This window comes from Stigmatopora argus, chromosome 13, assembly GCF_051989625.1.
Source record: "Stigmatopora argus isolate UIUO_Sarg chromosome 13, RoL_Sarg_1.0, whole genome shotgun sequence".
NCBI classification, from domain to species: Eukaryota; Metazoa; Chordata; class Actinopteri; order Syngnathiformes; family Syngnathidae; genus Stigmatopora; species Stigmatopora argus.
In genome coordinates, this window is record NC_135399.1 from 16,558,730 (window position 1) to 16,699,492 (window position 140,763).

A 140,763-nucleotide genomic window follows, 5' to 3' on the forward strand; every position below is an offset into this window, starting at 1 on the left:
TTGTAAGAGTGTCTGGGTGCCCAACGGGCCTCGGAAACCCTAGAAAAGCAGACAATGGTTTCTAACAGCTAATTGGAAACAATAAAAGAGCCCTTATTTTGCACGGGGCTAGCTGTCAGGGAGAGCCGCTTCTGATGCAGACCTCCTTCCATATATTTGCATTCATTTACCATCTTTTTATCTGATCTGAGTGTTTGTGTTGGGAGACATTTATTACCTGGGCCTGGCCCGTAAAAATGTCTGGGATGGTAACGGCGAGGAGGATGGCGAGCGCTCACCTCGGATGACATTGCGCTGCAATTTGCTGACTGTTGCTTAAAAGTGGTCGTTTTTTACCCAGCTCGTTGCCTGGTGATGTGACTTTATTACTCGCATCTCAAATAATCTCTATTGCAATGGAAAATATAATTATTGCAACAGTTTTGCCTTAGGTTTTTGCTTCAATTCAATGCGAATTGGGTGTACTGGTTTTTACGATCGTGGTAAAATTGATTCATCTTTACAAAGGATAAATCATCTTTTCTTGTTATATTTTCCGTCTTCAAAAGTCTGTTGTATATTTGATATTAAAAGCAAGAAGTCCATGTTTGTTGTTGGGCGGTCTCAGATTGAATGAGTTAAACAATTATCACATTGTGGCTACCATGATGCTATTTGTTTGCCTCATTATGGTGTTTTTCCTGTTTTTTATAGCATTAGATATCTTTTTCATGGAAGACAAGGCTATTGGGTTGTTTTAAATAACACTGTGTAATGCTCTTTATGTTCAGCTGGACCGTAAAGTTAAAAGACTTTTTATTCTTGGATGAAAGAACTGCTTGTTGTCAAGTCAGTTGGGTTGTGTTCACAATCACGCCCCCAAATATTTCTGCCTCCGGTTATTTATCGCGAGAAACTTTGAAATGAGGTCTCTTGTATCATTTTTAAAATGAAAAAAACTGGGTTAGGGTTTGGGGTATCCACAAATATTTACTCCAGCGATATTCAATCACCAACAGCGACACTCGAAATCTGTGTGATTTGTTTACCAAAATCTTTTTTCCAAACGCCTTAAGAAGCTAATCAGCGCTTGTGTTACTAGATCGACTTCGGCAAGCCAAACGTGATTGAACAGGGCGAGTGAATACATCTGAGAGGCGTTGAACAGACTCGTAAATCACGGCGTGGCATTTGTCGGGGCCAGATGAGTGGTCAGCGCCGCTCGCTCGCTAGTCTTCTCTCATCAGTGAGCGCCTTCTGCCGGATCGCTGTCTTCTCAGCGGTCGCTCCTGCTGTTGATTGTGCAATTATCAGGACTTGGATCTTTGATTAAACTTTTTTTTTTCTACCATGATTAATTCCTTCTTCAAATAACAGTGTGAAGTTCATTCCAAAGCCAAACAAGCAAGCCCAGATGGAGTACCAGCAAACACATCATGTCACTTATCTTTAAAGATTACATGGTCTTAAAAAAACAAAACCATTGGATTTTGCAAATATGTCTTTTTGCTTTTCTTATTTTTACGCTTCGATTTGAGAAAACATTACAACAGGGGTGTCAGACTAGGGTTGGTTCGCGGTTCGCGTTAACGTCAACTGGATTTGGGCCGGACCATTTTAGATATAATATTTAGCGCTGAATATTCCGTTTTTTATAGATCTAAAACAATGTTTATTTTAGCTTTTTTTCAATATATTTTTAGATTTTACAAAATGATTTTTGAACTAAAAACACAGAAAAAATGGATTAAAAAATGACAATGATTGATTTAAAAGGGGGAAAATCAGGAAATTTAATATGCATCTATACTCTTCATTTTAATTTGATCCTAATACAGAAAGTCGGCACTCATCATTTACTTTCCAGGGCCACACAAAATGATGCGGCGGGCCAGATTTGGCCTCCGGGCCGCCACTTTTACACATGTGCATTACAACATACTTTAGCCTGAACAAGGAATGAAGAATATTACGTATTCAGTACGTAAAGTTGTTCGTAGATGCCTATTTTTTTCTTATGCTGTTTCCTCCATCTCATTCCATCCTTCGTTGACCTTCTCTGGTTGGTCCAATTTCAACTCAGCTTTTTTGGCAAGATTTGTATGGTGTTCATGGGGGGATAATTATAGATACTTGAGTTCATTAAAATTCCAAGTCAGACTTTATTCAGCAGTAAGTAGTTTTAGTCTGCAAAACATTGATGCACTCTGTCACGGCATAAAGAGTACGTAGTGGATCGTACCTTCCCGTTTGTGCGCCATTTAATATACCCCTGCCGTTTAATATACCCGGGTATATTAAATGGGGGGGGGTATATTAAACAGCAAAATACGGTAAGTCGGATTCCACCGTTGAAGTCAAAATGTGCCATGCAGTAGCTAAACGCAAACATCGATTGGTATTTCAATTCATTGAAAACTGGACAAAGTAGCACCATCAATTTCGTTATACGCAGCTGTCTATGATAGCAATAAAGGCTTTTGATGGATTGATTGATTGAAAAGAAGAGTGTGATCACACGACCCAGCATCGTTTCCCGTAATTTAGATGTAATTAGCCCATCTACAGCTCAACTGTGACGCTAAATTAAAAAAAGTAGTTGCCCCAGCTGTCTGATTTATGTAAGCACTGAGTGAAAGTTTGATCATTCCAAAGATTCCCCGCGTTTTCAAGGCGTGTGAGAGTCTTCTTCATCAGCGCTGGCCTGGCCGCCTTGATTGTAATTATTCTCCGGTGACGGATAGGGCCGGCGACAAAGACGGAGAAGGTGGAGAAAATTGCAGCGAGCGTCTCTCCCGAAAGATAGAGCAAGTGTGTCAGCTCCTCCGTGACTCGGAGCTCTGCCCGTCAGACAGCATTACAGAAAAGCTCGTCTCCCGTGACTTGGCTCAGGAGATTCCACCGGGACGTACGACGTACGGCCCAGGTCCTAATCAAGAGAAGACTGCCAATATGATCAAACGGCAGATCCCCGTGCCAGACAACCTCCTACCGTCTGTCCCCCACCGTTACTCCAAACCTGTCTTTTCCTCTGCCTCGCTCGCAAAAAAAAAACTCGCCGTGGTATCTGGCGCCCGGCCAGTGTGACTTTGTCTCTGCATCCATTGTGATCAGTGTTTGAAAACAAGACACCGCCGAGTTAGAGTTTGTCACTTAACCGGACAACGTTTCCCGAGTCCCCCGTCAAGGGACAAAGGCTCGGCTCACGCTCCACGACGGCATCCGTCGAGTCGCCGTTTGATGGCTTTTGCTTGATGTTTATTGCCGAAACAAAGCCAGAAATAATTGGAAGCGGCAGAAGAGTGAGAGGAATATTTTATCTGACCGTTATATCAGAAAGAATTCCCTTTGTGATGTATAATTTGGCGCCTGCGGAGAAGACTGCAAGGCAGCAGAAAAATCCCAATTTTAGGGAACATTTTCCATCAAATATAGCAATAAAACCAAAAATCACGGCAATAAATTTAATCTAGGCCAATGAGTCAGGTGTTCCCTGTAATACATGTTAATATCCATAATCCTGTTGACATGGAAGAAAAGACAAGTCGTTTTTTTCTCAACATGTTGGATTGATTTAGCTAGTTTAATGGCTTCTTTTGTAGGGCTGTACTTTTATACTTTTCACGTCGTCCTCATTAGGGTCACAAATGAGCTGGAGCCAATCCCGGCTGACTTTGGTAGCGAAAAGCAAGAAATACTTTTGAATGATCGATTGTCAAATACCGACCGTATAATCAATGTTTCATGGCCTCGTTCTTCAAATGTTAGACTACAACCAGACTAGTAATATCTAAACAACAAATCCCTGCTAATCTTTCCTAGTTTGCAGGCTAGCAATACCACTAATACTAGAATTTAGGGCACCTACTTGTTATTTGAACTAAGGACTGTTTTTGACCACAGTAAAACAGACGTAAGTAAACAAGTCAAGTACTGGACTAGGACTAGAATGAAACGATTACCAGACTGCCATTCTACTGCGAACACCCACCCTTGAACCGATTTAGAACCAGAATAGTCTCAGTTTCGAACAAGGCTGAAACAAGGTAAAGTATGTATACCAATGAAAGAGGTATGCCAATTTGATATCAAGACTTTGCAAAGGAACTGACCTAAATGTTCAAGACAAGTTTTTCTTTCATATAGGTGATTTGGCAGATGATTTCAAGGTGAAGTTATGACTGACTGCATTTTCTAATGTGAAACATAAGTCTTGTTCATTATTTTTAATGAGAACGGTAAAATATCGAGTATCATTTTGTGTTGGTTACGAAAAATTAATTCAAGGTTACGTTGTTTTTGCTAGCTGATGTGCCAGATGGTTATTTTGAAAAACTTTTAAAAATAGATCGAGGAGACTACTTCATTGAAACTATTTGATGAGGGGTCTTTTTTTAAATGTTATCCTATGGAAAAGACAAAAAAATAAAGTTAGGTACACAAATGTTTGTGGTGAGGCTCAGTTGAAGAGTTCTTGTTAAATGGCTTTAAAAGGTGGAAAAGGTCGATACAAGTGTGAGACCATTTAACATTTAGCAAACGATCCCTCATAACTTGCCTTACTTATTTTACAAATCCAGTTGTGGAGTGCAAAGTTTGTGTCCTTGAACTTTAATCACTTTGAATGGACAATATTTCCAGGTTAATGGAGCACCTCCAAGGGTTTTACAGGATGGAGACAGATGGGGGTCCAGTCTTAAAAAAAATGAACGAACTACCTTTGGTTACAGCTGTGGCCCCCTCATTGGTGGTGGGCTGAAATGTGAGCGTTACAATCCTCCTGAATGGAGGATTTATGGCTTGCTTCATGCGTTATACTGCACATAGTTACCTAACACACAGGGGAGTGAGTTAAAATTAATGATGGTAGAAAGGTGGAAATCATCTCCACTCACATGGAATTTCCTCAAGTATTTCCTCCAGATGATCAGGGCACAAGAAAGACGATATTTTTGGTCTCGATTTACCTGGCACCATTAGAATTTTTCTGCTTTCAGTCAAAAATATTTGAAAAAAGGACTATTTGACAGACGTCTGGATGAAACAGATGCTTGAAAAAGCAAAAATCCTCAGAAAATCGGGCGTCTCCTTCACCACCAGAAGCCCAGAAATGTCTCCGTGCCAGATTTGATCAAATCACAGCTTTGATAAGTGGGACGAGGCATCAAATTGTGCCTCTGGGGTGTCCGGCTGAGAAAGTCGGGAAGATGACCACTTAGGCGAGTGAGAAAATGGCGCTAACACGCCGAGGGGCTCATCAGAAATAGAACGTGCTGGGGCGGTTCCGTCTCCGGTCCTCCGAGGCTAGCCCCACTTTTATGGAGATAGTATTTATTATTGATAGAGGTGGATGATAGCCACGGGATGAATTGCATAATCCTTAGTCGCTTCTAATGGATCCAGGAAATGGATCAGGCTTTCTGTCAGGCTTCTATTTGGATAAGACATTTGAATTTTGCTGTGTTTGGTTGAATCTTGGGGAATTGTGCCGTTCTGGCAGCAACAGATGGTGCCAGTCACTCACCGTGGCATAGATGCCATTCGTGTGATTATTTTGTGTAAAAAATAAGGAATTTATGATGTTTATGAAGAACTACAAGACCCTGTCCTCCCCTGGGACGATTTAGGGGGTTCGTGAAGGGAAAACGAAATGCGGTAGCTGTAGAAAAAAAGTGACTTGCTCAAAAGGTTTTTTAGCACAAATAGGCTTTCTGTCGTCGGGTTGAAAGTAATTTTCATGGCCTTCATCATTTGAGTTTTTCCTTGTGCAGATTCTCGTTTAACAAGCTGAGATATATTCACTCCTTTTCCAATTTCAAATGTAGAAATTGATTTTACATAACCCAAGGTCTAGCCTTGGTAACTTCAAACTTCTTTTTGACCAATTACCGTATTTTCTGCAGTGTAAGTCGCACTTTCATCTTCAGCATAATCATCTTAAAAGTTTTGTTCCCGATGATCATTTCTGGATGTTCATTGCACAGGAAGTGACATTTTCTTCCTCAGCTTCATTAAAGGTCCACCATTTCAATCGGATCGGATCTCCACGTGCGTGGTTTGAATCTCAAAGCTTCATTTGGGCAAAGCATTTGAAGGTGTTGGAGTCGGAGTTGAGCGCGCCACCACGCTCACCTCCGAGTTTTTCTGCAACGTCGAGAAATGCCAAAGTTGTTCCTGAAATTCTTTCTATATGCCACACATGCTGATGCAGCGATAGCGGCGCGGCGAAGCATTTCATTTCCCCCCGTTTTATGTCAGGGTAAAGCCTGGGAAGCTTGAGTGGGAAAGTTCCCAAGAGTGTCCTTCAGCGGAATAAAATCTCTTTTCAGCAGTTCTGAGCCACTGGCTCTCCGTGTGTAGGAGGATTGCGCTGCCCGATGAGCCTCCTGTGAAATCGCAATTCATTTAGTCGTCCTAGATGAGTCTGTCTTCATTCCGGTCCGCCTGTTTTCTTCACGCCTCTTTTGCTCACTTTACTTTGGACGGTGGAATTTGTGCTGGTGTTTGCTGACATTGGTTGCAAATGTTGTCAGAGAAAACCATTTCCAACTAGATTGCGATCGGCGGACGAATGGCTAGCGCGTCGGCCTCACGGTTCTGGGGTCATGAGTTCGATTCCGGGTTGGTCCTCACTGTGTGGAAATTGCGTGTTCACATGCATGGGTTTTCTCTTAGTACTCCTCTTTACTCCCACATCCTAATTTCATGCATGTTAAGATAGCTGGCTAAACACTCTTAATTCCCTAATCCTAGCTACGATTGGTTGTCTCTTGTTTCCTCATGCCCTGCGATTGGCTGCCATCTGATTCAGAGTGTTCCCTCGCCTAGTCCCCTTAGTTTGCTCCAGCACCCCCTGCGACTCTTGTGAGGATAAGCCGTACAGAAAATGAATGAATATATTGTCATCCATCGAGGACCAATCATAATTAATGATCGCCAACAAAGTACCTTGTCAGTTTTAGGCAGAGCTTCTCATTTTAGGGGTTTTCAGAAAGAGCCCCGCCCCAAAAAACATTCCACACAATGTGGCATTGATGCACACATTTTCATTCAAAAACCTGTGGAAAAGTTATTTTTGCCATCAAACATTATTCAATTATTGCCAAGTTCAACCATGCTTTGTTGAGTCTCCAAAGTCTTGTCGTTTCAATCCAAAAGTTTGTGTGCAAATGTCAGCTGTTTCTGGTCGACTTGGAGGATGACTTGCCCGGATTCATATTCATGCACGTCTCCTAATGAGCTCTGGGTCTCCAGCAGCTTCTTGTTTTAGGCGCATACCCACAGATTAGCACAACATCGGAGTCATGTGAATTTCTCCCGGGCGTCTGCTTGTTTGTTAGACAAGACGTTGGTCTCTTTCTCGATATTTCTAGCACAGAGCGTGTCGTACTTTGCTCGGAATGTCTGTTTTGAAAGTAAGAACTGTTGTAAAAAGCCACAAAATGTCAGGTCGGACAAAAACAAACCCTTCAAAGTTGTCTTTATTTCTCAAGTGGAGCAGCAGGTCAACCCATTTATGGCTACTTTCATCTTTAATTCCCATTTCTACTACCACTTGATTTTTACCTTCAGCTCTCTTCATCCCTGAACTGAAACATTGTTTACTCCTGTGCGATTTCCCTTTTGGCCTTCAATTTACGCATAAAATCTTGTTTTTTTTCTCCTCTGTCCACGAATCAGCTTCTCTCCTTCCGTCTGATTTACGACCCAACCGAATTCCCCTTCTCGATGCTTCGCTTCGACTCTTTGTGTACAAACGAAACAACGAGTCGAGGCCACAATATATAGTACTGGTTCAAATTTGTCAACACAAGACAGAACCACAGCAGCCCCTGCAGGAAACAGGATGGATAAAACAAATGACATCATTCACGCAAAAATAATATGGCATACGATACGACAAAGCCGAGTCGTGCTGGTGCTGTGTTCGTGCAGCTTCTTCTCGGAGAACTAGCCTTGCGGTTTGAAGAGGTTTTGTCAAGACCAATGTGTGGATCGATGTGCCCTTGTGTGTACTTGTGTGTGTGTTTTTTGGAGCTCCGTAGACAGCAGGCACATAAGGCCTGGCCATATGCTCCTGACCAATAACCTCACTTTCCTGTCTGGAGAGAATTATAGAAGATCAAATTCTACTGGCCTCTCTCACCCCCGTGTCTTATTCCCATGGTTCAAACCCAGGGGTAGGGAACCTATGGCTCGGGAGCCATATGCGGCTCTTGTATGTGGCTCTCCAAGGTCAAATATGGAAACGCCTGGTGAAATTACTGAGTCCCGATCGCAAAAAATCGGAGCATCACTTTAGCGTCGACCTCTAACCCCATTAAATCATATATATTTAATTTAACTTATACCTTTCTGCATGTTTACTCTCACTGATTCTCATTGATTAGCAACAGCGTAGCAATGTTGTCAAAAGAATTCAGAGACTTTTGTTCTTTAAAAGTGACAAAATGACTAAAAAATGCACACATGGTCAAATATTTTGAAATTCTGAGTATGGCTCTTAATGAATAACGTTTGAAAATATGAATTGTTTATGGCTTCCTCTGTCAAAAAGGGTCCCGACCCCCTGAAAAAGTATGTTAAACTTCCTTGCACGCCAAATTACGCTCTATTATGTATAATTTCAATTTCACATTATGATCGTCCGTATAGTGATGCTTTGAGATATGATCAAAATATGTGTCGTTTTTCGAAGGATTTCATTGTCCTAATTGGTGAGTGTATATTTGAGATAGCCTTAAGTGATGCCAAAAATATGGCAAAACTGTTTAAATATTTACATTTTACAGCTATGTTAAGAAATACATTCCACAACATTAACATGTAATGTAACACAGAACGTTTCTTATTCCGGAACGTTTCTTATTCCGGAACATTCCCAGGTTACTTCTTTTGAGCTACGTCGTTTTGCCGAGATCCTGTTTTGTTATTGATCGGTATGAAGTGACAATATTGGTATTGTGACAACATTACTGTAAGGATCCACTGTTGGAAATCTTCCGATGGATTTGAAAAGCAAACGTTATTAATAATGAGGCTGAGAATTCTAAAAAAAAATGCTCTTTTGACTAAACGTCAACACCATCTGTCGCATCCGTTTGGTGCTGATCAGGTAATCTACAGAACCCTGCCAACTCTGCCTCCTTTTGAAAAAAACAACAACAACTGTTTGGACATCCTGTGAGTCACAACATTCTGCCTCACGCAAAGCTGAAGGCAAATAAGAAAAATGCTGCAATCACAGACTCCAAGTAGCTTTTGACACAGACTATTAAACGGCCACCTTTGTTTCTATTTTCGTATCGCTGAGGCGGAACACAGACAAGGAGAACAAAGACGGAGAACAAAGTGCAGCCTAATGAATACTGTGATAACAAGGTCAATAGTAAAAGCAAGAGAGTAGGGCAAAGGAGACTATTTTTTGTGTATGGCGAGATGGGTTGGCTATGGCAAGAGCTCAGAAGAATTTGCATCTACCGTAAACACACCGATAAAAAGCCAGGTTTTGGCAGCGGCATTCAGAAATATGATCACAATTAGAGTGAGATGAGAAAATAAATCGCTCCCACTGCATGAAAAACAGAATCCAAATTTTTCCTTGTGAATGATTCTCATAACTAACTAAATTTGATCGCAGTTTAAAATATCTTCCTTACAAGTGATGCAATACATTGTACCGAATGGGAAGCCTAAAATTACATAAAAAGGGCTTTCTCAAGAATTCTATAAAGGGAAAAGTGGATGCAGGATTTCATTCCAGCCAAACAAGTGACACCTGATTTGGTGTTTTTTTTCTTCTTTCTTAATCAGTTGATGGCAAGAAGGTGCTGCTTGTTTTAGCAGTAACCTGATTGGTTTAAATCTCTTTTCTGGATTGTTTGGGGGGGAAAAAAAAACAGGACGCAAGATGTCCCTGGTTTAAATCTTTGCAATTTTTCAATGGGAAGATCTATGTATATATACCCTTTTTTGTTGAGCTGCTTTTTCTTAACAAACCCTCTAATTATAAACAATTATTACAATGGAGAACTATATACCAAAGTCACACAGGGCATATTAAAAACAAACAGCAATGACAACAACAACAACAAAACACTAACAGCAAAAAAAGTAATAACCAAACCAAGTAATTACCACGCTGAATCACATTTGTTGACAGTCATTATCTGTGATGGAGCTCATGAGGCTCTAAACTACTACTACACTTTGGATTTGCCACCCCAGAAAATCCGCTTTTTCTCTATCCTCGCCTTCAGAAGCCACTTTCATGCCCTCCCTCAAAGACTTCATCCATCTTCTCTCCAGTCCACCTCTAGCCCCATTCCCTGACAGTTCCACCTTCACAATTCTTCCAACATATAGTCCCTCTTTCTCCTCCGAACACGCCCCAAAAAAAAATCCAAGTCTGATCTTTCCGACCCAACGACCTCCAAAACTAACCTCGCATTGTCTCATTTCAGCAACTTCATCTCCGTTGCTTCTCGTTACGAAGCCATCCATCATGGTTACAAAGACACAAGGCGTTGTTTTACTTCTCCATCGCTAGCCTCAATGCAAACGTCTGGCTTTCAAAAAAAAGAAAGAAAAAAAATCCACGAACCAAATCCGGTAGAAGACAGGTGTCAAAGTGGCGGCCCGGGGGCCAAATCTGGCCCGCCGCATCATTTTGTGCGGCCCGAGAAAGTAAATCATGAGTGCCGACTTTCTGTTTTAGGATCAAATTCAAATGGTTATAGATGTACATTACAATTCCTAATTTTCCCCTTTTTAAAACCAATCATTGCAATATTTTCAATCCAATTTAATTTATTTTGTGTTTTTAGTTCAAAGCGCATTTTGTAAGATCTAACTATAAATATTTAGATATTTTCCGTTTTCCACTTTAATATTGAACATAATTAAAAATATATATTTTGTTTCCATTTGAAATGAAAAACATGATAAAAAGAAATTTTCCATGACTAAGAAAAAAAAGCTCAAGTAAACATTGCTTTAGATCTATAAAAACTGACTATTTAGGGCTTTTGATCCAGTTCTTTTAATCCAATTTAAAAAAAATCTAAATATTAGATCTAAAATGGTCCGGCCCACATGAAATGGAGTTGACGTCAATGCGGCCCGCGAACCAACCCGAGTTTGACATCCCTGCGGTAGAAGATCAAGCAATGAGATGCTAACGGTGTGTTTAAAAGACTCACGCGGTGTTCATTCCCTGGCATTGCCCCACGCTTGGCTTGAGGCGCCAATCTCCAGGTTAAGATCGGCCCGCGCCAGATGGGCGAACGCTAGCAAGAAAAGCGCCAGCCCTGCAGTAAATTTTGTGAGGTTGCCATGTCTGTCTTTCCCTCTTTTCCACTCTTCTACTGAAGCAATTTCACGATTTGGTTCCGTGGCCCCGTTTCCCTTTTCTCCATGATGCTTCATTTTAGGTTTTTTTCTTCCCCTTTGTTTGTTTTGTTCTGTTTCCCTGCATGCCTTAGGCCTCATGGAGCTTTTTTATCATGCCAAATTTCTAGAGCCAGATTCTCTTTCTGGACTCCTGCAGCACCCGTTTGATATTGTCTTTTACTTTCATTAGCTTTCATTCTCCTGTCTCCCGTTACTCCAACTTTTGCTTCCTTCATCCCAATTTTGCGGAGCATATTTTGGTTTGCGCGAGTCTCCCCTGCAGCTTCACGCCTCCTTTGATCAGACCGAAGTGTGCTGTTTGGCGTTCCCTCCTTCCACTCCTCCCACAGCTTTTTGTATCTTTTATTGTGCGGTTCCTCCAGTCCTTTCCTGCCGCAGTGCCGCTTAAAAACTGTGTTTGCAATTGATCGTTATGATGCTCGGGGGGTTCTGAATCGATGCTGGTGTTTGCCTTTCCCTGTCGCGTCACAGTCTTACGCTCACAATCGGGTTGGTTTGGTTGCGGGCTAATCTGATGCGCCATGCAATAGATGGCAACCAGTAATCAGGACCGAAATAGCCATTTAAAGTGCGAAATTTTTCAGGTATTAAAATCATTTTTGTGGGGGTTATTGCTGTCTTTCAAACTATTACCATGAACTAATTAATTCTAACTATCAAAACGCACACTTGAACTTTTAAAGCGTCTGTAACTAACATATCCAGCCCAGGAAAGAAATACTTAATCATTTATATCGCAAGAGTGCGGCTTACTAAGATCTATGATTTGATGACATTTTATGAAAATGACCCTAGAAATGAGCAAACTTGGTTCTGACATGTGTTACTTGCCGTCCAGTAAATTTCCAGTGCAATTCATATTTGAGGAACAATGGTCTGTACAGAAAATGGCATTCAGAGAGCAGATTCCAGGTCAGCCTGCTGGGTTGCTTAAAAGTCCCCAAAGTGATGAAAAGCCAATCCAAAGCTCTCCAATAAGCTTTCACGCCCCAACGATGTCACAACCACAAAGTATTCATGACGATATTCTTCAGCGTGTCCTTTTTAATTACGCCACAGGCTGCGACTCTGAAGTGACATTTTTTTTCCCTCTTTAACCGGCGATAACATTTTAATCCTACGAAACAGGCATATTTTTCCACTGAATTATCACTTTTTTTTTATTCATGCAGCATGGCAGCGCCACATCGATATCAAATCATATTAATATCTTGGCTAGGAGAAATTTCCACCCACATCAAATTGAAAAAACAAAGCCGAGATGCAGAATAGTGTCATCCATCATGTGAAAAATCTCAAGTTTCCGCCGAGGCAACGGCCCGTGTGGGGAAATGAAAGAACCGATCTAGCGACTAGCGAGTCACTTAACCCGAAACTGCTCCAGTCGAGCGACGTTAGGAGAATGAGGTTCCGACATGACTGCACACCACACTCCGTTCTCGACCAATGAATGGAGTAGCTGCGATATGAATATACTTGGTGTTGTCGTGTGTGTTTCTTTACTTTTTGTTCTCTCAATCCTGGGTGAATGTGTGTGACCTTGTGATCAAATCTTCTTAGAATATAAATGAACTTTCAGTGAATTTCATCTGCAGAAAAATTCATAGCCGTTGAAAAAAAAGTAATTGGCCAAGAGTTATTGTTGGGGTGCCTAGAGACCATCGGGGTCTTTGATAGTGGGGCATCAGTGGCGGATAATATTTTATTTGCTCATAAATTGATAGCATCCACCAAGGTGATTTTATTCCTCCATCCATTTCAATTACTGGGTGTTGGGGTTATTCTGGGATATAAACATCTAATATGTCTTTCTCCTGGTCAATGGATCCAGATGTTACACAACATTAGCGTGAACAACTTTATGTTCCAAATGTCAATGCATCATAAATTAAAGTCCTACAGGAAAATGCAAGTGTTGAACTCTTACCGTCTCTTGTCAATTGTCTTTATTGTTTGAAGGCATCTCCGATACGTATCCTTGTTGTTTCTGACTTATTTGATCTTGGTAACGAGATTTCTTTGCTCTATTGGGAAAAGACGTTGTTCGTTCTCACTATGAAGGTGTTAGCAAACATAGTTTTTGTCGCGAAACAAAGCTGTGGCAACCTAGAAATAGCTGATCCAGTAATTGGCAAGTGAATCATTCCCTGTAAACACGGAATCAAAAGAAGAACAACCAACTCGTCCCGAGTATCGACTTGGCAAAATCTTGACTTAACCTTCTCTCATTTTTCACTGGAATGTTGATAAAAAATTTCAAGACAATTAACAAATATTTAAAGTGCAAATCTAACTTAGTGCTCCCCTTAACCAATGAGCTTCTGCCGAATGCAGCATGACGTCTGTGAAAGGAAAGCAAGAACTGCTAATAGCAAACATCTTGTGTGTGTGAAAAACAGAGAAAAGCATACTGTTATAATCAGGTTGCACTTGCACACCCTAATTAGAGTCATTGCTGCAGCTTCATCCAAAACTTGGCACATAAAAAATGACAATGTTCAATTTCGGCGCTGCTAGAATGGTGGTTAAAAGCATTTAGGATATCTAAATCTAAATAGGTTTGCAGCTGCCCCAATTTTGCAGTAAAGCAGATTTGTAGTTTAGCACGCTATTGCTGTTGCAAATAAAATCCACTTAGGCTATTGGAATTAGCTTAGCCTAGTAGATTAGCCCATTAATGATTACATTTATCGATAAATGGAATGGCATGTGCTGCCTCATACTAAATTGTGTCGATCCAGACAAGACTGGTCGATGTTCACGTTTCTTTTTTGTATCAATATGATGCCACGCAACTGTTTTATATTTAAATGTTATATTCTATTTCTCTCTTCCGTTTCCAGTGCAACAACGACTATGCTCCAGTTTGCGGCTCCAACAATCAAAACTACCAGAACGAGTGTTTTCTTCGTAGAGACGCTTGCAAACAGCAGTCGGAAGTTCTTATTCTCTCGGACGGGGCCTGTCCTCTGGGTAAGTTCCTTTCTTTTCGGGTCTTTTCTGTTGATGTAAGCAAGAAGTCTACAGAACACCCGCGTATCTCGCGATAAGAGAAAATGCAAGCAACAAAGATTCTGTGCCGGAAAAAAAACATGACAATGTAAGAAAAACAAGCGCTACAACGGATATTGTCACTCTCGGTGCTTTGTTTGAACTGCTGGTATTAAATTGCCTCAAACTGGTTTATTTTGTCACTAACGGTGCCATTGTTGGATGAGTTTTTCATTGGTATTGAATGTTTTTAAGGGTCTTTAAAAGTCTTTCTAGAAAAATCAGGTCTGGCTATAACAGGAAATACGGTAGAACAAGTGGATCAATAGATTTGGCAACACAATAATATCAGGAATTTCATGTTCCCGAGCTGATGTTGGGGAAGGTTTAACTTGGCAAACTAGAATAAAAATGTAAAAAATGCATGAAATGGTTCTTTTGCATTATCCAATTAAGGCTGTAAAGGATTTTTGATGTCGGTTTGGCCTCGGGACAAGGCTGGGTTTTTCCCACTGGTGGATGGATATAAGCCCTGGCACGATGTCCGTTATGTCGAAAATTGCAGAAGGCCTTTTGGCACGCTTGAATGTTTTGAAGGCGTTCCAACCAGAATGCAGCGCATCCTCTGGAATATTCTCCCACTTTGCCGTAAATGAGTCCACAAGCCGTCCACAAAGTGAGGCCAGCCGCTTTAGCGTGAGTCACCCACCGATCCGCCCGCCTGAGCTCCCACGATATTGCCGACGTAAAGTGCGCATTTGCTGACACGGAGGCTTCCGTGCCTGGAAGCAGGTTAACGGGTCCGGCGAGAATGGCAAACGAGGGAGGGGGGACTCCACATTTCAGCTGCTAATGCACTGTTGAACAATCATGTGTTTATGGGTCAGCGTCGGAACAAACAGCCTTTGACTGGAGCTCCGTTCCGTGCACACCCTCGGGTCTCTCGTTACACTTAGACAGACGCACATGACATTTAAATACGGACCCTGCAAAGAAGGTTATTCCAAGTCATATCAAATTTATGGAAAATGCTGCCATGCAGAAAGAAATTGCACGACGTATAGTTGTTGTACTAAAAAAAGTATGTTTACTATTAGAAAAATAATAACTCCTTTTCAACGTAGCGTTTTTCAGCCTCCCATTTTAAATCATTGCTTCTAGCATCACATAATATTGTGTTTTGTAATCATTTAAGACATGTGTTAAAGTGGCGGCCCGGGGGCCAAATCTGGCCCGCCGCATCATTTTGTGTGGCCCGGGAAAGTAAATCATGAGTGCCGACTTTCTGTTTTAGGATCAAATTAAAATGAAGAGTATAGATGTATATTAAATGTCCTGATTTTCCCCCTTTTAAATCAATAATTGTCATTTTTTAATCAATTTTTTCTGTGTTTTTAGTTCAAAAATCATTTTGTAAAATCTAAAAATATATTTAAAAAAAGCTAAAATAAACATTGTTTTAGATCTATAAAAAACGGAATATTCAGGGATTTTGGTCCAGTTCTTTTAATCAATTTATTTAAAAAAATCTAAATATTATATCTAAAATGGTCCGGCCCACGTGAAATCAAGTTGACGTTAAAGCGGCCCGCGAACCAACCCGAGTCCGACACCCTTGATTTAAGATGATCAAAGCAAAGAAATCTTGCGTCGTCAGTACTAATATATTTATATAACTTCTTCCACATCGACCTGTAAGAAAATATATATTCAATCGAGCTATATAAGCACGAATATAGCTCCGACACCTCTGCTTTTGCCCATAACAGCAATTTTGGTTGATCAGAAGATAATATTGGTGACAAATTGGACTACAGAGGCTTCATTTCCCGTTAGCATCCATCATATTTGTCCTCAGCCTTACCGTTATAATCACTTCAAAATTGAATTGTGACACTTCCAATATGTTTGAAAATAGCCGGAAAGACACCTTCACATTTTATCGCGCCTGATTTTGATTATAATGCATGGAATTTCATACACAAGCTCCCTCATGTGGAAAAAAAAACCTGGCAGACAGTTCACACTTTGGGAAGTTTGACTTCACTTGATTTTGGCGTTCAGCTTAACTGAACGCACAATATGTTAAACTTACGCCAACGGAAGAGCATTACGCCTGCTAACCACGCTTCTTATGGACTTTCTCACACCTGTACTGCAACAGAGCGTTTATATTTTTTTTTGTGGTAACAGTGCAAATGAAATAGCCATATATCAGCTGATCATGCCAATAATTGTTTACAGTTTGGACTGGGAAATAGGAAAATAAATGCATGTATTGACAAGATCTTTAACGATACTATACAGTGTAGATTTGTGTCAAAATCTTGAACTGTTATGTTTTTCCCCCTTTCTCCATATCTCCATGTTCTAATAACCTACCTCTGTTCTCCCTAATTGGCAATTAAGCTGATTGGTAGTTGTAACTCCAAACTAAGCCCTGTAGAGAATATTCATTATCAACAACACTAATGATATTAAAATACATTTTTTCCCTTTCTTGGAAAAATCATACAGTTGGGGAGGCATGCGCAGAGTTTTATATATAGATATACATATTTAATTCTAGAGTGAAAGTGCCACATAGACTTATTGTATTTACCCTTGGATTCATGGCATGTGCTTAAATGTTATCCAAAAATAATTCAATATGATGATACATGTTTGCTATTTTATGAAAACTAAAAGGGAATTTCATATATCATTCATTTCTGAAGCAGAGTGTGGGGGGGAAATTTGGAGCTTTTCTTTAGCCTAATAATTACTAGGGCATTAAGTATGACAAAATAGTATTTCGCAGTTTGTATTTAGGGAATTTGAGCAACAATTTAAATGGTAATTATCACTTACCTTTCCGGGCGACCAAAAGACCGGCGACCAAAAGATCGGCGACCAAAAGACCGGCGACCAATCAACCGTGTACCGCCTTGTCATCCACTAAATAATTGACATTCGTATTCTCGTCTTACATGCCGCTTATCCTCACAAAATTAATTCCAAACTAAAGAAATAGCAATTTATGGCAAACATATAGTTTTAAAGTAGTGCTTCCTTGAGCATGATTATCATCATCACTTCACAAACTTGAATTTAGACCCCAAAAATTGGTATACGTGTAAAAGTAATGATCAGTTGGGAGCCATGTGAGATTGACTATAAATTTTATGCGTGACTTGAGGCTGAAAATGAGGCAAAATCACAGCATCCTGGAGTTCCTTTAAATACGCAACGTGTATGAAAGGCAGCGTATGTGTCGCAAATCCTAAAATGCCGCGACGGCACTAATGCATTATGATGCAACTCTGCTGTTGTACGGTTTACACAGTCATCAATATGCATTCCGGTGTCCATTAAAATCGTTCCACAGCGCTTTTTTGAAGTCAGTTTTAATGCCGAGCACATTCCGACAAACTCTGCACAGAGGAGGTCGCCGTGAATGGCAGCCGTGCTGTTTCCATATCGCAATGCATATATGAAAACATTTTCTCCCCCTCATAAATATGTTCCACGAGCTAACAAAGCTTGGCGAATGGAATGAATATGTGAGGCTGCTGCACACAATAGAAGCAGACAGCATTCTAATGAGGACTAGCCCGCCTTATTTGTGTCACTGTATAATCAAAATTTCATTGAATGAGCCGCCAAGTTCTTTTTTTTCGACAGATGCTCACGCAAACTCGGCATATTTAGAAGGTTTTCTGCGGGTGAAGGAAGTGGCTTCCCATTAAGCGATAAGTGTGTTATCATTACAGTTCATTTATATTCAGGGTAACGACAATAGTAGCAGTTTTGGAGATGAGTTTTAGTCTCGGCAGATCAGATTTGGTCTTCGATAGTCTGGATTTAATTTATTTACCGCCAGATTTGATACTGTAGATGTTTAGGGACTAAATAACGGTCATTAAAGGTGTTTTCCAGCGCAAAACAATGGTTCAGTATTGAGGGTGTCGAATTATCTTGTCATTTTTTATTCCTTGTTCCGGGAAATTTGCCAAAAATGGACCTACAGATGTCATGCTTTTGAGTCGTGTTCCCAAAGGGCAAATAATATTTGTGATCCAATGAAGACTGAAAAAACATCCTTCAAATTTGAAGAGATTAACGAAATTGGAAAAAAAGCTCAGTACATTCAATCAAAAGGATATTACCTTTCAAAAGTCTAGCAATCACTCATCATTCCAGTAAACTGACTTTAAATCCTGACTTCGGCCATTTATGTGAAAAGAGAATATTTCAAGTGTAAGTTTATTCCTAAAAAAAGCAAATTAAATCAATCAGTTTGACGTTTGAGCACATAATGACCTTCAAATGTCACTAAAATCACTTTGTATCAGGCTTCCTTTTTCTTCCAATCCCGTCGGCGGCTGCCATTTGCAGCAAGCGGACACGACCTCCCCGGTATCCCGCGCGGGGTCTCCAGCCCCCGCGCTATACGCCGCGGTCCAAATTACAACGGGCGTTCCTCAAAGTGCTCATCAGTATCCATTTCACAGCCGTAAGGCCATGCAGTTCAATGCTCAAAGTGTTTTAGAGGAGGCTTTAGTGGGATTTGGTGCGAAGAAACCACGGAGAGCAAGAAGTATCTGACTCGCTTAAACATTGACTGGACAAAACAAGCCTTGCCGCAGGAGGCCACAAAAGGTCCACAGTCGGAGGTGTTTTTATCAGCAAAGCACGGAAGATGCTTTCGACCTCACAGCATCTAACTGTTATCCTCTTAGCCATCATGCTAGCTCTGTTGCTTTTACTATCTGTCGTGTAAAAGGGTGTAAATAGCAATCGAGACACTTGGCTTCCTTATTTGCTCCCTCAAAATCTGGATTGACGAGACCGGATGACCCTTTAATCCAAGGTTTCCGTGGCTAGACTTTATACCCGCATAAAATCGTAATCTATTGTCCCATGAGTTTCAGGGGTAACCGATTTTCTTAGGTGAGTCATTCTCTGTCAACGGTTTGTAGACATGGAATGTGTCGGGAAGGATGATCAATTGTCCAGTGGTCCTTAATTGGCCTTAAAATAATTTATCCATTTACTGAGGGTGATGTGGTCCAAAGGCAAATCTTTAATCGGTTCAGTTCCCAATGGGTAAATGTGTCAATGGTAGTGGCTTTTCAACTGGGGACCAGTTTGGACATCCCTCAAAGTCAACTAGGAACGTTTCTAGGACATATTTAACGCACAACCGACACGCCAAATGTTTCATTTCAGTCACTAGAGAGTTAAAAAGTGTGTTCAAAATGTGATTTCTAATTTGTTATGGTTCACAGACACCTCTCTTTTGTATTTTAGTTTCTTTTTTATGGTATTATGGTGTCCTGTCCCTTTCATTTGCATTTTAGAATGGTCATTGAAGATATCGTAGCGAGACTGATTTCACTGAGCTGTTCTTAAAAGTGGAAAAACAACCCGGTAGCCTTGGTTTTAGCTGCTCAAAATGTGCAAAAAGAGAGCAAATTTAGTCAATATTCGGGAATCTAATAGTTGTGGCGAGCCAACAACATACATGCACTAATCTCTGACAGCAAGAGAACCACCACCGAGCTATTTTCTTGCGTCAACTCAATTTCCAGTAATTTCTGGGTAACGTCATCGGGTTGAAAAGGCGCTTCGACCAAACTTTTCTGGTCACAAAATTTCTGTTGCATCTCTTCTTTACATTTCTCTCAATAATGTAACATGAACACCAATGACCCCGATCATTTTCCTCACAATAATCATGATCAGAAAGCTTCCTTTCCTTTCGTAAATGGCTTCGATTAACATAAAAAAACGTTGTTTTTTTTGCTTGAATAGTGAGTATTGTTGTCCCGCCTGACAAGCTTTTTCTCTTCACCTACAGATGCCGGTTCGGGTTCAGGAGATGACGGTAAGATCGGCCGTGCCTTGGCTCTCCCACTGCTCTAATCCCACACAGCGTATTTTAACAAGTGTGTTACTTTGTACTCACTGCCCACTAAAGCTATAGTTCATATAGCAAAGCTGCATTTACAGGGCCCTGCAGCATTGTAAAGTGTAAATCACATGCATTTATAAAGTTTGGAAAGAGAAGAGGTTTTTACATTGCTTTTTGTTGTTAAGCTTTCAACTTGACAGCCGTAATAAATGGTGAATAAGTCGTATCTCTTTACATATCCGGGGCTTGCAAGAATCATATCGGCTGGGGAGCCCAGCACAAAATATGGAGGACGCGGGTCTATGAAATAAACATATTACTCATCACGACATGGGCTTTGAGCTCATTAGTACAAGAAGTTGTGCAAATAATAACATGAAACTTACAGTTAACCACTTTAGTCACTTTGTACCTACTTATTTATGTGGCCACTTATTCATGTTGAATATGACCATCTATGTGGACCACTACTTATTTATTATGCTGACTACTAGTTATATATTATGTTGACTACTAAGTATTTATTTTGTTGACGACTACTCATTTATTATGCTGACTACTAGTTAAATATTATGTTGACTACTAATTATTTATTATCTTGACTACTACTTATTATGTTGAGTACTCATTTATTTATGACTTATTTATTGATTATGTATCTGTTTGTTTGTTGTTGTTATTTGTGCACTTCCCTACATACTTATTGACTACTTGTTTACAGTGTAAACTATAACTAAAATGCACATATAGATAGTTGAATTGAATGTTTTTTGTCATTATGCAAGTATAATGAGATTTAAAGCTTCACTACAAAGTGCACGAATAACAACAACAAACAGGCAAATAAAAAATAACAATTACTAATAAATAGATAATCGATAAATAGGAAATACATACATATATAGTCAACATAACTAAGTAGGGAAGTGCACAAATAACGAAAAGAGAAATAATCAGTAAATAATAATAAATAATAGATAGTTGAATTGAATGATTTTTTGTCATTATGCAAGTATAATGAGATTCACCACAAAGTGCACTAATAACAACAACAAACAGGCAAATAAAAAATAAAAATAACTAATAAATAGATAATCGATAAATAATAAATAAATAAGTATGTATTAAATCGCCTTACTTGGGTCTATCAAGGTTAATGAAAATACTAAATATCATAAATTCCAACTTTGTCTAATTTGAACTATTAGCCTGACCAAAAAAATAAGATGTTACATGAGTTCAGAGTTTTTAATTGGGAGTTGGCCACGGAAAAAAAAGACAGTTCAAAACACGCCTCGGCGAAAATGATAAGGCGTTTGTCGATGATGTCATCCAATTTGTTGATGATTAAGACTGATTAGGTGTTGGTGATTTTCGAAGGGTAACCAATCATCTGAAAGCCTTGCTCATTACTAATATGTCATTCAGCTAAGCCTTCAATTTGCCGGTTAATTGACTCATAAAAAGAGGCGCTCCTAAAGCCGAAGTCGCCGGCGCGCACTCAATAATCCAGCCCATCTGCCGCCGTGTTTGCGCCTATGCATATATTTGCGGCTGTCCATCTTTTTTGCTGCCCCTTCTGGGTGTTTGCCATTGCTTCATTATGTCCGGAATCACTTCCAAGCGGAGTATGCTCGAGTACATATAAGGCCGAGATTGGAAAGAAGATTATGATCACCTTCCAAAGGAAAAAAAAAGATGGTGGATGAAGCCGTGGAAATGAAACTAGTTTTTGATCAACCGCTGGAAGACAGAGCGAGAGCCAGAGAGAAAGCGTTGACAAGAAAGAGCACCGGGCGGGGAACAAAAGAAAATGGCCTGGGGAAAATGGCGAAAATAGATAAGACCACTGAGGAAACAGCCAGCCACAGATGAGGAAGCCAAGCAGGAGACGGCGATAAGAAACCCAAGTGAGGTAACACTAGATAACCGAAGACAAGACAATGTGGCCTCGGAACACAATGCGTACATTTGTTATTCTCCGCAGTACTTGTTGGAGATTCATCTGTCGGAGATGAACGAGGACCGTGCGCTGACTGGAAATCATTTTACTTCCATTTCGCTACTCTTGCTGCGTTTCTTTAACCTTGTAAATGATGTTTTTTTTCTGAGATGAAAGAGTAATGAAGTCAATTTAAGGATTTTTTTTTACTAAGGAGTGTATCATAAAAAGTGGTGTTTTCGTGCGCTCACTTCACACAAACAGAAATACTTTGAGTATATTACTTTATGAGTATATTACTTTATAAGTACCGTATTGTGCCATTTAATATAGCAGCGTATATAAAATGATTTTTGCTTTTTTGAGCCTCCCGTTTGTGCGCCATTTAATATACCCCTGCCGTTTAATATTTATTATAGTATATTAAACAGCTACTAAGCTTTTTTGGCAATATTTGTATGGTGTTCATGGGGGCATAATTATAGATATTTAAGTATTTTTAACCTGAGCAGTAAGTAGTATATTATATATATTAAACAACAAAATACGGTAAATGGACTTTGGACATGCAGTAGTCGAGTAAATCACTACATTTTCACCATGTTCAAGATTATCAATGCACATTTTAACTAGGCAACAGCACAATTATTTCAAATAATTCTATGCAATTGTGAAAAAAATGCCCTTTTGCTGCTTATTCCAATTAAATTTTCATTCCTGCTGCTTTTAGTGTGTAATGTAGTACAATACATGGCTTCTATTTCCTGCCCATATTTGATATACAGAAATAGGTCGAGAGTCAGATGTTTCTATCTCGTGCCAAAAAAACCCAGAACGCTAATACTATTAAATTATTAACGACAAACGAACGTCAGAGAGTCTTAGACGCAAAAGCGTGTGCGTTCGGGAAAAGGTGAGCCGCTGTTGTTTTATGTGCTGGGCCGTAAAAGTGTAAAAGGTTAAAGAAAGTGGTCGTAAAAGAGCAGGTAGGGCTAACGTGGAAGAAACCAACATGAGAGGACCATCCCAGGATAAAATCAAGCGTAATTTAATGGCCAATGATAAATCTGCTCTCATAAAAGGTCCAGTCGCCTGCGATTCCTATTGGCTGTGCGCTTTGTGTGTTGAAAGCGCAAGTTATACAGACCCTCGTGTGTGTGTGTCTGTGTGCCAAGTGTGTTGGCTGCTTTGTGTTTTGTTTGTTTCTTTAATCCAATATAGAGGAACACAAGTCAGCTGTGTAGGCAAGTGGCCTGAAGCCATGTGTCTGGTCACACGGCCCCCAAACCCCCCCAGAGTCTGCATCAGACGTTTGTCCAAATCAAATTGTACTGGTGTGGGGTGCTTTGGGCTGGAACAGAAATCATATGGGCATGAAAGGACAAATGAAGAACATATCCCTTTTGTCCTGGGCTATTTTAAGGGATTCTTGAAAGGGTGTTCCACCTTGACTTGGAAATAGCCGGATTGGGACTTGGTTTGTTTTCTTATCGAGGTCCAGACAATAAATACCGGCAAATTTAGTGTTGCGTGACTTTAAGGGTTTTTGTACTTGACGCAGTTCATTTATTATTTTTATTTATTGATTATTTATCTGGGTGGGTGAGTGGTTAACGCATCAGGCTCACAGTTCTGGGGTCCTGGGTTCAAATCCAGGTCGGTCCACCTTGTGTGGAGTTTGCATGTTCTCCCCAGGCCTGCGTGGGTTTTCTCCGGGTACTCTAGTGTCCTCCCACATTCCCAAAAACATGCATGTTAGGCTGATTGGACACTCTAAATTGCCCCTAGGTATGAGTGTGAATGGTTGTCTGTCTCCTCGTTCTTGCCCTGTGATTGGCTGGCCACCAATTCAGGGTGTCCCCCGCATTGTGCCCAAAGTCAGCTGGGATAGGCTCCGGCACCCCTCGGCCACCCTAGTGAGGATAAAGAGGTTCAGAAAATGAATGAACGAATGAGAGGATTATTTATGTACTCCTTTGTTTGCTGTTGTTTTTTGTGCACTTCCCTACTTATGTTGTTGACTACTTATTTATTTATTAGTTATTGTTTTGTCTGTTTGTTTGTTGTGTTTATTTGTGCAAATGGTGGTGAAGCTTTAAATCTCATTATACTTCTATAATGAAAATAAAAGCATTCAATTCAATTCAATGATTGAATGCTAATAATACTAAAAAGAACGCAAAAAATCATGTAATCCGTAAATAATAAATCACGTTGTTTGAATTAAACTCAAGAAATGCTTCGTTAACAATGACACACAATGATTTGTTATGGTCATTAATTTCTAAAAACATTTTCTTGCCCACATCCAAAAGTTGAACAAAAATAGACTCTGGTTTTTCAGTTCTGACCTTAGCAAGGCACCAAAACACAATTACCGTTTACCCAAAATACCTTCCACTACGCCCAAGGTCATTATTTACCTCCGTTATCTCGTTTGGCTTTAGTTTAGCTTTTGTGTAACTTTTCAGTGAAATAACTACAGTATGTTGTGAAAACCCTTTGGTGGGCTGAAATGAGCCCCCCATCAGTAGCAAGACGAGAGGCAGCAGGTTGCCACTGACTTTGAATCCCGCCGTGCCGTGCGGGGCTGCTGGCATTAAAGTGACCTATTTCACCACACTTTCTCGGGATAACTCTTATCTAAATGAAGCAATTTGCCAAGGTCAAAACAGGGTCTCCTAACTTATCATAGCCATTTTCCTTCTCAAAGGGATTTCCATTATTCTCTTCTTAGGAACCGTACGAGTGCAACGTAATTACCCTTATTTATTAGACCTTCTACCTGTCCGTCTTTTGCGCCTTTTAATTACATATATTAATTTCTACATAGACAAGAAACATGATGATAAGGCGAATAGCGTGGACACGCTGCGCAGAGGACGCAACGTCAGCACGTGCTGCCTCTTGTTTTCACCTTTTTTCTTCTTTAAAAGTGGACTAATAAAAAGATAAACAGTCCACCTAATTGAAATACAATAGCATGATTGTGGTAATTAATCTAATGATCTCACCCACTGACACTATGGATCTGCGAGCACTTCATTTATTTGAATTAATTAACTGCAGCGCAATTGTCAATCCAATTGAAATTGATCTGGCTTTGTGGCCGTGCGCGGGGGTGCGGGAATATGATCCCACTGTATTTTGGATTGGACCGAATTTGGAAGAATTGGCGCTGGATTATAGATCTTTAAATTAATTATTTCATGGTTGGAAAAACCTGGCGCCGGGTCACTTATGATGTCAATTAGCCCTAATTATTTTACACTTGATGCACTCAAAGTGTCCAAGCTATTTGGACACGAGTTACCAAACATCCCGAATTCTAGACTATATCTCCTTTCTGGAATGATTGGTCCTGTACTGTTTGTGTTGGAGAGCACAAGACGTTATGGTGACCCCATTCATCTTGTCCTAGCAAAACTAGATTGCAAAAGAACTCTTTGGATGACCCGCACTTTCTCTGATGATTGTTTCATTCCACCTATAAGGCCGAAGCGAAGCCCCCTCGGTCCACCCCCACCCCCAACGCGTTGCCATTCCTGCTCCGTCGGCTTCTACGTCGACGAGTCGCTGGGCCAGTGGCCCCGCTATTGCCATGGTAACCAAGTTAGAGGTTTATGGAAGTGAGTAATCTAATCTTCCCACTTGGTGCCCTCGCGATAAGGTTCACCACTGCCATCCCTCCCACGTGTCTGTGTGTTTATGTGTGTGTGCTATTTGGTCATTTGATGCGGTGGGTCTTCTCATATACACAAACACCCACCCACCCACACACACACATACAAACACACGAGCATTGGACCTATCTTGCCAATATGTTCCACCCTAATAGGCAGGTGAAAGCCGAAGGGCAGATAGGCTCCCGGCCTCATTTAGAAGCCTGAGCCGTACTGAAGTTGACATTCTACGCCGATAGCCGCCATTTTAAAGAGGACCTCCACTGTACTGATGGGAGCGCTTAGAGACGTCATGGCAAAAGTAAGACCATGTCTTTTTTAGCCTGCCTAACCACAAAGTGCACAATATCAAAAACAAACAAAAAGACAAATATATACTCAATAAATAACAATAACTAATAAATAAAGAATAACAATAACTTATAAATAAATAAGTAATTCATAAGTAGTAGTCAAAGTAGTCAACAACATAAATAAGTAGGTATAAGTGCACAAATAACAACAAAACAACAAACAAATAAACAAACAAAAATGTGAATAAATAATAAATCATAATAAATAAATAAGTAGTAAATAAATAAGTAGTCAACATAAGCAATAACTAGTAGTCAGCACACTAAATATGTAGTCGTCAACATAGATAAGTACCCATCATGAATAAGTGGTCACATAAATAAGTAGCTACAAAGTGACTAAAGAAATAATAACAACAATTCAGTAATAAATGATAAATAAATAAGTAGTCAACATAATAAATAAGTCATAGTCTACATACTAAATAAGCAGTCCTCAACATAGATAAGTACCCAACATGAGTAAGTGGTCACAAAAATAAGTACATGTAAAAAGTGACTAAATAAATTATAACAATAGCTAAGTAATAAAAAATAAATAAATAAGTGCTCAACATAATAAATAAATAAGTGCTCAACATAATAAATAAATCGTAGTCGACATACTAGATAAGCAGTTGTCAACGTAGATAAATCGTCAACACGAATAAGTGGTCACATAAATAAGTAGACCACTAATAAATTCTACGTATTACACCTTTATTTATTTATATACACATTTAAACCCGGCAATTGGAAATGCATGTGCAAGGACAATGTAAAAGGCTCACCGTGCCCTTTTCAATATCACGCTATCATCCCTGGAGCGCAGGACTTGGCCAAACCCTCCACAGATCAGGTTTAATGACAACTCTATAGAATCTATACATTTTACATGAAAGCCCACCTCTCTTGTAAAGCACGCGGTCAGGTGGCGCTCGTGAGAAAGGTTCGGCGGATAAGCCTTTATTTTGCCTGGCGGATAATGTTGTAATCTAGACCGGGGGGGATGGGATCTGAGAGCCAGATAGAAGCTAAGTCGTTAGATCCCTTCATCTATGCACCACCGCCAAACGCCCACCCGTCCCGTTTGCGTTTTCTTCCCCCTCGCCGCTCGGCGGGAACGCGTCCAATCGCGCTGCTCTGAAATTATTATTAACATTTCCACTCGGCGGGGGGTGGAACCAATTGTATCCCGGTAGTTCAGAAAGTAGTCGGCGCGAGGGGGGGAATCTAAGTGGATCGGTGGAGGTGGATGAAGAGCGGGACGGCGAGGCGGGGTCACCTTTGGGCCAGACCTCCATCTTCGCCGGCATTAGGGATTTTATCGTCTTATATTTTCTTTTTGTCATCTTGAAAATAATGCGGCAGGGGTGAGATGGAGAGGGGAGCTGGAAAAGATTGCTTTGCCCTGCAGAAAGAACGGCGGACGGATATCGCCCACCAGAGATAGCGGGATATGACCTTTTGCTGTAATGACTGGATTTGACTGGAATTTAGACGGCCAACATGGCCGATGTCTTCCCATTTCAGATTTTTAGATGTGATTTGGCTGTGTTTTGTTAGGATGCTGCCAAATCTTTGGGTCACGCAACCTTTTTCCAAGGACCATTGCTAATAATTCTCTAGTCTTACACTGGTCCCCCACAAAAGCCATTGGAAATTTGAAATGTGCCAATTTTGAAGGGATTCCAAAAAATAATAGAGACTTTTCCAGGGGTGGCGAGAAAGTTAGACGCAAAGAGCCAAAATTTTAAACTGTGAGAGTCAAAGAGCTACACCGTATGTCATAAAAATATCCACTCTGCCAAATTATTTTTAAAATATCATTATGTTTTCTAATAGGCCATGATGAAATTGATTGTGTTTTAATTGTGAAACGAGGCAAAGAGGCACAGTATATTAGATTAGATTAGAACTTTAGTTCATCCCGTATTCGGTAAATTTCTTGATTTTATCATATACAAGATATGATAAGATGCAAAGAGCCGCATTCATATTGGCTGGGAGCCGCACGCGGCTTGAGAGCCACGTGTTCGCCACCCCTATTCTATTCGCGATCAGTTTGAGAAATGGTGACGTGAGTATGTTTTTAGCTTTAGTAGCGTCATTTCGCAGTTGTATGCCAAACTACAACATTTTTTAAATTTGATATGACCGACTTGAAGTCGTAAAATTCACGAAACAAATTTTCCTTTTCTCTTCGGAAGAACTTTCTCAAAGATGTCGAATATGGTCCTATAGAAATTCTGCTCCACGTTTACAGTACGTGAATGTTTTCCAAGCGTTTCTATAATTCAACAAAAAGGCCCAGAAGCAAGCCAATAGTTTCTATAGTTTGTTTTCTTTATTTGTCCTAATTGGTTTTGACGTGCCCCAAATCATCTTGAAACAGCCCCATGTTTTTCTTATTTCCGATTTCTCTTTGGACATTTTTCACTTAAGGGACATTCAACAGATGTGCACACAAACATCTGAAGGCTGTATATTTATTTCAATTTCAATACTCATCGGAATGGCTTGAATTTTTCATCTTAGGCGGATATGTGTGCTTAGGAAATGAGATTTGTTGAGCTCTCTCCACTCAAATGGAGAAGACATTTAGATCAATTAAACATGGAGACGACATTGACAGCTGGCCAAATTTATGACTACTAATAATAAATCATGATATTCATTGTACTTGAAAGACTTGCCACCAATCATTTTCAATAATGTTATTAGGAATTTGACATTTTTATGCTCCTAAAATGTCACTCAATGCCAACTAAGTGGATTTTTTTTTTTTTTTTTAATGAACTCTTTATTTGCCAGGAGACGAAAAGCACAGACAGTTTTTGTTCAATTCGTTTAAAAAAAATACAACTACTAATAAATAATCATATTTATTGTACTTGAAAGCCTTGGCACAAAAAAAATCAATTAATCTTATTAGGAATTTGACATTTTTGATGCTCAGAAATTGAAGTTTTTAGAATCAAATCTAGACAAAAGCCCTAATAGACAAGAAGGACCGTTTTCTTTCTTTCTTCCTTCTTTCTCCCTGCTTTTATGAACCGCTTTTTTAAAAAAAAGCCCAAGTTTAGTCGAATTTTCTTTTGGCCAAACAGACTCCATCAGCTCCTTCAACTATCACAAGAGCTGCAGGAAATGGAAAATCATCATTGGCCTTCCCTTTTGGCTCTGTGTTTCATTTCTCTGCTGGAAAATTGCCATTGTTCATTTTTCTTGTTCACAGCCTTGAGGAAAGCGAAAGATTTGTTCCAAGTGCAGCCTTGTCTAATGAAGTGGCACAATGCACTCGGAGGTTTTTGTTCAGGGCCAAAATATGGAACTTCGGCGCCCCCGTCGAGGGATTCGTCCTTTTAGTTCAAATCATTTTGCCCGAGCAAGAAGAAAATGGTCTTATTTGAAAATAAGCCACAGCTGCTAGCCTGCGAGCATTGAAGTGCAGAACCTATTTGACCTCAAATGTATGTCATTAAGTAAAGCTATCTAAGAAATACACATTTGAGGATGCTTTTTATGCAAAAATGTTTTCAAAAAAGACTTACTTAGCAAGAAACATTTAGCTGATGTGCAAAATTGGACACATTTCCCAATACAGTTTTTTTACTCTATTCACAAGCTTTTTTTCCACTAATTTTTATTTATTTTGCTTTCGCTGGCAGCAAATATTTCAAATTCAAATGTATGTCATTAAGTAAATCTATCTAAAAAATACTATTAGTCAAATTTGAGGATACATTTTCTGCAAAAATGTTAAGAAAAGACTTACTTAGCAAGAAACATTTAGCTGACGTGCAAAATTGGACACATTTCCCAATAAAGTTTATTTTTAATCGACTTACGAGCTTTTTTGCCTGATTTTTATTTATTTATCTTTTACTGGCAGCAAATATTTCAAATACGAGCACCGTGTGCTTGTAGTAAATTTTAAAAGAAGGACTTCCATTACGACAAGGCTGCATCGGATAATCCAAATGTAAGCCGTGACGACAAAATGAATCATGAATCATTTGGCGTAAAGTGCATTGGGTTGGCAAAATAAAATAAAAAGCTGTTTATCTCCATCCAGTTCTTCCCCTACACTCCGTTAGTTGTGCGTTTACCGGATTTTCCGGCAGCGAGCATCTCACTTCCCCCGACTTGCTGGAGCTCAAATCCCAGCGCCATTCATCCGACGTCTGGTGGTCCGAGGCACCTCTCCAGCTTTCAGTGGCGTGAGATTGGCCCCTCGGGCTGGTGGCCAGATAAAGTGTGGCATGGAGAGGCTTAAGCCAGCAACCAGCTGACATCGCTAAAGTTGATGGGGAGGCTGTTTTTCTTTTGCGGTTTTTTTTTCTCCAAGAATTTATGCATAGTGGAGCAAGCAGGTGACAGGAACAGACGGCCGAGGCGCTTGCCAAATTGTGTGTTTGTTTATGGAGAGCCAGCTCGTCTTGGAGAATCTGCTCAAAGGCTGTAAAATGTGGCGGAGGAACCAAAAAATGCACAGAATCATGACCAGCATTTTTTGCTAAAGTACTTCAGCTATCATGACGTCACGAAAATTAATAATTATGCAACGGAAATTCAGTTTGTGAAAAAAATAGAGGCCGAAAATGTCGTTTTGGAGCTTAGTGGTTTTTTTCTTCTGCAAATCTGTTCAATTTAAATCGTTTAAAACCGGTTCGATCGCTATTGGCTTGCGGCCTTCTTGTTTGGAGTTTGCCTGGGCGCCCTATGCGTGCATGGGTTTTCTCCAGGTTGTCCGGGTTCCTTCTACGTAATGAAAACATGGATGCTAGGCTAGTTGGTTGAACACTCTACATCAAGGGTGTCAGACTCGGGTTGGTTCGCGGGCCGCTTTAACGTCAACTTGATTTCACGTGGGCCGGACCATTTTAGATATAATATTTAGATTTTTTTAAAATATAAATGGATTAAAAGAACTGGATTAAAAGCCCTGAATATTCAGTTTTTTATAGATCTAAAACAATGTTTATTTTAGCTTTTTTTATATATATTTTTAGATTTTACAAAATGATTTTTGAGCTAAAAACTGAAAAAATGATTAAAAAATACAATTATTGATTTAAAAGGGGGGAAATCAGGAAATTTAATATACATCTATACTCTTCATTTTAATTTGATCCTAAAACAGAATGTCGGCACTCATGATTTACTTTCCCGGGCCACACAAAATGATGCGGCGGGCCAAATTTGGCCCCCAGGCCGCCACTTTGACACATGTGCTCTACATAAAATTGCCTCCTCTCATCATGCCCTTTGATTGGCTAGCAACCAATTCAGAGTGTCCAACACTTATTTCCCATAGTTGTACTTCGGCACCCCCAATGTCACTTAAATTTTATATTTTATTTGCATGAGGCTTTTGAAAATTCAAGTGGAGTTGCTATGAACATTGCTCTAAATGGTTTTTATCCCGGTAACAAAACCACAGAAAAAAAAAGAGTTTTATAGGAAAATCAATTCCAATCAAAATGTCCTTCATGTCTTAACAATTTTCCTTGTCGTAGAACCTGATTTTATCTGTAAAAAATGACTTGAATCTTACCTGAGGCTTTTTATGAGAGTTCACTTAACACCATTCTGCTTTGTGTCAGACTTCCACCACATTTCATGTAATCTCATTGAGCAAAAAATAACAACGTTAGCCCACATTTAGTTTAGCATCTGATCAAATGCAGAGCTCCACGTCCTCGTGGACTCCGGGGTTAGAAGTTCTTTGAAAGCCAAAGAATAGAGAGGAAGAAAAAAAATCCTATTTTGATGAATATCTGGCTGGCTGGAGTTCTTCCGACTCCAACGCACAAATCTCAATCTGCTCTTCCACCACCACGTTTAAAATGCCATTTTCAATCTTCCCTTCGCCTATCAATCAATTGCCGCTTTACCGACATAATGCAACAATAAGCGGCGCTGGAATGTGATCATTTTCATATTTGCCGCGGGACACGCCGTCAACTTGAGCCACGTTTCGAGGACAGTCAAGAGTCTTCTAGCTATACTTGCCATTTAGCCTTCTACAATTGATATCCTTCACCAGTTTATGACTTATTCATTTTGTCATTATTCCGCACCCTTTAAAAAGGTGACCTCGGGAACGGCAATTGCCTGTGAAAATACAGGATCATTTTCAGCCTAAATGCAGACGTGAAGGATAAAATAGCCTTTCTTTTTGCGTGAATTAGTTTAAAAAAAAAATGGAGTCTGACATATTTAACACGACTATTGCCGCCGTTTAATTCTGCAAGGTTTGACGTTATCTCGAAGATCGTAAACAGGAACGCGAGCAAAAAAATTCAACATTGCCACGACTTTGTTTCTCTTTTGAACGTGTCACAGCGCAACTTTTTTACCCGCGTTCTGGCCGACTGTAGATAGGTGCCGGAATTGAAGGGCAGCTGCTGCGCCATTCAGGCGAAAAGAGAAACATAATGCGTGGACTAATCCTTGCAAAGCTGGGAAAAAGGTTTTTAAAGCCATAATTCCTTTTTTTTTAATCCATTCAGGGTTTGACCCAGCTTGAAGACCCTTATTCATAGGCTGGTTAGCAGCTCCTCAGTCAGTAGATTAGTTTTTTTTTTCTTCCTTCCTACCTGGCAACGGAAGGACCGGAGCTATGCTCGGATTTGTCACAGGAGATGATTGAGGGACTCCGGGTTGTCGTTTACAAGGTTCTGGGTCAAACCCAAAGTCAAGGGAGGATTCAAGAAGTGCCAGTTTGTCCTTTTTGCTGACGATATCACGACAAGCGGCGGCGGCGCGGATAATTTATGCGCCAGACACTGCTAATCTAGATCAATAACTGTCCAGAGAAAAATAAGGATGGCAAAAAGTAGGGGGACTGGATTTATACTGGGGGTCAATACCGAATCCCCACAGGGTCAAGACTTTTCGAACATATTCGTGCGACTCTCAATAAAGAGGGTAACCGCATACAAATAAAATAAAAATAAAAACTATATAAAACAGGTTTTATAACACCCGCATGTGTCGTTTTGCCTGTTTTAGATAACCAAAGTAAATTGTAAATCCAGATCGGTCCACCTGGAGTTTGGATGTTCACCCCGGGCTTTTGTGGGTTTTTTCTGGGTACTCCAGTTTCCTCTCACATTCCAAAAACATGCATGCTAGGCTAATTGAAAACTGGAAATGGGCCCCAGGTATGAATATTTGTCTCTAAATGACCTCTAGGCATGAGTGTGAATGGTTGTTTGTCTCCTAATGCCCTGCGATTGGCTGGCCACCAATTGAGGGTGTCTCCCACCTCGTGCTCAAAGTCAGCTGGGATTGGCTGCGCGATCCTAGCGAGGATGAAGCGCTTCAGAAAATGAATGCACTGTAAATATAGTCATTATTGAATATCAGTCCTCATGAAATGCCATGTCTGTTTACCACACTGTTCACCTTGCCCATTTTTTTCCCATTTCTTCTGCATTCAGCGCACAGCAAGTCACGACGATTCCGCTATTTACGTCAGTTATAATTCTTTAGTGCCTAATTCATTTTGCCATTTGCGTCACTCCAACAAGTGCCCTTGGCTGATTTTTATTTTTTTATTTTTGGACAAGGCTGCCTTCTCTTCATTTAGCCCAGCGGCTGACAAATGACTTTGTGAGCAGCGCTATGGTCTCCGGCAGGAACAAAAGGAATAGAAATTGAATCCCGGCTTCTAGCAGCGATCTCATCCGTCATCTTTTTCAATATTGATATCTATTATAGTTATGGATTTTCTTTTTTTTTCACCGTTTACCCCCCTTCATCCGCGTTCAGTTGGGGATCTTTGGCACGGGGGGGCGGCGACCTGTTGATCTCGCCACTTTGATGGATGGGATTCGTGGTTTAATTGCCAATTTGGTGTTCTTTAAATGGCACGTGTGCGCAGCTGAAATATGACATCTTAGTGGGTGGGGCGCGGCGGGATGAAATCGGAACGCGATGGGAGGAATTGATTCGGCATCGTCCACCGAGCCTATCGGGATCCGGTGGGCTCGTGTTGGTTTCTTGCTAGATCATCTTTCACGTATCACGTGTCAGTTTACGGGAAGATAACATCACGGGGTGACGTTTATACGAACCGCCTGGCCTTTTAAGGGATGTTCATTGTGTAAGGCGTTATTTGATGAAGATTCCAATCATTAGTCGCTTACCACACTCGACTCATCAGTATAGTTGTCTGCAAATATTGTAAATACCGCCAAATATGCTTGTTTTTCCATAAAATTCTCTTAATAAATAGGTTTAATGCTTTTCAGCATTTATTTTTATGCACGTTTAGTTGGATAGTATCAACATTTCCATTTTCTTACCACTCTTCACATAATCCAACATCATTATACGTACATATATCATAGAGAGAATGTGTCATGATGAGCAACGTATCTGAGCATCACTGTGTTATTGTAGAGGGCTCAGGGTTGATGTCATTTTTCTTATTAAATGCCACGTCGCTCTGCTTTTTGCAGCGAACGTAAGACTAGGGAATCTGTAACCTATTCTCTTCGCCACGCCTGAGTATAAATCTACGACGACGACTCACCTTACTATTACGCAACTCTTAGACCCATCAAACTACATATTCTATCTGTAATGGCACATACAATTTACAAGTCAGGCTACTCATGTTACTTTCACATCCATGATGCACCAGTCAGAACGTGACTTTGGAGACCTCACGCAGCTATACTATGCGATTCATCACTCCCCCCGCTCGATGGCTCTCCCCAGTGAGTTCCACACCAAGGTCGTAGTAATCTATTTTTTTTTGTGTCTGTTTCACGGGGCTCTTTGGGCCTTCATTCATCATGTATGAGAGCCCGGCACACAATTCTTTGCTCTGTGCTCAGGCCTTCATGTCTGCTTGGTTTGATGGTTCCTATATGAAATTGCTCGTATTCACTGGAATGAATGGCATGCTTTTTTGGATGAGCACAATGGCCCAAAAACTCTAAAAAATGGAGTGTGTGTGTCTGATTGTGAGGTTATTGATCCAGAAAAGCATTCACGAGGTCACACTTTAGATTTTTAGAGGTGTGAATTTGCCAAGTGTGGCTGTGTTGGATGTGATGTTGAATGCTTGAAGATCCATTCATTTTTAACTGTTTATTTTGGATTACATTTCAAAAAAAAATGTGATAGGAAGCAAAATATATACACCCAAAATCAGCCTTAAAATCAGGTGAAATTAAATGAGAAAGATGAAAACAAGAAACTTTGACTTTTCTAATAGTGGGTTTATTTGTGTAAATTCAAAATATTTCATGTCATCTAAAATATAGCTTTTTCTTTGGTGTTCCTATAATATCCTCAATGTGTTCTTTCGTAGATATTGTATCCATATTTGGGAACTATATCTGAATCCAAGGTTCTTTTTTTCTGATCGCACTTGGACTACTTATTTATTGATTATTTATTTGTCTGTTTGTTGTTATTTTTGTACTATGTGGTGAAAGCTTTAAATGTCATTATACTTATATACATAATATATACTTATACACTAAAGCAGGGGTAAGGAACCTATGGCTCGGGAGCCACATGTGGCTCTTTTGATGGGTGCATCTGGCTCTTTGCTAACCTGTGAGCTAAAATATGGAAATCGCTGGTGACCAAACTGAGATATAACATCTAGAACTGCTTTAATCTTCTTTTTTTTTTTGCAGTAGACTCTTCTGGAATGCATCCTCTCATTGATTAGCTAAAGCATAAGAATCTTTCAAAAAATATTCAGTTTTTTCCACTTTAAAAGTGGTGAAATTACAAAAAAAAATTGAAAAGGAACTTGTTTACATGTATGTATTTTGACTTTTAAATTCGTAGTATGGCTCACAAGGAATAACATTGGAAAATATGATTTTTTTATGGCTCGCTTCGTCAAAAAGGTTCCCGACCCCTGCACTAAAGCATTCAATTCAATGCAATTTTGCAAAAACGATACATACGTCGACACCCCAAAATTCTCCCGATTTGAAATAGTAATGAAATTTGCCCAATCTAAAGTGCTAAATGGGGCCAAATTGTGTGGTTACGGCCCTGTATTTTATTCTGTGTCTTCCCAAGGTCAGGCGCAATCCCACGGGTGACTTAAATTTCCCAACATCACAAGTGTCTTTACATGCATGCTTCATGCTCACAGCGGGACCAAAACACGGACAGCAGTGAGGGGATTAGCGCCGCTCTTTAACCACCGCAGATTCTCCCCTCGCCACCTCTGTGTCTGATTAGCGTTTGCTGCTCATCTGGTTTTGGAATGTTTATCTCCTCATCGTCTTCTAATCGGGTGACATATCACTCTAATCTTCCGTTTCCTCAAGAAACTTGGTCACGACGTTTCCGTTTTTTTTCCCGCACTTGGCTTGAAATATTTCGTGTATTCAGAGGGAAACAAATCAGTCGGGGTGGGCCGGGTTCGGGCCCGGATCGATGCTACATGGTGTAACGCTTGTGCGTGCCGATGTTATTCCGAGAGTGCTATCGGAGCTAATCATTTTGGTCATTAGCCCTCGTGTCTCCTGATTCCAGAGATTTAGCAGACGGAGGAACGAGAGGGTGAGATTCTATCGCGGATTTAAGGAGTGGGAAACAATGTCTGTACTTGTTCAGGTGGTACGGAAATGGGAGGAAGAGAGTGAGAACTGTTTTTTAGTGCCGATTCAAACTCGCAATGATGAATGTGGATCAGAGAACACATGCCGGGGATTCAGGAGGACTCCGGTTTGACGTCAGAAGCGATTTAACGGACAGATGGCATACAGCTTGGTCTGGATTTTGGAACTTTGTATTTTGAGGAACACACTTTTTTGGAGCGTTCGGGAACAAAAACTAGACTTAACTGCGGGGGGATCGGTTTCCTGAACATAGATCGAGTGGTCTATGGTGGCAATTACACGTGGATGTAATAAACTATTTTGGTTTCGCTTGTTCTATTCGGTTGACGTGCGCAAAATTTTGGAGATGTTTTATGCATTTGTTGCCCCTAAAATTTACAACTTTCTCGATCTAAAATCTGAACTAAAAAAAGCCTTTTCAGCCTTTCATGTAAAGATGATCAATGGACTGTTAAACAAGTTGTATAGGTTATCTCATGAAAATAAAACTAAGTTCTCTGGTCTCAGTTCAAGAAACTGAACTGGAGCAAAAACTATTTTCTTCTTTTCACTATGGCCTTTTAACCTTTGAACTAAGGATTTAACCTTTAAACCCCTAGTGTATAGACGCTGGCAGGATCGTGTGGCCATGTTGTCCAATTAAAGCCATCAATCAAGCCATTTGCAGTATGATCATGCACGCCCCCCCCCCCCCCGTTGGAAGTACAGTCTCTCCACACGATTAGCGCAAACTGGAAACATCCCAGTTCTCGTTTGGCCAGTAAACTCATCGTGTTTCAGTTCCTGCCAATCTCCATCAACTGGGGAAAGCCAAGCCATTGAACCCGACTTGCAAACGCCGTTCCGAACCCACCACCTCGCCACTGTAAATCAAATAAAAGATAACCGCACTTTGTACTTAAACTATCGCCACGTTGGCCGCCGTTTGAAATTCCAAATCAAAGCCAATTTGAAACGGGGTCGTCGGCACCCGCCACCCATTCCCACCAAGAGTTCTTTCTCCTTCATCCCGCCCGCATCACGGGGGATCAGAAAAAATAACACAAGTTTCAAAAGGGGAAAATGAAAGAGGCGACACGAGGGAGCTGTGCGCGACGAGGGGCGACGTGGGCGTCCGCGTGTCAGGGAGATTAAATACACCAAGGGAGAAAATGATGCCAAGTTCCACCCCTTCGCCGCCTTTTCTGCAGCCGCCGCCGCCAGTTTTAAAAATAGAACGCGTCGACGGAGGAGTGGGCCCGCCAGGAAGGTGCACGGGGACTGGCTCGAGAGCCGTATGCGCTGGGAGAATGCAATTTGAGATCATCCAAATTGCCTTTTCTTTCAGTAACATACACACCCACACACCCACACACACTGGCGAATCCTCACACACACACACATTGGCAGAGTCCCTAAGCCAGTGTAAGCCCGCCGCCAGTACCCACACTGTGAGAAAATCAGTAGGACGGAATAAAAGAGGCCGTCCAAAAAGATCAGTGGGATTTAGAGAGTGATAGATGAGCGCCGGGCGAGGAGGGTGTCGCGCAAAATGGGCTCCGTGAAGGCGCTGGCTTTTCATATGTAAACCTGTCGTGTCTTTGATGCGCCAGAATAAACACGTCCTCGTTGTCCACCAATTATTTGTCCGGGGTCATAGCGCCCTGGGAGATTTGTTGCCCTGGCTTTGAGCGTGAAGGGTATCCTATTGTGATTGTTATTTTTGGGGGGATTTTTTTTTTGTACCTGGTGGCATTCAGGAGTTTGTGTGGGATTGTAAATGGGTTTAAAAAATGAGTTTATACGTAAAAAAATAGAGTTGTGGCATAAAACTAATGTTGAGTTATGTCAGGATGGACAGATGACAATTAATAACTGGTCAAATCCTAATAAAACAATATATATATATATATATATATATATATATATATATATATATATATATATATATATATATATATATATATATATATATATATATATATATTTTTTTTTTTACCTACAGCGATGTTGTTTATAGTTCCATATTACAGAATTGTGTGTTTACGTCCACTTTTTTTGTGGCAAATCGTTTAATGCTAACTTTGAGAAGATCCCCTTATATATTTTTTTTCCTAAGATTTTCTCTGTCTTTGGACTTTTTGTTTTTGTTTCCTATTTTTGAGAACCCCTCATCCAACTCATTTATCAAAGTTGTCTTAATCTTTTTTGGAGAAACAAATAACAAACCTTAATCAGTTAAATTGACAAGTCCCACTTAAGTCTTAGCGTAATTGCCATTCCCCTTTCGTCTAAAAGGACCGATATGTTTATTCGAACGTGATATGCATTCACTAATCATGCTATTCTTTTAAAAATTCTGTCATAATAGGGGCACAAATGCTTTTCAATATTAAGTTACACCGGCAATTGAGGATAATTTGACTCTGGAGTGTTTTAAATCTACGACCAAAGGAAGGCTGTTCATTTTTTATTTTTTTTTGCTTTGTTACGTTTGTTGTTCATGTTTTTGTCCATTCCCAAGGAATCATGTTGCCACGGGGATTTTGAATGACATTTTCTCGATTTTGTTACTTTCAGGTGGAGAGGGTTCGGCAGAAGCGGGTCAGAAGGAAACATCCACCTGCGACATTTGCCAGTTTGGCGCCGAGTGTGACGTGGACGCAGAGGACGTTTGGTGAGTTTCAGTTAACAAAATGTTGAAAATAAGATCAATAGAAAAGGGGAAAAAGTGGAATTTTGCCATTGTTAAATCGAAGATGACTGAATGCTGAATTCAAACTTCAGACAGGAAGATTTCTCCCGTTTTACTGCTCGCGTACAATGAGAGAACAGATTGATTGGCTAGTTGTTTATCTTTTTTCACTTTTGTGATCCTAAGGATGGCCTTATCATTTTGCTCACCGTAAACACCACATTGAAATTTTCATACCGCACCGTCATCCGTCTTATTGAACGAAGAGATTGCAATGTAATATAGAAAGGCCTGCATTTGACACGTCGGTCCATTTTCCTCTGTCAATATCACCCCGCCGTTCGGGTCATTTAAATGTCTTTGAAGACGAACAGCTTAGATGAGAAATTTTCATTTTTCCGCACACCCTCGCCTCGGAACATCCGCCGAGGTTTGGTGCACAGCTGACCATTTCATTTAACCTCAATTACGATTGTGGGCCACAGAGAGAAAGCAGAGTTTGGCTCATTCTGGAAATCCAATTACCGTCCTTACACGATTCGCCAATGTCAGGCCAAAATGAATTTGGCTCACACAAAGAAAAGTAGTTCAGCGACCATTCCGCCATATATTTGGACTTCTTTGTTTTTCTTTGCCAAAAGAGATGGCTGCCGTTTATCAACTCATCCCCGTGCATTAGCGCGGCGCTCGCAATACTACAAACAGCCTCCGGGCTCTGCGTGTAAAACATCTGTGATGTGGATGTTCGGCATGGACATTCGCCAGACAGGACGACAATGCCACATTTCTATTTGAAACGGGTCACAAAAATACCGAGCGGAACCATATTATAGATTTTTTCATGGTTCAAGGTTGGCCCAGTGGTTGGTGGTTAGCTCGTCGGCCTTACAGTTCTGGTTCAAAGTTCCTTGGTTCAATCCCAGGCCAGTTTGCATGTTCTCAAAGTGTTGCATGGGTTTTCTCTGGGTATTCTGGTTTCCTCGTACATTCCAAAGACATACATGAACACTCTAAATCAAGGGTGTCAGACTCGGTTGGTTCGTGGGCCGCTTTAACGTCAACTTGATTTCACGTGGGCCGGACCATTTTAGATATAATATTTAGATTATTATTTTTATAAATGGATTAAAGGAACTGGATTAAAAGCCCTGAATATTTGGTATTTTATAGATCTAAAACAATGTTTATTTTAGCTTTTTTATATATTTTTTTAGATTTTACAAAATGATTTTTGAACTAAAAACTGAAAAAATTGATTAAAAAATTACAATTATTGATTTAAAAGGGGGAAAATCAGGAAATGTAATATACATCTATACTCTTCATTTTAATTTGATCCTAAAACAGAAAGTCCACACTCATGATTTACTTTCCAGGGCCACACAAAATGAGGCGGTGGGCCAGATTTGGCCCCCGGGCCGCCACTTTGACACATGTGCTATAAATTGCCTAAACCTAGCTACGATTCGTTGTTTGTCTCCTGGTGTCCTACGATTGGTTGGCCACCGATTCAGTGCGTCCCCGAGTCATCTGAAATAGGCTCCGGCACCCACCGCGGCCATTGTGAGGATAAAGGCTTCAGAAAATGAAAGAATCAATGAATATTCAGATCAATAATGACAGGGCGCGAAGCAATAATTTTCATCAGAAATCCGACTCGTGTCAGGTTTTGATTAAAATGGCAGGTTCTTTTAATCAGACAGCAGCTGATTCCAATCAAAGCAGCTGGCAGTTACTCAATCAACTGCAGAGCAATCATGGCGGTGTCAAAGCCGGTCAGTCCGCATGAACGGATTTATGTTTTTTTTCATGGTTTTATTGAATCGATTAAAAGGAATTAAGGGCTTCAAGGCATGGCAAAGTACCGGCGGTGGTATCACATTTCTTGAAATTAACTTTGGAAAGATAAGCGTGTGTGGGGGGAATGACATTTTCTTTGATAATCAACGCACAATCATGCAAATATACAGTCATTGATAAAGTATCAAAGTTAAGCTTAGTGTGGCCCAAATTTGAGAAATGTTTCGCCCCACGATTGCATTTCTATCCGTGCAAGTCTATCCGTTTTTGCTACCGAAACTCGTAGCTCGTTTTGTGTTTTCGCTGCTTTTCTGTCTTAATGATTTGGCGATTCTTAATGATCCCATTGACTTTGATTTGCTTTGTACTTTGCGCTTTTTGCTTTTGCTTTGTTTTTCTGCGGCCTTTGACTGTACTGTCTAACTTATAACTTTGCCTTTTCTTGCTACTGTCACAATGAAATTTCCCGAATACGGGATAAATAAAGTTATCCAATCCAATCGAATCCTAAAAATTCTTGATTGTATGTCAAGCATTGACAGAACAGATAAGAATGAAATATACCAAGTTTTCAACATATTACATAAATAAACCTTTAAACGCATTAAGCCAGATGCCTTGGCATAGATGCCAATTTTTCCCCACAGAAATGTTTACTTCAAATGTCTCTTTTTGTTGGAAATCTCACATGTCAATATGTATTTTTAGTATGAAGAAAAGAGCACATCACTTGTCAATTTTTGTAGTATCCGTTTTGTGAGAGAGAAAAAGATGGCTGGGTTTTTTTATTTGGACAACAGCCAAGGCGACCTCCCGTCAATCAAAAGTGGTCTGCAAAAATCTAGAATAATTCGTGTGTACCATTTTTTAGATAGTTGGGCTAAAGAATAACATGTACTCCTTCCCATACTCATTGATATCAACAATCTGCGAGCTCGCCATGTCTTCTCACGTTACAACAAAATGAAATAGCTAGTCTTGTGTCAAATAATTACCAAAAAGTCACAGCAGGCTCAATCTAGCGCGTGCTTGATGATTCGTAATGACTGCAACGAGTAGGACAGAAACAGCCTGCGGGTAACCTATTTCCCCCCGTGCACCTGTAGACATTCGGGATGATTGGATTGCCTTTCCTCACCAAAAGGACGGTCGGCGTGGCGACCCCGTTGCCAGATAAGCAGACGTATAAATGGATGGATGGATTGCCCCGGGCCATTTTTTGACAACTTCTTCGCCCTAGTTCTATCAGGGCTATATTTAGAGGCAGTGTTTTTCATCCCTGTGAGACGGATGTGAAATGAACCCAAAATCAGGCCCAATTTGACAAGACAAAGAGACTGACAGACTTAACTTTGAAAGGCCTCCAAAGATTTGAAATCTGAGGCTACATAATTAGAACAAAGCAATTGAAGGCCAAATGAATGTGATTAAATTATTATTAGAATGGCGAACGTGAAGACAACTGCGTTGCCATGACGGGAGATGATATTGTGTTAGCGAAAGGTCGTTTGTCGATCATATCTTGCGATTTGCTAGCCATGCCGTATTGATAAAATAATATAATCACAGTTTAGTTTTCTCCAACATACTTATTTGGATCACATTGTAACGGGATGATGTTAAGTAAATACATACCTCGGCCAATTGCTCCCCTTATTAATGATTGAAATTCCCATTTTTAAGCGACAATAAACCATGCAAATGCAACGTTTACTCACATAGGGCGCACATAAACCTACCTTATGTATGAACTAAAGTCAAGATTCTGTAGATCACAGGTGTTAAAGTGGCAGCCCGGGGCCCAAATCTGGCCCGACGCATCATTTTGTGTGGCCCGGGAAAGTAAATCACAACTTTCTGTTTTAGGATCAAATTAAAATGATAGATATAGATGTATATTACATTTCCTGATTTTCCCCTCTTTTAAATCAATGTTTGCCATTTTTAATCAATTTTTACTGTGTTTTCAGTTCAAAAATCATTTTGTAAAATCTAAAAATATATAAAAAATATTTTCTGTTTTCCACTTTAATATGGAATAAAAGAGATTTTCCCATACTAGGAAAAAAAGCTCAAATAAACATGTTTTAGAGATCTATAAATACGGGAATATAAAAAATTGAATATTCAAGGCTTTTGATCCAGTTCTTTTAACCCATTTATAAAAAAAATATCTAAATATTATATCTAAAATGGAGTTGACGTTAATGCGGCCCGCGAACCAACCCGAGTCTGACACCCTTGCTGTAGATGTTGCTGTATGACGTTGACAGCTTGACTGTCTGGGTACATTGCTTGCTTGCACGCTATATTTTTATAGTGAAAAGGGAATGACAATATTAGCAGTCGTTGATGACCCAGACTTTCCAGATTCGAGCCGAAATGGGTCAGACGAGATCGTTTTGCCAAAAAAAAACGTACGGCAAAAAAAAATATCCCGTACAAAAGTTGTTATACGACGTAGACACTTTTAAACGATCAAAAAATGTATAAAATACGGGAAAAACATTTAAGTTGACAGATATGTAAATCCAAAAGCGAAGTAAGATTTGTGTGATTGCTGCAATGTGGTGGTGAATCACCCGCGAGTCGACCAGCTGACTCTGGGGACGTGCCGTAAGCAAAATGACCGAGTTACCTCAAAGATCAATAGCGTATTCTCGAAAACCCATTTAAGGTCCATTTGTGGTGTTAAACTGTAATTACCCATAAAAAGGTTCGCATTTAGAAGAGGAGTCTTCAGTTGATGTACAGTGAAGCTTGCAGACAATTGGCCGGTTTAGACGTGCTGAAAATAGCACAAGAAGTTTTACAAAGCTGCCCTTTTGCGCTGCCTTTGCCAAAATAATTTGACAAGAAATCCACAAAGGCAATTCAATGTTACACCAACAGCAGGGTGCTTTCAGCGCATGACTGACCGAAAATAGTTCAGCCTTGCTTTTTCTGTCTTCTGTCAGGAAATAAATGAACGATTGACCATTTTAGACGCTAGCCTACTTTCCCGGCCGAGAATCGGCAACTTTAATAACGACAAAGACAGTACAAAATCAAAGAATAGTTATTTAATGAGGATGGAAACAGCTAACATGGTTTCATTTTTCATACGATTTAACAATTTCTTTAAAGACATGAACACAATATCAAATAATTCCATCTTCTTACCTATGACGACTAATGAAAATAACTTCATAGCATTTAATTTTCCAAAACAATAGTCATTTCAATCCGATTGATCCATTTTTTATTACTTTTTAAGATTTTTTCTATTACTAGCTTGAGAAAAACACACAAAACTCTCCCACAAATCTTCTGTTCCGCAAGCAACACTTTAAACATTATTAATATATCTAATTAAGGCATGAAGTCAATCGAAACGCTTCAGTAAATCCACATGAACCTCTTATGTCAATAATAAAAGTGTCATCATGGTACAAAGCATCGTTGCATAAATGTTGACGTTCCTTCCACTCGATCGAGCAAAAAACTTTAACTTTCCCGTGTTTCAAAATGGCGTCCTCACCAACCCAATCCCAAGTTCCACCCCGTTGTTTAATTTCACACTAGATTTGCGGGCAGCCACTCAAGAAAGCAACTGTTTGTGCACTGCAAATTAAAAAGTCTACACTTCTCCACTTCAAATAAAAACATTCCGCTTTTTACAAATGACCTACGCATCCTTACGTCAAGTTCTGATGTTCTGCAACTCCATGCAACCAAAGGCGAAGAAAAAAAAAGTAACCTTTGCACACTGGCATTGGTATAAAGTGGCTTTTAAAGTCTGAAGCCGGCAGACAGTGTGTTCGTGTTCGTGTGTGTGCTTTGATGGGAGTGAAATAATCGTAGCAACTAATCAATACAACACATCCTGCTAAGACCGTCTCCTCAGAGACATGTCTCGCACACACACCATTAACTTTGGTGTGTGCGTCAAAGATGGAACAAAAAAAATGGCGCTTCAAGACCAAAGTGTTAGTGTGTGTTTTGCACATTTAGTGTTTCTGCAGTCTGTGTGTGTGTGTGTGTGTGTGTGTGTGTGTGTGTGTGTGTGTTGGCCCAAGAGGCATTAGTACGTGTTGACGCAATGCAGTCTAGCACCACCGTGCGTGCCCATTGTAGGGAAAGTGAGAGTCGGCATTAAAAATGGATGTAGGCCAGACATCAGCCGCCGCTGACCAACCACGTCCTCTCGGGAAGAAGAAGACGGCCTCTCCGAGCCAACGTTCTCCGCCGAAAAGAGAGCTCGGGGGCGTCGTGTTTCGCGGCCGGGCTTCGACGCTTCTCGTTGAGATCGGGATGATAAAGGCGGCCATATCCCAAATCCCGTCTGGGGGCTAATTTGCCAGGGAATTAAAAGTCAATCCCTGGTATGTTCGTTATTGCTATATTCTTGACACCATGGCAACTTCTTTATCTAGCGTGGTGAAGATATGACATGACTACTTCTACTTCTAGGCTAGTACAACATAATTAGTTTTCTGTACCAGGCTGAAGAATTTGTAATCAGTTTGCCACACATGCTGCGATAATATGAGCAGAATCAGAACAATTCATCTTTTCGCTTAATATGTTAATGGAGATTCCTTATTTATTTTTTTCATTTTAAAACAGAGACTTGAACGTACGTCTGGATTAATACAAGTAAAAATGCTGAATATCATTGGTGACACATTTTAGCGCTGTTTGCACTCTCGCCCGTCATATAAACAAAATCAAGATGCGCAGAAGCATCACGTAACATTTTGAGATCTGTTCAAAAGATATACAGCCATTTTATTTGTTACTAGGAGAGCTAGCAGTGAAGGATGTGATTATCAAAGCCAGCCAAGTTTAATGACCACTAATAAACGACTTAATAACCAACCATTAGGATAATTGATTTCACATTTTGAGCGATTATTTGGCCTGAAATAGTCAATACTACTACTACACTGAACTTGCAGGACGAAGCAGCTTTTTCCACTTCACGCTGTCCTTTGCATCATCCTCCCCTACATCAGCCACTTTCATGTCCATTCCCTTCCTTACTCCACCCACATACCTTCTTCTAGGTCAACATCTAGTCCTTTCAAACCCCAACATCTCTCCTCTGGACATGTCCAAACCATCCAAGTCTAGAACTTTACATCACATCTTCATCTCCGCTAATTCTAACTCCGCAAACGTCCCTAATTCGCGCCACTCCACAGTAATTATTTTAACTGAATGAAGGCAAACTTCAATCTGTGATAAAAACCTATCCGATTTTCGTCCATTTTTTTTTCAATAATGGGGTGCTGGAGCCTATCCCAGCAGGTGACACCCTAAATCAGTGGCCACCCAATCGCTGGGCACAAAGAGACCAAGGACAACCAATCATAGCTAGGGTTAGACAATTTAGAGTGTTCAACCAGATAGCTTAGCATGCATGTTTCTGGGTTGTGGAACCCAGAGAAAACCCACACAGAGAACATGCAAACTCCACACAGTGAGGATCCACCTGGTATCGAACCCACAACCCCAGAACTGCGAGGCCGACGCACGGCTAACCACTCAGCCTTCCATTTTTTTTTTGTACAGAACAAATTACAATAGCGGCATCTTCACTGATCTGCATTATTGACTTTGAAGGACGACGACAGCAAGGACAGCATGATCTAAAACGAGCAATTTCCCCCCCCCCCCGAAAATTTGTCGGAGGTACTAAAAAAAATAAAAAGGTAGCCGTACTTGACTTCAACTGATCCGTCATCAAAAGTGGGTCCTGCCGCACTTTCAATCGACATCAACACGAGCTGTATTATCAAAGCCGATGGCGCTTAAGGATTTACGTGTGCAAGACAGCTAATAGTGAGCAGAGAAAATGAAATGGCTGCGAGAAGAATGACTCATTTATAATTACAGCGTCCAACATCTGCAAAGTTAGTTGGGATAAAGAAGAAGAAAAAATACGGTGGCTGCGTTTAGGTGGGCGTAAATGTGTGTTTGTTGAACACACTTTATAATTTAGGCGTTGATTATAACCCTCCTGTACGTTGTCAAATAAACCCACTCACTCACTTTCTTTGGCATTTGTGCTCACTGATGGGTGTCAGGAAGTGAAAGCCAATCATGGTTCTTTATATCATTAAAAAAATCCTTCTTTAACCCTGCAGAGAATGTTTACTGTCAACCCTCCCAGTTCCAATAGATTGGACGTTTAATGATAGCGAATGGGTTAACTATTGTCAACATGCCAAATGAATATGTACACTTTATACTTCTAATCGTGTCAATTCAATTGAGTCACTGATTGGTGACAGGAAGTTGAAGCCAACGCCATTTTATTAATATAATAAAAAGCCTTTATGAACCCTGCAGATAATATTCAATGCCTACCCTCCCAGTTCTAATAGCTTGGACATTTACTGATTGCTAATGGGTTAACTATTGTCAACATGCCAAATTAATATGTACACTTCATACTTCTAATTGTGTCAATTGAGTCACTATAATAAAAAGTATTTTTGAACCCTGCATATAATATTCACTGTCTACCCTCCCAGTTCAAAAAGATTGGACATTTGTTCCCGCTAATGACAGCTAATGGGTTAACAATGGTCAACATGAAACATAAAATTCATATGCATACTTCTAATTGAGTCATACTCAAACTACAGCAACATTATTTCAGTTTTTGAAGCATTTTACATTATTTCGAAGCACACGCGGTAAATAGACAACAAGAACCAGACAATTAAAACATGCAAAACAAGCCAAGCTCAAATTTGACATCATAAATTGCATGTTGAAGTAATTGTGTCCAATTGGGTGCAAAAGAAAGGGTAACTTGTCGCCCCGGTGTTTGGTGGAGGGAGACGATTTGCCGAGAAGAAGAACGCATTTGCGGCAATTGCCAGAGGCTAAAAAGAGGCCATTTGAATTCTTAATTGAAATATGGAAAAATAAGCATTTAGCGGCATAAACTGCACTCCAATAAGCCATTGCCTATAAGCAGTAAATGAATAATTGACAAATTTAATCAGTCCGTTGCATGGGAATTTAGTACAACATATAATATTAAAGCTCGATAACTAAAGTGTTGTTCTACTAACAGTAAAGTCATTATTACGAAAAAAATGGCATTTCTTTAATTAGTAAGTCAACATGACATTTGAGTTGCAGTTTGAATTAATTGATTTAATTAAAACACTTGAATTTCATTTAAGATAGTGTAGGACTTCTCCTACTTTGGTTAGTTGTTATTAAAACATACATTCATAAAAATATTCCTCACACTGACAGTTAACAACTGCATCTTTTTTATATTTTACGAGTTTTCTTTACTGCAATGGAGACAACTGTGTAAAATGGTGACATATTTTCATTGTTTTGGAAGCACAGTACATTATCAGGGCTTTTATTCTTGACGGTATTAAATAATTAAGGATGTGTTTTTAGTTATGGTCTAAATCAGAAATAAAAAAATAAAAAATCAACATTTAAAATTTTAAATATACTTTTTGGCCAAGAATGCATTAGTTGTGAGCTTCTAAAAGTGTTTCTTAGTCACTTAAATTCATTATTCATCACATATTGTTTGCTTGAACTTGAGTCAGGGACACCGTTGACATTGTGGTTATTCAGTAAGTGATAATAGCTGAATTAATAAGTAATATTATCATCTCAAAGTCATCCAAACTGGACGTGCAGTTTATGCGGTGGGAAGGAAGCCACAAAGGACAAAGATTTAATTACTTTCACAGATATCTACTTGAGTGTTTATCTTTTTCTATCGTGCTGAATAGATAAATATAACAGTGAGCATGTGTTTCACAATGTATCTTTCTTTCCATCCAATGAAATTAGAGTAACAGCCAAAATAAAGTGACGGCAGAACAATAAGATCTAAAAGAGCCAGTGTGCAGTTTACAAGCAAATTCTCCTTTAACATAATCATCAGCATTTGCATGCTGTCTGCTGCGGCACCCCCACTCCAACATTATACACTTTCAGCTTCATCAAGATAGTGTCAGGTTTGTAAGGAAATAAAGAGATGGTAAACAAACTCTTTCCGATAATGGGATGCTAATGTTAGGACATTATCTGCGTCCAAGTTGCTACTTTCCATTCAGGGCTGTTTTCAAGAAGCGGCAAAATGTGCGCTTTTCTTATCGCTTTCTTTCTTTCCATTGTGTGGTTTGTTATCGGGACAGCCTTCTGCGCGGCCTGACGCTTTTTCATTCTTGTAAACTTTCATCTATTGTGTCAAATTGAAGGTGTCAAAACCCAATTTTAACAGGATTACAATGCACGGCCGGAATATCCCTACTAAATCAGTAGCGATTATTCTTGGTTTTTGCTTGTTGTCGTTTTGTTTTGAGTTGTTTTTATTTTATTTTTTAACAGTCTGACTATAGCCTTGTCATGTACACACACAAGATGGACTCACACCGCCGTGGGCGTGACCTTCCGTTGCAGGTGTGTTTGCAACATCGACTGTTCTCACATTAGCTTCAACCCGGTGTGCGCCTCGGACGGCCATTCCTATGACAACCCGTGCCAGGTGAAGGAGGCCTCCTGTGGGAAGCAGGAACGTATCGAGGTCAAGCACCTGGGACACTGCCAAGGTCAGACCCAATTTTCTATTCACCTTGAAAATCAACGTTTTGCAGACTAAAACTACTTACTGCTCAGGTTAAAACTACTTACTGCTGAATAAAGTCTGACTTGGAATTTTAATGAACTTAAGTATCTATAATTATGCCCCCATGAACACCATACAAATCTTTTCAAAAAAGCTGAGTTGCCGTTTAATATACCCAGGTATATTAAACGGCAGGGGTATAGTAAATGGCGCACAAACGGGAGGCTCAAAAAAGCAAAAATCATTTCATATACTCGGGTATATTAAACGGCAAAATACGGTACCCCGAATTCTGCTGCCGGCTTTTAAAAACCTCTCGGAATAGCACGAGTCGATGCTCTTTGACAACCGCTTTGTGCAAAAGAAAAGAATCCCTCAAATAAATGACTAAAAACCAGCATGACAGACTGCGTATTCCCTCGAGGCTCTCGATTTAGCCAATAATAGTCCCAGATTACTTTCGGGTACTCCCCGGGTTGGCGTCATTTGACCTAAACCAGATGTTTTTGGAGTAATAACGCAAGCTGGCATTCAATTCAAATGTGAGGCAGACATGCTGATGTGCCAGTGTCATATGTGGTATTCAATTTTCTGAATTTCAATCAACTCTCACACCTTCATCTGTATTGGGGACACAATTGCTTTAATCACATGACAATAACCTCACAAAGTTAATCCTCCGCCCTCGACAGACGCAAACTGGAGTACGCCGACAACATTACCGGCCGGTAATTACCTTTTAGTGTAATGCCTTCCATTTGGCTGCAGTGTTTGTTTGTCGGTGTTCCAGAAAAAAAGTATTTCACTCATCAGCATTGTGAAAACAAAACTGTCAATCCACGCTTTTTAAAGATAAAGATGAATTCATAGGCATTTCATGGGTCAATCTTGAGCGAAGATGGGGCGAAAAGAGTGCGGGGGTGCTAAAACAATTCGGCAAAAGGTGCTCAAATCACGACTTTTACCCCCGACGGGACGTTTAGGGACGATTGATTGGAGACGAAAGCGCCGAGAAGTAATTGGGGACAACGCAATCAACCCTAACTTGCTTTGGGAGAAGCATAGAGGGCGTAATGAATTGCCAAATATAACAGGCTTTGGGTCAGAGTAAGTAGATTGATCGCGGCGCACTTGCTGGCAATTTGTTTCAATCAGACCAAGCAGCGAAAGAAACAAATGATATCGCTTCTCTTTCCCTGTACAAAGAAGGCGAGTCGCAATGTGCCTTGAGTCCAACTTTTGCACGCATCTTTACCGGTTAAATGGTGGCCTTTACGATTTTAACCTTGTAAAATGCGACTTAACTTTTGCAAGACAGACTTTTATTTTCTCAAAATACATTGTGAAAGGATTTAAACTTATTTAACCCCCAAGCTATGTGTCTCCTCTATTGTTGTGATTCTTCAAAATAGTCTTAAAAGTTGCCTGCAGAAGACAAACACAAATGGTGGGTGTCTCATCCTCCTATTTCTTTCATCCAAACGTAGGTCGTCGTTACTCTGATGTGTTGCTTCAACACAAAACTGCAGAAAATGTGTTTTGGCAGAGTGAGACTGCAATCGTTTGCCTTTGAGGCGGAAAAAAAATATAAAAATCACTGCAATAAACTAATGATTTGTGCAAGAGGGCTGTTCTGCTTTTTGCAATGTGTAATTTTCCCAGCAGCGCCCATAAAGGGAGCAAAAATAACAATCCTCTCTTATCTTTCACACTCTCACACTTGTCTCGTCTGTGCCCTTTGTACGCTAGGCTCTAATAGAAAAAATAGCAAGTGTGCTTACAGAATACAATCCACTGTCTGCATTTATTCGCATTCAATGACAGCCGGGCTCACCTCCTGCGCCCTTTCGTGGCGCTGAAAACATATTGAATGATCTTCTTTTGCTCCCATGTCGACGTCCTAATGGGTGGGCTTAAGGTCGTGCCCTCTATTTTTTTCCAGATGGGAACAAAGGCAGAGATGGACATTTCTCACCCACTGACATCACCGGTACGTTAAAGTTTTGGGTTTTACACGTTCCTTTATCCCTGGGTGGATGCTTGGATTTTTGGGGGGCGGAGTTACGGGCCTCACGGATCAATATGCGTTTTCTTCGGGCAGGTAACGGACAAGCAGATGGTTTATACACGCCCTGTCCAGATCTCTACAAGAACTACTGCGTCCATGGAGATTGTCAGTTCCCCAGTATACCTGCTCAGCCCTCATGCAGGTACACACACACACAAAAACACACATACACAAACACACATCGTGGTTACATCGATGATTTTTGACAAAAAAAATAATAATTAGACGTCCTTTGTAGATGTATTGTGTTGTCCTTGTGTAAAAAGTATGGCTACCATTTGTTCAGTACTCGAATTTATGAGAGCATCCGGTAATTGGAAGATAAGGGATTTTATTAATCCCGTTGAGAAAAATAAACACGGTTGTGTTCATGCAAAAATACAATACAAAGAATTCAGTTTCCATGTAATTCCACTAGGGCTTGGGTTGGGGCTTTTAGGATTTTTATGGAGGAAGTTTGTTTTTGTTTGATTTTTTTGGGGGGGCTGGTTAGACGCAAAGAATGGGAAGCTTAGTGTTGGTATACTTTTATTGTGACGAGATTAATGAGTGTTATGTACTCACATTGTCGTTGTTCATGTTGTTTAATTCATTAGTAGGAAGCAGTAGACAAATACAAATTTTGATACATATGCTATTTATGAACGTAGGTTGACTAGCTATAATTGTTATTTTTTTTAAATCTAAGCTAAGGAATCACTGTTTGTGGGCTGTAGGCATTTTTAACGTTGTCAATAAAAGACATGACTATAAATACTGAAAATTAGTTTACACAATATATATCATTGCACCATTATATTAGTGCTTGCATATCTTAGTTTAGCTTGTGCATTGCATTATTGATTTTGCAATAATTCCTTTTTAAAAGTACTCAATTGCGCACAAAGACTATTTAAACCGTGCGAATTAGAATGTATCCTTACATGAGATTTCATACAGCAACTAAAAATGAAAAATGACAACGACTGTACCACAAAACGATGTCCACTCATTTGTTATTTTTGCGTAGTGCAGTTGCGCACTCGAAGTGCGCTCCTTCATTATTAATTCATAAAGATCTTAACGGAATGCTAGCGAATCGATGATGTTATGTTCGCGCTGCTTTTACGGAAAATGGTGCTACAATGTCTCATCTCCTGATCAATAATAATTAGCTATTTTGGGCTGCTGCAAGGCTGTTGCCGCCCTCTTTAGTTGCTATTCTTCGTATGTTGTTTGTCTGTCGGTACTCTTAGTTCCCCCTAAAAAAATGTTTTTAAATGCGGGCAAATGTCAACACACTCTTTTTGAGCCCCCTGTAGCCATGACCTATTTGACCTGCTACACTTCCCTAGAGGAACTTGTTAAAAATCCTTTCCTTGGATGCCCTTGTTTGGAAGTACGTGCCGTAATTTCCAGCCTATCGAGTGCACCTGCCTACAAGATAGACAATTTTACAAAAAATGTAAGAAAAAATGCACATATAAGCCAGACTAACAATAGAAACATGCTTCAAGCCTCAATGGAACGTCTTCATTCAAATTCATGGAATTCCCACTCTTGTTCTCTATGGCAGTCTGAAACATTAGAAAAAAATTCACTTTCTCTACAAAGAAAACAACATGTATCTAAGTGACCTTTCTTCCTAATCTTGAAGACAACAAATGAATTATTAGATGGCATTGTTGGTGACAAGAATGTATACTGGCTAATATAAAGGTAGACTAACATTTGTTGCCGTGGTAACCTGTCAAATGGGTCAATAATGTAACCCAGTCTGAACAGGCCCAATTCGAAAAAAATAATAATACAATTTTATAAAAAGCCAGCCCTAAAAATCGGATCTGGGGACAAAAACACCTGGTTTTTGATATCTATAATTGAAAATTGTACTTTTATAGCGGCATGTAGCATCAGATGGTGTCCTATTTGCATGTAAAATGCCCACTTTTTGAAGTCTGACAAAGCTTCTGGCAAGTTTGTCAGCAGCATGGCATCGCAAAATTTGGATATTTTCTCACAATTGGAGCCTACACAGCCATCTCTAGCTAAGAGTATTTTTATTCCAAAGAATACACATCGAGTGAGATACCAAGTGTTATCCTAATAAAACATAATTCATCACAAGGCGAGCAAATCCAAAGCTCATTTGTCCCCCAAAAATCCATCAATAGGCCGCTTCGTTATAAAAACAGAAAGAAAAACGTGGTGCTTTACAGTCCACAAAATACGTAATTCACTTGAGAAATTAAAAATTCTAGCTAATATCGATTTGTAAGAAGATTTAGCTCCAACTGTCTGCGTCTATGGAACTCAAGTACTACGTTAAATCATAGGCCACCCTTGTTTTTTTTCTTGGGGATCCATTTCTACAGCAAAAGCGCCTCAGTCGTACTCGTCTCTTCACGTAAATGCCGGCGGACTCGGTTGAACTTGGATGATTCAGCTTGGACGGCTATTTTTTCGCGAGTGCCTTTTGTTTTCCCTTGCAAACAAGTTCCACTTATCTTAGAAGCTTTGTTTCTCGCCTAAGGAGACGCGCCTGATGCCGGCTCATTTCTCCATCCAGTTATTTTTCCTGGCTATAAACAACCAAAACGCACTCAAGAATATATATTCTTTGCACAATTGAAAACAGCCGCCAAGTTTTTTTAAAAACTTCACACATCCTATTTCTTCCCACAAATATCGGATTTTAAGGATATCGCTTCTCATAGTAGCTGTGAAAAAGCTGGCCCTAAATGAGTCAATACACATTACATATTCCCTTTAAATACATTTTTTTTTATTCCTTGTTCTCGTCTTTTTTCCGTACTTTGTAGCTTTTGGTCCTCATTAGAGACTAAACGCAAAATGCCTACCGACACATACATTTTTCGCCAAGAACAGCGACACGAGCACTAATTAGCTTATTTACGCGTTGCACGACTTGCCCGGGCTACACGAAAAATAAACATTGGAATGCAAAAAAAGGACTGCATTTACGTAAAAGCGTAATCAGAAGGCAATGCTTCAATCGAAGAAGAAGAAAAAACATGCAGAGGAAATGTGTAATTGTCCGGCTAAGACTTCCATCATTTACAGGCTGATAGTGAAGCAGCCAGGGGCTGTGGGTATCTCTCTCAAATGCTATCTTCCTCTCTCCCTCCCATACTTGACAAGATAGACCATTTTTTTTGTTGTTGTCGGAGCTAAGACGGGCTGGTTAAAGATCTTTGCTGCCCCCTAACGGTTCCATGAATTCTAGCCAATTTCCCTAATGTGAAGACCACCTAAATACGACCCGGTTGAAATGTCGCCTGGCTGCGTGAGATGGATTTTGAGCTGAGATGATGTGCGTTTTTGCGACGAACACGGATGTGGCGTTGTTTGCGGGTAGCGATCTCCCCGGAGACGGAGAGCAGGAAACTGGATGCAGGACGAGATTGCAAGGCACAGGCCTCGCCATAAAAGGTGAACCATTTAGCTCCTCTCGGTGGATGGAGATGATACAGATTGCTCTTGCTAACCAAGTTAGCACTTGTCTACATCGCTGATTTAATGCCCAACTGGGCGTCGGCCTTACAGTTCTGTGTGGAGTTTGCGTGGGTTGTCTCCGGGTACTCCAGTGTCCCCCCCACATCCCAAAAACATGCATGGCAGGCTGGTTTGATATTCTAAATCACGCAAAGGGATGACCATTTGTCCATCTGTTGGCCTGCTCCATCACCCCCCGCGACCCTTTTGAGGATAAGCAGTTCAGAAAATGAATTAATGTAAATATTTGGATAACCTAAATCCAAACAAAAAATGCTTCCTTTTTTTGTCATTCTTTTCATTGTATTTTATTTTATTTTTGTCTCAGAATGGGTATCTCTAACAAATATTTACATTAATTCATTTTCTGAACTGCTTATCCTCAAAAGGGTTGCGGGGGGTGATGGAGCAGGCCAATCGATGGACAAATATTCATCCCTTGGCGTGATTTAGAATATCAAACCAGAAGGATTGTCAGAATATTGAATTTAATTGTTGATTGAGACTTTGGATAACCTAAATCCAAACAAAAATGCTTCGTTTTTTGTCATTCTTATCATTGTATTTTATTTTATTTTTGTCTCAGAATGGGTATCGCTAACAAAGTCTCAATCAGCAATTAAATTCAATATTAATACAATCCTTCCAGGATTTAAATGTTAAAATCATAGGACACAAACAAGAGAGTTACACATTTGAGTTTGCATTTAGTAGGCTAGATGCGTCTTGATTGTTAATAGCCGTAGTGACCTTATGTTATGTTCTCTATTGGAATTGCAGCCATGGTTTTATTGGATCGTTTTCTCAAAGGCTTTTCTGGCCGTAAACACCAATTTTCTGTCTCCATTTTGTATTTTTTGGGGACGCGGCAGTTGCCACTCAGGTTTCAGCGGACCCCAGTGCGACACCAAGGACTACAACGTGCTCTACGTGGTCCCGGGCTCTGGAAAACTGCACTACGTTCTCATCGCCTCCGTCATCGGAGCGCTGCAGGTGGTCATCATCTGCGTGGTGGTGCTGTGCATTACGAGGTGAGTCACGCCGCACGCTCACGGCCTTACTAATGAGGACCGGCGCTCGGGGGGGCGGAGGGGGTCTTTGGTGTACGTACTTGAACTTGTCCAAAACGCCCGAAAGGTCACCTTGTTTGTTGTTTCCTCGGTTTGTGGAAACACAGATTCCGATCAATGCATTCTCTGTGATGGACGGTTTAATCCGGAATAAAAAGGGCAGGGAAATAAAATGAGTTTGAAGGCGGGGCAAAAAACAGTCCGGATTGGATATAAATTACCCCCCCAAAAATCATAGCGGGTACAACGGGGGTGTCGTGATGACTAGCGTCGTCGCGCAGTGACTTTCAATGAGACACTTGTCCTTTTTAAAGGGCTCTTTATTTTTTTAATGACGTTGTAAAGTGAGTTTAGAGATTTGTTTTTGAACACATTAAACACGTTAGGAGATAATTGCCGAAAAGAATGAGAAATGCGCGAGCACTCAGTTGTAGCGAATTATTTGTCATTATATGTTTTTTAAAAAGGGTCTAAAAGGGGTCTAGTCATGAAACTTGGCCCTCAGGATGAGTCTTTCCTACTGAATAACAACTTCAATTGCAAAGTGCTAACACCTCAAAAATACAGATTCAGCTTTAGAGTGCCTCGTTGTCAAGTCCTTGGAAAGAAGAACACATTTATTCCATTTACGGGAGACTTTAAGGAGAATTATTATCGGGTTTTGAACATGTACTATAGTAAAATATAGGGGCACAATTCTTTCTAATTAGTAAGACTATACATATATAGCAAGGGTGTCAAACTCATTTCATGTGGGCCAGACCATTTTAGATATAATATTTAGATATATTTTTTATATAAATGGATTAAAAGAACTGGATTAAAAGCCCTGAATGTTCCATTTTTCTAAAAAGGTCTAAAAAAGGTTTATATACATATTAAAGTGGAAAACAGAAAATATTTTTAGATTTTACAAAATGATTTTTGAACTAAAAACACAGAAAAAATTGCAATTATTGATTTAAAAGGGGGAAAATCAGGAAATATAATATACATCTATAATCTTCATTTTAATTTGATCCTAAAACAGAAAGTTGGCACTCATGATTTCCTTTCCCGGGCCACACAAAATGATGCGGCGGGCCAGATTTGGCCCCCGGGCCGCCACTTTGACACCTGTGATATATAGTATTTGATAGACTGCTAAAAGTCTAATTTCAGCACATGTTGCTTTGCTTTTCTTCAAATTGGATTCCCTTTACTTGGAAAAGCAATTTTAACCCTTCATATTTTTACGTCTCATTTTGCTTTTCCACCACGTATGACAATGTTTCAATGCAAGAGGACAAACTCTGCATTGGAATTTAACGCTACGTCCTTTTTATTCTTTTCTTGTGTCGTCCTCTCACTCTTGGTCAAATCCCCTCTCGAAGCGTGCGCTGCCAGAATGCATTTTCAATCAAACTACAAATGGGATGTGAATGTAATTTATGGAAACGTTGTCTTGGCTGAACACTTATGGCAGATGAGTTGAAATTGCGTCTACGCGCTCAAACGCACACCTGTTCCGCTGACAGTGATGATCCATATTCAAATTGACGGATGCGGGCTCAGGCAGGCAGAAGGACGGCAAATGAAATTTGGAGATTTGATCCCGCCGGCTAATTTTGGGAAATATTAATACTCATCATCTCATATTTCCCATCTTATTTAATTTGATCCTTACCTGGAGGACATGTGACATATTGACACAGAATTAATGTGTGTGGAGTTTGAGGGGAATCAAATACGCTTCTTCAAAACGCTCAAGGTTACAAATTCTTATATTTCATCATATTCAAAATATTTTCAGTTTTCCACTTTAATATAGAACATAATGATTAAAAGAGATATTCCCTTACTAAGAAAAAAAGCTCAAATAAACTTTTTTAGATCTATAAAAAAAACGGAATATTCAGGGATTTTGATCCAGTTCTTTCAATCCATTTATAAGAAAAATATCTAAATATTATATCTAAAATGGTCCGGCCCACATGAAACCGAGTTGACGTTAATGCGGCCTGCGAACCAACCCGACCGAGTCTCTACACGCATCACATTTGGTTAGTCATGTCGCTATTCTAGAGAAAAGGTGAGAATGTTTCATAATTGTTCATTTCTGACTCTTTCACCCCCAGAAAGTGCCCTCGCTCCAACAGGATCAACCGGCAGAAGCAAAACAATGTCCACTTCAGTTCGGAGAACACCATGCGCGCCTCGACTCGACTTATCTGAACCCATCGGACGAAAACGGCTGGTCTTGTTCAACATCCCCCTTCCCCCACATTTTGTAGAGAAACCCATCCAAAAAAAGAAAAGTAGGATGTGCTACCCTCTCGTGGTCGGGCCCGCCCCCTCTCTCTCCCACAATTCACACAAACGCCCAAAGAGAGCGGGGGTGCCGGAGTCTGCCGACGCGAAAGGACAGAACTGGCATGCTAGTGACTGCGAAACTCACACAAACACACACAAACACACAGATACACACACGGCGAATGTTGTGGACAGCGTCACTTTAAAGGTCTCTTGGGAACACACCTTGGGGGGAAATGTCTGGGTGGGCCTGAGAAACACTGAATGTGGGTATGTGTGAATATATTAGATGTGGGAGTTTTGGTAGATGCGGGTTAGCCGGTGTCTGTCATTTGTAGTCGAGGGGCAAAACTAAAAGTGGGCTAGTCCGAAGCAGGGTAAAGGGGGACTTTCATTGAGGTTTTTCTGTTATTCCAATGGGGATTGGGGCGTTGGGGAGGGGGATACACGTGATGCCTTGCACCTTGTGTTATAGGAGACCCCCAAGGGAGGTCTTGATGTTAATATAGAGCTCTTCTTCGGTTGTGACGATGACTTCGGCTATTGTATCTCCAGTTATGTTTCCATGAGTTATTACGACGTTGTCTCTATGGGGTCTTTTTTTTTCTGTAAATGTAAATAAATAATTTATATCACGAAATGTAAAATTGGTGGTTCATTGTTTTTTCTAGCAGGTGGGATTAAATAGTCAATACCCTGAACACATGGGTGTGAATGGGAATTTGGTGTCATCGTGAAACAATAGTCTACAAAAAAAAGCAATGCAACAGCAATTATATCTTGCACATCATCGGATGACCGGACAAAAGCGGTTGTGACTCTTTGTGTTCTGAGGTCATCACTGTTGATTGGAATCACCCTGCCAGGTTAGATCAGGACGGCAAAAGGAGGAATTCAATTGGACGAGAGCGAAAACGACTTGTGGGAGACTACACAGATGCTCCTCTAGTGTGTGTGTGTGTCTGAGTGTGTGTGAAGGCAGCATGAGCAGTTGTCGTGGCCGAGTGGTTAAGGCGATGGACTAGAAATCCATTGGGGTCTCCCCGCGCAGGTTCGAATCCTGCCAACAACGACATATTTTGTATAAATTCTCAATGTATTTGCCATTATTGGCCTGTTAAATGTCTTTAGATAAGACACTTTCCCCATCTTTATGGATAACTCATCATTTCTACTCTGATCAATGATTTATACTGGATTAGCCATAGTTTTCTGTCTCAATGCCAGTGAATGATTTAGAGGTATTACGTGCAATGATCTGCAAAAACAAAAACTTGTTACGTGTGTTACAGACCCCTAAAACACCCATAAAAATGGCCATCAAAGCAAGTCATTCCCCTCGTCGGTATGTCTTTGAGTACCCAATAATCCCTTATCTCACGGGTTTCCCATGGGAAATGTTGAAACGTTTTTTTTTTTTTTTTTGTGACAGGCCCAAGGCCTGGGAGGGCCAGGCAGGAAATACCCGGGAATGCCGGAGTATCCACTCTCATCAGAACTCCAGGAATGTAGTGTGCATGACAGACAGCCATTGGCCCGACCGACGCTTACTTTTGTAAATCCCAAAACGGATACATTTTAAGCAATGCGCCAAAATCTCATTCGTATTCTGAAAGGTGACTTTTGGGGGCACGCAGGTCAAAATGAGCCATTAATTTTAATCTACAAATTCATCAAAATGCAATCACGCATTCAAGGCAGCAGGGACCAATCACATAAAAAGGCTTCCCTATGGACAACCAGGCAAGTTTTTCAAATTATTCACAACTCAAATACCCAAAAAAACATTGAAAGCATACCAAAGAATCCGTTCAGGAATTGAACGTTAACTGTCGCATAATCAAACTTTTTTTGCCTTTGATTTGACGCGCTATACTTTGAAAACCGCCGCCAAGAAAGATGGGTCGGCGGAGAGCACGTATTGATTTTGCAATCAACAAATTGTAAAGCATCCAGTAGCAAGAAAAGATGGTGCCACTTTAGTTTGGGAATGGATGCTATAGCACTTGCGCGCCAAAGCAACAAATAACATGGCAATAAACAACAAGGGAGCGCTTCGGTCATTGCAAAGTGCTCTATTAGCTTTTATGATAGATACCAGAGAATGTGCATGCACACTTGGCGAGGCTGACTTTAAGTGAACGTTTATTCCCACCCACGAAAAGTGGTCGTTTGGAAATGGGACGCCGTCGAGAAATCTGCTCAGGGCTCCTCGCAATCCACTCTTAGGACTCGTTATCGGACCGGGACGCCTAAACACGTCGAGCTATTTCATTAAGGCTAAAAAAATTCAACTTTTCGTGAAGAAAACGACAAACTAGGACTGTATTAAAGACGGCAAAAATGTAGTCAAAGAGGAAATAAGTGCAAAATAGTGGTTGTTAAGAATGTGTTGGATGTGCTGGTGTATAGATCAAAACATGGAATTTTTAGGATGATCTATTTTTACATTTTGATCCACGTAAATACATAACATTCTAAAGTAAATACATAACATTTATAAGGTTAAACGATACTAAAATACTTTATTACCCCCAATTTATTGAAAACAATGTTAATATATAAAGCTGGTAATAATTTATAGTTAGATCATAACAAACTAAATGCAAACATGATCATTATTTTTATTTTTTTATTTAGAAACATTTTCATAAAAACTTTTTAAATGAATTTAAGAACAACCTAGGGCAACCTTTTACTTTGAAATTTTAAAAGTGGCCTCCAAAAGTCTGTCATATACAGCTTTGCTTTATTTTCAATTCAATGGAATTGTAGCAAATATTCCGGTGTTATACGCATAAATTAGCCGATTATGACAACGAGACCTTTCACGTTCATTTCTTGACCTCTAGAGGGCACGCAACAAACACTTGCCTTTTCAGATCTTTTTCACTTTCCCCTTTTGAAAAAATGGAAATCATCAAGATCAGGATTTTAAAAGAATTAAATAAAAAACAGGAAATGTGGGAATACAGAGGGAGTGGGAAACAGAGGAAAGGTGGGGGGACAGTGGAAAGAATGACAGGATGGGAGCATCGTGGCCGCCGTTCTGTCCCCGTCGAGCCACGGTGGAAAAATTCCAAGATTTGTGGAGCTCATACATTTATCTTTTAAAATCCTCTTAGGAAGTATCGATCCTGAAGGCCTTAAAAAAGAGAAGATGTCAAACTTGGAGATTCTAATGGGGATGGGATGCCATAAAAAGTGATTTTTTGTGCCTTAGTTTTCATTCTTGCATGTATAGAATATACATTCAGTGCAAATTATGTATTAGTGCATACGTGTTATTGCTCGGAAAAACAAACAACTGCGCGAAACCTTTGCAGTGGCGATAACAAAAGGCCAGAAAACCCTGTCTGGACACGGATGAGCTCATTGTTGGGACAGGGATTTCCACATTTCCATGTCAGGGTGCCCTGTGACACCAAGCTCTCAGTCCAGAACAGCGATAGGGGAGGGGCCACCACACATACTTTGCAAAATCAAGTCAAGAATTTAAAAGATAATACAATTTGCAAGTCAATAGTACAGTGCAAAAGGCAGGCAAGGGGAGTGTAGGGTTAAAAATTAGTTAAATAAGGACACATGGGGCTGGATAATGAATGCTGAAAACAAGGAACAAGTACGATAGAAGAAATGTCGTTAGTTGACACAAAGCTGATGAGAGCAGGTTGAAAATGTGTGAAATGAGATCAAAACAAATTGCAAAATTAATCTATCAATGTGTTGTTGTAGAATAGTGTGTCATCCATCTGTTTGATGCAGGAGCTTCAAATTTGCCAAGTCAATATAGACTTACAAAATGATGTGTACCTGACTAAAACTGGATTTGGGGGCTCATTTTTTAAAAAGGAATGAATATAATGTTTTCAACTTTTTCAATCATTACTTACAAATGTTTTTTTTTCCTGTAAACCCCACCGATTGACAACTTAATTCCCAGAAAACACATTTTTTTCCAATTTAAGTGCCCCTTAAATCCACAACAATAACGTCAAAACATTTGTCACCCAAACTTTGAAACCTTACAATAGCCGCCGCGGCGCACAAGCTAAACAGGAGTGGTCGGTCTAACACGAACAACACGACCAGGAAGGCCACACTGGGATGGCTCCGTCAGGAGAGGTTACGCCTTTCAGGTTGCCATGGTGACCCGGCCCCTCCCTTTGGATCGCGGGGGAGGTGTTTTGAAAGTTCACGGCGTGTTTGTGCTTGCGTGAGGAGAGAGAGCGAGAGAACCAGAGACCGAGAGGGGCGTGGGCGCCCAGATCAGTCACTCGCAAAGTTCACTCGTCGCCACAGGATCTCCTCGCCAAGACCGGACCACCTGCGCGCCATGGAAGAAGAGCCCCCCAGAGCGGAAGTGTCCCACCCCGAAAGCGGTGGCGTGACGGGTAGCACCCACACGATCCCCGAAACCGCGCCCGAGAACACGGAGCTCCTCATTCCCAGTTGCAGCCCGACATCCGCCTCGGCCTCCGTCACCCCCACGGGCACCCTGGCCCGCTTGGGTCTGAAGGTGCCCGGCAGCCCCACTTCCCCTTCCGCCGCCACCGCCGCCGCCCCGGGGAGCCCGGCGGACCGCGGTCAGGTGAGCGCCATCACCGTGGTGGCCCTGCTGGACAAGCTGGTGAACATGATGGAGGCGGTGCAGGACAACCAGCAACGCATGGAGCAGAAGCAGGCCGACCTGGAGGGCGCCGTGCGAGGGGTGCAGGGCGACGTCAGCCGCCTTTCCAAGACCCACGTCGGCACCTCCAACAGCGTGTGCAAGCTGCTGGAGCGCTCGCGCAAAGTCAGCGGACACCTCAAGGAGGTGCGGGAGCGCTTGGATAAGCAGGCGGTGCAGGTGAAGAAGCTGGAGGCCAACCACAGCCATCTCCTCAAGAGGAACCACTTTAAAGTTCTCATCTTCCAGGTGAGAGTGAAGACCGGAATAGGCCTCGTTTAGTATTTGACTGTGCTCCTTGACATAGGTACAGCTAAAAACCGTGTTTAAGATGTGGTGGATGTCCCTCCAAATGTACACTATTTTTAAAAATAAGAAGGATCTCGTCTCAAAAAATCGATTCAGTGCCAAATGTGGACCTGTTCAAACCCGCGATTCTATTTAATGAATGGCGACACGTAGATTGACAGGTTAACTGGACCTTTACGTCTCGTAAAATAACATTTCCTTGCACTGTACTTCATTGTCTCAGTGTCAGGTAAAATTTAACAAAAATGCCTGACACAGTAATAAGAACAGAGACACATCATGGAACATAAATCACTTATGGAAAATAAATTCTGTGGTCTGAGCAAGTTAGTGAAATTAGATCCACTGGATGGAAAGAAAAACTCGATTTGAATGCCACACTTGAGCTTCTTTTGCGTCCATATTTGACGGCAGGTGTTTGCACATTTATTTAGAGGCAAGTTGGCACTCATGCAGGACGTATTGCATTTAATTTCCTTCAGGGCCGTCAAAACTTGTCAAGCAGGAACCTGCAGAGCTCGACTGACTAATGAGTGCCATCATTGGCTTAAACACTGTCGACTAACATAAGGCAGTATGTGCATACCTTCAAAAGTATTTACTCGGTAGAGAAAAGGCAATCTAGTGTGTGTAAGTGGCACCCTACCAAATATATATCAATCATTTCAACCGTCGTTGTACTAAAAAGGGAGTGATGGAGATTTGAGACTCCTCGATTCTAGTTTTTTTTCGGTTCAGGCGTGGTTTGATCTAGTTTGAGTTGCTGTTGGAGGCTTGTTCTCACTCTCAATCTTGGCCTCGGTCTTGTTTCTGTCTTGGTTTTTACGTCCCGACTCGAGAAAGTCGACGTTTCGGTGAGTTCTTGTCAGGAATAGAAGTTTGCACAAGGTAGACCGGTCACTTCTCTCTTAGCAGGCTAAGAAAAAAAAGGGTGTGTCTGGGAAAGGAGTGAAGTGGGATAATAGAAAAGGCCCCCCCGGGCTCCAAGTGGATCCACTTTCACCCCCGCAGTCATTCAGTTGCCTTTCATACGGCTTTGCCGTTTTAACCACCGTTTGTGGTAACCCGAGACAGGTGCTGAACGGGAGATATGCTCTTCCAAAATGGCCGAGGGAAAGGAAACATATCTTGGCAGAGCAGTTTCCCCAATCAAAGACCTTGATAAAGTCTGTAGTGAACTGGATCAAGCAAAGCAGTTATTCCAGTTCTCTTTCGTCGTCATTGTACCATCTAAAATAAAAGCAGCTTATTGTTATTATTTAAAATGGTACGTCGGTGGTGCTAATTTGATTTTTTTTTCCATGGGAAAAAGGGCATGCGCTTTGAGCATGTGCACACAAGTGCATGCATGGCCAGGAAGTGGAGCGCAAGGTGCGATGGGGGGGAAGGTGGGGGGATTTTCTAGGTAGGAGAGGCGGCTGTGTGGGCGGAGGCTTCTATGTTGACTCAGCCGGAGCCACTAAGAGTTTTGAACCATCTTGGTCATCTGGTTTCCCAGGTAACAAAGCTCTGTTGTTCAATTACAACAGGGAAGGGTAGAAAACGTATGGCTCGGGAGCCACATGCGGCTCTTTTGATGGGTGCATATGGCTCTCCCTTAACCAGTCAGTTAAAATATGATGAGAGAGCGTTACAATTTTGTCAAAGGAATCCAAAATTTGAGTTAATTTAATAAATAGGGCAATATTATTACCTATTTATTTATGTCTACAATGTCTTTTCCTGTGTCTGTATTCTCACCCTCTTGCGGTTAGTTAATTTCCCGAATATGGGATGAATAAAGTTATCTAATCTATTCTAATACATATTAATGGACATATCCATGGTCATGGTAATGAGCCTATCTATGTTTTAAAAAGGGTGTGTTATTGGGCTATGTAGGGCAGGTTTGTGTGTGTGTGGCGGCGTGTGTAAGCGTGCCATTGTGCTTGTTACCCAATCGCTATTATTCGGGTGTGTTGGGACCAGGGGTATTAAGTTACCGAGCCAGAATGGAGACTACGGCAAGCCTTAGGTTAAATATTTAAGGATGGTGGTATATGGGTGCGTTGAGTAGGCTGGGTGGAGTTTTTCCAGCTTTTATTACTATATTTTTATACTTTGCTAATTGTTGGCTACTCTATCTACACTGTCCACTTTCTCTCTGCAGCACTTTGCAAAAAAATGGATTGTGAACACTCCCCACCCTGTATGTGGCCATTGAAGTGGAAACACAGAGGGTCCTACTGTATGTGGGAAGAACCACCCGTTTGCTTTTGACCGGGGTCAGTCAAGAAAACAAAACAAAAACAAACACCCCAAAAATGCCCTTTGCTGCTTTACCGCATTCTATTGCATAATACGCACTAATGAGGATCTTCATTACTGTTGCTCGTCCTATTGTGTTTGCTTTTGTGCAATAGCACTGAAGGCTACATGCACAAAAATAAGTCTACACACCCCGCTTCCAGTATTTCACAATCATTTGAAAACTTTCTTTAAATCTATGAACTGCAACCTGTTCCACTCAAACATATTTAAGGGAAAAAAGCAATTCGATGTGAAAAAAATTGGGTTGCTGAAGTGTAAAAAAAATGAAACAAAATGAATATACATGTATTTTCATGTGTCACATGCGAAGGTTTTTGGGAAATGTTTTAAGATAACATATTTAAGGAAAGAAATTAATTCCATATAAAAAATGGGGTTGCTGAAGTGTAAAAAAAACTGAAAAAAAAAGAACATACATGTATTTGTATGTCAGATTCGAAGGTTTGGGGAAATGTTTTAAGATAACATTTTTGGGGGAAAAAAAATCAAATTTAATTGCTTCGTTTAACGGCTACATTGTAACTTTTGTGCTAAAAACAGATAACTGCCAAAGTCATTTTGCTTAGCTGTCTACTGAACAGCATTGTCGGAACCGCACCCATTTTTTTTTTAAATGATTGACTTTGACAAGATCAGACAGGAAAGCCAACAAGTTGCCTTAAAGTCACGAATGAATTTATTTTCAAACACTTTTGATGAAATCTCAGCTTTGCACGGCGACACGTTGCGTTGCCAGAGCCAAAACTCTCATGACATTCCGACTAATGAGTCTCTCTGAACACCCAACACACATTCATACACACCATTTGTAAATTTAATTATGTAATGAGACAGGCGCTGTATAGAAATGCGGGTGGGACGAAAAAAAATTGAAAGAAAGGGACCCCAATCCTAATTGCAACGTGACTTTGCGCTGTCCTTCAGCCTATTAGTGTGCAGCGGCACCCTCGTGCTTGTTTTTATATGAAAGTTTTAATTTAACAGCACCTGTGTTTAAATGCTAATGTTTACCATTCCATCAGTCATTGACACTTAACCAAACAAGGGTGAAAACGGGGTGTGTTCACTAGCCTCACCCTGCAGATATTTTTCAGTTACAAGAAATGTGAAGCTATAAAATGCAAAGTCATCTCCACGGAAAGCTTTAACACGGTCACAATAAAAGCAATTTAAAGCAATAATGAATATGACACTAACTGGTGTTACAATAGAACAGGGGTGGGGAACCTTTTTGACGAAGAGAGCCACAAACAATTCATATTTTCCAATGTTATTCCTTGTGAGCCATACTATGAATTTAAAAGTCAAATACATACATGTAAACGAGTGCCTTTTCAATTTTTTTTTGTAATTTCACCACTTTTGAAGTGGAAAAAACTGAATATTTTTTTTAAGATTCTTATGCTTTAGCTAATCAATGAGAGGATGCATTCCAGAAGAGTCTACTGCAAAAAAAATGAAGATTAAAGCAGTTCTAGATGTTATATCTCAGTTCTGTCACCAGCGATTTCCATATTTTAGCTCACAGGTTAGCAAAGAGCCAGATGCACCCATAAAAAGAGCCACATGTAGCTCCCGAGCCCTACCCCTGCAATAGAACGTCAAGCACAAAACAAAATGGCGTAAATGTGAGAAAGAGAAGGTTGACGCTCTAAAAACAAGGTTACTGAGTTTCATTGCTTGGAATTTGAAAAAGGTGAAGGTAACATACTGTACATTTTTACCATGTTAAGCGAGTGAAAATGCTAATGACAATGTTGCAATGACATGTTTGACATGTTTGTAGTTTGGCATTTGGACTTGGAATTCGGTTGTAAGACGACCACTGGGCTGCAAATTTTGAACATCCTGCATTTTGGGCTTTTTGATAAATATTTGCATCTCCCAATGCGGACATTTTCGACAGGAAAGAGACAACAATAACTATTTTGATTCTCATTTCCACTCGGAATAAAAAAAACTAAGTCAGATAACCTATGTGAACGTTCTTATGTAACAACCTTGATACACTAAACAATTTACAGTAACCTTATCCAACTAAATGCATTTCTAACAATGATTATATTCCAGGATTGGAAGTAAAGAACATTGAATTGAATGCTTTTATTCTCATTATACAAGTATAATGAGATTTTAAGCTTTCACCGCATAGTGCACAAACGCCAACAAACAGACAAATAAATACTCCATAAATAAAACAGATGAAGGAGATTGACAGAAAAACAATAAAGGGAAAATAGTCGTTTATGATGAAAATGTCCATGTGGTGTACTGTCGAGTTTTTGAACATTTGACAGGACAGTATCAGATGATTGAATTTCCTTTGCTTGTCTTCTTCCTTCCTTCCTTCCAAATATCTACTGATGCGCAGTGGGCATGCTGGGATAACCTTGAAAAGGACTTCCTGCCATTGCAACAGGATACATGTGTGTAACATATATATGATGCTGATAAGGCATTATTCTACTCCTGCTTCTTACTGATTGGATTAACGTACTATCTGGAGAGAGTTTGGCTTAGCTAAATGTCAAGTGTTTTGTTGAGGAAATGTTTTTGCCATTTTATTTTTAGTTGTTTCCTTCGTTCCGGTTAAATATGATAACTGCGCCGTCTTGTCAGTCTTCAGCAAGATTCCAAGTAATATCAATTTAAATGTCAACTTTTCAAAATGTGTAGCATTTGGGAGCACCCGTTTTTTTTCCCCATTCTATTTTAGATATTGAGCTTATTCTTAACCTGAAAATCTGGCTGCTTGTTTTTTTTTTTTTGCGAGGGTAAACTGTGACAAAAACAGGTGTGTCCATTTACTGTTTTTTTTTTTGTCACCGAATTAAGAAGTATTCTGCTACGACTTCCTTGTGCGCAACAGCCAATTGGATTGTTTTCATTCAATATGAACCCCTTTATGGACAAATTAAATTTAAAAAAAACATCATAACTCATAATAAATACAGACCAACTATGCAAATGCTTTATATTGTTCCTCATATTTTAAATATAATAATTAAAAACATAAACCCAATAACAATCAATCAACAAAAACATAGTCATGATTAAAACATTGTATTAAATTATCTTTGGAAATGCACATTTATCTCAAGTAATTTATGTCAACTAATGATTCATTTTAATGTTATTTTTGACCAATTAGTTTGTTGCCTTTTGATACGAGCAACAATTTAGGCTTCAGCTCCCAGCAATAAATGGCATTGACATCATTTGCGACTATTAATACACATTAATTTGCATTCACTAACAAAAAAAGGAGTATATTATGATACAAGCATGGACATGGAACAAATCAAATTAGTGTAGCAAGGCACCTGTGTACTTTATTGTTGTGTATTGCTTATGTAAGTCCCAGTTACCATGGTTTTTTGGCACTAAAGTCCAGCATTTTAATTAACCAATATCCATCAGCAACCCCTGAATGAGATGTGATGTGACATCTTTTGTCTTGATGTAGTCAGGACCAGACTAGACTTGTAGAAAATCTATTATATTTTTAAATCGGGCAGAAATCGACATCAATTTCGAGTGAAAGCAAAATGCCATGATTGTTTCATGCTACAACAAGTTTTTTGTTTGCTAGCCATACTCTCTTACATAACCTTTTTTTATCAAGCATGATCACAAAGGTGTCAAGTTCATGAAAAGCGAGTGAAGCCAAGTGCTTGGATAAAAAATATATTGGGATAAAAAAATTGGATTGGACTCAATGACCTCAGATAGCAACTTATTATCTGAATTATTACCTTAAAGGTTTTTTCCAAAAACTAGTATTTAGCTCAAATGCATTTAATCTTCTCTGCAAATTGCATCACTACAGAAAAATGAAAAAAAAGTAGTGTAACATATGCCGTGTTTACAGAAAATTATTGAATCTGATAGTACGCAGCCATGTGCCATAAAAAAAATCATTTTGGCCAAATCAAAAACGTAACTTTTGGTATTTTAAAATGCTTTATTTTCTTCATTCATTTACACAGTGACTGCAGAACATAGGAGGGGGTTCAACTAAAAGTCTTCCAGCTGATCTGGTCTGCCCGGTTTTTTGGGAGTAAGTGTTAATAACACCCCGTAGAAAGAACGTTCCTTAAGAACCCTTGGTATTCAGTCACTTTAAGTACTCTTAGAATGTCTTTTGAACCGCCATTCTCGAAAATGCAGTCATTCTCACAGTAACGAAAGCCCTTGAAAAGTTGGCCAACATTTCCTCGTGTCAACTCGCGGTTTATCAGTTCTTACACGCATAAGTACATTGATTGAAATTCACGATAGAAGGTGTAGATAGCAAGACCTGACTCGTTCTGGTCTTCATTTGGCGCAAACATAAAGTTTTTAACGCGAACGCCCATTTTGTAATAGTACCCGTTTATTTCTTTTTCCTAGGAGGACAATGAGATACCATCCAGTCTGTCGGTCAAGGACTCACTCAAAACCCCGCTCCCAAGCGAGTACGACGCAGAGTCCACTCGGCCCAACATGTCCATCGCCAGCTCGGTGGACGGTCTCCAGACCATCGACCTTTCCTCGGACGAAGATCACTCGGTGGACAGAGTGGACGCAGAAGCGCTGGAGTGCGGCCTGGGCGGAAGTAGCTCCCACATGCTTGAGCGGAGGTCCGACAAGTTCAAGCGCTCCAGTCTGAAGAAGGTGGACAGCATCAAGAAGGCCTTCTCGCGGCAGAGCATCGAGAAAAAGATGGCGCAGATCACCACCAAGATCGTGCCGCCGGAGAAGCGCGAAAAGATCATAAAGACCCTCAGTCCCACTCACCCCAAGAGCCCCACGGCCAAGAGCTCCACGTTCAAGGTATCGCCCATGACGTTCAACGTCAAGAAGGTCCGGGATGGAGAGGTTCCTTCGCAAGAACCTCCCTCGGGCGAGGGGGCTCACGTGGAGATCTCGCCGCTGGAATGCTCACCCGGAGATGCGGCGCCGGACGACCAGGCCGTCCAGAAGAGTCAACAAATGCTCAATCGGTGCAACGTCATCGGCGTGAAGGCGGAGATGGCCGTCAACGGCGATCCGCCGGGCGCCCAGTGCGAAGTAAACGGCGACCGTTCTGCCGGTCTGGCCGTCCCTGAGCCTGATGACGACGTTGGTGATGTTAAGGATGAGGAAGCCTGCAAAATTGAAGAGAAGCAGTCTCTCTCAGCAGCTGCAGAAACAGTTGCTGTAAATCAAGTTCCCTAAACACGGGGCTACGTTTACGACATTAAAATAAAAAATAAAAAAAATAAAAAAAACATTGTCATTGTCAAAAACACACTACTTAAGGATGTAGTTTGGAGGGTTGGAAAGGAGGTAGCGGAGAGTTGATAAATGTACTCCAAAGTACATTTAGAATTGGTTTTGCTATTAGTTTCATGTGTAAATATAACAAACTAAGATCACAAAATTTGCTTCAACATATTTTTGGACCAACGTACTTACTTTCCTATTTACACAGGGCGATAGTGTTGAATTCTGGGATGTCAAAAAACAACTATACCCTAAACTGGTTAGTTGTCAGTCAGCCATGCATTACACAGAGTGGGAATTGAACCCACATCTACCCACACCATAGCCAAGCAAGTGAACCTCTACACCACAGGATGACTTTAGTTAGCTACATTAAACATCAACTTCACGCAATCCGTAGATTGACAATTGAGCACACATGACAATATATGAACATAATCACTAATTAGGTTTAACATTGTGGAGAACAGTAAACAGGTTTCTCATTGTGGCACCAGTCCTGACTGCCAGTACAACATTTAATATGATAATAGAACCTTTGTTTAGTTGGATCTGAATATAGTTGATAAAGATTTATGTTCAATTGTAGAAGGGAGTAAAGCTGCTTCATGAAAATTCCAAACTTGGACAGCTGCTGATCTCCTAGGCAACGCACCAAGTATCTCCTTTTGCTGGGCTTGTCTGCCTTCTTGCTACTAAAAAAACAGCCTCTTTGTTCGGGCCTTTCTTGTTTTTATCTGAAAACTAGTAAATCTTTGGCAACTAAACTAGTTGGTAGCGAGTTGCTAGGGTTTGCCGGAGCAACAATTGGAATCCAGGGGTTGCTTTTATAGGGGATTTGTGTCCAATTTTACACCACTGATTCCGAGAGCAAACTACATAGTGACAGTGTAGTAGCTTCCCATTATTTGGGGTAACAAGCATATACTTTCAATTCATTAATGTGGGGGAAAAGAATATTGTAAAAGATAATGTTTAGTCTACATGTGATAATTTACTTCTGGGAGAATTTGAATGTTTCGTCTTGTCTTTTCACTGAATGCTTTTTCTCTGATAACATGCAACAGCATATTCCTGCACCATGCAGAAGCAAGTTCCTGTGATTTGGGGAGATAATAAAAAAATAAAAAATATGCTTGTCCCCTTTCTTACTTTGCATTTTTTTAATTCACTTGGAGAGTTTAAACATATAGGCAATTCTGTTAGTTTTGTTTTTATTTGTCCTTGAACTTATATAGAGGGCAATTTTGAAAAGTGTGATTGGTATACAAATACTAAGTAACGTCAATATTTTGTCAGCTGCCTAACTCTGAAAAAGTGCCTATGTATAATAAATCCATATTTGTTGTTTTGTTTTCGTTCCATGTTTGCACATCTGATGAAGAATGGGATGAAATTAAAGTAGATGTGCATCAACACAGTGTGTTATCCCTTCTTTTCTTATAATTGTAATTGCTAGTTAAGTCAGATTTGATTTATTTTCTTCTTAATAACTAATAAACAAAAACGTCATGAATTTAAACGCCCCATAAGCATCCTGCGTCTTTACCTGGGGAGTTATTTCTCCCACATTTTGGGGTTGAGCCTGAACACATCATAGTCAAGTGTGCTCATGAATGCTCAATGCATTATACTATAAATGTTGACAAAAGATTTTCTGTATGAGTTTAAAGCTTTCCCCACTTTGCTTGTAACATAACCATTCTGATTTTACGTAAGCAATCGATACGTACTCAACGACTTTGATTCGTTTCTTTGTGATATATTATAGTGGAGGCGGTAGATTTTTGTCGCGGTGCTTGTCTCCCTCTTGCGTCCGAATCACGCCAGAGCTGCCCGAACACCTTTAAGTCTTCAGAGCGATTTTTACTATACTTTTAATTAACAATATTCTTGTCTTCAATGTTATACACATTCAGATTCAACGGGTTTTACGCTAGTTACTTATTTTTAAAAGGGTATACACCTCGAGAGTTTTATTGTCACGGTGGCCGAGAGGTTAAGGCGTTGGACTCGAAATCCAATGGGGTTTCCCCGCACAGGTTCGAATCCTGTCCGTGACGGTCATTTTGTTTTTCAAGCAGAATGAAAATTGAGCTTATATGTTAAACGAATTTTATTTAGTTTACATATTTGACATGCCTGTTTAAAAAAAGCAAAGAAGTAATTTAGAAAGGGTTTATCCTGTGCTGACACCGTTTTATGTAGTTGCCTTTGCTTTCTATAAATCATTTGGTATGAACCAATTTCATCAGTGATTTCCTTAATTCTACTTTATTCTGGTGCTATTAAACTTTTAGTTTCCTCTGAAGCCTAAGTTATGTGTCGTAAACGACACGGAATTTCCTCCTCAACATGGCATTTCCCAATTTGGACCCCTCTACAAAGAGGAAAATGGAACCGTCCCGCAGTATATAAAGGGAAACCGGCAGCACAAAGTGACGTACGTTCCGAGGCATAGTAGAAGCAATAATGTGTGTGGCTGCTTGAAAACTTGCTTAGCTGTCCAGCTGCGTATTTTTTGATATTGAATAGATCAACAAACTTACTAGGGCTATTAATTCGCACTACTGCCAACTTTAACCAGTTATTCGGTTTATAGAGACACACGATTCTGTTAGACACACTAATGTAACCCGACGACGCCAACAATGTCATTCTGAAAAGGTAACACAAAGGAAATGGAGTCGGTCAGTGTTGTTTAATATATATTTTTCTAAACATGAACATAGTTATAGAAGGAGGAGCTTAAAAAAAGACGATCAAAAGCCTAAACGTCAATAGTTTTTGAGTCAGGACTCGGGATTTTCCAGACCGGTAGTTCCACTTGAAAGGCTTATAGCTAACTACCTTTACCAGATCGTTTAAAAAATCACTTGGGAACACAGCGAATGTGTTTTGTCGTTTCACTCGACTCGAAACGGCGTCCATAAAACGATCGGATTGAGTGCTGAAGGCGTTTTTGTCCAAGCTAACATGCTAGGCTAGCCTTGAATGGTGGGTGGATGGTCGGGTGGCATCGACGCACACAATGGCAGCAACCTCGACCGAAGCGGTCTTCTTGATTAAAGACGTCAAGCCCGGCTTGAAAAACCTCAATATTGTATTCATCGTTTTGGAAATAGGTAAGTGTTAGCCAGCACGATGGTTCTTGAATGTCCTTTACCGGGACAGCTTGTGCTCTTAAAGGTACAGGCACGATTTTACGTATACAAGTGTGCGCGTTTAACTTCCTGGCTGCCATTGACGGTATTTGACGTCCCATCCATTTTGACTGAGGAGGGCTGTCTACGTCACCGGCACCGCAAAACGAACTTTCACAGCCATGTTTATACATGTTTTATGTATTTAGAATCCAATGCATGTTATTGTCCACACACATCTAGATCACACTTGTATATCAAATGCTATAATCTAGGGTTGCATATGATTATGCCATGTCTTTTTTATTTACAGCATAAGCAATAAAGATAAATTCTTTTTTTTTTATCACCATTGATTAAAGTTGAAGGCAGTAGACATTTGTCTGATAAAATGATGTTGCTGATGAATATGAAAATTTAAAGCCTCTTTATTTCCCTTCCTGAAACTAGGACGAGTGACCAAGACTAAAGATGGTCATGAAGTGCGTTCTTGCAAGGTGGCGGACAAGAGCGGAAGCATCGCCATCTCAGTTTGGGATGAGTTGGGAAGTCTCATTCAGCCTGGTGACATTATCAAACTTACCAGAGGGTGAGCTGGAGTCTTTTGCACTTCACATGCCACAGACTGAAAATGAACTGGGAAACATTTTTTTCTCTCCTGGCGATTGATTTCAACATTCTTTATTTTTTAGGTATGCGTCAATATGGAAAGGTTGCCTGACGCTTTACACTGGCAGAGGTGGAGATTTGCAGAAGATTGGAGAGTGAGTAATTAGTTGACTCCCATTCTGAATTTTTATTGGGTTTTTTTTCCCACAGCTTTCATATGGGAACAAATTGTTTAAATTGCGTTAATTTTTTTCTATAAATACTGTGTTTGCAGGCAAGCCTGTCATTTTTTCCTCACTACAGACTATGGTTTATCACAAGCTTTGTTTTTGAATAAATACAATTTCTTTGTAATCCTAATGTATAAAAGAAATCTCAAAATCTAGTTTTAATTTAAAATCGAATGCCTTTAGAGACTGGCTTGTATAGCTTATGGAGGGCAATCTTGAATAGCTTTTCTATCCATTGAATGTGAAATTTAATTGAATTTTTTTTTGACAGATTTTGCATGGTGTATTCAGAAGTGCCCAATTTTAGCGAGGCAAATCCTGAGCTGCTCACCCAAAACAACCAGCAAAACAAGTCTGTAAGTGATGGTCACTTTTTAAAATGTTTATCGACTCATTTGTTGCCCACTCTTGCTGAATCTTTCATGTGTTCTTTGGATTTTTAATGTTATTTAAAAAAAAGTGGTGTGTTGTCTTTGGCCATTAGGGCAAACCTGACCAAAATCAGAGGGGGAACTCTCCACCCAATCAAAATTCAGGTACATCCCCTGCACCTGGTAAGTGCTAGATTATAATAGTAGACATAGTATTCTACTATTTTAATAAGTTTTGACCCAAACTAGGAAAAGCAAACATCTCACGATCACTCTCAACCACCAGGTAACGGCTCTATGCCGCCATTTTCCGGCAATAACAGCGGCGGCAGCGGCCCCGCCCCGGGTGGGGTTCGAGACTCGGCGTACGGGCGGCCAAACGGCCGTTCCCCGGGCAACGGGGCGACGCCCACTCCCGCCGCCGGAGCCCCGTCTGCCGCGGCCAAGTCGTCGATTAACATTAGCAACGGCAGGGACCCGCGACGTGCCAAAAGATGAAAAGGCTCCAACTAGACCAGATCGAACTGAACCGAACCGGACTTGACTGGATGTCATTCCCCCTTTTTAAACTCACTTGAATTCAACTTGATCTTTGCTGCTGTCACACACACGTCGTGTAGCCGAATTTGTTCTTGAGGAATACAAATACGATTGTGTCCTTAATCATCACTTGGAATCCTGCAATCGCAGTGCCAAACTTTCCCTTTTGGACTCTTATTTAGCTTTTTTTTTTAGCACAAAACCCCGCCATCCTTGTCAAATTCCAGCACATTATGTACTACTTGAACACTTCTTTTCAAAGTGTGGAAAATGTTTATCATCAAGGAACTGGAGTTTTTGTAAATGCCTCCTCAATGAGCACCTTACCAAACTTCATCTGAATTTACAAGGAAGAAATCATTGTCATTTTACACAGTGCGGGTTGATTTAGTTGAGTTCTCCCCTCTTACGAAACAGCTTTTATTTGCTATGATTGTACCATCTTTTAAGTGGGACCACTTCAAGCTCGGTGACAGGAGTTAACCAAATAAAGTTGACATCAGAAATACAAGTTGTTCTCCCGTTGACGTCAAGCACACGGGCACATTTGCTTCCTGTTCAAGGCCCCCCACACATGTACTGAGTGAACGACTTTAAGCAACATATTGCTCCACCATTTCTTCATATCCTTTTAGTTGCACCAAGCACCTCATGTATTGACTCCTGCCCGGCGTTGCCCCACTTTTCTCCCGCACTCAATGCGCATTTGCGTTGATGTCCATTAACATCCATTTGAACTAAGATGGACTGTCAAACATGTTCAAATGATTTGGACAAATATTGCCGTCAATGCGTTTAAGCGTCTGAGTAGTTAGCATGTTGGGGGTTCAAGTCCAGGTCGGTCCACCTGTGCGGGGTTAGCATGTTCTCCCTGGGCCTGTGTGGGTTTTCTTTGGGTACTTTGGTATCCTTCAAAATCCCAAAGACATTCATGGTAGGCTATTTGGACACTAAAAATTGCCCTTAGGTATGAGTGTGAGAGTGAATGGTTGTTTGTCTCCTTGTGCCCTTTGATTGGCTGGCCACCAATTCGGGGTGTCTCGAAGTCAGCTGGGATTGGCTCCAGCACCCCCCGTGACCCTAGTAAGGATAAAGTGGTTCAGAAAATGAGAAATTGAGGTGAGTTAAGGCTGCATTTACACAGCTGGCACGCTCTAGTTTTTTGTCCAGTTCAATAACGCCACAGTCGTGTATATGTCTAATAATATTCCTAATATTTTTATTATATGGTTGGAACCACCTTTTGCAGATTTTTATACATTTGAAACTTTCATATTTACAAACGCTGCAGTGGCGTCCATCCTATGACAAAATATGTGGTCTGCATTTCAAAGAGGAAGTTTCTTTTTAAATATATGTGTAGACGTGGCAGCCATTTCAAACCATCCTATTTCATCCAGTGCAACAAAAAGCACAGAGAAGACAAGCTGAGGACATCAAAAAATGAGGAAGTAACATTTTTTTTAATGCTGGACATCACTGGCCAAAACACATTCTTATTTAAACTTTTTTTTTGTAATTGTGGACTAATCTACACCATTCTGGGAGTGGAAAAAAAGACCAGAGTTCTTGTTTCTTGAGGTTCTTGATGTCGTCTAGCACCCTCACAAGCCCCACCAGGATGACTGGCAAGTACCGTTTTGTATAATTCTTGAATAAATCATATTGTGTGTAAAATTTAAACCATGGTTTCTGAGGCTGTTGTGCAAAATGGAAAGTACTTTTAAGTAAATTTCTTACTGAAGGACATTGCTTTATAGAATTGTTGTAATATGTTTTGAGGAATTTAAAAGGGATTATTTTGATTGCAAATGTACATTCCAGTTGAGACGTTAATGATCCAATAATTAGCACATGTTGGGAACCCCCATTTAGTCCCATGCATTTTCTTTTTACTGCTTTTCCCAATCCGCATTTATTTAGGTTAACATGCACGAAAAGTTGCTGTTGATGTTGAATTTGTAATGTCAAAATTGAAACTACTTCTAATTGCAATTTCAGATTGAATTCACCCAAATGTGTTAATAGTTATTGTTGTTTCCCCTTTAATCCAAATCCGCGTCCATTTATTTTAAAGTGTTTTGAGATCATTTTGACCGACTTCAAATCTCCCCCTCTAGATCGTATCTCCTGGTCCATTGACTTTGGCTCCTCCTACGATGACCTCAACTACACCTACAACGACAGCTATTTCATCTTGGACCCCGCGACGCAACCGTGCAGCCCCTTCGCCATCCCGGACGCGTTGGGCGTTTTCATCTGCGTCTTCTACGTCCTCATCTTCCTGGCGGCCATCCCGGGAAACCTGGCGGTGGGTGTGGTCATCGGCCTCAGCAGGCACGCCCTCCCGCCCTCGGACCTCTACCTCCTCCACCTGGCGGTGGCCGACGTCCTGCTGGCCGCCACGCTCCCGTTCTGGGCCACCTCCATCTCCAAGGGCTGGATCTTCGGCGACGGCTTGTGCAAGATAGTCACGGTGGTCCAAGAACTCAGCTTCTACTCCAGCATCCTCTTCCTGACCTGCATCAGCGTGGACCGCTACACCGTCATCGTCCGAGCCACCGAGGCCCGGCGCTCCAACCGGCGGCGGACCAGCTGGGGGGTCTGCGCGGCGGTCTGGTCCCTGGGCACCCTCCTGTCCTTACCGGGACTCCTCTACTCGTCCTTCTCGTCGTCGGGTCACATGGTGTGCGCCGAGTACTACGACCCGAGCAGCGCCGACGAGTGGCGCCTGGCCACCCGGGTTCTCCGCCACAGCCTGGGTTTCGTCATCCCGCTGACCGTCATGCTGCTCTGCTACGGGGTCACCGTCCGGCGGCTGCTGCGCGTCCGCGGCGGCTTCCAGAGGCAGCGGGCCATGCGGGTGATCGTGTCGGTGGTGGCCGCCTTCCTGTTGTGTTGGACGCCGTACCACCTGGCGGTGATTACCGACACCTTCTTCCGGGCCAAGATCGTAGGCTACGATTGCCCGGCCAGGACGGCGGTGGACCGGGCCTTGCTGGCCACGCACACCCTGGGACTGCTGCACAGTTGCGTCAACCCGGTGCTGTACGCTTTCGTGGGAGAGAAGTTCAGGAGGAGGTTGCGGCAGACGATGAGGAAGGCCGGCGTCCTGGAGAGAACCTCGGTCTCCAGGACCAGCAGGTCTTCGCTCACGTCCGACGCCACGTCCATGTTCATGTGAGTGAGGGACTCCAAAAGGACGGGGAACTCAAATTTGGTCAAGCTTTAGTTGTTAAAAAATACACTTTTTGTTAATGGTCATATTTTTTTTTTTAGGTTTAAAAAGGGTTATATAGAGCGTCACCCTCATTTAGTTCACTTGGTGAAATGTTTCTCAAGGTTTGCAACACATTAACGCCATGTCAACACGATGACAAAACATCCTGCCAAACACGTCAATTTAGAAATGACATGAGTTTCACTTTAGTATTTTTTTTTTGCTGTTTTGAATTCACCAATCATTGAATAGATGGCTCAAATTGAGAGCATTTGACTACCTCCCGAGGTCCATCTGCTGAATCATGAGTGATGACCCGATCCTATATTTTATCGCCTCCCTTTTTATTACGTCTTATAAATTAAGAGAATGAAAACAATCTCAGCAAATGACTTTTTTTTTTTTTACACTCTTTCTTTTTCTGTCGTTTTGTCGTCCAGCATTGTGATTTTCAGACTCAAATATTTCTATGCCAACCGGCGAATGAAAATAGTCTTTTCAACATATGCCGATACTTCCAAAATGTCCTTCTTCAAAACATTCATTTGACAAATGGACAAGGAAATCGAGGTCTGGTTAAAAAAGAAGACGAAAAATCTCCCCGGTTTAGTTTAAAAACACATTTTAAAAGTAGAAAATGTCTCATGTTGATTCCATTTGAATGTATGCCTTTAACCTATACAGTGTTTGACAATAACGAAAAGATCTTTAAGATTTCATTTTAATCTTAAACAAAGCTTAATATAGTGTACCCAGACTAATAACTAATAATTATATTTAAAGGCATGCATTCTTTATCCTCTGGCAAGAACAGCTAATGTAACTTCTGCCCATTGCGTAACTGTGACTGCCTTTGTAAATTGCGCCTCTTTAGCTTTTTAAAATTGCTTTTTGGTTCTTAAACTTGCTCCAAAGTGACTTTTCAGGAGAGCCGTTCACCCCCCAGTCCCCCCGGCCCCGCCAAGTTTGGCTTGCCCTACCACCTCACACGTCCCACTGACCCCAGGTTGGCTAAAAATGCCCAAGTGGGTGGGACGCCAGCTCGCGGCAGCTGCCGTCCGCCGTAAGCCTCGCCCGCCGGGCCCACCACTCTCATTTCCCCCCTACAAACTGGCAGGGGCGGCCGTGTGGGTTCTGGGGTGGGGGGAGATCACCAACCGGGTGGATTAACTCATGGGAAAAGCAAGGTGGGCGCGGGGGAAAGTCCAACCTACTGGACGTTGGTTTGACACTCGGCACCAGAAACCAATCAAGACTTTCAGGTTATTGAAGAGGAAACCCACAGAAAAAGACCCTCACTCGGAATTGTGATCCAGATCTCAAGTGGAGAAGAAAAAGACTCGGCCATTCCTTCCATGAGAGAAGTCAGGAGAGCTGTTAATGCAACATGATCCGCAGGGTCTCGCACTAAATATATCAAGAGTGTGACACCTACCACCTTCTCTTCGATCACCAGGTACCCCATTTTTTTGTCGACTTCGCCGCCAGGACATTTGACGGACTTTAAAATGGTTTGCCAATGACAAAATGTGACTTCAAGACTTTCTAAATTCTCCAACGTAGTTCGTCACAAAGTCACAATGAGAAAAGGAGCCCCCAGGAGCCCCGTCGTCGTCCCGGCTAAACGCCCCAAAGCCGGGGGGCCGGCTCACCCCAGCCCGACGCCGGCGGTTTTCACCCGCAAAATGAGGAACGCCGCCGTCGGGACGGGTTGCGACATTCGTCTGAAGGTGGCGGTCGGCGGGGACCCCCAGCCTTCGCTGTACTGGTACCACAATGAGGATCTCCTCGATATGGAGAACCAGGAATACGGAGGCCTGTGGATTAGGGATTGCAAACCCTCGGATGCTGGTCTCTACACCTGCATTGCCAACAACCACTTGGGGGAGGCCCGGAGCAGCGCCGTATTGGCCGTCTTGGATTTGGGGGAAGGTATGTAAATACGTACATCCTTATTACAAATTCTGATCACTAACCCACAGGTGTCAAAGTGGCGGCCCGGGGCCAAATGTGGCCCGCCGCATCATTTTGTGCGGCCCGAGTAAGTAAATGATGAGTGCCAACTTTCTGTTTTAGGATCAAATTCAAATGAAGATTATAAATGTATATTATATTTCCTGATTTTCCCCTTTTTTAAATCAATAATTGCAATTTTTGATCCATTTTTTTTCTTTTGGTGTTTTTAGGTCAAAAAGCATTTTGTAAAATCTAAAAATATTTTCGGTTTTCCACTTTAATATTGAATATAATTTTTAAAAAATTGTTTCCATTTGAAATGAAAAACATGATTATTAGATGTTTTCCCTTAGTAAGAAAAAAAGTTCAAATAAACAGTTTTATAATCATGAAAAACTGAATATTTAGGGCTTTTGATCCAGTTCTTATAATCCAATTAAAAAGAAAAAAATCTAAATATTATATCTAAAATGGTCCGGCCCACATGAAATCGAGTTGATGTTATTGCGGCCCGCGAACCAACCCGAGTTTGATACCCTTGCACTAACCTATCCCAGATAACTACGGGCACCTAAATGTTATCACGTTAAAACGTAGAGTCTTTTGTTGTTATGTGAAACTTTGCGGTAAAACTTCTCATTCTAACGTTAGATTCTCACAATGGAAATCTTCAAATGTGAACTAATATGATAGTTACGTATTTTTTGGTTGTTTTTTCCCCGCACCCTGTTATGAGAGCAATAATGCAAGGCCACCTCGGCAAATATTGAGTAAACAACAGTAGCGATTCCAAAAGATAAATTGGGCTCCTTTCTTTCTTGCACAAAAGAAAATTGATTCTGCTCAGCTTTCCCTTTGCAGAAATTAAATTCAGCAGGCACATTTTTTAAGAAAAAAATAAGTTGCTAGAGTGGCCGGAATAGTTGTTCAATAAAATAATTAAATATATGTAGGTATATATAGTTCCCCAGTGTTTGGATTATAAAATACAATACTATGTAACTTATTACTAGAGCTCCAAGAAAATTTAAAATGGCCGTATACAGGAGCAATGTCTTTTTTTTAGGGCCTCAACTCCCTGGGCAGGAATTAAACACGTCTCATTTCCAAAGTGAATGTTTTTAACAAAGTCATGCTGAGTGTTGCAGAACAACGGCGACGTAGCCGAGCCCATCGGTGGCGGGCCACTTTTGTCCGAGCCAAGTCATTCGTCAAAGCGGCAGCTTTTGACGCGTTCACAAAATGGAATTTAGTGCTACGCTTACCCAGATATTTTGCTGATACTAAATAATCCAAACCCGACAGACCAAAAGCAATACATATCAAGACATTTTTTTTTTCCTGAGGTAAACACAAACACTTTTTAGCTCTCATAATCCAAACAATTACTCAGAGAGGATAAATGTGATAAATATCAGTGTTGGTGATAATGTGGCAATATTAGCAATGACACATAAAACCTTATAAAAACGTATTATATGAATTATATCACGGTTTATAGTAAATGCCCTTCCATGCAATATTTACATAATATAAATACATGAATTTTGTTTTGTATGGGTGGTCATTTATGCTAGAGCGCATCATTTATAAAGTTTTTCCAGTATCATAATTCACATTAAGACTCATAAAATATTCATTTGGAGTAACAAGGACTTTTCCTGCTTATTCTCTACATTAAGATGAATATCTTCGCTAATATGCTATTGAAACGTGTGTGATAAATCCATTTAATCATTCATTCATTTGCTGAACCGCTGATGTATCCTCAAAAGGGTTGTGGGGGGTGCTGGAGCTTATCCCAGCTAACTCCTACACCCTGACATGGTGGCCATCCAAACTCAGGTTGTAAGGAGACAAAGGTCAACCAATCATAGCTTGGGGCAATTTCAAGTGTTCAACCGGCTTGCTTAACATGCATGTTTTTGGGATGTGGGAGGAAACTGGGGTACCCAGAGAAAACCCATGCAAGCCTGGTGAGAAATGGGCAAACCCTAACCTTCAGCTGATTTGCCATGTGCAGGTCTACAGCTTTCCCATCACTCATCCATACTGCCTAAACTCTCGCTTTCTCTCTCTCTCTTTCTCTCTCTCTCTTTCTCTCTCTCTCTTTCTCTCTCTCTCTTTCTCTCTCTCTCTTTCTCTCTCTTTTTTCTCTATTTTTTTCTGTTTCTCTCTGTTTCTCTCTCTCTCTCTCTCTCTGTTTCTCTCTCTGTTTCTCTCTCTCTCTCTCTTTATCTCTCTCTCTCTGTTTCTCTCTCTGTATCTCTCTCTCTCTCTGTTTCTCTCTCTCTCTGTTTCTCTCTCTGTTTCTCTCTCTCTCTCTCTGTTTCTCTCTCTCTTTTTTCTCTTTCTCCTCTCTTTCTCTCTCTCTCTCTCTCTCTCTCTCTCTCTCTCTGTTTCTCTCTCTCTCTTTTTCCTCTTTCTCTATCTCTCTCTTTTTTTTCTCTTTCTCTCTCTCTCTGTTTCTCTCTCTCTCTCTCTCTCTCTGTTTCTCTCTCTCTCTTTTTCCTCTTTCTCTTTCTCTCTCTTTTTTTTCTCTTTCTCTCTCTCTCTGTTTCTCTCTCTCTCTCTCTCTCTCTCTCTGTTTCTCTCTCTTTCTCTCTCTTTCTCTCTCTTTCTCTCTCTTTCTCTCTCTCTCTTTCTCTCTCTCTCTCTCTCTCGCGCGCTCTGTACACAAATGTCTTTATTGGCCGCCCCCGCGTCCACCGAGCGACCGAGCGACCGACTCTGTAGTTATTTATATAGCGGAATGTGCCAGGGCTTAGATTTTTGGGATGGTCAGAGTCCACCTTCTCTCCTGTTACACGCAAAGACATCAGCGCTAATTTTATCCCCAGCCATGTACAACTAACTCTTTCTCATTTCTACTGGTCCGTATATTTAGTACAATGATAAATACTCCAATGGTGCCAAAACATATTGCCGAGCCGATGAAATGTTTGCGTGATCCGCAGTATCCCGAGTTATGATTGGTCAAGCATTAGTCTTAATTTACAATATTCGTGGCCCGTGCAGAGTCATTTAGGCCATTTAAAGACGTGGAAGTATTTGTGATCAGAGGAAGCATTAAAATACGTCATATTTGGACGACCTTTCACGATTGGACGTAAAGGCTGTACGCAAAAATAGAGTTTTCCAATGTTCAAACGTTGACTACACTGTCTAAAGACTATATAGAAGTTTTTTGGTGTCTTTTGAGGTTGGCATAAAATGGACGCTTGGTTGAAGAATTCCGATTTTACCCATAGTGCATCTGGAGACCATATTGGGAACAAAATGCTCTACTTTCTTCTCCGAGTTTTATTGACCTTAAAATTTGAGTACCTGGAGAAACTCCACACAAAATCATTTTCTTACTTTAATCCAGTTTTAAGTAAAAGTCAATGGACATTGCTTTTTATGTGGTGTTGTCATTTGCACGTTGATCTTTCTATATAGTCGGTCATCCATCTTTTCTTGATTGATTATAGCCCTCGTCATGTTGTGGGTTAAACTGACCTTTTATGAACTTTAGGAATACAGCAAAAGTGATGAAAAAAAACTACAAATAATAATATAAAATATGCATGATAGCGTCTTTTCTCGTGCGATTGGTCACCCAACATCACTTGACTGCAGAGTATGGCTTTTGTTACCATGACGACCAGCAGCCATGCTCCTCGCTGAGCCTATATAAAAGGAAAATAAGGGGAAAAAAAAGGGGTCGGGGTTTCTTACATATTACTTACACAATTGTCAATAGGTTTTTGGATCCAAACTTGTCAAGAAGTTGCTCACTGACACATTTTTAGAAAATACACAGCTTGATTTTAACGTACACAGCACAGAGGAGAGGATTTCCGCCAAAGATGCGAGCTCCCCAACAGGAAGAAATGAAAAATCCTGGGAAATATCAAGCAATGCTGTAAAGCGGCACATTTTGGGAGGGCTGGCTCACTCCCACCGTTTCTTCTCCTGCCCGTGGATGCACTCCGCAGGAGGGGAGGAACGTATACCGGTGGCGGGGGAGGACGCTCACGCTGGCGCCGGTCGTTGTGTGGACGGCCGGTGGCGATGGATGGATGGATGGATGGAGGGATGGAGGGAGGGAGGCAGAGGATGATGCGCAGACATTTGCCGGGATTTGACGAGTGCTTTTTCGCAAAGCCAGGAGGAAATGACGAGGCTCTAAAGATGGGAGTTATGTAATCATTCAAGTGCCTTTTCTTCGCCCTGCTTTTATATATTTATATTTTGGGTCAAATCAAGTGTTTTTTTTTCTGGAGCTGGAAAACACCTGTTGAGCATTTTAAGCTGTGGCGACAGGTTGGAATCCCCTCTGAAGCTTTGGGGAATTCCTTGTGAGGAAACCAGTGGAGGCGACTCGTGGTGATTCCAGTAGACAGGCAAGAGAATTGCAATTGTATTGTTTTTTTTTAATAGTCGTTATAGTATTGGGGATGTTTGTGGTGGTGGATGAGTGTTTAAAAGGAGAAAGGCTGAGGGATTGGGACATTTGGCTCGAAGCTTTGAGGTTGTGAGTGGGATTCTTAAGCTTTTTGCTGCGTGGGGGGCTCGTGTTAAACATTTTTTGGGCAAGGTTTGGTTGTTGGGAGATCTGAAACTTTATTTTGGTTAGATTTTCTGCATAGTCTTGTTGGGCAGTTTATAAAAAGGACTGTAAACTTGCTTCAGGAATTATAAATAACTTTTTTTGAGTGTGATATTGATTAGAAAGAATGTTTTTCAATAACAATATTATGTTTGGATTCATATATACACTGCGTGTGTTTGAATTTTTTTAGAGTAATCTCTTTCAGTGAGTTGTTCTAAAACAGTCGGGAATGGGACTTGATTTATTTAGTAGTCTGTGCATTTGGGTTTTACTTCAAAAGATAAACATCTTAGCATTTATTTCTCTAAAAGCGAAATTTAGCGACAACTTGCAAAGAGATGTCAAATCTTTTAAAGAAATATTTTGTTAGAAGATGACAGCAAGTCCGCCAAGACACGTTTATAACAAATAAGAAATGAGTTTTTGACTCAATTTCTAGAGTTAAACCCAATAGAGAAAACTGGCAAGGGTAAATTGTTTTAATCGTTTTGCACACCTGAAAATGTGGTCTTCAGTGATGCAAACAGAATTAAAATTGCTTTTTTTAATGGTGTTGTCATCATTTGCGTCATTGTTCTTCACCTCTAAAAGGCAGACTAAAGCTTTGGTGTGAAGTTTACGCCGTTGGTGAAAAAAGAAGTACGTCTGTTTATATAATCCCACCTACTGTGAAGCGAGACCCCACCAAAGCTGTTCAGGTGCCAATGACTCAGCGAGTCTTGCTATTTTAAAGTACGTCGGTGACTCAATTCCCTCTCAGCATCAACAAAACAGGGTTTTTAATGTACTATTCAAACTATTTTGAAGTAATCACTCGTTTGTTTTTGTACTTTAGCTCAGATTTGAGGCTCTTGCTGCGTTATTAAAGTCTGACGGAAGCCAGATTTGATTCACCGTCTTCCTTTTCCTGCATTTTAGACTCGGACAGCACGGATGACGAAGCAGATCAATTGGAGAACAATGACGATAGCTTGGATTGTGAGGACCATGCAGAGGATCCAGGTATCCATTTTGTTGCCATTTTACACTTTCCAGGAAAATATATTGATGTTTCCATACTGCTAAATCAAATTAGCCAATAATTTCTTTCTTTTCTTGTGCTAAACCGCAGTGATGGACGAAAATGCAGATGATGAAAACAGAACCCTCGAAGATTTCTCTAAACAAAGGCAAGAAATCCTGTTTATTTTGAAGAAATGTCTGAACTGTCCTGCAATATCTTCTGACACCAACTCCTGTAATTTAGGAGCCAGTCCAATGATTCTCCAAGAAGTTCTCCACCAGAAGTTCTTCCACCTCCATCTCCCAGGCTCATCAAACGCCCCTCCACCTCTCCGATGCCAAACCGATCCGGTTCCACGACACCTCTCGGCTTCCGAAAGAAAGTCCAAGTGCCGGCGGAATACCAAGACACGGTGCCCTCAGAGTTTGAAGAAAAAATTAAGATGGCCAAATCCTCTAATGGCACCCAGGACTCCAGGCCACAAACTCCACAAAGCGAGTACTCCAGAAAAGAAATGACTCCCAGACCATCGCCAAAGCTGACCAGGGCCAGTTCCAAAGTCTTTGAGAAGGTCCGTGACCTGGAAGAGAGAAGGCGAGGCCTGGATCTTCCCGAAGGTTCCGTGTCTGGGAGATCCTGGGCGGGGTTCAATCGAGCGGGCTCCGTCGACTCGGATGACGGGGGCAGCCGCTTGGGTATTTCCAGAGAAAGCTCCAGGGAAGATCTGAGAGAAGCCCTCAAAGAAGACGCGGCCGAGCGTCGGTCCATGTTCAAGCAGAGGGCCGCTTCTCTCGAGGAGAAACCTCGCTATTCTCAAAAGGTCCAGGACATCGAGAACAAGTTCACGGAGGAGCTGCAGCGTATCAAGAAGCTTGTCGGCAAGCCTCATTTGAAGAAATCCTTTTCAACGGAACAGCTGACTCTAAAGGCAAGACAGCGGCAACCTTTCAGGAAAATAGAACCCATATCCCCACAGGTCCTTCTAAGACTTCAAGAAAGGGAACGATCCCAGTGGGGAAAAGAACAGAAAGGACTCAATCTGGGACAGCAATTTCAGATCCAAAACTGCAGCAGTACCGGCAAGGAGTCGACACCGCTATCGGATTTACCAGGAGTGCGATCATTTCGAGACTTCAGTCGAGTCAGCCCGGTTACAGAAATTCTTCAAAGGTCACCATCCCCGGCATTATTCCACCAACAAGTGGAAGACGCACCGAGACCCACTGATTCAGAAATCACCGTACAGCTTCCGAAGAGGTCCCCAAGTCCACTCGTACAGACGGTTTCGAGGAGCCAAGAATCTCAATCTAGCCCTGAACCTTTGCAACATCACGGAACCTCTGGAAGAAAGACACCCATTGACGCAACTTTGAAAAAAGTTGAAAACAGGCCGGAAAGTCCACTCGTACAAAAACGCGCTCAAGATGGTGGCCATCCAACACCCCCCAATCCCACTCCCAAAATGAACGCTAATCTTCTGAATCCAGCTCCAATCATGAACATCCCTACAATTTTTGTGGAAGATGAAGATACTCCTGTGAGGACGGATGACCCCCATAAGGCCAAAGGTCAAAAGCAGAAAACCAAAGTCAAACACCGCCGCCCACGACCAATGTCTCCTGAAATGGGTTTGATACTTCGTTATCGGTTTTCCCTCTGCATTACGAAGTCGACATTTAACCTTTGTTTTTACCTTCCTGCAGATTCTTCCGATGATTCTTACGTTTCCGCCGAGGAGGACCCAATGGAGGCGCCAGTTTTTGAGTTTCCTCTTCAGGATGCGTTGGCTAGATGTGGCTCCGACGTGATACTGAAATGTAACATCTCTGGCAACCCCATTCCTGAAGGTATCACGCAACTACTACTAACATCCATATTGTCGTACAGGGACGGGCAATTAGTCCACAAAGGGCCGCGGTGTGTGCCGGTTTTTGGTCCAAGCCAAAAATACGACCCCCTTTCCACCAATCCAATGTCTCACAAGTCCTATAACCAGTTGATTGCAGTCAGATGCTGCTTGTTTTAGCAAAAACCTAATTGTTGCGACATGGTTTGGAACAAAGACCATTACCCACGACGGCCCTTTGTGGAATAATTGGCTACTTCTACTGCAGTGTGTCCTGGTATAGAGACAAAATAATGTGTCCCTTGTATGGAATAAAGCGGGAAGCAATTTTAGGCAGTTGAATGGTTTGTGATGTAATTGTTTGGAAGTCACCTGGAAAAAAGACAACGCGCAGATCGCCAACCTTGGGAATTGCACCATCAAAGTGGAAGGTGAACGACACAGTCTCATCATCAAATCGGTACAAGTGCGAGATGCTGGAAAGTACAGCGTCACAGCGGTGAACCAGGAAGGCCAGGTGACCAGCAATGCGACTCTCGACATTAAAACAGGTATGTCCCGTTGAAACATTGACTAATTTCATCAAGAATTGTCTCTCTTCATAAACCAGACTTTAGTGATATTTTTTTCCCACCGTCTTCACCCTCCCGTTTTTTTCATTCCGATCATGTGCAATATATTTAGGCTCAACAACCACACTTATACAGTGGTTACCATAGCAACAGAATAAAAACCGAACCTATAAATTGCTCACTTGGGCTCAATTGCTCATCTGAGTAAAATCTGTTATTTTTTTAGACGTGGTATTTTACAGTCGGGTTCATGTCAAGGGGTTCCTCAAGCGATAAGGATGTCTTAGCTACAAAATAAACACATATATCAAACACAGACAGCTTTATCCAATTTGGCAGAAGCCAATCAGGAGCCAAAAGGTGTCCTTGGAGTTCCTATGGACATCAGCAGCCCCATCACATCTGACGAGGAGTACCTGAGTCCCCTGGAGGAAGCCATGGATTTTAGTTCGCAAGCGCCAAGCAGGACACTTGACGCAAAGTTCAAGAAACCGCCTGCATTTTTGGTGAGAGCTGTGTTGTCGTTATTTTTTTTCATCGGACAGTTTGGTCATATGTCAGAGTTTGCCTGCTAAATTCAGAATGATCATTTTTTTTAATGTCATATAGGTAACACTGATTGATCAAGCCGTCCTCGAAGGACAGGAAGTTACCATGTCGGTACGAATCAATGGTCAACCAAAACCTTTGCTGTACTGGTAAGTGTTGTCAATCATGGACGCGGGATAGACTCGTCAATCAAATCCTTTCCGTGGATCGTAACTATTTGATTTATTCCTACAGGTTGAGAGACAGAGTCACCGTCAAAAGTGGTCCCCGCCATCTTGTGTGGGAGACAGAAAACGGCCATTTTGAAATGACCATCAAGTCAGCGCTGAGGTCAGACGCTGGGATTTACACCTGTAAGATCATCAATGAGTTTGGAACAAAACAATGTGAAGGCAAGCTGGAGGTCAAAGGTAATGAGATACAGACATCGCTTTAGGGGTAGGGAACCTATGGCTCGGGAGCCACATGCAGCTCTTTTGATGGGTGCTGATTTATACTTTTAAATTCCGAGTATTGGAATTACATTTGAAAATATGACTTGTTTATGGCTATCTCTGTCAAAAAGGTTCCTGACCCCTGCCATAATCCCCCCATAGACCAGCCCAGAAGATAATGAATAGGCTGCTCTTTTTCTGACATTTTCATAATAAGATTTTGAAAGATGAGATACATTTTGTGTACACCCACCCAGCACCACCCGTCGAGCCAGCCTTGGCCATCATCCGCCCCGTGAAAGACATCACGGCCAACGCGGGCGAGACGGTGCTGTTCGAGTGTCACGTCCTTGGGCCGCAAGACACTGACGTGGATTGGCTGGCCAATGGGAAACTCATCCAACCCGCTTTGCTCAACTGCAAAATGCACTTTGATGGAAGAAAATGTCGCTTGCTGCTAAATTCGGTACATGAGGATGACAGCGGAGTCTACACGTGCAAACTCAGCACGGCCAAAGGTTTGTGTATGGAAGGAGAATACAGTAATCCCTCGAATATTGCAGTTATTGTAGATAATCCAAAAACTGCAAAGTAGGATCAGCCCTATTAATACTAGATATCGTTCTACGCGTTTAAAAATACATTGTTTCTATCCTTTAAATGTAATAAATTATGATATGCTTACTACCCGAGTGAATTGGTACAATGTTTTTGTGTGTATTAGAGGAAATGACATCTTGTGGGAAACTCCGAGTTATTCCCTCCATCGAGCCTCTTTTTACCCGCAAACTGGACGTTTTGGAAGTCATCGAGGGGCGCAACGCTCGTTTTGATTGCAAAGTCAGCGGGACGCCGCCCCCAAAGGTCACCTGGACTCACTTCGGTAAGGTGCCCAAATAATGTTTCCAAAACTTTCAATTGGTCTCGCTTTGTGTTCTTCACGTTCAGTTTCATAAAGACTGTCCACGTTTCGTCCCCTATCCTCACATATTGCGGTGGTATATTTGGTAGAAAAGTCGGAAATCAGCGATGTGACGGAATTCTGTTTCCCAGCAGATCACCCGCTTACTGAGAGTGAAGATGTTCGCATTCTTCAGGAGAATGGTCGCCACTCCCTCATCCTTTCTCACGTGACCAATGACGACGAGGGCTTCTACACCGTGACCGCCGTGAACAATCACGGCGAAGCCGAATGTTCCGCCGAGCTGTATATCCAAGAGCCGCGGCCGGCCATCTCCTCGCAGATGTACAATCACAATCCAAATATTGTGATATTAGCGCCGTTGACGGAATGGCCTCTGACCTCCGTGCTTCCCGCAGGGCTAAATTGGAGAAGATGCCGTCCATACCGGAAGAGCCCGAAGTCCCCGAGAATGAAGTTGAACGTTTCACAATGCCCGACTTCATGAAGCCCCTTTATGACCTGGATGTCATTGAGGGAAAGGAGGCGGTCCTCAAATGCAAAGTGGCCGGTTTGCCGTATCCCACCATCGTCTGGTTCCACAACGGCAAAAAAATCGAAAGCACGGAAGACCGAAAGATGACGCAATGTAGGCGTTTTACTCCTATATCTCACCACACATGTTTTTGTCACAATTTTCTCAGTGAGGACTCTGTCTATTCTTTTCAGTCCGCGATGTCCACAGTCTGGTCATCCGTTCAGTGTGTCATGCGCACGGTGGTGTCTACAAGAGTGTCATCTCCAACAAAATCGGCAAGGCCACTTGCTACGCTCATCTCTATGTCACGGGTAAGTCTATATTTAAGATTTTGTTTCCCACGGGTAATATAATCACCCCTTGATTTTCAGACATACTCCCTGATCCTCCTGATGGGATTCCAGTAATAGAATTGATCACTGGCAAAATGATGACCCTCAGCTGGAAGAAGCCAAGGCGATTGGACCCTTCTATTGGTATACAAAAAAAGAAAAGTGCATTACCCTCTTAAGAAGACCTTCTTGTATACATTTGAGTTCTGCTTTTGACGTAGAGCCAAACTCCTTGATGTACGCCATCCAGCAACAAGCCCTGGGCTCCATCCAATGGACCATCGTTGCATCGGGCCTGAAGGAAACCACCTACACCATCAGCACTTTATCCAAAGGAGTGCGCTACTCTTTCCGAGTGTTGACCATCACTTCCAAATCCTTTAGCAAACCCTCACCAGCCACAGAACCAGTGCAACTTCTGGACCGAGGTAACGCCATTGTCCTTCCCAAGCATCTGCTTTCACTGCCACGATCGCTTTGAGTGAGGACACCGGTGCTTTTCTTTCAAGGGCCTTATCTTCAAGAAGCTCCCGTGATTATTGATAAACCAGATATCGTATATGTAATGGAAAACCAGTCGGTCCCGATCACCATCACCATCAATCACGTTAATGCCGCTACCATCTGGAAACGGTATGGCCGGCCTGCTGGGTCTGGGTTTTCCAAAGAAGAGAGCTAAAAATATGTTGCATTTCAGTTACTTTTGTGGTATAATGTGAGTATGTGGGTATGATGTGTACTATATCAATCAGGAAAGGCGCTGTTTTGGATAGCAAGCACGGGGTGTACGAGATGACGATGCCGGATGACGATCAGCACACTCTCAAGCTGATGAAAGTGAAGAATGCTGATGTCGGAGAGTTAACGTTCATGGCATCTAACAAGTACGGCAGCGACAGCTGCTCGCTCGCCGTAGAAATGGCAGGTAGGCTCCACCATGACGTCAAGCACTTGTTAAAAACTGTGCGGGACAAAAAACTTTTGTACAATGTAGTGACATTTTTAACTAGACTAGACAGTTTTTGAGTTCTTCTTTTTGTCCTTCTTCCGAAAGCCCCTCCAACATTTGAAACTATAATGGAGGATATAGATATTTGCGCTGGGGAGACCCCTCGCTTTGCCGTGGTTGTGGATGGCCAGCCGATTCCCGATATCCTCTGGTTTAAGGTTCGTTGCTTGAAGTCGTAAGAGACGTACTGTATTTTCAAACCAATTCTGAATTGATTGCCGTGCTGGTTTCAGAGCGATACCTTGCTGTCCGAAGGCAGCCATTACACATTTGTTTATGACGATAATGAATGCTCCCTGGTGATCCTCAACGCTCGTCCCGAAGATTCTGGAGTGTACACCTGCACTGCGAGGAACCTGGCGGGATCTGTGTCCTGCAAAGCCGAACTCACGGTTCATGAAGGTGACGTTTTGCGCTGACGTGCTCCAAATTAAGTCCATCGTTCAAATGATTGGTCTAATCCTTTCATATAGCCGTAAGCAAAGAAGAGCCAATGGAAGATGAGGAGACCATTTTGAGGCGAATGCGCCGACTGACTGATCATTATGACGTTAAGAAGGAAGTTAGGAGGTTGGGAATGATTCTAATAAGAGTCATTGATTATAAAATCTAATATCACCCACTTTTCTGACTGTACTCTACATTAAAGGTAATACTTTGCTGTCTCCACTCCCCAGAGGTGCATTCTCCTACGTGAAATTGGCGATCCAGAAGGTGGACAAAATGGAGTTTGCCGCCAAGTTTATCTCCACACGGGCCAAGAAGAAGAACTCCGCTCTCCGCGAGATGAGAATTCTCTCGAAACTGGATCACGAGAGGATTGTCTTCTTCCACGACGCCTTTGAGAAAAGGAACGCGGTCATCCTCGTCACGGAATTGTATCCTCAATACGATGGATTCTCAGTAGTTAAAAATGTCCACAGGGTGCTGCTACCTAAAAATCCCGGTTTGGTATTTTATCTTGGAAAATGAATACTGCCAAATGCATCTCAAAACCTGGATTACTTTCCTAATCCCACCTGCAAAGATGCCACGAGGAGATTCTTGACAGATTTACGCGGAAATCCACACTGATGGAGTCGGATGTAAGTATTGTATGCCAGGGCAATATCTTGTCAATTTTATATTAAAATTATAATGTCCTAATTGTACCCTAGGTACGTTTGTGTATTAGACAGTTGCTTGAGGGAATAGATTACCTTCATCACGTTAACATCATGCACCTGGATATCAAGGTACATATTGCTGGGTAAATAATGACTGTATTACTTGAATCTGATTGACTCTTTGGCACGAAAATGTTTATTTATTTATGTTTTTTTTCCCCAGCCTGATAATATCCTCTTGGCAGACGCACACAGCGATCAACTCCGGATCTGTGACTTCGGCAACGCGCTAGAAATCACCCCGGATGAGGCTCAGTATTGCAACTACGGCACGCCAGAATTTGTGGCGCCAGAAATCGTTAACCAGAGCCCAGTCTCAAAGGCAACCGATATCTGGTATTTGCTTTCTTACTATGAAACGTGTTTCAGTTTTATGTAAACGCGTTAGGCTTACGCGTGTCTTCCTGTTTCTTTAGGCCGGTTGGAGTTATCGCATACCTTTGGTGAGTTATCGAGCGAATAAAGTTTAATATTGCTGAATCTAAATGAGATTTTTGTCATCAGTCTGACGGGAGTTTCTCCGTTTGCTGGTGAAAATGACCGCCAGTCGGTTTTGAACATCAGAAACTACAATGTGGCCTTTGAGGAAAGCATGTTTGCTCATCTTTCTAGAGAAGCTAAAGGTTTTATCATTAAACTGCTTGTAGCAGACAGATTGTGAGTAATCGCTTTTTAAGTTCAATGAATCAGTCTTTTGAATTTCACCTACATTAGACTGAATTACATGTTTACCTTTTTCTAATTTTAGGAGACCTGATACTCAAGAATGTCTAAGACATCCGTGGTTTAAGGTACACTATGCGAAATTGTCCTAAAACGTTTAGAATCTATCAAATGTTAAGCTCTTATTTGCCTTGAAATAAACTTCATTCAAATAAATCTTCATTTTTTTAAATACAGAACCTTAACAAAGGAGCTATTATTAATACAGATGCACTGAAGAAGTTTGTTTCTAGAAGAAAATGGCAGGTAATTAAATGTCTTTTTTTTATTTAGACCGTATCCAAGCTTTTATTGAAACAAAACTTACCAATATTTTTGGTGTCTTTTTTTTAGCGTTCAATAATCAGCTACAAATCCAAAATGGTCATGAGGTCCATTCCCGAGTTGCTGAATGATTCCTCCAGTCACATCTGCATCGCAGTTCCAAGACACCACAAAGACGCTTCACCCTTGCCTTCATCATCCTCTGATTCAGATGAAGACATTGATGAACTTCCCTTCATTCCAATGCCACTCAACATGGAGTTCTCGGGTTCAAGGATGTCACTCAATGATATCCCCACAAATGAGAAGGAATCGGGGAAAGAGAACGGAACATCTACGGTCCAAGATGCAAGCGAAGATGTAGAAATGAACAAAGAAAGGTTAGAAATAATGGCTAAAAGACAGCAACAGGAAATAAATCAACCAAGTGATCGTCTGGGCTCCTCGGATGAAGACTTGCCTACCGAGCTGCCTCAAAAAGCTATGAAGCGAAAGTCTCTACAAAGGGGGTCCAGCATGGAGTCGGACAAATCTGAGAGCGTGAGACGAAAAGGTGAACTAAGACGTGGAAGTTCGGCCGATAGTGCTTTGCTACTTCGGATTACGCCGGATGAAGAAATGGCAGAAGGCGACCAAGAGGGAGGGAAAAAGGTGCTCAAAAAAGCTGCCTCAATGGAACTTCCAAGGCGAAGCACCAGTCCAGCAACGGCCAAAATGAGCCAAGAGGATTATGCACTGAAGCTAGAGTTGATGAGGCAACGTTTGCTTCACGGTGGTTCCGTAGATAAAACCATGAGTGGACTGCGAGGTCCCCTATTAGAAACGTTAGGGATGGGGGACAAAAAAGAGGGCATCCCAGCAGATCGTTATACCCGCACCACCCGTCTGGGACCGCCTTTGCTGACCAGAGCGGCATCTGGAGACTCACTCAGGGACGATGTTTCCAAAACCAAGGTTTTGAGCAAAAGTGCTTCCTTCAGTCAAGGGGATTCAGAACCGATTGCTTCACATAGACGGTCAGGAGCGCCACTTGAGATTCCTTTGGCGCAGGTAGAAGAACGACGGCTCAAGGAAGCCATATCCATGTCAGCTATCACTGAGCAAATTAAAATAGAGTCCCGCCCAGTGACTCCTCGAGAGCCTTCACCCAAACGTCCTACCCAAGAGTATGTCCCACAGGAAAGTCTTATTCATATTGATAGTAAGAAATTACTAAGGGAGAAAGACACGGAACCTGATGACATTATCAGTGAAAAGAAAGAAGTGACGGTTACGGACAGTAATTTTGACGAGAGGTCCAGCACGAGTGGCTTCTCGGAGAAGGACCTCAGCATACCTGAAGAATCATTGAATGAACCAGAGGTCACGGAGCACATTGTTCTTTCGCCATCTGTTGTGGTCCAAAGCTCTGAATTGGGTGGAAATGTGGAAGAAGAAGAAGAAGAAGCAAAGACAAAAATAGAAGACCAGATCCTGAAAAAAGAAAGAACCGAAACTGTGCGTGAAGAAAATGCACCTGAAGAAAAGTTACAAGAAAAAGAAACAACACCATTTAGTACACCGGAGAGTATTACTGCAACGATAGGACCAGCACAAGAATACTCAACACAATACACAAGGGAAATGCCATCTTATTCACCCCCCTCGCCCCCTACACAGGTTCTTCCCGATGGTAGGACTTCAGCATATGCTAGTATAATGCAGACAATCATGGTCCCGTCCCTTCAGCCCCTCAACGACGTGCCTCTAGGCCCATCGAGCCCTGTTGATGCCGTCAATAGTGTGTCGGCCCTTGCCTCATCATCGTCATCGCCGCCCAGACATCAGATAACGTCAACAACGGAGCATCCAGCTGTATACTCGCGGGTTGCCTCTCCAGAAACAATAGCAAAAGAGCCTAGCCCACCAAACACCACCAGAAACTCCACTCCACAATTTGTCGGAGTGAATCTGGAAGACATTTCATCCGAAGAGGTTTTTGAGGCCCGCTTCAAGAAACGTGACTCATCCCTGACTAGAACGTTGAAATTTCTCTCTCTATCAAAGAACGAAGACAAATCACCCGCACCGTCCGCCGATTCAGCAGACTCAGGTGAGGTGATTTACAGACCCGGTCCACTGGGCGCCCCACTGGAGTTGGCGCAGAGGAAACTTGAGAAGTCCAAGTCGGTCCAGGATCTTCGTGAAGCTCAGAAGGACCAAGGTTTTATGAGGAGGCTTTCCCTGCGGTTGAAGAGAACTCCATCAACGGAACGCAAAGAGGAAGCCACCAAAGGAGAGTCTGCACCTTCGAGGCGTAGGTTGTCGTGGACTCTTGGAAGAAGGGGATCGCAAGACAAGAAGGAAGTAGAGATGACGCGCATGGATGTCGCCGATGACGACGCCGCTCTAAGGGAGGAAATCAAGACCAAAAAACCCAGTGAATCTCCGGTCCTGGCAATGCGTAAGAAGATTGAATCCACGGTGGCCGGCATCTCAACCCGAATTCGCAGCTACTCGGAAGAGAGGAAAGCCTCTGCAGAGAAAGAGCCAAAGAAGGCGCCGATTATTTCCATTCTTCGACGGGCTACATCCGAAAACCGGGGAAACAAGCACGCCAATGTTCTCCAGAACCAACTGGCATCGCAAGCTACGAATGGAGCTTCATCCGAATCGCTGGACTCAATGGCCAGCTTGAAGTCGGACACGTCAAGAGGTGGGCGGCAGTAACTGAAATGGAACGTCGTTGTCTTTTATAAAATTGTGTTTCTTAGTGGAATTATGATAATAATTTACGGTTCCGGGACAGGTGTGGACGGGGAGCAAAGATCTCGTTGGGATCGCTGGGGTTTGACCCGAGGGAGACGCTCCAAGACGGTATCACAACCGGACATACCCACGGCCATTTCCAGAGAAACCAATTCCCAGCCATCGCGCCAGTACTCCAGACTGGTTTCCGGTATGCACAGCGTGGCATTATACTGGTTTTTACCAGGTGATCATCTTCTTGGACTTTCAATTAAAGTTAAATCACCTTCTCATAGATTTCCCCCCAGTTTTCCACATTAAGTTGAGGGATCACGTCCTGCTTGAGGGGGACCCGGTGACCCTCAGTTGCCTGCCTGCAGGAAGTCCTCAGCCACACATTTCCTGGATGAAAGGTATCACCCAACAATAAATACTCTTAAAATGCTAAATAAGACATTGGGTTTAGCTAAGTCTATTTTTGGGATGCTTCTTTCTTCAGATAAGAAACCCTTGAAGATAGACGCAAGGATGAACATGATCGCCTGCCCCGATGGCCGACAGCTTCTGATGATCATGCAGACTACCAAGAAAGATGCCGGTGTTTACGAGTGTGTCGCGGCGAGCCCCCTGGCGTCCGTTTCCAGTTCTTGCACAATCTCTCTCGCACGTAAGACCGTTTTTAACCTGGCAAATAATCTGGTTTTCGGAAGTTTTTGGATGACTGAATGAAGAGTTTCTCCAGGTCTGCCCAATCGACCTGGAACCCCGGAGGTCCCTCAAAAGTACAACAACACAGCTTTGGTGTTGTGGAGACCTTCCGACACCACCGCGCCGTGCACATATTCTCTGGAGAGGAAGACTGAAGGTTAGAATGAAAATATTACTTTCAATTGATATTTTGGGAATTGGGCGAGCTAAGGAATAAGGAACGACCTATTTTAACCTCAGCTATCTGAGAATATGTGAAACCAATCGTAGGTAGAACTAAGAGATATCCCACGAACGCAGTTGCTATGGAAACACATTGAAAAAAATGTTGGTTACATAAATAGATGTTAGTAACCAGATATCGACCAACATGCAATGATTTCATATGTGATTTCTAATGGAAAACATTATTGCCTATGACCACAATGATGTTTCTGTGTTTCAATTATTGTTCAGTTATTATTTGAGTTATTTGAATAAGTGTCTATCACATCAGAAGCAAAGGTTTGAAAGTGATGCAGGTTTATTAATCAATTTTGTTTTCCCCACAGGCGAGACTAACTGGCTGATAGTGGCCACTGGGGTGGCAGACTGTTACTACAATGTGGTGGATTTACCAGCAGGGGGTTCCTACAGATTTCGAGTGGCTTGTGTCAACAAGGCTGGCCAAGGCCCCTACAGTAGCCTTTCTCAAACAGTCCACTTGCTGGCTTCAGGTAAATATAAAACCTATTCATAATCAGAGTACATTCAAGTTTTTATTATGGTACTTTGATTGTTACAATTCTATTCCTATACACACAAATGTCCTCTAAATGATTCACATTCACGAGGTGTATTTTCAAACTCTGAGTACTTCTTATTTTTGTTCTTCTCCTCAGAACCAAGGGAGTCCGTTACCCCAGTGGTGGTAAAGACCGTCCCGTCCCCGGGTCCTCCAGCCCCTGTGTTGAAGATGTCATCGGTGAAAATCCCACCCATGAAACCAGCCCCGAACAAAACCCCGATGCAGACCCCGGCCCCGCCCGCCCCTCCTCCAACCCGTCCCACGCCATCGCCAAAATCCCCCACTCCGAAAGCCGTCCAGCCATCCGCCCAAATGGAAATGAACCCAATACCCCCACTGACCGTGGCTCCTCCTGAAACGGCGCCAGCTCAAACCAACGTACCCGTAGGTAAAGCCAAGTCCACGCTAAACATCAATGTGGGCAAGACTCAACCCAAGCCGACATCCCCGCCTGCCGTCCCACCCAAACCCCAGACTCCATTGAAGATAATCATTAACAACAAAAGTCCCTCTCCTGTACCTCCCCCCGCTGCCATCATCGGGAAACCCATTTCCTCCGTCCCGATGTATGGACCATCTGCCGCCACTCGCGTCTCGGCATCATCTCAGTCCACCCTCGCCCCAACGACCAGCACACCCTCCGTCCCTGCCGTGAACATCTCCCCGGCCATGGTGGTGGTGCAGAGCTTGACTCCAGTGCTGCAAACCGGGGACGGCCGTGGTAGCCTATCTGGGCGGGTCACCCCGTCAGGACGGGTTACACCGTCAGGAAGGGCGACACCTTCCGGACGAAGGACGCCACTCGGCAAAGGCGGGGAAGGATATCTGCGTCAAGGTGTTCCTCAGAAACCCTATACGTTCATGGATGAGAAAGCCAGGTAAAAATCAAGTTCCTTCAATTTTTGTGCCCATGGGGAAGATATATTTTTCAGATTGATGCCGATAGGCTAACCGCTAGATTCCAATGCTCCCTCTAAAGCAGTGGTCCCCAAACTATTCCAGAAAGGGCCGCAGTGGGTGCAGGTTTTCGTTCCAACCTGTAAGAGGAAACCTTTCCACCAATCTGGTATCCTAGAAGTGCAATCAGTGGATTGCAGTCAGGTGCTTCTTTTTTCAGCAGAAACCTCATTAGTTAAACTGTTTGTGTTGGATCGGTTGGAAAAAAAACCTGCACCCACAGCGGCCCTCGAGGACCGGTTTGGAGACCTCTGCTCTAAAGCAAAGGTTTGGGATCATTGACTTGTTTGGACGGCGTCGGATAACTTGTTCATGGAGGCTATCATGTCAGAAATGTAACTGTGAATGTTTTCTATACGTAGAGGGCGCTTCGGCGTGATCCGGGAGTGCCGTGAAAACGCAACGGGAAACATGTTCATGGCCAAGATCGTCCCCTACGAATCGGACAACAAGCAGGCGGTGCTGCAGGAATACGACATCCTCAAGTCGCTCCATCACGAACGGATCATGGCGCTGCACGAGGCTTACGTCACGCCGCGCTATCTGGTGCTCATCTCCGAGTACTGCAGCGGGAAGGAGATGCTCCAAAGTCTCGTGGACAGGTGACGCCTTTGGAACTGGGGTTTATGCTGTTACCCGTCGACTGACTAAAAAATGATGTTCTTTTCTCTCTCTCTTTAGGATCCGTTACTCAGAGGACGACGTGGTGAGCTACATCACGCAGATTCTCCAGGGTTTGGACTACCTTCACGCCCGACGGATTCTTCACCTGGACATTAAGCCTGAGAACATCATCGTCACACACATGAATGTTATCAAGATCATTGACTTTGGCAGCGCTCAGAACTTCAACCCACTGTTCCTCAAGCAATTTGTACCTCCCGTTGGAACGCTGGAGTGCATGTGTAAGAAAGACCCATCGGTTCTACCAAATTTCAAATGAGAGGAAAACAAAAGAGAACAGCATATCAAATGAAAACTACTGTAATCTAATTTATATAGTGTGAATTTGTATAACTGAAAATATCTTGTAGGAAGTGAACCGTAGTGTCAAGACTGCTGTTCTGAGACGCCGTTTTTACATCAACTGATGAAAGGGTATTTTCCATTTCCTCTGCCTCTAGCTCCAGAGATGTTGAAAGGGGATGTGGTGGGCCCGCCGGCTGACATCTGGAGCGTGGGCGTCATCACTTTCATTATGTAAGTATTGCATGGCAGCTTTAAGCCAACACGCTCTTTGAACACCCTCGTCTCGTAGTACTCTGGAGACGGCTTAATAACAGGAAACGTGATCCTTTTGAACCAGCCTATTTTGGAACTTCATCGTGTCCAACCATGCTAACGATAAAATGAGTAGATGAGTCCTTTTTGATTTTCCAGGCTGAGTGGCAGATCCCCGTTTCTGGAAAACCAAACCCAGCAGACTGAGATGAAAATCCAGGCCGCAAAGTTCGACCTCTCCAAACTCTACCAAAACGTCTCCCAAAGTGCCTCTCTCTTCCTCAGAAAGATTCTCTGTAGCTATCCTTGGTAAGTCCAACCGGAGACATCGTTCGATTTAAAGAAGCAGTCGTCAATCGTTAAGCCATCGACCCAACTTCAAATATGGTTTTGAGCAAATTTCTACGTGCCTCGGTTCTGAATGAGTAATATTGTGTAAAAAAACAAACAAAAAACAGCCCCTACTCAGCGTTTGTTTCCCTCGACAGGGGCCGGCCTTCCGTCAAGGACTGCTTTAATAATTCTTGGCTTCAAGATGCCTACCTGACGCGTCTCCGTCGACAAACTCTAACCTTCACGACCACTCGTCTCAAGGAATATTTGAGCGAGCAGCAGCACACACGGGAGGAGACGGCAACTCAGCATAAAGTTCTCCTTCGTTCCTACCAGAGCGCCCCAACAACCCCTACCAGTCCAATCGCATCAGCCCTGCCGACCTCCCTCGTCCCCCAATAAAAAAAAATATAAAAATAGGTTTCTAAACCAGAATTTTTGACGCTAAAGAACAATTTAAGATGCATCTGCAAGCTTCAGGTCAGCTAGCAAAAGGACAAGAATTGGCAAAAAAAACTTTGCCTAAAGCTTTTCTTTATTATTATTATTATTTTTTAAACTCCATTTATATAGTACGACAGGACGTTACCTCAGTGTTTGTAACTTTTAATGGAACGTTGGTTAAAAGCAACCCTAAATGTCATTTACGTGCTGTAAACATTGCTTTCTTTTAAAGTTAAAGGGGCTGATCAGGTGCATCCCAATGATTTCATTTTATTTAAAAATTTGGAGGAAAAAAAGATTTTAATGATAAGAAAAACACTGATAAAAGTCCTTATTTCCAGGAAGTAGACGGCATTGCTGTGAGCAGACATTTTGCATGTGTCTGTGTTTAAAATGTGTCATTTGTTTGATACTAGTTTCTTGACTGTCCCTTTAAATGATGTAAAGAAAAAAAAAAAGAAATACAGACTCCTTCAATTATTGATTATAAACCTTGTGTTTGTGCTACTTGTAATTTGAGTTCTTAGCACAGTTTTAAAGAAATGTTTTTAGAAATGTGCATTGAGCCTAGAAGATGTTACACAAGGGCTATTTAGAATATCGAATGTTTAGACGCAGAATTTTAATGTAGACGAATCATCTGAATCTCAGGAGATATATTTATTGCCAGAATATCCTAAAAAAGTAATGTTTTTCTCTTGGTTATGTCCAGGGAAACATGATAAAAACACTTTGGTAGCTTCCATTTCACTTTAAAGTTATGATATCCAAAGGTTGACACTTACACTAATTTTCCAGATAGTCCATTTCTGAACTCAGTAATAGAAAATCTACATTTATACTGTGTTAATTCCAAGAAAAGCGTAAAAAAGTGGAGAATAAAATGCAATTTTGGCCAATTTACAGCAAAATGTACAGCCAACCCCACAAAACTGATTAATAAACATGTCATTTTTACATGCGTATACACAATATTGAGTGGTTATCTCGTATTTCTGGTTCCGAATTTCAATCTATTTATGTTAGAAGTCCTCTACAATTTGCATTTTAGGGTCACCAAATTGTCCTAAAGTGGCACTTTTTGTTGTTTATATGCAACATCAAAATGAGGATAAGCCTTGTCGTAAAAACAAATTTAAAAAAAAATGAATGTATTACATCATCCTGTGAGATTATTGCACATTCTTTCCGGCATATTGTAATGTGTTTGTGCAGTACTTTTGTCTCATAAATTTTTGCAAGTTCACCAATAGTTCATCATTTCTCCACGAGACTCGTCATTTATTTTTTTCGCAATGACTTGATGGAAGAATAAACGGCGTGATTAAATAGCAGGGTTTTCTGTACTATGATCAACATTTTTTAGGACATTTTATGATATATTTTGTGAACTGTGGTGCCGTGCCTCATGATGGATGTTAGATTTGGATTATGTTAAATGAATGAATTTGCTACTATGACAATTATGAATGTGACTTCTATGTGTGTGGTTCACATTGGTTTATTTATTGAGTGACTGCTTTAATTTCTTTCTTTTTTTGTGACTTTTTGGCATGGACAAGGCTATGCAATAAAGATATAATCACAAATAAGATTACAATTTGGTCCTAGAATACATGAAAAGTGAATCCAGCAAAGATGCATCCATCTGTGTATTTATTTTTGCAAGTATTAACACGAGATTAAAGATACTAACTGTGATCATTTTACTGTTTGCTCCATTTAGCTGCTGTGTATGCAGAGACCTACCAGAAGATGACAGTATCTCACATTTTGCAACCTTGGCCTATATTCTGCCATCAAAAAGCATGGCTAACATCTGAGGGGAGAAAAAGGACAACATAATTGGAGTGAATATGTAAGTATTTCAGTACATTTAAGTGTGTATTTAACCATGTTTAAGTGTGATATATGCTATAATTCATAAATAACTATACTTTTTTAAAACAGTGAACTGTAGTATTATTAAACTCTTTATCGTAAACATCCGTTATTTATCTGAGCACACAAAAATGACTATAAATAAACAAAAAAATATTTTAAGAACCATAACAATGAGAATAAAAAACGACTATTATACCATGTAAAACTCTTAACAATAAAAAAACAAAAAAGTTTAGTAGTAATCACTCTAATGTTTTGATATACATATATGTAGTACCGCAAGAGTCAAAAACATACTATAAATATTCTACTAACCTGCTTGATTATTAGGATGTTTTTCTATGGGTTCATATAAATCAATTCAAGAACATTTGAAACTTTAAGCAATTTTTTTCCCCATTTTCCAGGGCAGTTTTTCCATCAAAATAAGCGGATCTCATCTTGGTCATCCGCAACGCTGTAAAGCCCTTTGAGACCATCTAAATAAACGTGGCATGACGAGGCTTGACTAAACTTTCACGCCATTTTACGACAACTTATGGCACGCAAACCCTGAATTGTTGGATTGCTGCATCGCTCATCACGTCAATTCAAAGGTAAATGTAATTTTTTTTAAATCTGTCAACCCGAAGCAAGTTTTTCTGCGATAACTCGACCACTCCATGTGCGGCGAAGGGGTGCGAAGCAGGTTGTCAGATTGTAACGGCATATCAGGTATCAAAATGGCAGAAAATCAGCAGTGGGGGGGGCTTTCTCGCCCGCTATGGATATTAATAGTAAAAGGCGCAACGCAGAGGCATGCCTTGACAGAAAGCCTCCCGTATAAGAGTCGCTTTCAACCAGACTAAAAAATGGCGTCGCGGCGTCAGCTCGTTGCAGCCTTTCACACACGCCGCCATCTCATTATCGACGCTGCGACCTCTCGGCTCGACACCAAGAGGCAAACGGGCGTGGCCCCGTGTGCCCGCTGAACAATTGGGCCGCACGGGTAATTTATGGCGTGACGGCGAGCTCACAAGCACGTTACGGGATACCCGCCGTACCCTGTGGCGAGCGCGATTTGTTTTTGTGCTGGCGAGCCTGACCTTACGTGCGACCCGACAGGCTTCGAAAAGGACAGCATTGCTTAAAATAGGGGATGTTTAGTTTCCAACTAGTTTTGCAGCGGACTAAAAAAATGTTGTCACTTAATTACCGCTGTGGCTGACCTTTATGACTGACCTTGATGGTGTAACCTTCCTTTTTTTTTGTGCAAAATTTTTATTTCAAAGGTAATTTAGTTGGCGGGTCACATTCATGACAACTAAATCTTGGTTCATTTTTGCCCAAAAAGTTCACTTTCCTTGCTGCCATTGAGGTTCTAGATGTCCAGTCCATTTTAAATGGGAAGGACAAATGAACGTTCCTTCACTCAAAATGAATTGGACATCTGGTGCCGTCAAGAAAGATGAGCACCGACAGCCATTTTAAGTGAAATGGACGTCCATCATTGTCAATAGATGATAATATGTTGTCACTTCTTACTTTGGGTAGTTAAATGTCACTTCTGTTACATTTTGGAACATTTGCTATTTATTTTGAGGGACTTTCCAGGATGCTTTTTGTTTGTTTGTCAATTCCTGTTGATTTTTAGGTATTTCTAGGTTGCTTCCAGTTGACTTTAAGGCATTTTATGGTTCTTTATGAACTCATTGAGTCCCATTGAAGGTGCCATTTTAGGAAATTGAGCAAAGAGCAGTTGACTTACAAACATCGGATTTTACAAAAAAATGAAAACATTCAATTCTTTCCGTACAGAATGAAAGGGCTACAAATCGTCAGAACAACCCGGCGGGCTGGATTGGACCCACTATCGGACCACTTCTGGCCCACGGGGCTCACCTTTGACACCCTTGTTGTAGACAGTGCGTCCCATCACACATTAACGTTCTGCCAAACGTGAATAGAGAGAGCTACGACCCACAAGGACACGATCACATAGCGTGACGTGTCCGGTTTTAGAATTATCGGTCATTGCAATTTTCAGCTCGTCTTGTTTATGAATCTAAATGGAAAAAAGCACTACCAAAGCCGTAGTTCTTTGAATGTGGGTTGATCCCTTCTTGTATTTACTAGCCGAAGCCTGAGAAGGAATACTTGGAGCATGTGCCTCATCATTTAGCACTCAGCAATACTAAGGAGCTATTTTAAACACACTGATGCGTGTAATATGAGAGCAGTGAATACACTGGGCAGTGTGATGGTTTTTTTTACACTACAAACTTCACCTGCCTACTTTCTTCACACGTGTTTGCACTCAAAGATCTCGACTGGGGACCCACCAAGTATGTCTCGACCAGTATAGCTCCCCCAGCTATCGTGACCGCAGTCTCGTGACTTTGACCAATAGGGCTAGGAAGAAGTTCGTATTTGTCCTGGTTCGAAAAATTGGGTGGGACTTAAATTGGATTGAAAAAAAACCAAATATGATCAACAGGTGGTGCTTCAATTTTGAGGTCATGAAGGGGTGACGAAGTTAGGCACAAAAATGGGAAAACGTGAGAGTCAAAGAGTCGCACTTTGTCAGAAGCTGCATAAAAAAAAATCCAATCTACCAATTTATGTTTTAAATATAATTTATTATTTGTTGAATCCATTACTTGATGAATTTGAGTAGTTTAAGAAAGAATATAAATGAGAGAAACATACATAAGTCTACATATATTTAAATGTGTGTTTAATTCAACACACACACACATCTAGAGAAGTTCAAATGTGATAAAATATTCAATTTTTCCATATCATCTTGAACACATATGGCTCAAATTGGACACTTATTGAGTTCAAAATGTATCTCAAATGTAATTCATTGTTGAACATCTCAAATGTAATGTTATTGCTTTCCAGTATGTTACATCTGCATTCATTTTTCTGCCTTGTTTTACCATTTGTTATCTGAATTTTGGGGTATTTATTGTCCTAAAAATCCAAAGATTGCCTCTGATGTGGCAACACAAGAGTTTTATCCGAGTGTGGCAGGCTAACGCCATCGCTGACAGTTCTGACTTCACTTCTTGGCAAGGCTAATTAGTCGGAGTTTCTTCATTGCAAAGATCCGATTTCATCACGCATGCCGCGTCGTCTACTTCATTCGTTCACGGGGGACACTTACTTGACTTGCTTGATTTGAACGTTAAATTACAATGACAGCTGAACGTATTTATAACTGTTACTCTAATAACGCTTATATGAAATCAAGTGAAATTCAATATTCTATCCAATAAATAAACGGTCAAAAAGCTCAACAAAAACAAAGTCAAAGATTGTCCACACTGTTGATAGAAATATTATACTACAACACTGAATTGGAAATCAAGTAGCGGACTATCTTTAGCGCTGAAAGTTAAACTTTAAATTATGCAATGCTTTTAGACTTTTTACTGTCATATTAAAATAGAAGTAGTTACGGAATACACAACATGTCAGGCAACAGCAGGGGTCCTGATGGCAAAAGTTTAACGTGATCTGGCATGATGTCATCGCCTTCACTGATTATAAAGTATCCATAAAATAACTCAATACCAAATATGTATCATACGTGAACAATCATTTTAAAGCCTGGTTGTTGGAGAAACAAAATTGTGATCACAACACTGCCTAGACCTATATATTATTTATCGATGTCTCAATGTTTAAAGTTGCCACACATGCAGAGATGCCAATCGCGTCACGGCAAAGACACGAAGACTGTAAATGTCAAAGAGGTCACGTCCATTCAAGCTCAACAGTTTGCAAAAAATCAATATACACTACAAGCTCTCTATTTAAACACCGCAAATACTGTGATTCAAACAGGAATATTAACATACACTTTTAACTTTATAGCATCAGGGATAACATATTTAAAAAGTGTACTCATACAAGAAGAGATCCTGGTCTGTCACTAATGAGTTGAATTTATACGTGTAAGATTGCTTTGGCTGTCGCTTGTACATTTTTGCATGACTTTAGCCTTTTGTAGCGATTTGATATTTTAGAAGTTATTTCTCACTTCTTTCCAAGCCCCCAAAATAAATGACTTGGGCCCTGGGAATAGGAGGGGGTGGAGTTTTGCTCTTGACAAGCTGTCAAGTCAACATGAGCACTGCTCCTGTATTTCCCGGGGGAGCTGTGGTCTCACTCCGCCCTCCGACTCATCTGTGTGTATATTCTCTCCACATGGAGGCAACAGTACCCCAACAAGGGATTTGGACTTTTGCGTAAAGCCGTGATCCCGAGTTTCAGCCGGACAGCGAAACATCGTACAGTGTTTAGATTCTGACCTGGGACAGGAAAAGGCTTTGTGATGTATTTGGAAGAAACTGAGCAGAGTGATGTCTCTGGAGATGAGATACTACGTCTCCAGGAATGCCAGAAGTTGACAGAAGAAGACGCAAGTGCTGAATTTGACGGTAACGTCCTCGCAGAACTCACGCGACGACTGGTGGTCAGTCAAGAAATTAATTGCACGGAACGGGGTAACGTCGATTTTGCAGATTGCAATGGAGGCTCTGAGCAGTATTTAGAAACTGGAGCCATTCCGGAATGCAACGCAATTCCTGACAAGACGTCGAGGTCAGGCAACCCATTGGAAGGATGGGACCGGAGACCCCCCAGGCCCTCTGAGACCTGCTTTAATCGTCGTTTAGCTGACAATCGCAGTCCAGAACGGCAAATATCGGAAGTGGACGAGGCCAGCCATCATCCGTTTGAGTATTCCGACTTAGCGCCAGCTAATCTTGGTGTAAACGTTGACAGTTTGACACGGAGTGCAAACCGCGGTCGTACGTCCGAACCAGTGGAGCAGCTGGAGTTATCACAACAATACAAGCCCTCCGGTATGCCGTACAAGTGCCTTGGGTGCGAGCCAGAACTGTCGACTGACGACTGCCAGAAACTCGAGATGAGCGGCTTTGACACTTCGGAGTCAGCGGATGAATCGGACTGCGATACCGAAGTCAGCGACTACGAAGAGATCCACAATCAAAGCTTTGTGGCGGACGACCTCGATGAGTCGGGTTCTTTGTCCGATAGCCAAGAAAGGGGTTACGATGAAATGCCAAGAGATTTCTCAGGAGATGCTAACTGCTTGAATCAAAGAGCACTTCTGAAAAGTGTCCTTGATGATAGCGAGGGACACCTAGCGGCGACACATCTCGCCTACAAAAGCCGATCTCTTGACTTGGATGAAACAAGTCAGACATCAGAGCAGAGCTACTCCGTCAGGACCTCAGCGGGGTTCTTCATGGAAGACGACGCACTCTCAGATGGCTCTTCTTTGGAGAGTAAATCTTTTAAGACTTGTACCGATGACTTTGAGAACAGCTTGGAATCATCGGGATCGGAATCTGATAAAGAAGCTCAGGAAGATTCCAGTGACGAGCAGAGCCAGTGGGACTCGTGCGAGGACGATGAAGATCCAGGCAACATCGTAGAGACTGTCCACCGCGAAAGTTTTGTCTTTGAAGAGTACGTTGATTTATTTGACAATCACGACGATGGCGGTCCTACTTTGAAACAACCGCAACATTATATTTCTTGCTTTGACGGAGGAGACATCCTCGATTCGCTGTATCGTGATGAGCTACTAGCCAAGAAACAACCACAAAAGGCGTATAATGAAATAAACCACACATGTTTTAGCTCTTCAGAACAAACATTTGAAGGCGTTTATGGTTGGGATTCTCAAATGAGAAGTCAGTCAGACGGCCAACCAGAAGAATATAAAGCACTACGGGATATTCACGATGTTTCTAATTCGAATGGGGAACCATCTGATGATACTTTAAGAGTCGTTACAGAAAACAATGAGAAGTCACAATTTCAGAAAGAGATTTTCTGTCATTTTTCTGAAAAGGACTCCCATTGGTCACTCGTGGAACAAGAACGTGAGACGCTTGCCTTGATCGAGAAATACTACACAGACCAAATTCAAAGACTGTCATCAAAACAACCTTTGGATGATCCTATAATCAGTGAAGATCATTCTGTTTCGAAACTGTTTGGACAGTCCGACCCAGAGGAAAATGTAACCTTTGTCTGCGAAATGAACGCAGATGACACGACGAGATGCGAAAACGACAGCGAGAGTTGCGCTTCAAGTGAAATCCCACGAGAAGTGCCGACAGATATTATTCACAGCGTCGTCTCAGAGTACGACAAGACCGAAGACGGGGTCGAGGACTCGGAGGATGACCCCTGGGATGGCGATTCGGATGAACTTTGTGACTGCCAGTACTGCGTCTCACCGAATACGGAGGTAAATCCGTACCGATGTTATCTTTTAGATTCCAATGGAGGCAACTAGACTGGAAACTGTCTCCATTTTTCTTCCCTTGTCCCAGTAAGAGCTCCCCTTACAAGATATTTGGTCGACTCCAAAATATCTCCTTCAGTCTGCCGTTAGAGCACTTTACTCTATCGAGCAGTCTGTCCGACTAACTTGTTTTGGAATTAGAATGATGATTGGTTAAGCTCGAATGCCGTGTATGTTCTGTCAACACTGCACCAGCTGGAGCGCCTTTGAAAAGCCATCATTAAAACAACTTGCATAGGGAGCTTGCAGACGTTAATGAGCGACATGAACAACGTGTCTGGACTCGGATATGTTTTGTCCAACAACAGTCTGCAGGCTTTTTGTCTTTTTTTCGTTGACAGGCGCCAGCAAAAGCACTACTTCCCCAATTAAAATCCCACGAAAGTGGGAAGATCTGCATGGTCATTGACTTGGATGAAACCTTGGTCCACAGCTCCTTCACGGTAAATTGAATTTTTTTGTCTAAATTATTATTATATATTTTAAATTAAATTGAAGGCTTTTATTGATGTCACAAAAGCTACAAGCAAATACAAGTATAATGTAAAGCTTGACCACAACGTGCGCAAATAACAACAACAAACAAACAGACAAATAAACAATCAATGAATAATAACAATAAATAATAAATAAATAATCACTATGAAATAAATAATTCAGTAGGCACATAATAAGTAGTCAACAACATAATTAAGCAGGTAAGTGCACAAATAACAACAAACAGACAGACAAATAAATAATCTATAAATAATAACAATAAGTGAATAAATAAATAATCACTAAGATATAAATAATTCAATATGCACATAATAAGTAGTCAAAAACATAATTAAGCAGGTAAGTGCACAAATATCAACAAACAGACAGCCAAATAAACAATCTATAGATAATAACAATAAATAATGAGTAAACAGTAGGGAAGTGCACAAATAAGAACAACAGACAAACAAATAGGTAAATAATCAATAAATAATAAAAAATAATAATTTTGAGGTCTTAGAGCAAAGGGTGTCGCACCGGAATTATGTAACGGATTCCAAGGCGCATTAAGTCCATCTGCGGTTACAGAGTGTCCAAAGAAGATGTCACAGGATATTGCAACGAGCCACGTGCAAATAGACTTGGAGTCCATTGCTACAACAGGCCAATAGAATCGCTCGCCGTATTTACTGAAAGTGTTGACGTCTCGGAAACAGATATTATTCATAGCATTCGCGTAGTACAATTGAATTCCATTCAAAGTGAAATAGAAGTTACCCGAAAACGATATCAATGGCGTAAAGTTTGGAAGATTTTAAACATGTCCTTTGACAACTGTTAGATTACTTTAGTTCCTTTTTGAGTGGTTATGTCACTTTCTTGGTGTCATCTGATGAGTTTATGTATTTGAATGGGCAGCTCAGTCAAAGAGAATAGAAAAATTCCTCCTAAAATTGGGGAAGCCGTCCAGTATCATAACATGAAATAAAGTTCTAACCTAACCTGACATTAGTCTGCGCTTAAAAAAAGAAAACAAAAAGTCCACTGTTTTATTTTAAAGATACAATTTTGGAAAAATATTAGTTTTGAGAGTGTATTAAGGCTTTACACTGACTTTTACCTTTTGCTTTTTGATGATCACATTAACGAGGGATAAAAGAAACATTATAAATGTTTTGTTTTGTTTTATTCAGCCAGTGAACAATGCTGATTTCATCACTCCGATTGACATTGATGGAACAATTTACCAGGTTGGTTCGTCATACTTTATTTGAGTTGAATTTGTGCTAAAATACTACAAGTCTGACATCTGAACTAAAAATGAATTCTGCATTCATTTCAAATAATGATACTGAAATTGGCAGAGTATTCCTGCTACAATCCCCCAGTCAAGATGACGGACTGTAAAATCTTTATTCTTTTAGGTAGCATTTTAATAAGAAACCTTGGAATAATATGCCTTCTTTGTGGTTATTCCGCCGGTTTTTAATTGGAGACGTTTCTGTGTCTCCACAGGTTTACGTCTCCAAGAGACCCCACGTGGACGAATTCCTCCGGCGAATGGGGGAGATGTTTGAATGTGTTTTATTCACGGCCAGCATCTCAAAGGTAGACTGACAAATACTTTTCCCACAATGCATTGCACATTTGGGTAAATCTGCACCGGTTAATTTGAACTTGAATGATGTTTATGAGAGTTTTTATTGTTGACACATGACTGCTGGAAGCATTAATACCACGTTATTTTAACAGTTTTAATCTGATTTTACAACTATAAGGTTTTTTTTTCAAGGGGTTGGAAACCTAATCATAATAAATATCGTTTTTTTTTTTAACAGTATGCTGATCCCGTGTCAGACGTCTTGGACAAATGGGGCGCTTTCCGAAGTCGTCTCTTCAGGGAGGCCTGCGTTTTCCACAAAGGGAATTACGTCAAAGACTTGAGCCATTTAGGGAGAGACCTCCACAAAGTTATCATCATCGACAACTCCCCGGCCTCCTACATCTTCCACCCGGACAATGCGGTATGCTGGCCACAAACGGGCGGTTTGACCTATTCCTGAGTTTTCATTTCAACCGATCCAGCACGGAAAAGTTAACTCGTCTGATAGGTTTATTAATAGGTATCACCGTCAAGTTTCTGCAGAAACAACAGCGCCAGACTGCGATCCAGTCCACTTTCAAGACTGCAGATCGGTGAAAAGGTGTCCCCTGGATCGGTTGAAATGAAAAAAGGAGATTTGTGGAATCGGATGGGGACTTTTGAGCAATTCTAAAGGTTTGAATCCCGCAGGTTCCCGTGGAATCGTGGTTCAACGACTCTTCGGATAGCGAGCTCCTCGACCTGATCCCGTTTTTTGAACGGTTGAGCAACGTGGACGATGTCTACGATGTTCTGAAGGAACAAAGGTCTCTGGGATGAAAGCAATTGTCCACAATGAAAGAATTTGAATTTCTCTCAGGAGATCAAGAAGCAGGATTTGCTTTGAAACGAGGACCCAAAACACGCAAACCAAGAAGCTAATCCGTTTGCTTGCGGGTAAGTTGGGAAGCCGGACGGGAAGTCCGGCAGATGGCGTGATGACGGTAAAAAGGGAATGTGGGAAAGTGTGTGTGATTATTTATGAAGGCATTGGAAGATATGTTATTTCTTTACAAAATAAGCTTTTTGTGCAATGTGTAATCATGATTGATGTATACATATATTTTTGTGGAAAAAAAACTGTTTTGTAAACTAGTCACTGGACAAATAAACTTATTAATTTACTTGTGATTTGGATGTAATGATAAAGTAAAAAACAACACTGTTTATGTATTGATATATATTTTTAGACAGTGGTGTGTAGACTTGAACACATTAGACCAATATATATCATGATTGAATTTATTGAAATCATAACATTTTAAATGTTCACACACAACATTATTTACATGACGTTACCGAGTGTTTTCTGAGAGTGACTTGTAAGCTCAAAACCAAGACGAACTGACACACAGTCAATGTAAAGTCGTTTATAACGTTGGGAATTTTGTTTCTAAAAGGCAATCAATCGCACACTTAAAATACACAACATCGTATCTGAGCATTTTAACACTCGTACGATGTCATCAGTGTGACAAACGTCTTGTCACGGAAGTTTGAAGGTTGACGACGGCCAAAATGGGCTCCTCATTGGCTGCTGCCTGTGACATTTAAGCAGAGAAAAAATGCCCTTAAAATGAATAATTACATTTGATCATAGTCTTTCTACATTAATTTTCTTTTACAAATCCTATGACATATTTTCATTTGAATGTATTTTGTTTTTTCACCAAACTGGATGTAATCTTGCACACATTTCCATATTTCAGCGTCACATGACCACTTTCCTGCCTGACCTACATAGCCCACCAATAGATTAAACCTTTTGACCACCCTCACAATTTCCAAAATGTGCCACTCTCGCCTCCAAAACATTTTCTCTATTTATAAACGGCGCATGGAAAGCCAGGTCACACTCGACACCCTTTCACAATTTGCTCCCATGCAACTTTTCGCTCACATTGCACATTATAATATATCTGCGGCAATTACCAGGTGGCCAAGAGTTGAAGTGTTTAGCGCGTCAGCCTCGCAGCTCTGGGGTCGAGGGTTCGATCTCAGGTATAGTCTTCACTGTGTGGAGTTTGCATGCTCTCCCTAGGGCTTGCGTGGGTTTTACCCGGGTCCTCCCGACTCCTCCCACATCTCAAAACCATGCATTCTATGTTAATTGCCTAACTCTAGCTACGATTGGTTGTCCTTTGTCTCATTGTGCCCGGAGATGGGCTGGCCTCGAATTCAGGACGTTGGCTGGGATAGGCTCCAGCACCCCCGCCCCCGCGAAGTCAAAAGTTAAAATCCCATGACTTACTCAAGACTCGAAGTTGAGCGGAGCTGTTTGCATTTCCGCAAGCGAAGCTGACCACGCCGCTCATTCCCGTGGAGGTTTGCTTCAAGGTCAGATTGTGGACCGTGCCCAGCTTCTCCAAGCGCACCTGGGCCGACGGGTGTAAGGTTTCCCCGTTCAGGCTCCACGTGGGCGGCTTCTGGACGGGTACCGACACCTCGCATTGGAAGCGGGCTTCGGTGGGGGCCGTGACCTCGGCGTCTTGCAGTTCTCGGACCATCAGCACGGTCTGAGCTGTGTTTCAGTGCACAAAAAAGTGAGAGGTTATTTTTTGCCATGCTGGTAGCTACTGCTCTCTTGTGGTCAGAAAAGAAACAGTTTCGCATCTGTACTTGAGCTGCAAATCTGTCCTTCATTTTGCGTTTTTGAAAGTAAATACGAATCCCTTATCGATATAATATACTATAAATATAGTGAGTGGTTAGGACCTCAACCTCACAGTTCTGGGGTCGAGGGTTCAATACCAGGTGGGTCTTGGCAGTTTGCATGTTTTCCCCAGGCTTGCATGGGTTTTCTCCGGGTATTCCGGTTTCCTCCCACATCCCAAAAACATGCATGCTAGGCTAATTGAAAACTGGAAATGGGCTCCAGGTACGAATATTATTCCGTCCGATTGGGTGGCCACTTATTCGTGCCCGAAGTCGGCCGGGATAGGCTCCAGCACCCCTTGAAAATGACAGATTGAATGTAAAATGTCTTTCTTACCTTCCACAGTGAGTTTTGCCGAGCACGTGTACTGGCCGACCTGCATGCTGTAGGTGCCGGCGTCGTCGAGCGCCACCTGCTGGATGATCAGCTTTCGGTAGCAGCCCTCGCTGCTGATCTCAAAACGTTCTGAAGGGAGGATGACGTTGCTGCCTTTGTACCAGCGGATGCTGCAGCGCGGGTTGGACACGGTGCAGTCCAACATGACGCGGGTCTTCTCCAGAGCCGTCTTGTCCTGCAGAGGTTTCACGATGCTCAGGGGAAGCTCTGGAAATTCAGGTGACCGTTTAAGTGGGAGTTGGTGAGATGAAGCGCCCTCTCCCGTGAAGATTTTTTTTTTTTTACCTTTGACCTGCAGTTTAGCAACAGAGTCGACGTGTCTGGCAACGAATTTGATCTCGCCCGAGTCCTCTGGTCGCGCATTGCACATGAGAAGAAAGTGTTTGGTCCCTGAAATGGCAAGAACGTGACAGGAAGTAGTGAGACAAGAAATTCAGATGACTATGAAACTGTAATGCTTATTTTAGGCCTTAAATATCTCAAACCTTCACAGTTATTTGAAACCTAAATGAAGGCTTAAGACAAAATATTATTGAAAACTACAGCTACAGTTCGAACTCAACATTTGTTGTTTAAAACCTGGCTCAACCCAACGTTGCAACTCCCAAAACCAGGTTTCCGATCTTAAAAACACTTTTAGAAGCCAAACTCAGGCTTCTAACTTGTAAACAATAAGTCTTCTTTGATAACCACAAACCTGGCTTGAAAGCATCATTTCAAACCCAAACCTTGGTCTAACCGACACCAGAAATGATAATCCCTAATCCACAATTTGAAACATTGACAGTTGTTATTGTTGGAATGTGTAAAACATACACAGGCTTACTGATCTGATTGGACTGATGAACCTGATTTGCATATTTGCAAATTCTTCCCTCCTTTCCACTGACCTTCTTGTCGGGTCTTGATGGTGCTGGTGGGATGAATCATCTGGCCATTTTTGTACCATTCTCCCGGCACGTCCTCCACTGAGATCTCGCAAACAAATACGGCGTTCTGATCTTCCGTGATGTTTAAATCTTCGAGGCCTTGTATGACGAGCAGTTCCCGTTCTGGAAATGGAAAAATATAGACATTATTTATGGATCCATTTTATGATGAGCTAAAGATTGCTGTTTCATCTACTAGTGTTGCATTTTGCCACCTGGTGAGGATCCCAGCAGATGGCAGTGTTGAGATACACATGATAAACAACATCAAATGATGAGCTTTTTGTTTTAAAAAAAAATTGTAGTAAAAAAGGAAAGCAGGTCTGTACAGAAAATTGAAAGAACATGAAAAGTACCCCTTTTAAAAAATATTATTCAAGATTAAAGAAAGAGAATATAAATAATAATGATTTAAAATGTGTTATTTTACAAGAGGGAATTCATATATATATATATATAATTATATATATGTATATATATGTACATATATACATGTACATATACATATATACAGATATACGTATATGTATATATGTATATATATGTGTATATATATATGTATATTGTATATATGTATATATGTATATATATATATGTATATATGTATATATATGTATATATACATATATATGTCTATGTATATATATGTATATATACATATATATGTCTATGTATATATATATACATATATTTAAACACACACACACATATATATATATATATATATATATATATATATATATATATATATATATATATATATATATATATATATATATATATATATATATATAGGCAAAAAAAAGTACAGAAACAAATTTTCTCAACAAATAGCTGTTAAATATTAAAAGCAAATTCATAGAACTGAAGTACTGAACTGGCCATTGGTCCAGTTTCCTCAATGTAATGCAAAAGTAAATGGAACTAATTTTAAATTCATATACCACATTTGCATTTATACATGTACAGCTTCTCAAAAAAGTCTCAGATATTTTGTAAATGTTCCATGAGATACCTGTATAAATTGCACTGGAATTTGTATATATTTATTTATGAGCGCACTTATTCAAAATGTTATACATCCATTCCCCAAAAAGCCAAACATATTTTACCATAGACTTCCACCGTGGCGCTGGTAGCCACTTCTCCGGCATCGCAAGTGTACATGCCCGAGTCACTGACGATACATTTGCTGATCTGAAGAAATCGCTTCCTTCCAATGGCGTAAATGCGGACATTTTTGTCGGGCTTTAGCTCACTGCCATTCTGAGGAAGCAGACAAAATAAAACAGATTCAGATTTAAGTTTTTGCTTTCAATGACACTATACTATTGATGGAGAACACAAGTTGTTGATGATAGCAAAATAATATCAACCTTCATCCATTTCACGTCCACATTGTGCCTGGAGAGTTCACATTCAATGGAGATGACGGATCCCTCGGGGAATTTATGGTCCTCTAATTTTCGAAAAATGGTCACTGGAGGTTCTGGCGGAAAGACAGAAAGGTCATAATACTGGGAAAACAAATGAAGGATGAACATCCTTCCACTTGAATTCTAACTTTTGTCAGTTTCAATTCTTTCAAATGCCATCCACAAAAGTGAAATAAGCCAACAGTTAACGTATGCTTTATTTACAATGACGACATTGTGATCCGGTTGTCACCAGGTGGATGAAAGTCTCAATACTGGGCTCAACTGGATGAATACGGAGTGACTTGGCAGGGAGTGGATTATTTGGACAGGGTGAGGTTAAACTAGCAGCTGACAGAAAAGACTGAGTAAAGCTGCTGCTTTTTATTGGGTCATGGGAGGCCATTTTTTTTTGTTTGGAACGAGACACAAAGGTGGCGGTATCCGCTCTGGCAATTTCTATCAACGAAATAGACCACGTTATCTGTTAAACTGAGCTTTAAGAAAGCTTTCTTAACTAAAATGAGGATTAATTCATACATAACTGCCATGTTTACCCCTTGTGTTTCTGCCCAGTCACTTTGAACCTGCTTATTTATGTGACCACTTATTCAATGTTGACTACTACTTATTTATTATGTTGCCTACTTATTTATTTATTATTATTTATCTGTTTGTTGTTGTTTTTACACTTTCCGACTTATTTATGTTGTGACTGCTTATGTTCACGACTTTATTTATTTGCTTATTTTTTATTACTTATGTATTAATTATTTGTTTATTTATTATGTTGACTACGTATTAATTGATTATTTATTCATGATTATTTATTTTTTTGTTTGTAGTTATTTGTGCACTTCATGACTTATTTATGTTGTGACTACTTCTTGTTGACTACTTTATTTATATATTTGTCATTAATTTGCTTATTTTGTTATTATTTATTCCTTATTTATTGATTATTTGTGCACTTTGTGGTAAAGCTTTAAATCTCATTATATTTGTATAATGAGAAAAAAAGGATTCAATTCAATTCATCATTTGATCAGCTTTTTAATTTTTTTTACTGGTTTGTGATTGACTGGCAACCAGCCCAAGGTGTTTTTAATGTATAAAAAACCCACAATGAATGGAATCATAATTGAACAAAGTTTTCCATCTTTGGACTGATTTCAATTTAGTTTTTTGTCAGGAAACTGTTGTCCAGCCAAGCCAAGCCAATGAGTCGGACCCCCGGCCCCCGCCCGTAGACGCTAAATGGGAATGGGTCACTTAGGGTCAGCAGTGTAAATCCGGGCTTAATGTTGAAATGGCCTACCCTTGACAACAAGCGTGGCAGATGTTTTCAGCTTCTCCACACAGAACACGAAGGTGGCCGTGTCTTCCACCGTCAGGTTGGAAATGGTCAAGCTGTGGACGTTGGCCTTGGCGCTCATTCGAAAATGACTGGTTAATTTGAGCTGGTTTCCGTTTCTCCACCAGGTCCCGGAGACGTTGGGATGGGACAACTGGACCTCAAAAGTGGCCGTTTCTCGCTCCACGGTTTTGACGTCCGTCAGACCTTTCGTGATGGCGATTTTGCGAGCTGAAAAGATACAAAATATTCCTTCAGAGAAGCACAGTATGGTAGGTTGCAGTCATATTCAGATGTTGACAAACTGTCCATGTTGCCAGCCCAGATTCCGTTGTTTTTTTGCATCATATAATCTGTCTAGTTAAGATATTTTAGTACGAGGCTTTACGCAAAGGCCGTCTTTGAATCTGCCAACATTTCTTATCGATTCCAACATGGACGACTATTCCCCTTGGAAAAAATGGAGTGTTTATTTTGGAGACTCGATGACAACAACCTTAGTTTTGAAGGCCAGCGTCTATATTTAGACGCAATGAGGGGAGATCCAAATTCAATGGCGCTGCCAATGGCTTGACGTCCTGACTTTTCCTCGCCCACCCGTACGAGTGTTGAAAGAAGAGAACGTTCTAAGGTCGGAGGTTCAGAGGAATTAACGCATTCTGAAGGACGTGCAGTCGTGGGAATCCATGAAATGAAAAATCAATGTCTGCTAGCAACACTTAAGGAGTTATGGTTGATTTAAAAAAAAAAAAAAAAATTACTTTGTACTTTTGAAAACAGACTGTCTAGTCCAAGGGTGTCAGACTCGGTTGGTTCGCGGGCTGCTTTAACGTCAACTCGATTTCACGTGGGCCGGACCATTTTAGATATAATATTTAGATTTTTTTTATGCATGCATATTCCGTTTTTTATAGATCTAAAACACTGTTTATTTTAGCTTTTTTTAAAATATATTTTTAGATTTTACAAAATGATTTTTGAACTAAAAACACAAAAAATGAATTAAAAAATGACAATTATTGATTTAAAAGGGGGGAAATCAGGAAATTTTATTTACATCTATACTCCATTTTAATTTGATCCTAAAACAGAAAGTCGTTGTTAAAGTAGCCTTAATGAATAAAACATATTAAGCGATTGATTTGATATCGTATAGAATGAGCATAAATATGTCATTTTCGCAAAACAGAATCCTCATTCATGACCTGATTTCAATTGATTTCTAAATATCCTGTTAGAATTTAAATAGAAGCAATGCTGTGTTCAACGTTTTTTTTCTTCGTATGATCGCTTTTTCATTGTTACCAAAGTTATCAAAATGGTTACTCTATACAATTCCCTGTAGAAATTCCCTTTTTAAATTCAATTTTAACCACAAAAACGGTAAAAGGGGGATTTCTGCAAATAAAATAAAACCTAAAAATATTGGAATTAAAAAAAAGCAAACTATTCCCTCCAATGGAGTGATTTTTTTTTTTACACTGGTCAGCTGCCAATTACTAATCATATATTTTTTCATCTTTAGCACCGAGTGTGAGTACTTGAGGCACTTGTAACCTCCAAATACGTCGTCTCAAATTGGACTTCTTCGGGGTCAGCTGTCAATGGCAATCATGTCTCGGCAAAAGTCCCCCCTCACCAACCACTCTTCCTCAGCGATCGCTTTCACGACACGCGTGTACGAAGCGTGGGCCGGCCGCGTCGTCGACGGCAACGGAGGTAAACAAACAGCGGCCACATAGCGACGACACGTGCGCGCTCACGTTCCACGGTGAGCTGGGCTTGCGTGCAGTCGTGGAGAGTCTCGCAGCTGTAGGTGCCGCGGTCCGACATGGCCACTTTGTGAATGGTGAGGCTGTGTTTGGGACCCCTGTGCTTCACATTGTACTTGGCCCCGGGGTGGATCAGGACCCCTTGCCTCATCCACTGCACTTCCGTAGATGGGAGGCTCACTTCGACCTCCAGGGTGGCCTCCCCGAATTCCTCCGCTGTAACGGGCGCCATCTTTTGGGTGAAAAGGACTTGCTGTTCTGAGAAAAAGCATTGAAACACCCAATGTCGTGTTTAGCATAAAGTAAGAGGAGATGCTATGAAGTGGTGTGTATGCTAAATTTGTGACTTTGAAAAAATAGGTACCGTATTTTTTGGACTTTAAGTCGCACCGGAGTATAAAAAATAATGCACAATGAAGAATAAAAAAGAATATATAAATCGGACTGGAGTATAAATTTCATTTTAGGGGAAGCATTTTTTTTCTTATATTTGATTGGAAACCAAAACAAACATACTTTCAAGTAAAAATAGTTAACAGGCTAAATAGGCACATGTTAACGTAACATTTACAGTTTTTCTATAACTATAGCCTAAAAAAAACTACATTAGGGGCTTTTTTTGTCAAAAAAACAACAACTAGATAATGTTTTGACTAGTTTGTTTATAACAGACAACAGTGTTTTTTATTTTTTTATTTAAACTAAAACCCCCGACTATTCTCTGTTAGAAAACAAACCGGTCAAAACATAGATAACAAAAAGACAAAATGAACTAAGTACAACTTAAAAAATACTTAAGTCGCAGGCACTATGAATTAAAGAGGCACTTGTAGTCTGGAAAATACGGTAGATTGTTGTGGGCGCTCACCTTGAACCTGGAGTTCAGCCTTTGATATCAATCCCTCCGCATCAGCTGTCACTATGCCGCTATCTGAAACCACGCAGTTGCGGATGCAGAGCGTGCGGCAGAGGCCGTTGCTGGAAACAACGGCGCGCTCATTCTGGGCGACCGCTTTGCCATTCAGGCGCCACGCAAAGCCAGCGTCCGCTGGCGAGACCACGCACTTAAAAACCACGTCTTCCCCTTCACACACCGTCATGTGACGGAGTTCCGCGATGAACTCGACGACGCGGGGCGCTGGGAACAAAGAAATCATTCCGTTATTTTCAGACGGTCCATTTTTCGTTGCCCGATCTTGGCGCCGACTTACTGTTTACGGTGACGCTGGCGTTGGTTCGGTCATCCGTGCTTTCGCAGGCGTATTCGCCCGCGTCTTCTTCGAGTACGTCGGAGATTGTAAAAGTCCTCTCTCGACCTTGCGCCCTTATTCGGTGACGGCGACTTGGCGAGATTTCCAGGCCGTCTTTCACCCACTGGACGTCTCCTTTGGGTTTATTGATCTCACATCGTAACGTGAGGCTGCCGCCCTTAAGCGACACAACGTTCTCCAGCCGCCGGATGAATTTCACTTTCATTTCTGGCAAGGAGGCGAAGAATACGATTTCACGGAAGCTAATTCGGTGACAGTATTCATCCAGGAAATATTTACGAGGGAACCCAGGAGCTCCTTTCGATGGGCGAGCGTCAAGTTCTTACCTTTGACAAAAAGAGTGAAGTTCATGTCGTCTGTGTTCGCATCGCAGATGTAGTCTCCGGAATCGGACAGCTGCAGGGGATTAATGGCTAGCTTGTGGGTGTTACCCTCACTGGAGATGTGAATGTTGTCCTTGTTCAGAAGTTGGCCATCTTTGAGCCAGCGTACATTGGCTTTGTCTCGGCTAACGATGGCGCACAGGGTTGCACTCTCGTTTTCATAGGCTAAGATTTTATTGGTGGCTTTTTTATTCAGAAACTTGATCGGGAGCTCTACAAGGCCAAGACACAAAGAGATGATATTCAGAACTTTCCATGTCATTGACATGGTATTGTGAAACAATGAATTGGCTTTGGGGGTGATCTTACCTTGCACTTCGACGATTGTGATCAGCTTGTCATCTCCGGCGTCACAAACGTATTTTCCAGAGTCGGATAATTGGAGTCCAGAGAGTACGAGCTTCCTCGTGACGTCTTGGCTGTAAATTTTAACGCGGGCGTCCGGCTCGAGTCTTTCCCCATTGCAGACCCACTCGACGGTGGCGTTTGACCTGGACACCTCACACTCTAAAATAAGTTCTTCTCCTGTTAACAAAATATGATGCTCCGGATGTCCAGAATTTCCAACAATCTTGACTGGCGGCTCTAAAAGAAAAGGCATTTGTTGTCAGTCAGTCCCTTATCGATCAAAGGAATGGCCTAATCATGAAATTACCTGCGACTGTGATATGGAAAAGCATTTTATCCTCCTCCGCGTCACAAGTGTACTCGCCCGAGTCCTCCAGTGAAGCATTTAGGACGACCAAGGACCGGAAAACACCTTGTTCCTCACTGCAGTACCGCTCAGTGTTGTCTATGGGTTGATTGTCTTTGTACCAACGGACGGTCACATTTGGTCTGGACAGTTCGCAGACTAGAATGATGTCATCTGACACAAGGAATTGCTTTTCTGTTTTGGCGTCGGTTTTCCCAATGATTTTTACGGGCACATCTGAAAACAAACAAACCATTGAGAAGACAAGCTTTTGAACTTTGAACTTAACAGGTTTACTTACCGTTCACGTTAACATGAAAGTCCATCACATCGTCTTTGGCGTCACAGATATATAATCCTGCATCCGCGAGGGTCAGCGAGTGAACGGTTAACTGACGAGCTACACCGTCTTCAACCACGGTGACGTTTTTGGAGTTTTCCACTTCTTCTCCGTTTCTCTTCCAAAGAACCAAAGCATTTGGCCTCGACACCTCGCAGTCCAGAACCAAGGTTTCATTCACCACCTTTTCGTGTCTGTTCACGATCTTCCGTGGACGGACAAAGCGAACGGGAGGCTCTGTCAACCAATTCAATGCCACGATTATTCATCTAACCTTTAAGGCAGTGAGAGATGTGATTTTCTTACCGGCTATGTTTACAAAGAAGGTCATGGAGTCATCTGTGGTGTCGCAGACGTATTCCGCGGAGTCTTTGACTGTGGTTTCAGGTATGATGAGTCGTCTGTAGACGCCATCAACTTCGAGGATGAGATTATCGCTCTCCTCGACCTCCAGTCCGTCTCGGTACCAACGGACCACCGCGTTGGGCCGTGAGATCTCGCAGCTCAGAACCATCCTCTCGGACACTTGCTGGCACAGTTCCATTTGCGGCTGACTCGGGGACACAATCTGCACCGGGGGTTCTGAATATTGAAATGTTTCGGTCAGTATAAAAATGATGGATGGCGCCAGCATTTTCAACTTTCATGTTTAACACTGATTAATATCATTCCCAATAATTGAATTCAATTATTGTGAGGGAGAATGAACCACCGTCCCAATAAATGAACTCAATTCCATACAATTATTGGTAGGGTGGTTCATTCTCATGTAAAAAACATCAAATTATCGTCTAGAATCTTAGATAGAGACGATCATTGTTCTACTTAGGATTCTTTCTTGGTCAAAGCTTTCATTCATCGTTAAATGTCTTAAAAAAACAGGAACCAACGAATGGAAACACATGAGCTCAGGGCTTTTACCTGTAATTGTGAGGTTGAAAAATATGGAATCGTCAGCTGTGTCACAAACATATTCTCCAGTATCCTCGACTCCACACTTGAGAATCTTCAATCGTCGATAAGGGCCTTCAACTTTCAGCTTGATGTTCTCGCTCTTCTGGAGTTTCTGGCCATCTTTGTACCAGCTTACCACTCCATTTGGACGGGACAGTTCGCAGCTGAGAATAATTTCATCGGGGGCATGACGGTCAAGGTGGACGTCCTCCTTGGGAAACACGATCATCACCGGAGGTTCTGGAAAGTGATGAGTGGAAATGCTCACATCAACCAATCAGATCCTTCCATTTCAAGACATTTTTCTTACCTCGAATGTTGACCTTGAACGCCACAGCGTTGTCTCCCGCACGGCACGTGTACATTCCCGAATCGGACAACTGGGCGGTTTCGATGGCGAGATTCCTCACGGTGGCTTCGGCTCGCATCGTAAAATTGCCGCCAGGTTGGATCTCGGCGCCGTCCTTGTACCACTGGACCACCGCGTCGTCTCTGGACACTTTGCACGACAGACTGAGCGGTGATTTTTCCACCACGCTTTTGAAAAGCTCCTCTTCTGGGATGTCGGCAAAGGTTATCGGCGGGGCTGTAAAAACGAGGCAGGTCGTAAACATGAAGTTCACGCTTTAAGGTGCGCTCGATTCGCTCGTGTCGCAGTTTAGACATGCGATGGTCAATTGTTTTTATTCCACACTTCATTTTTTTTTTTTATCACCACTTCACATGACCGTTAGAAATGAAGGTTAATTCCACTTGAAGCAATGGCGTGTGAATGGCTTTGTCTTAAAAGCTGCAATGGAAGGGGAAATCAACACCCAATTTCCGGGTTAATTGGGGAACCTGGGGGTGAAGGAGCTGGGAGTGAGATGAAATTAGAGCCCATGGAGCCATGATTTTAATTGTGAAAGGGATTGGAGGTTGTAGCAGAGTGTCGAATTCTACAATCTTGAAAAGAAAAAGCTATGCATATCACCTTTCACCTCTGCATAGCAATCGTCGGACTGCGATTGGTCGTCATTTTGACAACGGTACTCCGCAGAAAGTGAAGACACGGCTGAATCCAGTTCAGGTGTCCTTTTCAGGCCTTCCCAATCAATCTTTGCGGCGGATTTGGGAAAGTATTTTACTCCGTCCTCATGCAAGCTGGGGAGGCCTGTGGAGTCTGAGCCCTCGCGCCGCATTTTTTCTTTATCGCCCGCTCGAGGCGACTGCTTGGCTGTAACTTCTGGAACAGCTGAGAATGAAATCAGTGCTACCAGAATATCAGAGCTTCAGCATTTCACCAACCACACTTGGATCTGCCGTTTACATCCAGGTACAACTGGATTATCGTTATATCAAGGACGGCAATTAAAAAAAAACATTGGTGGGGCCGGCTAACATGCAATTCAGTTGATCTGACATTGGGTTGATAACACCAGTTAGACCACATGTGTCAAAATGGCGGCCCGGGGGCCAAATCTGGCCCGCCGCATCATTTTGTGTGGCCCGGGAAAGTAAATCATGAGTGCCGACTTTCTGTTTTAGGATCAAATTAAAATGAAGTGTATAGATGTATATTGAATTTCCTGATTTCCCCCTTTTATATCAATAATTGTCATTTTTTTAATCCATTATTTCTGTGTTTATAGTTCAAAATCATTTTGTAAAATCTAAAAATATATTTTAAAAAAAGCTAAAATAAACATGGTTTTAGATCTATAAAAAACTGAATATTCAGGGCTTTTAATCCAGTTCTTATAATCTATTTATAAAAAAAAAAAATCTAAATATTATATCTAAAATGGTCCGGCCCACATGAAATCAAGTTGACGTTAAAGCGGCCCGTGAACCAACCCGAGTCTGACACACTTGAGTTAGACCAAAACAAACCAAACAGCAGGTCAAAAAAGTGAGAGAAATGTTTTTAAAATGAACACTGCAGGAATTTCACTCCTCGGAATTAAGACGCTTGGACCTACCAGCGGGTACGCGAGTAGTTTTAGTTGCACAGAAAAACCCAAAAGGTTAATACTAATGACCAAAATCTGTAAATCACCTGCAACATCCACCTTGAATTCTACGCGGTCATCTGCAGAATCACAGCTGTACACCCCAGAGTGTCTGACTTGTGCAGCTTTAATAACCAACGCTCTCAAAGTCTCTTGGTTTTGGATTTCAAAATCGCTTTTGGGAATCAGCTGCCCACCGTCCTTGTGCCACTGGACTTGGGCACTTGGCGCTGACACTTCACACTGCATCTTAACTGGGGAGCCCGTTTCTACCAATTTGTTCCTTTCTCCGTCTGGAATTGCTGCAAACTTTACAGGAGCAGCTGGTAAGTGGAAAAGATTTGGATGAGAGAAAAGATGGTGAAGAAGAGAAAGTTAATAGTGAACTTTTCCTCAAAATCGAACTCAAGCGAATCCCACCTCGGACGTCTACATGGAATGTCACGACATCTTCCGCGAGTTTACAGCCGTAAAGCCCCGAGTCCGACGTTTTGGCAGAATGGATGATTAATTTTCTCAGGCCGCCGTCTCGTTTCATGTCCAGGCCAGTTTTGCAAAAGAGGTCAACCTCATCTTTAACCCAGGAAACCTGGGCCACTGGATCCGATACCTCGCACTGGAGAATAATCGGAGAGCCAGCTTCAACCGTTCTGCTTTTTTCCGATTCCGGGACCGGCGTAATATGCGGCAATCGGCCTGAGAGTGAAGAACAACGTGAGCTTTGAATACGCTGCCCGATAGCTGTACCTGGACAGCAAAAAAAACTCGTAACGTTCACCTTTTACGTCCACTTGGAATGTGACAGCGTCATCGGCTGTGGCGCATTCGAACGTGCCACTATGCGTGCTTTCAGCCGAAGGGATAAGAAGGGTTCTTTTGCGACCCTCATTTCGCATCTCCAAATTGCTTTGTTGCTGTAGTTTGACGCCGTCCTTGTACCAGTCAACCGCAGAGTCTTGAGAGACTTCACAGCTGAGGACAATAGGACAGCCATCTTGGACGCTCTTGTTCCTGTCAGCCTCTTGAAGCTCCGAGAACTTTACGGGAAGAGCTATATGTTTAAGAATGATAAAGTGTGTCATCATAGAGTGAGGAATGTGGGAAATATATATTTTAAAAAGGGTGGGAGTGAAACAGGGATGCATCACTTGACTTGAGCGGAAAAAATAAGTCCGAGTTTGAGGAAAGAAGACGGATTGAAATGTAATTTGAAGATGATGTTATCTCAAAAGAGTCGTCTGCCACAATGTTTGTTGTCGATTTGCCATAAAAGAATGTAAATGAATACATTTGATGTTCAACTTGAACGTCAATATGCCAATAACCTTTTTAATAGTATTGACCAATAATGCCTTTTAAGTCTATTTCTTAGGATATATATGACTTAAAATACTACATCTCATTTCAGCTTTCTTCTCAAACTAAATATATTAATTTGTCTATATAGTAAAAGTGGGATCTGTGCCATAATCGTAGGAGCAAAAAAATACACGTGTTTTTCGTTGTTTCTGCAAAGACATTCTTTGAACAAGAACCATATCTAAAGTTATATTATTCAAATAGTTGACCAAAGCTCGTTTTCAAAGCGTAGCAAAGCACATTTGGTCGGAAATATAAACAAGCATTGTGCAGCGTGCGAAACCAGTCAAGACTCTTGAGCGTCACCTTTTACTTGCACAGTGAACTGGACGTCGTCGTCCGTGGACTCACAACAGTATAGGCCAGAATGAGCCACCTCGGTAGAAGGTGTAACTAAAGATCTCAAATTATCCGTTGAATGGATGTCTATGGCAGTTTGAAGGGTGGGCTTTGTTCCGTCTTTGTACCACGTGACTTGGCCACTGGCTTCGGACAGCTCGCATTGCAGAGCAACAGGACAGACCGCCACGACTGTCGGTTTTTGCTCGGCTTCTGTTATAGCCGATAATGTCTGAAGTGGAACTAAAGGATGGAATGCAAAACGCAAATTAGTTTAGAAAACCTATTTGCTGTACGGACCAAATATCAGAAATCACAATCAGGAACAAAAAAAAAACTCTATGGCAGTGTGTTTTGATGTAGTCTACGTATTTTTCACAGAAAAGCTCCACCTGTAGAGTGCGTTCTAATAGGTCTAGTTTAGTCAAGCCTTTCCTTACATATTGCCGGTACTATTTTGATTGCCATGTATTTATTTTTGGTTAGTATTCGCAGGGTCATGCTAGTCAGGAATTTGATGGAAAATGATTTGAGGAACCCGTTCAATTCGGGTACACAAATGTTAACTTTCCACTCAAGTCATGATGAATCCGTGTTCCTGTGACATGCAAGCAAAAAGCTTATAAACAACTAAAACCCAACAGAGGTCCACACCTACTTTAGCTGGACAACATCTGTGTTTTTGCTTTTTTTGGTCCACCATCCATCTTTACCTTTGATCATATTGAAATGCACCATTTTCCTTGAACAGTTCGGCACATCATTTATGTCTCAGAGGCAAAGACGATACAAATTTTAGTGAGAAATTGCGCGAACGCAAGACATTAGTACAGATGACTTGATGTGTAAAGAGATTTAGTGCAAGAACATGGTGGGTTAGCAAGAAATGCCAGTATTAAAATATGCGTTTTAAGCAGTCCATCCAGCAGGAGAGGACAATCTCTGCTGATGCCCAATTTCTTTCTGATAGTTGTCGGGTTTTTTGGGCTACTGGAGGTCTGCTCTTTGCACAAGACACTTTCAGGGACATTGACATGGATGTCAGGGTTGGGGGAAAGAGTTCAAAGCAGTATGGAAAACAAGGGCAGGTGGGTAAAGGTCTCAGAGCGCAGGGGAAAGTAATAAAAGCAAAAAATAATAATCCACGGTACCTTACTTGTAAGTGATAAACGGTTTGTACAATTAAAAGAAAATTGAATGTACACATTCTTGCCTGACAAAAATACATGTTCACCTTCAAGATCCACTTGAAATGGTTTAGCCTCATCTGTGGTCTCACAGCCGAAAAGCCCCGCATCCGTCAGCGTGGCAGAATGCAAAACCAGTTCTTTTATTGAACTGTCCACCGGCGTGTCTTGGCCACCCTCTTTGGGTTTTGTCATGTCGTCCTCGTACTGAGTGACTACCTCGTTTGGAGTTGTTAGTGAATGAGGCAGAACTACGGGTATGGCCACGGGCTCGTCCACTTCCACAGACTCAATCGTCTCAGTCTGACACAATGTTGCAATTTTCACAGGTGAAGCTGGAGATGTTTTGAGGTACATTGAGAAAAACATGGCATCACTATCACTGATTCAGCAAAACAAATGACCATACACAAATATACACAATGTAGGAATCTGTAGTAAATTTACGAACTTTAAACTATAGTTGCATGACGTAAAATATTACTTAGCAGTTTACAATTTGATCCGACATATCCGCTAACTGTTTAAATCACCTTCAACAGCCACCTTATTTGGCGTCACATTGCTGTGACTGTCACATGTCCTCGACTGATCCCTCTCCTCTGATTGGATGCTTGACGGCTGCTTGAAACAAGTAGAACCTGAAACTTGCATTGGCAATACTTGTCCAGAGTTCTGGTTTATGTGCACTTGGTCCTTCTCAGCCTCCGTGTCGTGGTGACAAGTTGTCAGTCCTGTTGCTTCCAGCATGGATTGACAATGCTGGGTTATCACAGAGCATTCTCCTTGACGGACCTCATCCGGTCCAAACAATGGAGAATGGACTTCAGACTTTCCTTTTGACTGGACGATTTCTGGGAGTGAAACTTCAGACAGTTTCATGGATCCACAAGGTGTCGTATCAAGCATCTCATTCTGTGCTGTTGAAATCAACTCTGATTGGTGAATATCAGGCTGGAAAGAATTGATGTGGTTGCCTGAACTGAGTAGTTGAGTCTGGATGCAATTAAGAAGATTATTTGTCAGGAAGTCTGGGCACTCTGTGGGATAGCAAGCCTCGTCTTCTTGGTCTTTTGTAGACTGTAACGTTCTCAAAGAGTCTCTTGTAGACTGTAACGTTCTCAAAGAGTCTCTTGTAGACTGTAACGTTCTCAAAGAGTCTCTTGTAGACTGTAACATTCTCAAAGAGTTCTCTGTTTGGGGACTTTTTGCAGTGTGGCATAAACTGTCTAACCGGGCAGGCGGAGTCTCTATGGTTTTTGTTAAGTGCCTTGACTGTGGAGTGCAAGTCTTTACGGTGTTGTCTGCGTCTGATACGAGAATATTCAGAGTTGAGCTACAGTGATCTTCTAACTGGGTAGAAATGTTCTTGATATCAATTTTCTCTGATTCGGTTTTTGTATTCCGCTGGAAATGACAATGTTCGGATGGGACTGCCGTCTGCAAGGAGGTCGTGAACTGTTCCGAAATCTCAGAGTCTTCCGCCTTCTGTCTATGGAGAAACGGGACATCACCTCGGGATTCTTGGTTACGCGAAACGTTGTCGTGTGTTTTAAGTTTCATTAGCGACGGCTTTACTGGATTGTAGTGGAATCGAGATTTAATGGTTGAGTGTTTTTGTGGATCTTTAGCGTGTTTTTTGTCTTCAAATAAAATCCCGCCAGTCGCGTATTTGTTGCTTGACGGAGGAGTTTCAGTTTTGTACATGGAATGTTCTTCGTATGTCAGAGTATCTTTCTTCTCGCCGCTGGAGTCGACAGACTTGGCCTTTGAGGGAATGCACTTGGGATCAGTCAAGTTGATCTTCTCTTGTTCAGAGGCAAACCTTGGCAGTGTGGCTACAAGCAGAAAGGTTCAGTGGTTGTTGGTCTCAACGATTCTCCTCACAACAGAATTTCATTGACATCATTGCGGGTTAGGATGGAGTTATGAGGGGGAATCCATTGCAATGTCAAACAAGATGGTCGACCAGGTTTGGTCTGAAATTCAGTTCTTACAGTTTCCCCGACAAAACTATCGTACCTAAATTGCAAGAACTACCTCACCCATTTGTTTTAAGATACACATTGCTTTGCGTTAATAAGACCTCGTTGTCATTGCAACGGTGCAAAGAGTTTTGAGGATCTGGTGATGTGTGATGCGGCGAATGAGCTTTACCAGACAAAAGCGGAATTGGAAGAGCAAGCGTCGATTATCGCCAACAATGAAATGACAGACAGCACGAATATTAGTTTGAACAACTAAACTACATAACCACTCATCCGGAACACAAACGACAGGAGATAAAAGATGACAACAAAGATGACAAGATGGCATGAAGCAAATTCAAGCTTGATGGGCAGGTTGGGGCAAGTGCCTCCGATGATTGAGCAAAGATTGCAACACCACTATTGTTAGCGGCAGTTATGATAAAATGGAGGGCTGATGTTGAAATATATTAAATCACCTTTGACATCCGCAGTGATTTGGGCAGATGCTTCAGAAAGCTGACCAATCTCACCACCATAGTGACACTGCTCTTCTGTTTGGACAAAGCCAAAGAGAAAACAATGAGCGTGGTATTTCCCTTCTCCAAACATAATATTTGAATTACGACGACCTTTTATGTCCGCATTTAACTCTGTATCTGCAGGTGTTTCACAGCTAAAACTCGCAACAGTACATGAGTCAAATGTGACTGGAGGTGGAAAGGCTTGTATGCCTTTCTCGGGTTCGAGGACAGTTTCCATTTTGGGGTAGATTGGAGTTCCGTCTTTGTACCAACAAGCTTTGGCAACAGGGTCTGAAATCTCAAATTGTTGCACTATTGGGCAGCGCTCGTCAGCGGGCTTGGCCCTCTCAACATCTGGACCATTTGTCATAGATGGCACTATGGACAATCATTGAGGGCGGAGCGTTAGAAAAAAGTGGCTTCAGAAAAAAAAACTTGCATATTCACTTGGTACAAGAACAACAAACACAAATCGAAAGCCAAGACTGAAGTCAGTTAGTCACTCAGTACTAAAGAGAAAGGACAAACACAATCACCTTCAGGTTTTACGACTAACGGAGCAATATCATCTGCTGTCGCACAGTAGTATGCTCCAGAATTTGATGGATGACTTGGTTCAATAATAAGAATCTTCTTTATGTCTTCTGTTCCAGAGCATTTTTCAGAATCGGATACTGTAGCTTTAGCTACTTTGGGTGATTCCTCCGCCTTAAGCGGACAATGACTCTCAGGGTCCGAAATTTCACATGGCGTTTCGAAGGAGTAGGGAGTCTCGAGGGATTGTCGCTCCACAAACTTCGAAGATGGGGGTGACGACAGCGCAGAAGGAGCTAAAGGTGATGACTCAGATCATAAATGTGGATAAACATGTGCGTACATTTCCATTTTGTACTCGAATTAAGAGAGGTGAGTTTAAACGGTGAATGTCTTAGGACTAGAAGGGATCATTTTCACAAATAGAAATTAGTTTGACAACACTGAAAGAAACCGTTAAAACACAATTTGACGCAAGGGACGGATACACAGTTAGTTAGTCATTGTTTAAAGACACCTTGAAAAAGTGTAAGAGTTAATCAAAGTATAATCACCTCTCTTTTCCACAGTCAGGTGGATGGTTTCATCAGACGTTTCACAGCTGTGTTGCACAAGCTCGGCAGAAGGGTCAACGACTCTCCTCAAAGAGCCATTAGAGGTCTGTATGTCCTGCTCTTTGTGTGGGAAGAGCTTTACGCCATTTTTATAACACTGTGCAGGTACAGTGGCGTCTGCAACCTCACATTCCAGAACCAAAGGTTCGCCCATTTCAAAGGACTCGGTTCTCTTAACGTTGACGTTATTGCAGGGCATTGCAGGTTTTGCTAGCATTGGACATTCAGAAAGCGGAATAAATACCTTCAAGAATCAATTGCTCAACTATAATCCAATAGTATACAGTTGCAGCAGGAAAACAACTCGAAACAAGAGATGAGTTTAAAAAACAAGACGAAGAAGATAAAACAAACCTTTAATCTCGACTTGAAAGTCTATGGCGTCATCTTTTGTTGTACATCGGTACAAACCAGAGTGAAGCAGCTCTGCAGACTGAATAACTAAACTCCTCGTGGTTCCGTCCATCTGGATAGCTAACTCTGAATCCGAAAAAAGCTGCGCTCCATCTTTATACCAGCAAACGTGGGCGTCGGGATCCGAAACCACACACCGGAGTACAAAAGGACCCCCCGCTTCGATCGACTTGGTCCTCATTTCTTCAGAAAGTGGGTAGAACTTCACCGGCGGAGCTACAGATATAGTTCAATATCTAATATCAAAATCTATCTATTGAACCGATTCCAAGAAATGGTCAGTGAAGCAACATGGCGCAAGTTTTACAATCAGCTGCTTTGCTTGCGAAGCCATTTTAACTTTGCTTCGTCTATAATCACCTTTGATGTTCACATTGAACGTGACGGCGTCACCCTTCGTCTTGCAGCTGTATAAGCCAGAGTGGTAAAATTCAGCCGTAGGGATAAGCAACTTCCTCAGAAGTCCATCCGCTTGAATGTTTACTCCACTTTGAGGGAAGAGCTTTGAGCCGTCTTTGTACCATTGCACCTGGGCATCGCGGTCTGACAGCTCGCAACGTAAAAGAATAGGAGAACCCGCGTGGACAGTTTTGATCCTTGCTGCATCGGGAATGGCTGAAAACCTCACAGATGGGGCTATGGGTATTTAGATATGGTCAATTACTTCAACTTATTTTTAAAAAGCAGCAAAAGAAGTCAGCAGGCACATTTTGTTGTTTCAACTCCACCGCATTGCAAGTAGAACTGGCACTTACCCTCGACTTCCACGTTGAACCTTATCACATCGTCGATGGCGTCGCAGCAGTACACTCCGGAATGTGAGAACTCTGCTGACTGGATGACGATCCTCCTCATGGTACCCTCTGACTGGATGTGAAGACCATCTGTCGTCTGTAATTCCATCCCGTTCTTGTACCAGTTGACTGGAGCCGCCGGGTCTGAGAGCTCGCAGTAGAGCACGATGGGGTTCCCAATTTCAACAAATTTGTTCCGGTCCATTTCTGACATGAGTGAAAACTTGACGAGTGGAGCTGTGAGTTTGAAATATTTCAAAATCGTGATTAAAATGGTGAGAAATCCTCAATGTAAGACAACTAAAACTCGTAGATGATAGCATAGCTATTTGAGAAACTCACCTTGAATGTACAGCGCCGCCGAGTCCCGTATGCCGTAAGCGACAAATGTTATTTCCCCTCCATTTTCTTTGTCTCGAACGCACTGGATTCGAAGCGTCTGGTGCGTTCTCGAGCGGCGCATGGAAAATCGCTCGTCATCTTGAAGTTGGGTGCCGTTTAGAAACCACGAGCCAATAACAGATGCCGATAATTCGATGGTAAAGACTGCATCTTGCCCTTCTGGAACTAGTGCGTCTTGTAAAGCGGTTTGTATCCTGGCTACTGGAACTGAAGAAGGAAATAATTAGACATAACATGAGAATTGATCTGGACTAAACTTACCCAGGTGCACTGCTTTAGGGAACTCCACATTGTTGCTCTTTCCATATTTGTTGACACTGCAAATCCGGAATCGATAGTCCGCCTCGCAAGGCACGCTATCGCCGAGAATCTCCACCGAGGTGGCCGAGTCAGTGGTCAGACACTGTAGCCACTCTTGGGAACCCGTCCCCACTTCTTGTCGCTCCAGTACGTAACCAGAAGGAGGGTTCTTGCGTGAATCCTGGGCTGGAGTCCAGGAAAGAAGCGCTGCATTCGCACGCTCCGTATTGATCTGCACTCCCACTGGACAACTTGGAGGACAGTGTTTGGCCGCTGAAAGCATATGAATTAGTAAATTGATTGGCTAAATTCTGGTTCTGTTTGTTAAACTCGCATGAACTAAAGCTTACCCTTCACTCTGAGCTGAGAGGAAGTCTTGGATCTCCCCACAAAGAAGGTCACAAAGCCTGAGTCTGGGGGCATCGTGTTGACAAAAACCAGAATGTGCGTTCGACCAAAGGACTTCAAGATGGTCTGATGTGTTTCACGCAGTTCCACGCCATCTTTGTACCAGTGGATGTCCATCTCTTCTTTTTCCACTTCAACACAAAACGCAGCATTCTCTCCTTCTAAAACGTCGACTTTCCTTGGAAGTTTCCGCATAATTGGACCTAAAAAATACACAAAAAAACATGTTATCAACTCATTTTTTTTTTCATGTCTTGTCCAATTGTGGCTTACCTTTGACTGCAACCTCAGCGATGCTCCGCCCACCGTCGGGCATTTCGCAAAGGTAAATCCCGTCATCGTCTACCCCGATGTCGCGGATTGTGAGTCTGCGTTTTGTTCCCCATTCCTCCATTCCATACTTAGCTCCCGGTTGTAGTCGGCGATCCTCCAGATACCACGTGATCGGGACGGAGTCCTCGGGAACTTCGCACTCGAGAACGGCCAAGTCCCGTTCCCATACCTCCAGGTCGATGAGGGGCTGCTTGAACCGCACAGGTGGCTCTAGCACCGGGAGAAGAAGAGGTCATCTTTGTTCAAATGCGCGTCCCCTTTTTAAGATTTCATATACATTTGTTTTTGAATCTAGACCTGGTGGGAAATAGGATCCACCACGTGGTCAGGCTCAGTGCTTCCTCAAGAGCTGTTCGTGACATTATGCCACTCTTGGAATGGACTTCATCATCTCATCTCGGCTTACCTTCTTGGACACCTATCTCTGATATCACCCGTGCCTCAAATGGAAGAAAATTCTATCTGAGGCCCATCACTCAGGCATTCAGGGGTGGATGATTGGTCACATGACTTGAGTCGATTAGTCACGTGGCTTGAGTCGTGTGTATCCAATTTAATAATTGGGGGATTGCTTAGTTAAATGTTATTAAAAAAATAAATACAACTCAATTTTGAAGTGTAACATATTTCCGTTGGACAGTTTAGCTAAAAGATATCTGTCAAACCCAAATTAAGTGGCTAATGTTTAAATCTCATTATAATGACAATAAAAGCATTCAAAGTGTATAGCGGATTGTTCAACCCAATTAAAAACTTGATTCGCTTGAGATTTTGTCGCAACTCAACTAGACTAAATTGATTTGGTATTTGCCATTCCAACTTACTCGATATTTGAACATTAAAAGCATTCAATTCAATTCAACATTACATTTATGCCTTGTTCATAAGTGGCTCACTGCCATCTTGGACTCACCCTTTACTGAGAGATGCACAGCACTTAAGGTTTGTCCTGCCGAATTCGAGGCCGCACACACGTAGACACCGTTATCCTTCTGTTTACAATACAGAACCTTGAGCGTAAAGTATCCTTCTCGATCCTCGTATAACAAATACCGTCTTCCGGACAGAATCAGCCTGCCGTCTTTCCTCCAAATGATTTCAGGTTTGGGTTTGCCCGTCACAAAACAGCGGAATTTGGCATGTTTGCCTTCGGTCACCGCAAACATTTTCACTCTCGTCGACTTGGTGGTCAAGTCGGTTTTGTGATTGGCGGGTAAATGGCGGATCCTCTGTTTCCCTTGGTGAGATTTTCTGTGTCCGCTACTGTAGCCGTTGCGGTTTCCGTCTTCCTCGTGTCCGGGGCCCGCGTCGACGAGCAACACGGCTCCCGCCAGGGCTTCGCCAAAGTCGTTCCTGGCTTTACACGTGTACACACCTCCGTCGGGGGCGCGAGTCTTGAAGATCTTGAGCTGGAACCATCCTCCGTCCTGGTAACTGACGCTGAAGTGAGCGCTTTCAAATATTTCGCTGAGTTTTCTGCCGTCTTTTTCCCAGGTCACCTCCGGGCGTGGGCTTCCCCAGAGTTTACAGGAGAAGACGGCATCTTCTCCTCGTCCTGCTCGAGTGGACAGAGGTTTGATGAGGAACCGTGGCTTGTTCTCCTCTCTCAACTCCAGCTCTTGTTCCTCGCCTTCCACCTTCAGTGTCGCCGCCGCGTACGTTTCGCCGATGCTGTTTTTTGCTTTGCACATGTACTGACCGCTATCCTCCATGGTAACGGCGGTGATTATCAGATTGTAAACATTCCCATCTTCAAAGACACGATATCGCCCTTGAGGGTCGATCTTCTCGTTGTTCCTCTCCCATATGACTGCTGGTCTGGGATCGCCACCGATTTGACACTTGAGGACGGCGTCGGTCCCGTTCAGCACGCCGACCTGCCTGGGATACGCCAGGAAGCGTGGCGCGCCCCCAAACACGTCCATTGTTTCCCTTTCAGTCAAATTTCAGCTCAGTTCAAGAGAGACAAATTTGACAGTTTTCGATCCGTCCCGATTTTTCTTCAGGTAGTTTCTAAAAAGGAGACAAACACACACGTTAATCCGGGTGAAAATCCACATGAAACATAACAAACATATCAATTCGAGTACACACTCCAGTAATCACTGTCATTTCGAACAAGACATTTGATTGAAAATTGACTTTTTCATGGCTGGTCTACAAATATTTCAGTCCACTGAGCACCATCTCTTCAATTTGTGGATTTCTGGAATGTGAACATGGTGTTCACAAATGATGTCGCATTGTTTGATAGGCTAAGATTGGTCATTTTGATGCCTTGCCTGACCATCCTTTGTTTGAGGGTCAGCAGCATTTGAAAATAAACAACCTGGTGGAGATGAAGTATTCTCCACATTCCACCATTGTGAACAAAATTAAATGTTACTTATTTCACTCCCTCTCCTGCATTAACTTCTTTGCTTCCAGAACTGTAGCTGACAACGACAAAAGATTTATCCGTGCTATTTTAAGCAGTCGTAGTAAGACTAGCAGTAGTCCAGTTGATATTGGAACTCATCCCTGTAACATATTATAACATTGATGGTCTAGTATGACATGCGTCTCTTCAATATGAATTTATTTGATTCCATCAATTACTCGAGATCCTCCCCTTTTAAACCAGACAGGTTGCAGTTTTATGTTGACTTTTTATTGACTTCAATACGTGAATGAGTTAACTTGAGCACCTTTTTTTGGACATAGCAAAGTCCACAGTACAAGTGAAATCCATTAAAATTAAAGTTTACGATAAGTTTAAGTTGAACTTAAATATGAGAACAGGGGAGTCGCCCTTACTATTATTACAGTAAAGAAACAATTAAAACCATCCAACGTGGACGCAAATGCGCTTCATGTTTCACACCAACAATGGTATAAATATTAGGGTTAATTGAATTTGGAGCTGTCAGCGTGACTGAAAGACAAAAGAGATTTGGGGCCGTCCGTCTCGCTGCCACAACACGCACTTAGTACAGCTGGTGCAGTTTTTTAGTGGGAAAGCGCTAAATATAGTTCCACTAAAATAAAGACTTGCGGAAGAGTGTGTCAGGTATCACAAAGAAGCACACGTTGCTCTCAAACAGGGGGACCAATTTGCCATGTGACCACCCAAGAGACATTACTGTCAAAATATGCCACACCTCCATCATTGCATTTTCAACATGATCAGGAAACTCCATTAGTTCATGGCACGGTCATTAATAGTCCAAGTAAGTAACCCTAACCTTGAACTCTAATAATTCGGATGACTATTTTAACAGGATTTATGCTCAAAACTGTCAAAGTGACCAAGTTGGGTAACGTTGAACTGGAATTGTATTAACGCCACCTTGGAAATGTTCTTATTAGACGTTGGTTTTAATAGGCAGATGGCTGATGTCCAATAACGGAGATCTGAGGTTCCACTTTCTTATGTGGGTGGGTCATGGGGTCGCAATTTAACAATTTGATGATGTAAATAACAATGAGAAGGCGTGTCCATCACAGCATTACATAAAAAAAGGTTATGCAATTATAAGTCTCGAGTACTCATGCCCTAACTGCGCAGATTTTGTCGAGTGTAATAATGTACTTAAAATAAACTAAAAAAGTGTATTTACATACACATTTAAAAGGCATGTGGCAGTATCTTACAGTATAAATGCATTTTGTCGACAAAAAAAAGTAACTTGTCGACAAAATTAAGAATTTCCTAGCATCCCTCACAATGCAGTATCTTTGTGTTAGGGTTATTAGTCTTACATTATTATATATTTCCTCGCAATGAAGAACGCTTTGCATTACTTAGCTTGTTAACATTAGAAAAGTCATTTTAGCAATTCTGCTTGCAACGGAGTAAATGCTTTGCTCTTTAGTTAGACCAAACAACAGGAATGATTTGAGAAGAAAGACTTCATCTCGAAGCTACACCTTCACAAGTCTATTGGTATTTTCTATCTGTATTTTTTCCTTTAAATACTTGGTTGCCAATAATTCTTGTAAGCTTGAGTTAGGTCTCGGGAACAAAATGTCCGAGCTCGGACTTTGCATCGAAAGTGTCATGAATATTCCCACTGGTAGTTTAAAGTGAGCAGATTAACTTCCGTGTTTGTTTATATGTGCGATTTAATTGAAATGACCTCTGCCCCCTCATACCCCTCAGATGACCTACCTCGCTGGAGTTGCCAATGACGACCGTCAACATACGACATTCCGGATCGCCAATCGGTCTTTGAGAATCCAAGCAGTACCGCGGCTGTCCTGAAGGCCGTGCGGTATCCCCAAGTCCACTTTTTAAAAAAAAATCACGTTTTCCACCTATTCCAGTACATGTTGGAAGCTTGCTATTTGGTTCAAGCCCAATTTCGGTCTCCTTGGTGGTCTAGGTTTCGCAACGTTCCCCCCCGACGGCCGCGGCGTTCAGCCTGCAGACACCCCGAGTGTCATTGTTCGTGGAATACTGTTAAATGCTTTTGCAGCTGCTGCCGTCCCCTAAAAATACTAGCGGCTTGATGACAGCGGGGAAGATAAGTACGCCACTTCCATTCACT

The 140,763-nt window shown here is 41.5% G+C and overlaps 6 protein-coding genes and 2 non-coding genes across 10 annotated transcripts; 7 read left to right on the forward strand and 1 right to left on the reverse strand.

Annotated features, from left to right (window-relative positions):
* Positions 1 to 36,929: 36,929 nt before the first annotated feature.
* tmeff2a (transmembrane protein with EGF-like and two follistatin-like domains 2a) lies at positions 36,930 to 59,247 on the forward strand. The gene is made up of 8 exons (XM_077617676.1): positions 36,930 to 36,954; positions 39,408 to 39,504; positions 49,294 to 49,313; positions 49,662 to 49,907; positions 51,867 to 51,914; positions 52,026 to 52,134; positions 56,360 to 56,518; positions 58,675 to 59,247. The coding sequence occupies exons 1-8, from the start codon at positions 36,930 to 36,932 to the stop codon at positions 58,769 to 58,771; spliced, it is 801 nt and encodes a 266-aa protein (XP_077473802.1). The 3' UTR covers positions 58,772 to 59,247.
* Positions 59,248 to 59,839: 592 nt separating this feature from the next.
* On the forward strand, positions 59,840 to 59,921 carry trnas-aga (transfer RNA serine (anticodon AGA)). The gene has a single exon. It is a non-coding gene; the product is annotated as a tRNA-Ser (tRNA).
* Positions 59,922 to 63,056: 3,135 nt separating this feature from the next.
* LOC144087268 (caveolae-associated protein 2-like) lies at positions 63,057 to 71,336 on the forward strand. Its single transcript, XM_077617677.1, has 2 exons — positions 63,057 to 63,767; positions 70,530 to 71,336. Exons 1-2 carry the CDS (start codon positions 63,186 to 63,188, stop codon positions 71,334 to 71,336), a joined length of 1,389 nt encoding a protein of 462 aa, XP_077473803.1. The 5' UTR covers positions 63,057 to 63,185.
* A 2,029-nt stretch (positions 71,337 to 73,365) lies between these two features.
* On the forward strand, positions 73,366 to 73,447 carry trnas-cga (transfer RNA serine (anticodon CGA)). Its single transcript has one exon. It is a non-coding gene; the product is annotated as a tRNA-Ser (tRNA).
* A 696-nt stretch (positions 73,448 to 74,143) lies between these two features.
* On the forward strand, positions 74,144 to 76,788 carry nabp1a (nucleic acid binding protein 1a). Of its 3 annotated transcripts, none has more exons than XM_077617820.1 (6): positions 74,144 to 74,509; positions 74,978 to 75,116; positions 75,220 to 75,291; positions 75,638 to 75,722; positions 75,851 to 75,920; positions 76,024 to 76,788. In XM_077617820.1, exons 1-6 carry the CDS (start codon positions 74,416 to 74,418, stop codon positions 76,233 to 76,235), a joined length of 672 nt encoding a protein of 223 aa, XP_077473946.1. In that variant the 5' UTR covers positions 74,144 to 74,415; the 3' UTR covers positions 76,236 to 76,788. The 3 variants fall into 3 exon arrangements, with proteins under 3 accessions (XP_077473946.1, XP_077473947.1, XP_077473948.1); XM_077617821.1 differs by having other exon boundaries at positions 75,851 to 75,917; positions 76,021 to 76,788; XM_077617822.1 differs by having other exon boundaries at positions 75,851 to 75,902.
* Positions 76,789 to 77,898: 1,110 nt separating this feature from the next.
* On the forward strand, positions 77,899 to 79,814 carry cxcr1 (chemokine (C-X-C motif) receptor 1). Its single transcript, XM_077617678.1, has 2 exons — positions 77,899 to 77,905; positions 78,398 to 79,814. The coding sequence occupies exons 1-2, from the start codon at positions 77,899 to 77,901 to the stop codon at positions 79,459 to 79,461; spliced, it is 1,071 nt and encodes a 356-aa protein (XP_077473804.1). The 3' UTR covers positions 79,462 to 79,814.
* Positions 79,815 to 81,077: 1,263 nt separating this feature from the next.
* Positions 81,078 to 103,013, forward strand: spegb (striated muscle enriched protein kinase b). Its single transcript, XM_077617680.1, has 41 exons — positions 81,078 to 81,429; positions 86,969 to 87,052; positions 87,162 to 87,219; positions 87,297 to 88,681; positions 88,757 to 88,900; positions 89,268 to 89,450; positions 89,811 to 89,977; positions 90,081 to 90,169; positions 90,255 to 90,430; positions 90,712 to 90,972; positions 91,179 to 91,337; positions 91,508 to 91,700; positions 91,775 to 92,004; positions 92,085 to 92,204; positions 92,265 to 92,369; positions 92,447 to 92,653; positions 92,735 to 92,858; positions 92,978 to 93,150; positions 93,280 to 93,392; positions 93,468 to 93,636; positions 93,708 to 93,804; positions 93,912 to 94,112; positions 94,262 to 94,319; positions 94,392 to 94,469; positions 94,564 to 94,736; positions 94,817 to 94,843; positions 94,905 to 95,057; positions 95,149 to 95,191; positions 95,301 to 95,369; positions 95,457 to 98,082; positions 98,176 to 98,325; positions 98,411 to 98,527; positions 98,614 to 98,781; positions 98,857 to 98,979; positions 99,374 to 99,538; positions 99,704 to 100,487; positions 100,929 to 101,168; positions 101,248 to 101,471; positions 101,691 to 101,766; positions 101,947 to 102,096; positions 102,276 to 103,013. Exons 1-41 carry the CDS (start codon positions 81,078 to 81,080, stop codon positions 102,520 to 102,522), a joined length of 10,461 nt encoding a protein of 3,486 aa, XP_077473806.1. The 3' UTR covers positions 102,523 to 103,013.
* A 12,116-nt stretch (positions 103,014 to 115,129) lies between these two features.
* On the reverse strand, positions 115,130 to 138,190 carry obsl1b (obscurin like cytoskeletal adaptor 1b). Its single transcript, XM_077617681.1, has 34 exons — positions 137,148 to 138,190; positions 136,175 to 136,444; positions 135,844 to 136,104; positions 135,455 to 135,766; positions 135,134 to 135,400; positions 134,753 to 135,028; positions 134,358 to 134,633; positions 133,938 to 134,213; positions 132,391 to 132,465; positions 131,650 to 131,782; positions 131,299 to 131,436; positions 131,032 to 131,254; positions 129,992 to 130,247; positions 127,838 to 128,110; positions 127,480 to 127,755; positions 127,107 to 127,382; positions 126,042 to 126,302; positions 125,379 to 125,654; positions 125,036 to 125,308; positions 124,421 to 124,696; positions 124,076 to 124,351; positions 123,736 to 124,011; positions 123,390 to 123,665; positions 123,024 to 123,293; positions 122,638 to 122,904; positions 122,295 to 122,564; positions 121,418 to 121,684; positions 119,619 to 119,885; positions 118,262 to 118,374; positions 117,998 to 118,151; positions 116,847 to 117,008; positions 116,242 to 116,346; positions 115,897 to 116,163; positions 115,130 to 115,425 (listed from the first exon to the last, which is right to left on the reverse strand). The coding sequence occupies exons 1-34, from the start codon at positions 138,157 to 138,159 to the stop codon at positions 115,130 to 115,132; spliced, it is 8,952 nt and encodes a 2,983-aa protein (XP_077473807.1). The 5' UTR covers positions 138,160 to 138,190.
* Positions 138,191 to 140,763: the final 2,573 nt, after the last annotated feature.

Coding starts and splice junctions, on each gene's coding strand:
- tmeff2a (XM_077617676.1), top strand. CDS start 36,930: ATGCCGGGGATTCAGGAGGACTCCG. Junction 36,955..39,407: donor GGGGATTCAGGAGGACTCCG/GTTTGACGTCAG, acceptor TGTTACTTTCAG/GTGGAGAGGGTTCGGCAGAA. Junction 51,915..52,025: donor CTCACCCACTGACATCACCG/GTACGTTAAAGT, acceptor TTCTTCGGGCAG/GTAACGGACAAGCAGATGGT.
- LOC144087268 (XM_077617677.1), top strand. CDS start 63,186: ATGGAAGAAGAGCCCCCCAGAGCGGAAGTGTCCCACCCCGAAAGCGGT. Junction 63,768..70,529: donor TTAAAGTTCTCATCTTCCAG/GTGAGAGTGAAG, acceptor TCTTTTTCCTAG/GAGGACAATGAGATACCATC.
- nabp1a (XM_077617820.1), top strand. CDS start 74,416: ATGGCAGCAACCTCGACCGAAGCGGTCTTCTTGATTAAAGACGTCAAG. Junction 74,510..74,977: donor ATTCATCGTTTTGGAAATAG/GTAAGTGTTAGC, acceptor TCCTGAAACTAG/GACGAGTGACCAAGACTAAA. Junction 75,117..75,219: donor ATTATCAAACTTACCAGAGG/GTGAGCTGGAGT, acceptor TTTATTTTTTAG/GTATGCGTCAATATGGAAAG.
- spegb (XM_077617680.1), top strand. CDS start 81,078: ATGAGAAAAGGAGCCCCCAGGAGCCCCGTCGTCGTCCCGGCTAAACGC. Junction 90,973..91,178: donor CAAACTCAGCACGGCCAAAG/GTTTGTGTATGG, acceptor TGTGTGTATTAG/AGGAAATGACATCTTGTGGG. Junction 94,844..94,904: donor GGAGTTATCGCATACCTTTG/GTGAGTTATCGA, acceptor TTTTGTCATCAG/TCTGACGGGAGTTTCTCCGT.
- obsl1b (XM_077617681.1), bottom strand. CDS start 138,159: ATGGACGTGTTTGGGGGCGCGCCACGCTTCCTGGCGTATCCCAGGCAG. Junction 130,248..131,031: donor ACAAGAGACTCTTTGAGAAC/GTTACAGTCTAC, acceptor ACATTGTGTCAG/ACTGAGACGATTGAGTCTGT. Junction 124,352..124,420: donor CTTCTTTGTAAACATAGCCG/GTAAGAAAATCA, acceptor ATTGGTTGACAG/AGCCTCCCGTTCGCTTTGTC.